At 43.4% G+C, this 138,469-nt stretch overlaps 2 protein-coding genes across 2 annotated transcripts; both read right to left on the bottom strand.

Annotated features, from left to right (window-relative positions):
• Positions 1–33,078: 33,078 nt before the first annotated feature.
• LOC134965633 (nicotinamide N-methyltransferase-like) lies at positions 33,079–67,834 on the bottom strand. Its single transcript, XM_063941971.1, has 3 exons — positions 67,684–67,834; positions 47,389–47,596; positions 33,079–33,502 (listed from the first exon to the last, which is right to left on the bottom strand). Exons 1-3 carry the CDS (start codon positions 67,832–67,834, stop codon positions 33,079–33,081), a joined length of 783 nt encoding a protein of 260 aa, XP_063798041.1.
• A 13,903-nt stretch (positions 67,835–81,737) lies between these two features.
• LOC134965352 (nicotinamide N-methyltransferase-like) lies at positions 81,738–129,064 on the bottom strand. The gene is made up of 3 exons (XM_063941821.1): positions 128,917–129,064; positions 120,307–120,514; positions 81,738–82,158 (listed from the first exon to the last, which is right to left on the bottom strand). The coding sequence occupies exons 1-3, from the start codon at positions 129,062–129,064 to the stop codon at positions 81,738–81,740; spliced, it is 777 nt and encodes a 258-aa protein (XP_063797891.1).
• Between the last annotated feature and the right edge of the window lie 9,405 nt (positions 129,065–138,469).

Raw genomic sequence — 138,469 nt, 5'->3', positions numbered from 1 at the left:
TACATGGCGAGTTCTACACATTCATTGTCTAACTCTGGTTAATAATTTAACTGAAAAGTAATGACAATTAAAGGAAAAACCTGGACCCAATTTGCCAGAATTGTTAAAACAATTACAGGTTGAGTATCCCTTATCCAAAATGCTTGGGACCAGAGGTATTTTGGATATGGGATTTTTCCGTATTTTGGAATAATTGTATACCATAATGAGATATCATGGCAATGGGACCTAAATCTAAGCACAGAATGCATTTATGTTTTATATACACCTTATACACACAGCCTGAAGGTAATTTTAGCCAATATTTTTTATAACTTTGTGCATTAAACAAAGTGTGTCTACATTCACACAATTCATTTGTTTCATATACACCTTATATACACAGTCTGAAGGTAATTTAATACAATATTTTTAATAACTGTGTGTATTAAACAAAGTTCGTGTACATTGAGCCATCAAAAAACAAAAGTTTCACTATCTCACTCTCACTCAAAAAAGTCCGTATTTCGGAATATTCCGTATTTCGGATATTTGGATATGGGATACTCAACCTGTACAACTAAACACTGTGTACCTTTATATTATTCCTTTTCCGTAAATACAATGAGTAAGGATTAGGAGGAAAGATCAGCAACTCATAACCAGTTACTTCTGCTGTCTATCCGTCATGAGTTAGGACAAGATTGTCGACACAGCGGCCGGTAGATGAGAGAGCAGCGGTCTGAGTTTTTAGCTGATTGGAAGAAAGACAGAAGCCGTACTGCTTTCCCCGTTAGGATGCTCACAGTGTCCTGATATCAAAAGACATTGCAGTACATTATGCCATGATTCAGGAATGAGTGTTGACCGAAAGAGTAATAGATCACAGTAATTGCTAATTAGTGTACCATTAATTGGGTCTATTGATTAGCATAATTTGCATAAACAATTCTTTTTCCTGGTAGTATAGAAAATTCATAGAACATTACACCATAACAGGTCAGCATAAGATAAAGTCCTTGGTACACATGTCTGCACACTTCATCAATCTCTAAAAAAGAGCTGCTAAATCACAGTAAATTGTTTAAACTGTTTTAATCGAAACCAATTAGTGTGAATCACACCATATTAAAGCTAGGTTCCTGTTTGTAATCTTGTTACAGTGTTTATATGATGATAAATACAATTGTATCGAATCTAAGTAACAAGGTTTTAAACAATTACAAAAAGTTGTTTGTAAGAACTGGTGTTTGTAAGAACTGGTGCAATCCCGCCGCAAAGACCTATCACGGCAATCCCGCTGCAAAGACCTGTCTAACCACTGGCTCAATCAATACCCTCCGCTCCACCCGGGACCGCTCGTCCTAGATGCATACACGGTAAACATTTCGGCCAGCTCTCATCCACGATTACGGTGCAGCGTCCCTGCAATGTCTCCTGATATCAGGGAGCTGCAACCGCTCTAACGTGGACAGCAGTACGGCCACCTTCACTTCTTTTCTTACAGACGATACCTGATCTGCCCCTATACACTCGTTCACCGTCCGCTGTATTGGTCCTGAGACCCTAATTCATGAAGGGAAAACGGCTGTACGGAGTGGTCAGGTCTGCTGTAATTATTGTCTATTCTCCCTCGCTAACACCAGTTCTTACAAACAACTTTTTGTAATTGTTTAAAACCTTGTTACTTAGATTCGATACAATTGTATTTATCATCATATAAACACTGTAACAAGATTACAAACAGGAACCTAGCTTTAATATGGTGTGATTCACACTAATTGGTTTCGATTAAAACAGTTTAAACAATTTACTGTGATTTAGCAGCTCTTTTTTAGAGATTGATGAAGTGTGCAGACATGTGTACCAAGGACTTTATCTTATGCTGACCTGTTATGGTGTAATGTTCTATGAATTTTCTATACTACCAGGAAAAAGAATTGTTTATGCAAATTATGCTAATCAATAGACCCAATTAATGGTACACTAATTAGCAATTACTGTGATCTATTACTCTTTCGGTCAACACTCATTCCTGAATCATGGCATAATGTACTGCAATGTCTTTTGATATCAGGACACTGTGAGCATCCTAACGGGGAAAGCAGTACGGCTTCTGTCTTTCTTCCAATCAGCTAAAAACTCAGACCGCTGCTCTCTCATCTACCGGCCGCTGTGTCGACAATCTTGTCCTAACTCATGACGGATAGACAGCAGAAGTAACTGGTTATGAGTTGCTGATCTTTCCTCCTAATCCTTACTCATTGTATTTACGGAAAAGGAATAATATAAAGGTACACAGTGTTTAATTGTAATTGTTTTAACAATTCTGGCAAATTGGGTCCAGGTTTTTCCTTTAATTGTCATTACTTTTCAGTTAAATTATTAACCAGAGTTAGACAATGAATGTGTAGAACTCGCCATGTAATACCGGTAGCAGAGTTAGATTGCCTGTGTATGCTGGGATGATAATTCCCTAAATTTAACCTAATTTTAGGTACAGTGCGGAACAAACTTTTATCACAATAATCCTGGGTGCAGCCACAATTTGTGATGTTCACAACAAATTATATGGTAGTGGCATACCTACAGAGGGTATTGATTTATTAATAATAAACTAAATTGCTTGGTAATCAACACATAGGTATAGTTGTGTTGTAATAATAATAGTTTTTAGATCAGTGTGTAGTTCTTTATGTTATGTTTGTTATATTTTCATATTTTAATGGATAAATAAAAGTTATGTTTTATGACGACTAGGACATTAATAACCCTGTCTTGGATTTCTAAGAGTGCCCCCAAAATAGAGTCTTCTTTTCTTTCTATTTCCACTTTGACTTTCTGACTCTGGGGAGCAACACCAACCTCTGCCTGTGACGGATTTCCACAGCAAATATAGGTATCTGGTTTGTAGACCCTTCTTATATATTCTTTAACTATATTTATAGTAAGAAAGGGTTCTTTTCTTGTTGCGGATCTTCTCAACTGTCTGTTTCTAATTGTCACAACTGAGGGCCTGAGCTGACGGGAGGCAGCCTCAGTTGTAGGGGCTGAGATGTACCGGAACCTGGGAGGTTGTATCAGACCCCTGGACATGTAAGTAACATGAATAATAACTGCCCGAAGGCGTGACCACGACAACTTGGATAAAAGTCAATGATGTTTATTATGACAACTCCGCAACACAGCAGCAGTAAAAGAAACCGTAAAAGTCAGCAAAGAATAAATACAGTTCCTGGGTACTACAGGATGGCAGGAGCCACAGGGCACTGGTAGTGTGAGATAGTTCTTATGATCTTCTAGATGGAAAGTCCTTACCAGGCCCGACTGTAGCAATGGAGATAACCCAGGATTGTGCCAGCTGGTGTTCCAGGAAAAGCTGGGTTGCTGAAGATAAAACAGCTGCTGTGGATACTGGCTGGAACCAGACTGTTGTTAGCACGGAGTGGATACTGGCTGGAACCAGTTAAATAATAAATGAACTTGGGAGCGATGAAATATGAACTGAAATGTAGAACTTGAGAGCGGAGAAATAATAATACCGGTGGAGAGTGGTAAAGTGTAGAAAGGACACCGGCCCTTTAAGGGAAGCAGTACTCTGCTGGAAGCTGAGCTGGAAGCAGGTAATGTTGTAGCTGGAAACAGATGAATCCACAATGGATTGGAGAGTCAGGCTACACCGCAGGTGGAATGCTGGTGCGGGTCTCTATGGTGGAAGTCTTAAAACAGGAGCTGGAACCTGGAAGACAATCACAGGAGAGAGACAAACAGGAACTAGGTTTGACAACCAAAGCACTGACGCCTTCCTTGCTCAGGCACAGTGTATTTATACCTGCAGCAAGGAAGGGATTGGCTAGGCAATTATGCAGATTATCAATACTGAGAACAGATTGGTGGAAATGATCAGCTGACAGAATCCAAGATGGCTGCGCCCATGCAGACACTTGGAGGGAAGTTTGGTTTGTAATCCATGTGGTAATGAAAACAGTAATGGCGGCGCCGGCCACCGGAGACAGGAGGCGCCAGACTGACAGATGCACATCCAACCACGCGGACACAGCGGAGACCGCGGCTGACGTAATCGCCACTCAGACACTCTGCATGCAGAAGAGCAGGGACGGCGGCGGAGGCCGCGGGAGACGCCATGCCAGGTGTAATATGGTGTTTACTGTGACAGCGTCCCAGAGTGACAGGAGAGGATACAGGAATGTACACATCAGGATAACAGATGGGATCCGGTCCTGGAGCGCTGAGCCAGCCTTAGGAGGCATCTGATGGGTAAGAAATGGCGTCCAGATATCCGGATCGTGACAGCACCCCCCCCTTTAGGAGTGGCCCCAGGACACTTCTTTGGCTTTTGAGGAAACTTGGAATGGAATCTCCGGACCAAGGCAGGAGCATGGACATCAGAAGCATTGGTCCATGAACGTTCCTCAGGACCATAACCCTTCCAGTCAATAAGATATTGTAGTTGACCGTAACGGTGACGTGAGTCCAAGATCTTGGCCACTTCATACTCAACGCCTCGTTGAGTTTGGACTTTCGGAGTTGGAGGAAGTGAGGAATGAAACCGATTCAAGATCAGCGGTTTCAACAGGGAAACATGGAATGTCCAGGGTATTTTTAAGAAGGGAGGCAACTGGAGTCTGTAAGCAACAGGATTGATGACTTGTTCAATCTTGAAAGGACCGATATAGCGAGGTGCAAACTTCATACTGGGAACTCTTAACCTCAAATTCTTCGTGGATAACCATACCCGATCACCCACCTTGAGAGCAGGAACTGCTCGACGCTTCTTATCCGCAAACTTCTTGACCCTGAACGATGCCTTGAGCAGAGCTGATCGTACGCTCTTCCAGATATTGGCAAACTGATGCAAGGTGATATCCACTGCGGGAACAGAAGTTGCTGGAAGCGGTTGGAACTCAGGGACTTTAGGGTGGAATCCAAAGTTAGTGAAGAATGGTGTTGAAGCAGATGAAGAATGATACTGGTTGTTATGACAGAACTCGGCCCAGGGAAGTAATTGAACCCAGTCATCTTGAGAGGAGGACACATAGATGCGGAGGAAGGCCTCCAAGTCCTGATTCACCCTCTCGGTTTGACCATTGGTCTGAGGATGGTAAGCCGTGGAAAACTTTAGCTTGACTTGGAGGACTTGACATAAACTTCGCCAGAATTTGGCTGTGAATTGAACTCCTCGATCTGAGATAATTTCTTCAGGAAGACCGTGGAGTCGGAAGATCTCTTGTATGAATACTTGAGCCAACTTGGAAGCTGACGGAAGACCGGTGAGAGGAATGAAGTGTGCCATCTTGGTGAACCGGTCAACTACCACCCATATGGTATTGAACTTGTTGCACATGGGTAAGTCTGTAATGAAATCCATCGACAAGTGGGTCCATGGTCGACGGGGAATGGATAGTGGAACCAGTTGCCCCGCAGGCGACTGGCGGGATACTTTATGTTGGGCACACTTTGGGCAAGATGCAATAAACTCCAAGACGTCCTTTTTCAGAGTTGGCCACCAATAGGACCTAGAGATAAACTCCAGGGTTTTTTGGATACCTGTATGTCCGGCAAAACGGGAAGCATGGGCCCAATGCATGAGCTTCTTCCTTAGCATCGGCTTCACAAAACTTTTCCCTGATGGGGGCGTAGAGTCCATCCCTACCGTGAAGAATGCCAACGGATTTATAATAGGATGCTTGTCTGAAGACTCTGACTCATTTTCTTGCTCCCATGAGCGGGAAAGGGCATCGGCCTTGCGATTCTGAGAGCCCGGACAGAACTGGAGTTTAAAGTCGAACCTGGAAAAGAAAAGTGCCCATCTGGCCTGACGGGGGTTGAGACATTGTGCGCCCTTCAGGTATAAAAGGTTCTTGTGGTCTGTAAGTATGGTGATTGAATGAGAAGCTCCCTCCAACAGATACCTCCACTCTTCTAGAGCGAGCTTGATGGCTAGCAACTCCTGGTCGCCAATGGCATAGTTGCGCTCAGCTGGGGAGAACTTCCGGGAGAAGAAACTGCAAGGGTGTAAATGGCCATCTTTAGCCCTCTGAGATAACACCGCTCCTACTCCAACGGAGGAGGCATCCACCTCTAAGATGAAAGGAGAGTCGATGTCAGGCTGTTTCAGAACAGGCGCAGAGATGAACCTTTGTTTTAAAAGATGAAATGCTTGCATGGCTTCTTCAGACCACTTGGACGGGTTAGCACCCTTCTTAGTGAAAGCAGTAATAGGCGCCACAATGGTGGAAAAGTCTCGTATAAACTTTCGGTAATAGTTGGCGAACCCTAAGAACCTCTGGACCCCTTTGAGGGTTAAGGGTACCGGCCAATTTTGGATTGCTTGTAGTTTCTCAGGATCCATCTCTAGTCCGGAACCGGACACAATGTACCCTAGAAACGGAATGGACTTGACTTCAAAGACGCATTTTTCTAATTTGCAATAGAGATGATTGACACGGAGACGGGACAGAACCTCTTTAACCCAAAAACGATGTTCCTCTAAATCGTTGGCAAAAATGAGAATATCGTCTAGATAGACCACTACATGACGGTATAGAATGTCTCTGAAGATCTCATTGACAAAATGCTGGAAGACAGCTGGAGCATTGCTCAATCCGAAGGGCATGACGAGGTACTCATAATGTCCGTCACGGGTGTTAAAGGCGGTCTTCCACTCGTCACCCTCACGGATCCGGATGAGATTGTATGCACCTCGCAAGTCCAGCTTTGTAAAGATGGTAGCTCCGCTAACTCTGTCAAAGAGCTCAGTAATCAGGGGTAAAGGATAACGGTTCTTGATGGTAATGTCGTTCAAACCTCTGTAGTCGATGCACGGCCGCAGACCACCATCTTTCTTTTTTACAAAAAAGAAGCCTGCGCCGGCTGGAGAAGAAGAAGGTCGAATGAACCCCTTTGCTAGGTTCTCTTTAATATATTCCTCCATAGAATGCGTCTCAGGCAGAGACAACGGATAAGTTCGGCCTCGAGGTGGAACCTTCCCTGGAACGAGATCAATCGGACAGTCCCATTCTCTATGAGGAGGAAGGATATCAGCAGAAGCTTTACTGAACACATCCGTGAAATCTTGATATGAAGGAGGTGGAACATCAGACGACCTGGGGGAGGAAGAACAGACAGGCAATACTTTAAACAAACATGTCTCAGCACAGGAGGAACCCCATGCCAGGATTTGCGTAGTCGTCCAATCAATTGTAGGATTGTGAAGACGGAGCCATGGAAGGCCCAGGACCACAGGATGTGTGGCTCTTGGAATCACTAAAAAAGAAATAAGTTCGGAATGAAGAACTCCCACTCTCAGACGAACTGGTAGAGTCCTTAAAGAAATAACTGCATCAAAAATTTTGCTGCCATCCACGGCAGTTAAAGAAATGGACGAAGGGAGTCTCTCGGTGGGTAGGGACCACCGTTTAACATAGGCTTCGGTAATAAAGTTCCCAGCTGCTCCGGAATCAAGGAGGGCAATGACGTTCCGATAACGTTGAGCAACTTGAAGCGAGACTGGGAGATTACAATCTTGAGGAGATGGAGAGGAGATCATTACTCCTAGCCGGCCCTCTCCTTGGCGAGCTAGGATTTGGAGTTTCCCGGACGTTTGGGACAGGCATTAATGGTGTGAGACGGAGCAGCACAATAGAGACAGAGAAACTCGGAGAGACGTCTTCGGCGCTCAGCGGGAGTTAAACGGGAACGGCCAAGTTGCATGGGCTCATCTTTAGATGGTGACAGTTGACGAGGAGGAGGAGCAGAAGATTTTGGAGCAGATGATCTTCCACGCTCAGTTGCTCTCTCTCTGAAACGTAAATCAACTTTCGTGCAGAGTGAGATTAGCTCATCTAACTTAGAAGGTAAGTCTCTGGTAGCTAACTCATCTTTAATACGCTCAGATAAGCCATGCCAGAATGCAGCATACAGGGCCTCGTCGTTCCATGCCAGTTCGGATGCCAGGATCTGGAACTGTATCAGATATTGTCCTACAGTACGTGACCCCTGGCGTAAACGGAGAATCTCGGATGAAGCTGAGGTTACCCGGCCTGGCTCGTCGAAGATGCACCTGAATGTTGACACGAAGGCAGTGTAGGAAGATAGCAGGGTGTCGGACCTCTCCCATAATGGTGATGCCCAATCAAGGGCTGAGCCACTGAGAAGAGAAATAATGTAGGCAATTTTTGTACGGTCACTGGGAAAATTGCCAGGTTGTAGCTCAAACTGAATCTCACACTGGTTGAGAAATCCCCTGCAGAATCTTGGAGATCCGTCAAATTTTGCTGGCATTGGAAGATGAAGACGTGGAGCAGAAATGGGTAAGGTGGGTGGGGTTATAGCTGGAGTCACTGTGGTTGACGCACCAGACGCGCCTGATCCACGGAGAGTTGTCTGAATCCCATCCAGCCGAGTAGAGAGATCCTGGAGACAGCGGATGATGTGGCCCTGTGCAGCCTCCTGATGTTCTAGTCGGGCTGCCAGTTCTTGCATTGGCCTGGCCGCTTGATCCTGGTCTCCGGCTGGATTCATTAGGTCAGTGCTTACTGTCACAACTGAGGGCCTGAGCTGACGGGAGGCAGCCTCAGTTGTAGGGGCTGAGATGTACCGGAACCTGGGAGGTTGTATCAGACCCCTGGGCATGTAAGTAACATGAATAATAACTGCCCGAAGGCGTGACCACGACAACTTGGATAAAAGTCAATGATGTTTATTATGACAACTCCGCAACACAGCAGCAGTAAAAGAAAACGTAAAAGTCAGCAAAGAATAAATACAGTTCCTGGGTACTACAGGATGGCAGGAGCCACAGGGCACTGGTAGTGTGAGATAGTTCTTATGATCTTCTAGATGGAAAGTCCTTACCAGGCCCGACTGTAGCAATGGAGATAACCCAGGATTGTGCCAGCTGGTGTTCCAGGAAAAGCTGGGTTGCTGAAGATAAAACAGCTGCTGTGGATACTGGCTGGAACCAGACTGTTGTTAGCACGGAGTGGATACTGGCTGGAACCAGTTAAATAATAAATGAACTTGGGAGCGATGAAATATGAACTGAAATGTAGAACTTGAGAGCGGAGAAATAATAATACCGGTGGAGAGTGGTAAAGTGTAGAAAGGACACCGGCCCTTTAAGGGAAGCTGTACTCTGCTGGAAGCTGAGCTGGAAGCAGGTAATGTTGTAGCTGGAAACAGATGAATCCACAATGGATTGGAGAGTCAGGCTACACCGCAGGTGGAATGCTGGTGCGGGTCTCTATGGTGGAAGTCTTGAGACAGGAGCTGGAACCTGGAAGACAATCACAGGAGAGAGACAAACAGGAACTAGGTTTGACAACCAAAGCACTGACGCCTTCCTTGCTCAGGCACAGTGTATTTATACCTGCAGCAAGGAAGGGATTGGCTAGGCAATTATGCAGATTATCAATACTGAGAACAGATTGGTGGAAATGATCAGCTGACAGAATCCAAGATGGCTGCGCCCATGCAGACACTTGGAGGGAAGTTTGGTTTGTAATCCATGTGGTAATGAAAACAGTAATGGCGGCGCCGGCCACCGGAGACAGGAGGCGCCAGACTGACAGATGCACATCCAACCACGCGGACACAGCGGAGGGCGCGGCTGACGTAATCGCCACTCAGACACTCTGCATGCAGAAGAGCAGGGACGGCGGCGGAGGCCGCGGGAGACGCCATGCCAGGTGTAATATGGTGTTTACTGTGACAGCGTCCCAGAGTGACAGGAGAGGATACAGGAATGTACACATCAGGATAACAGATGGGATCCGGTCCTGGAGCGCTGAGCCAGCCTTAGGAGGCATCTGATGGGTAAGAAATGGTGTCCAGATACCCGGATCGTGACACTAATATAGAGATGATAAAGATGATAGAGATGAAAAAAAAAATATAACACTACTGTAGGTAAATATTTATATAATATAATGACGGACCTGCTGGACACTGTCAGGAGAATGCGTTTATACTATAGAATAAAAAAAAAACACCACAGGAGTGTTTAACTTTTTCAGGCAGACAATATGCTGGTGGTCACTGGCAGCAAAAGTGTGCACTGTACTCCTGCTATTACTGCACCCCAGTCTCCCCCACAATTCAGCTGTGTGAGCAGTGAGCGCTCAGCACAGTCAGATATACATAGATGATATATCATGCAGCACACTGAGGCTGAGCACAGATATGGTATGTGACTGTGTATCGTTTTTTTTCAGGCAGAGAACGGATTATAAATAAAACTGGTGGTCACTATCAGCAAAACTCTGCACTGTACTGAGTACTCCTAATGCTCCCCAAAATTAGTAAATCAAGTGTCTCTCTAATCTATTCTAAACGGAGAGGTCGCCAGCCACGTCCTCTCCCTATCAATCTCAATGCACGTGTGAAAATGGCGGAGACGCGCGGCTCCTTATATAGAATCCGAGTCTCGCGAGAATCCGACAGCGGGATGATGACGTTCGGGCGCGCTCGGGTTAACCGAGCAAGGCGGGAGGATCCGAGTCTGCTCGGATCCGTGCAAAAAAGGCTGAAGTTCGGGCGGGTTCGGATTCCAAGGAACCGAACCCGCTCATCTCTACTCAACACCCGCCATACATTGGTTGATGTACATAGAACACAAAGAAGGTATAAACATAAGGTATGCTTTCCAAGGTGGTGAAAGGAAAGTTGTAAACTCACCTGGATGGTTATGCCGTGATTAATGGCGTACCCATGGCATTTGAATTTCATGGTTGTTTTTATCACGGTTGTGGTGCGTGTTACAATGCCAGTGTGAGATAGTGCACCTGCTACTTTTTCCCTCTGTACACTTTGATGAAAACAAACTGACTAAAACAACCTGTGGTCAAATGCAACACAAGACACATGTGAGAATGAACTTTCTTAAAAAAAATTGGGAATGTGAATGGAAAAAAATGTTAGAGTCTGATGCAAGTCTACAGGATTTTCTAAGTGGTAAAGACTTACCAGATCTCTTGGATCCTCATGCAGCACTTTACAGCGGTCGTACAAATGCCATAAATCTGTATCACAAAACACAAGAAGACGAGCAGATGCACTATGATTTTACCAGTCTGTACCCATTTGTCAACCAAACCAAAACTTATCCAATACAGCATCCGAAAATCATATATCATGAATTTGAGGATATTACAACAGATTTCGGTATTGCCAAAGTAAAAGTGTACCCGCCCAGGGGCCTTTTCTTTTCGGTTCTACCTGTTAAAATGCATGGTAAACTGATGTTTCCTTTATGTCGCACATGCGCCGATTCTGGTCAGACAGAGGCTTGTGGCCATAATAAGGACAGCAGAGCAATCACAGGTATGTGGTCTACTCCTGAATTAAAACTGGCTGTAGACAAGGGGTAAAAAGTGTGTCAAATCTATGAGGTGTGGCATTTTGATGAACGATCTGACGATTTGTTTTCAGATAACATTAAAATACATCTCAGGGATAAACAAGAGGCTTCTGGTTATCCTGAATGGTGTACAGACTTTGAGAAACGCCAAGCGTATATAGATGCCTATCAAAAAAATGAAGGTGTGTCTTTAAGACCCGATCACATAGAAATCAATCCTGCAAAAAGACAAATTTCAAAATTGTTTTTAAACTCCTTGTGGGGAAACTTTGGTCAACGTAGTAAGCTTTTTGAATATGCATTTTTACCACACTAGGATGTGTCTGCTTTAGACTTCATAGATGATGATACAGTTATGGTGAATTGGAAATATGCCAAAGACCATTACACCAAGCCATCAAGTTATAATATCTTCATTGCCGTAATGACAACAGCATATGCTCGTATTGAATTGTACAATCTATTGTATAGATTACAAGGGCGTTGTCTTTACCATGATACAGATTCTGTGATTTTTGTCAGCAGGCCCGGAGGTTGGAATCCACCATTTGGTGATTATCTAAGTGCGCTGACTAGCAAACTGCCGACGGGGACACATATATCTGAGTTTGTCTCATCAGGCACCAAATCATACGGCTATCGCCAAAACAATGGAAAGACCTGTTTAAAAGTTAAAGGTATAACGCTCAATGTTGATAATGCGCAACATGTTAACTTTGACAGTCTGAAAGATCTGGTCTTAGATTATCCTTTAAACCCTGACGGTGAAGATCAGAAAAAAATTGTGATCCATCAACCCGGTAAGTCCGGTTTAAAAAGTACTGGCAGATTGAGACACGCATGCTGCTGAAAACGCAAAAGTGCATTTGCACTAAACGGAAACTTACAGATAACTTCACAACACTTCCATTTGGGTATTAAGATGGTCATCCGGTTGCCACACCCCTTCTCATGTATTTTAGCAGGCCCCTTCTATTCAGGGAAATGTTATTTTGTGAAAATGCTGCTGCAAAATGCTACTACACACCTGTCACACGTGCCTGATAATATTGTTTGGTTTTATGGCTGTTGGCAGTCTATGTATGATCAGCTACTATGTGATTTCCCAGGTATTCGTTTTTTTAGAGGGGTTACCTGATACTTTTAATAATGACCAACTTTTTCCCCCTGATAGGATTAATTTAGCGGTTGTTGATGATCTGATGGAATCGGCTAGTAATATTTCTGAGATTGAGAAAGCTTTCACAAAGTATGTACACCATATAAATCTCAGTATCATGTACCTTGTACAAAATGTATTCTGTCAAGGTAAAAAGAGCAGGATGATACATTTAAACACAAAATATATGGTGCTGTTAAAAAAAAAAAACCCGGGATAAATTGCAGGTGTCGACACTGGCTAGACAAATGTATCCGAACAATAGTTATTTCTTTCTAGATGCTTTTGAAAATACAACTGCTAAACCTTATGGCTATTTACTAGTTGATTTAAGAACAAATACGCTAGATGAGTACCGTTTATGAAGCGGTTTATTCCCACCTGATGATCCGGCTGCTTATGTCATTAAAAAGCGCTGCTCTAAAAAGCTATAATTGAAAAACTTTTAGTCATTCATCATAGGACTATCAACGGTGAACATGTCAGCCCGGCTACACCGTAATTGGCGCTTTTAAAGACGCTAATAAAGGTGAAACCTACCCAAAGAAATGCTATTTTATCTAATGCTTCAAACGATTTGGTGACAGTCATTTGTGAGATAGCCCTTAACACGTTTAATGGTAAAATACCATTGTCACAACGACAGTTGAAGTACCTTAAAAAGAAGCGTGCCCTTATAAAATAGCTTTGCAATAAGAAATACACCATTGTTAAAAAGTCGCGTTTAGTGAAGCAATCGGGTGGATTTATTGGTTCGCTGTATGATTTTGCTATTCCGTTAATAACCGGCCTTCTGAATAATCGCTGATGGAATATACTGAGAAAATGTTTGTGGTGCCTCAACATCAGATAGATCATTTACACAACAAACCGAGAAGCGATGATATACGTAAAACAGCCACTCAAGATCTAGATGCAGAAATCGTCAACATACAACAGTATAACAATTTATCAGAATATGAAAAGGCAAAACGATATACAGCTGCACTGCAGAGATATATGGTTTTGAGTAAACAGTCTGATAAAGAAATGTCAACTTTAAGTCTTTTATCACCCGGTCCAAAGGCTGCTTATGAGTCAATTAACGCTGCACAATCAGCTGATACTGATGATGTTTATAATGAAATTTTGAGCTGTGTTAATGCACGGTATAAGAAAAACTGTGAAATATTATTGAGTAAAATGACATGTTCTAAACACATCACAAGCTGGAATATTAAAGGCAAATTTCTGTATAAATGTCAAGCTGTACCAGGATCCAACATGCTGGATTTAATAATAAGCATTACACAAAACCATAGCGTGTCGAGTCATAATACACCAAATGGTTGGCATGAATTTATGTGTGCTATGTCTGAATTAAATATACCATCCACTGTAGATGATAATTTCACAAATAGACTACAACTAGACCGTTTAAAAGCAGAGACACACGCCGCATCTGATGGCACTGCCACAGAACCAGCACCGCACCAAACCCTTAAAAAAAGATGTATAAATATTTTGAATTCCCCGGCCTAACAACACCGCATGGCTACTTACTACCTAGGAAAAGAGCTGTAGGTCTGTTTCAGGAACCACAGTGGTTATCTCTATAGTGTATAACTATTTTTTCTCTGACGTCCTAGTGGATGCTGGGAACTCCGTAAGGACCATGGGGAAAAGCGGCTCCGCAGGAGACTGGGCACAAAAGTAAAGCTTTAGGACTACCTGGTGTGCACTGGCTCCTCCCCCTATGACCCTCCTCCAAGCCTCAGTTAGATTTTTGTGCCCGGCCGAGAAGGGTGCACACTAGGGGCTCTCCTGAGCTTCTTAGTGAAAGTTTAGTTTTAGGTTTTTTATTTTCAGTGAGACCTGCTGGCAACAGGCTCACTGCATCGAGGGACTAAGGGGAGAAGAAGCGAACTCACCTGCGTGCAGAGTGGATTGGGCTTCTTAGGCTACTGGACACCATTAGCTCCAGAGGGACCGAACACAGGCCCAGCCTCGGAGCTCGGTCCTCTGAGCCGCGCCGCCGGCCCCCTTACAGAGCCAGAAGCAAGAAGAGGTCCGGAAAATCGGCGGCAGAAGACATCCTGTCTTCACCAAGGTAGCGCACAGCACTGCAGCTGTGCGCCATTGCTCCTCAGCACACTTCACACTTCGGTCACTGAGCGTGCAGGGCGCTAGGGGGGGCGCCCTGAGCAGCAATACAAACACCTTGGCTGGCGAAAATACATCACATATAGCCCCCAGGGCTATATGAATGAATTTTAACCCCTGCCAGATTCCACAGAAAAACTGGAGAAAAGGCCGCCAAGAAGGGGGCGGAGCCTATCTCCTCAGCACACTGGCGCCATTTTCTCTCACAGCTCCGTTGGAGGGAAGCTCCCTGGCTCTCCCCTGCAGTTACTACACTACAGAAAGGGGTTAAAAAAGAGAGGGGGGCACTAATTAGGCGCAGTATAAAAATACAGCAGCTATAATGGGAAAAACACTTATATAAGGTTATCCCTGTATATATATATAGCGCTCTGGTGTGTGCTGGCATACTCTCCCTCTGTCTCCCCAAAGGGCTAGTGGGGTCCTGTCCTCTATCAGAGCATTCCCTGTGTGTGTGCTGTGTGTCGGTACGTTGTGTCGACATGTATGAGGAGGAAAATGAGGTGGAGGCGGAGCAATTGCCTGTAACAGAGATGTCACCCCCTAGGGAGTCGACATCTGAGTGGATGAGCTTATGGAAGGAATTATGTGAGTCAGCTCTTTACAAAAGATTGATGACATGAGACAGCCGGCGACTCAGCCTGTGCCTGTCCAGGGGTCTCAAAAGCCATCAGGGGCTCTAAAACGCCCGTTACCGCAGATGGCAGATACAGACGCCGACACGGATACTGACTCCAGTGTCGACGATTAAGAGACGAATGTGACTTCCAGTAGGGCCACACGTTACATGATTGAGGCTATGGAAAATGTTTTTACACATTTCTGATAATACCAGTACCACTAAAAAGGGTATTATGTTGGGTGAGAAAAAACTGCCTGTAGTTTTTCCTGCATCTGAGGAATTAAATGAAGTGTGTGATGATGCATGGGTTTCCCCCGATAAAAACTGTTAATTCCTAAAAAGTTATTAGCATCATACCCCTTCCCGCCAGAGGATAGGGCACGTTGGGAAACACCCCCTAGGGTGAATAAAGTGCTCACACGCTTGTCTAAACAGGTGGCACTACCGTCCCCGGATACGGCCGCCCTTAAGGAACCTGCTGACAGAAAGCAGTAAAATATCCTAAAATGTATATACACTCACACGGGTGTGATACTGCGACCAGCAATCGCCTCAGCCTGGATATGCAGTGCTGGGGTGGCTTGGTCGGATTCCCTGACTGACAATATTGATACCCTAGATAGGGACAGTATATTACTGACTATAGAGCATTTAAAAGATGCATTTTTATATATGCGTGATGCACAGAGGGATATTTGCCGACTGGCATCAAGAGTAAGTGCGCTGTCCATTTCTGCCAGAAGAGGGTTATGGACAAGACAGTGGTCAGGTGATGCTGATTCCAAAAGGCATATGGAAGTATCGCCTTATAAAAGGGAGGAGTTATTTGGGGTAGGTCTAACAGACCTGGTGGCCACGGCAACGGCTGGAAAATCCACATTTTTACCCCAGGTAGCCTCTCAACATAAGAAGACGCCGTATTATCAGGCGCAGTCCTTTGGGCCCCATAAGGGCAAGCGGGCAAAAGGCTCCTCATTTCTGCCCTGTAGCAGAGGGAGAGAAAAAAGGCTGCAGCAAACAGCCAGTTCCCAGGAACAGAAGCCCTCTCCCGTTTTTTGCCAAGTCCTCAGCATGACGCTGGGGCTTTACAAGCGGACTCAGGCACGGTGGGGGCCCGTCTCAAAAATTTCAGCGTGCAGTGGGCTCACTCACAGGGGACCCCTGGATCCTTCAGGTGGTATCTTAGGGGTACAAATTGGAATTCGAGACGTCTCCCCTTCGCCGTTTTCCTAAAGTCTGCTTTACCGACATCTCCCTCCGACAGGGAGGCGGTATGGGAAGCCATTCACAAGCTGTATTCCCAGCAGGTGATAATCAAGGTAGCCCTCCTACAACAGGGAAAGGGGTATTATTCCACGCTGTTTGTGGTACCGAAGCCGGACGGCTCGGTGAGACCTAATTTAAATCTGAAATCCTTGAACACTTACATACAAAGGTTCAAATTCAAGATGGAGTCACTCAGAGCGGTGATGGCAAACCTGGAAGAAGGGGATTATATGGTGTCTCTGGACATCAAGGATGCTTATCTCCATGTCCCAATTTACCCTTCTCACCAAGGGTACCTCAGGTTTGTGGTACAGAACTGTCACTATCAGTTTCAGACGCTGCCGTTTGGTTTGTCCACGGCACCCCGGGTCTTTACCAAAGTAATGGCCGAAATGATGATACTCCTTCGAAGGAAGGGAGTTTTTAATTATCCCTTACTTGGATGATCTCCGGATAAGGGCAATATCCAGGGAACGGTTGGTAGTCGGGGTAGCACTATCTCAAGTAGTGTTGCGGCAGCACGGTTGGATTCTTAATATTCCAAAATCGCAGCTGATCCCGACGACACGTCTTCTATTCCTAAGGATGATCCTGGACACAGTCCAGAAAAAGGTGTTTCTCCAGGAGGAGAAAGCCAGGGAGTTATCCGAACTAGTCAGAAACCTCCTAAAACCAGGCCAAGTGTCAGTGCAGCAGTGCACAAGGGTCCTGGGAAAATGTTGGCTTCCTACGAAGCAATTCCATTCGGCAGATTCCACGCAAGAACTTTCCGGTGGGACCTGCTGGAAAAGTGGTCCGGATCGCATCTTCAGAAGCATCAGCGGATAACCCTGTCACCAAAGACAAGGGTGTCTCTCCTGTGGTGGTTGCAGAGTGCTCATCTTCTAGAGGGCGCAGATTCAGCATTCAGGACTGGGTCCTGGTGACCACGGATGCCAGCCTGCGAGGCTGGGGAGCAGTCACACAGGGAAGAAATTTCCAGGGCTTGTGGTCAAGCCTGGAGACATCACTTCACATAAATATCTTGGAGCTAAGGGCCATTTACAATGCCCTAAGACCTCTACTTCAAGGTCAGCCGGTGCTGATCCAGTCGGACAACATCACGGCAGTCGCCCACGTAGAGAAGCTGCAAGGATTTTTCGCTGGGCGGAAAATCATGTGATAGCATTGTCAGCAGTGTTCATTCCGGGAGTGGACAACTGGGAAACAGACTTCCTCAGCAGAAGTCTTCCACATGATTGTAAACCGTTGGGAAAAACCAAAGGTGGACATGATGGCGTCCCGCCTAAACAAAAAATTGGACAGGTATTGCGCCTGGTCAAGGGACCCTCAGGCAATAGCTGTGGACGCTCTGGTAACACCGTGGGTGTACCAGTCAGTGTATGGGTTCCCTCCTCTTCCTCTCTTACCAAAAGTATTGAGAATTATAAGACGGAGGGGAGTAAGAACTATACTCGTGGCTCCGGATTGGCCAAGAAGGACTTGGTACCCGGATCTTCAAGAGATGCTCACGGAGGACCCGTGGCCTCTACCTCTAAGAAGGGACCTGCTCCATCAAGGACCCTATCTATTCCAAGACTTACCGCGGCTGCGTTTGACGGCAGGGCGGTTGAACGCCGTATCCTGAAGGAAAAAGGCATTCCGGATGAAGTCATCCCTACCCTGATCAAAGCCAGGAAGGATGTAACCACAAAGCATTATCACCGCATTAGGCGAAAATATGTTGCGTGGTGCGAGGCCAGTAAGGCCCCGATGGAGGAATTTCAACTAGGTCGATTCCTGCATTTCCTGCAAACAGGAGTGTCTATGGGCCTAAAATTGGGGTCCATTAAGGTTCAAATTTCAGCCCTGTCAATTTTCTTCCAGAAATAACTAGCTTCAGTTCCTGAAGTTCAGACGTTTGTAAAAGGGGTACTGCATATACAGCCTCCTTTTGTGCCTCCAGTGGCACCTTGGGATCTAGTTTTGGGGTTCCTAAAGTCACAATGGTTTGAACCACTTGAATCTGTGGAGTTAAAATATCTCACATGGAAAGTGGTCATGCTGTTGGCCCTGGCCTAGGCCAGGCGCGTGTCAGAATTGGCGGCTTTATCCTGTAAAAGCCCTTATCTGATCTTCCATTCAGACAGGGCGGAATTGAGGACTCGTCCTCATTTTCTCCCTAAGGTGGTTTCAGCGTTTCATCTGGACCAACCTATTGTGGTACCTGCGGCTACTAGTGACTTGGAGGACTCCAAGTTGTTGGACATAGTCAGGGCCCTGAAAATATATGTTTCCAGGACGGCTGGAGTCAGAAAATCTGACTCGCTGTTTATCCTGTATGCAGCCAACAAGCTGGGTGCTCCTGCTTCTAAGCAGACTATTGCTCGTTGGATTTGTAATACAATTCAGCTTGCACATTCTGTGGCAGGCCTGCCACAGCCAAAATCTGTAAAAGCCCATTCCACAAGGAAGGTGGGCTCATCTTGGGCGGCTGCCCGAGGGGTCTCGGCTTTACAACTTTGCCGAGCAGCTATTTGGTCAGGGGCAAATACTTTTGCTAAATTCTACAAATTTGATACCCTGGCTGAGGAGGACCTGGAGTTCTCTCATTCGGTGCTGCAGAGTCATCCGCACTCTCCCGCCCGTTTGGGAGCTTTGGTATAATCCCCATGGTCCTTACGGAGTTCCCAGCATCCACTAGGACGTCAGAGAAAATAAGAATTTACTTACCGATAATTCTATTTCTCGTAGTCCGTAGTGGATGCTGGGCGCCCATCCCAAGTGCGGATTGTCTGCAATACTTGTACATAGTTATTGTTAACTAAATCGGGTTATTGTTGTTGTGAGCCATCTATCCAGAGGCTCCTCTGTTATCATGCTGTTAACTGGGTTCAGATCACAGGTTGTACGGTGTGATTGGTGTGGCTGGTATGAGTCTTACCCGGGATTCATAAATCCTTCCTTATTGTGTACGCTCGTCCGGGCACAGTATCCTAACTGAGGCTTGGAGGAGGGTCATAGGGGGAGGAGCCAGTGCACACCAGGTAGTCCTAAAGCTTTACTTTTGTGCCCAGTCTCCTGCGGAGCCACTATTCCCCATGGTCCTTACGGAGTTCCCAGCATCCACTACGGACTACGAGAAATAGAATTATCGGTAAGTAAATTCTTATTATATTGATTTTGTTTTAATGTACTTTAGAATTTGTGATTATTTTGTACCATGATATTTGTTTTGTAATAATAGTACATTGTGTTAACTCATATTTTAAAATGTAAAGAAATGTTTTGTAATAATAATGCCACAGTTATCTATCTCTAAATACAGTTTTTATGATCCAATAAAAATATGTATATGATTTAGAAAAAAAAACCTGTTTTGTTCTTTGAGTCTATCAGTGAATTTAAAAGAAACCTGCAATCACACAACATAAAGTTTAAAACAATGCTCTTTATTTATTTTAAAATCAATATTATTATACAGTATTGTACATAAAATGCGTCAAACACAACGGTTATTACAAGTTACACAGTTCTGTATATATTTATCCGTATAATGACTCAAACAATGACTTCTTGGCATACGCTTTACAAAGTTTGAAACTAAACAATCATTACGTTTTGTATCATTACTAAACTTGGTCAAGAAATCCTAATATTTGTAGTTTTTACACATAAAAAATATAAAGTAGATACAATATTGACCACACACATCGCTTGAAAAATCTTGCAACTGATGTTTTTGGTGGCGAATACTTTTTGAATTAAAATGTAAAAAATGGATTATATTCTTTGGGAAAATGGAACTGTCTGGGGAGAGCCAATAAGAATAAAAAAAAAAACAAATGCCATACTCATTAAAATAAACAGTCAACCAGTATTCACTAGGTTGTTAGCTAGTATGAGTGTTGATTACAAATGCGCCAGGGTATTGTGTCAGTTTACCGGCCGGTAACATGTCACATGGATAGGTTCCTTTAAAAACATGTTGAGTGCTTGGCATCGCGTACAGAATGCAATTTATCTGTAATGTGTTCATTTTTGAACAGTGTAATGGCAATGTTAAAATATGCGAAAAAAATAAAAAAAATATTTAATTTATAGATAATCATACAACACATCGCGCCTTTGATTAATCTCAATGATCTCAAATAAAGCATATATTATTACATTGACTGTCCGGTCCAACGCTTCTGCAAAGCGGAATTCTGCACGTAAATTGCCTGTTCTTATTAACGATAGATGTTCCACACACTCCTGTTCAGGTGACAGATCAAAAGCGAAAAGCGTATAACCATTGAGGTACTTTGTTGACTACAACCGCAGCTATGACTGTTTTTGGCACTTGACCTAAAAACAAATTTTCTAAATTAAACACTATACTGCCTGTAGGAACACTGTAGATTTTCATCCCTACACGATCAATCGCGTATTTTGCGTTGCTTTGCAAAGCCTGTGCATGTCCGATCCGAACGGCCGGCGAGACCTGAACTCTTTTCACAAACAGAGAACCTGCGACAATCTGTATTTTAAAGGCATCTGCCTCCGCTGACATTAAGCAGAATGTGTCTTTGTTTCTGGTAAGTTTTATCTTCAAATCAACAGCATTTAAGATTAGTTTATGTTGATGAAAAAGGTCGCAGTGCAGAGGCCCCAGTAATTCAAATGTGCGACTCTGCGCTGTTGCTCTTGCGCGTTTTATAAAGCCTATATTTGCCCCGTCTAGAAACCCGGAGTTATGTTCTCCAGCCACATCTTTGTAAAATAAGCCTGTTGTGTGCTTTGTGGATAAAGCATCAGAGCTGTAATTCAATATGGTCTCAATATATGCTCGATAGGCGTAAAGATTGTTGGATTGAGATATGAGCCGGTCGTCTAAAGAAACATTCACCTGACTGAACAAAGTCGCTATGGGATAATTAATAAGGGCTACCCGTGCCCCTTGGTGTATCGGATTGTTGTCGGTTCATACGATCTTACACGTCACATACAGCAGAGTGTTGTTCAGATCGTAGTAGTGTTCACCACTGGCCGCTATATAAAATTTTAGCAGCCCTGTCTCAGATAACGCTGCTAAAGGTTGAACTTCGACGTATAGACTTTTCTCCATGCTAGTTTGCGTTGGTGGTATGTCAAAAAGATCCAGCTCTGATTTTGTGCATTCAATGGACTCATTGTGTATGAAAGACAAGGTTAAAAAATAGCACCAACCCTTCGCGTCGATTTCCTTTTCTTATTTAAGTTTCGATATCTCCGGTCTTTGTTTAAAAGGGGCATACACTAAGGCGGAAGTGCTGTCGACTGCTTCCGTTTTCTTTTAGCCATACCTTTTCTTGTATATATTAAACCAGAACCATCTTGTTTTGCTTAATTTGTTGCATGTAATTTACTCATTGCGGCTGCTGCGGCTTGTCTTATGACGTATTTTGCAATATTACGTGCTGCGCTTTTCACATGTGGTTTAGCCAATTCTAGGCCTCTTCGGAAAAGAGGCACTGCTTTTCTGAACAGGCTACGAAAAATGTTACCTAAACCACAGCCATACATGTACGCACTGCCATGAAATCTGGGTAAACCATTGCTGTCTTGCGCTTTATAATATTGTGCATCCAATGCCAGATCACCATAGTTTTTAACAACAACCATTCTGTCAATTTAATAAAAATCGGTTTTGTACTGTCTAAAGTGTAGTTTTTATGATCGCTTTCCCAAACTTAAATGAAATGTTCTTGTTCTGATCATTCTTTATCTCTATGGTTATTGTGTCAAAATGTGCTTTGCAAAAAAAAGGCACGTAGTCGTATCGAATTGTGACCATCTCATTGTTACGGACCTTAATTTCAACTGTGCACAAAAGTGGTTTATAACTGTTTCCGACTCTCTGGTGCTCGATAATGTCTGTGTACACATACAACATATATTGACCCCTTTAATGTCGGCACATACACTGCTCAAAAAAATAAAGGGAACACTAAAATAATACATCCTAGATCTGAATGAATGAAATATTCTTAATAAATACTTTGTTCTTTACATAGTTGAATGTGCTGACAACAAAATCACACAAAAATGATCAATAGAAATCAAATTTATTAACCCATGGAGGTCTGGATTTGGAGTCACCCTCAAAATTAAAGTGGAAAAACACACTACAGGCTGATCCAACTTTGATGTAATGTCCTTAAAACAAGTCAAAATAGTGTGTGTGGCCTCCACGTGTCTGTATGACCTCCCTGCAATGCCTGAGCATGCTCCTGATGAGGTGGTGGATGGTCTCCTGAGGGATCTCCTCCCAGACCTGGACTAAAGCATCCGCCAACTCCTGGACAGTCTGTGGTGCAACGTGGCGTTGCTGGATGGAGCGAGACATGATGTCCCAGATATGCTCAATTGGATTCAGGTCTGGGGAACGGGTGGGCCAGTCCATAGCATCAATGCCTTCATCTTGCAGGAATTGCTGACACACTCCAGCCACATAAGGTCTAGCATTGTCTTGCATTAGGAGGAACCCAGGGCCAACTGCACCAGCATATGGTCTCACAAGGGGTCTGAGGATCTCATCACGTTACCTAATGGCAGTCAGGCTACCTCTGGCGAGCACATGGAGGGCTGTGCGGCCCCACAAAAAATTGCCACCCCACACCATTACTGACCACTGCCAAACCGGTTATGCTAGAGGATGTTGCAGGCAGCAGAACGTTCTCCTTGGCGTCTCCAGTCTCTGTCATGTCTGTCACATGTGCTCAGTGAGAACCTGCTTTCATCTGCGAAGAGCACAGGGTGCCAGTGGCGAATTTGCCAATCTTGGTGTTCTCTGGCAAATGCGAAACGTCCTGCACGGTGTTGGGCTGTAAGCAAAACCCCCACCTGTGGACGTCGGGCCCTCATACCACCCTCATGGAGTCTGTTTCTGATAGTTTGAGTAGACATATGCACATTTGTGGCTTGCTGGAGGTCATTTTGTAGGGCTCTGGCAGTGCTCCTCCTGTTCCTCCTTGCACAAAGGCGGAGGTAGCGGTCCTGCTGCTGGGTTGTTGCACTCCTACGGTCTCCTCATGTCTCCTGATGTACTGGCCTCTCCTGGTAGCACCTCCATGCTGTGGACACTATGCTGACAGACACAGCAAACCTTCTTGCCACAGCTCGCATTGATGTGCTATCCTGGATGAGCTGCACTACCTGAGCCACTGAGGGAGGTAATACCGGCACGTGGAGGCAACACACACTACTGAGCCTCATTTTGACTTGTTTTAAGGACATTACATCAAAGTTGGATCAGCCTGTAGTGTGTTTTTCCACTTTAATTTTAAGTCCAGACCTCCATGGGTTAATAAATTTGATTTCCATTGATCATTTTTGTGTGATTTTGTTGTCAGCACATTCAACTATGTAAAGAACAAAGTATTTAATAAGAATATTTCATTCATTCAGATCTAAGATGTGTTATTTTAGTGTTCCCTTTATTTTTTTGAGCAGTGTAGTTTAGAAATCTTAGTTTTAGGCTGTAAACCCAGTATCCGTGTCAGTTTAGAACCAGCGTGGATTTGATACAACTGCTTACTGTCACATGTTACAACACATTCAAATGGCTCATACATTAGTCTTAATCCAACATCCAGTTTCTGTTGCTCAATTTCCGCTTTGATTACATTCAGTAGAGCATCGATTGTTCAATAAAAACCAGGTTAAATGCACAAACTCATGACCCTCGCCACTGGATGATCCGCTGTGCAACACCATGATATTTGCAGTTTACAATCTTGTAAATCCAATGTATTCCAAGTATGCAGGTATTGTATTTCTATAAGAGTGACTTCCCACTCACTGGTTAAGTCTATTGCCTTTGACAGTTTTGTTGTGTAGTCAGAAACAGTATTTGGTGGAAATGTTTTCATGGTATTACTAAGCAAAGTTATGTATAACGATTTGTCATCCATTACTCGTCATGTTTTGACCCAACTGTTAAATTTAGTGGGATACCCGCGCCACTTGAATAATGCGTATTTCCGGCCACTGACCATTTTATGTTTTAAAATCTTTTCCACTTTATAAATTCTATTATAGTTTTTTGGCACAATTTGAATCTCTTCAGGGTAAAAACTACCAGTGATATCTTAGCCGAAGAGGTCCATCAGCGGTTTAAGACCTTTAGTATTCAAGCCACGTATTACAAATATCTCCTCAGAAAAATTCTGTTCATATCCTTTCTGAAATATATCCTTATATTTGGAAATACATACATGATCACCAACATATCGGAGATTTCTTAGTTCTAAAGTATTCACCGTATGTCATCTTGAAAATTCTCAGAGTATGAAGGCGTGACTTCACACGGCGTACACTTAATTGTTCTATGGTACGTGTTATTATAACTGTATATGACATTTTGTAAAACATCTATATATCTGTAAGTATTCTGAGCTGTGAAATAGCTCCACATAGGTGTTTTTAAAGTCCTATTGAAATGTCATATAACAGCTGCTTTCACATCATTATTGGTCACAAAATGCTGTATACCGTATCTTTCTAATAATTTTTTTAGGATCTTGTTTAGAAACTCTTTACCACGGTCAGTTTGCAATTTCTTTGGCATGCAGTTCTGCTGGAATATTTTTTCAAAAGCATTAGAAACTGTTGTAGCATTCTTGGTTTTTAGACTAACGGCCCATGCTCTCTTACTGAAAATATCGATAATGGTTTATATGTATTTAAAACTATCATTGTACTTTGTGAGGTCTTTGAGCGAGACCAGATCTCATTTCCATTGCTGATTTATATCCGATACGCAAATCATGTTCCTTTTATAGGTTTTTCGCGCCGGCTTATGCAACGTATAGGCATCTTGATCTTGAAGTAATTTTTAAATTTTTGATCTTTTAAACTGCCCTATATTAACCTTATAATATTTATCAATGCCGCAATAACTTCCAGGATTTAACACTGTGTTGTACCTTTTTTTCATTCATTTTTTTCGAATAGCAGTACTGCGTGACATACTGTGGCTTTTCTTCAAACCTATGAGTCTTATCTGACAAAACACATGTCTTGTAAGAGACTTTTGTGATCGCCCTATGACTAATGAAAAAACTGATATAAAATTATATCAAATTATGACATTTATATACAATGTATATTAAAAATGGGCGTAAAACAGGGAGTGTCGGGGGGGTGTTATGGGTGGTGATGGGGCAGGGTCTGGGTGGAGAGTAGGTGGAGAGTAGGCAGAGAGTAGACGTGGTCACCTGTCACTTTTTGTTTGACAGAAAAGTGTGCTATTACTACTACAGTAAAAGCGTCCGAAAGATCACAGGGAGCAGAAACCGCATGTAACACCCCTGGGCTGGACAGCAGATGGCACACCAGCCCTATGCAACGAGCCCCTAGAAGCAGGTAGCACAATCCAGGAAAAAGGGAAGGCAGGATAATCATCCCCAAGTGACTGCTGGGCAGAAAAGAGAGAGTACACAAGGGCAGCGGGGGCCACAGCAGACAAGCCCACAAGGGAAGGTAGCAGGCCAGTGACGCCATCATCATAACATGCCAGGCCACTAACACCAGCCAGTGCCGTGGCTGTAACAGCTAAAGGGTAGGAAATGGGACCTCCTATGATCAAAACCCCTGCATAGGAGCCTACATGCCCTATGCCAGTGGAGACCCCAGCACCTGGCCCACCACTCATTGTGCCACCCAGGCCTGCCGCAGGAGCCACCAGGGGAGAATGCGCATCTGCCACCAGATCACCATCCATGGCTCACACGGCCATGAGGCCATGCCCACTGCCAGTCAGAGCAGATGGGGGAGGAGAGCGGATGCTGACTGAGGACCGCCGCCTTGACCTTGAGGTAACGGCGGGTAAGGAGATAGGGGTGGCAACCCCTCCTATAGCTCACAGCATTGAGCGGGTGAGCCGCATCAGCAAGATGGCAGGGGGGGGCATACCTGCGGGGATGGGGTATGATGGAGAAAACAAGGAGGGAGAAAAGGAATAAAAGCAGGGGACACTTCAGCAAGGGGGACAATAAATAAAATACAGTCACTATAAAGTGGAAATACAGGTTAGGGTCGTAACTACAGTAGGTGTGTGCACTGAGGGCGCACCATCTGGCATCACACCACCCCCCCCTTCTATGGCCACTATATTTCTGCTTACTGTCGCCGCCTATCTCTGGCCTCCTGCCGCCACCTATCTCCGCCACCACTGCTGCTGCAAGGTACTCGGGAATGCAGCCGCCTGTTCCCAGTACATGTCAGGCCCATGTACCCCCACATACGCTGGCCAGCGCCCTGCTGCATTGCCCTGATATCTCTCACCTAGGTAGCTGGGCAGCGCTGTAGCTTCTACCCCACCTGCATGCTGGGAGCCCCACAATGCCCTGTGCTGCGCTGCAAAGTGTGCAGCATACGGTGAGAAGGAGAAGAGGAGAGTCTTTCATATTCTCTCTCTCTCTCTTTCTTTACTCTTCTCTCTCTCTCCCTCCCTCCTGCCTAATGTGTAAAATTGGGTACTCTGCCTTATGTGTTAAAAGAGGGACTTATTTGTAAAAAAAGGGACTCTGCCTGCCTAATGTGTAAAAAAGCAGGACTCTGCCTAGTTAATGGGTAAAAAGGGGGACTCTGTTGATCTAGTTAGTAAAAAAGGGGGACTGTGCCAGGCTAATGTGTAAAAAATGGGGATTCTGCTGCTGTAAAGTGTAAAAAAGTGGGACTCTGCCTACCTAATGGGTAAAAAGGGGAACTCAGCCTGCCTTATGTGTAAAAAATGGGGACCCTGCTGCCTAATGTGTAATAAAAGGGGGACTCTGCTCCTGTAATGTGTAAAAAAGGGGGACTGTGCCTTCCTAATGTGTAAAAAAAGGGGGTCTCTGCTGTTTGTTATGTGTGAAGAAGCAGGATTTTGCCTGCCTAATTGGTAAAAAGGGGGACTCAGCCTGCCTAATGTGTTAAAAGAGGGTCCCTGCCTGCCTTATATGTAAAAAAAGGGGAACAGTGCTGCTGTAATGTGTAAAAAAGAGGGACTGTGTCTGCCTAATGTGTAAAAAAGGGAGGCTGTGCCTGCCTTATGTGTAAAAAAGGGACTCTGCTGCTGTAATGTGTAAAAAAGGGGTACTCTGCCTGCCTAATGGGTAAAAAGGGGGACTCAGCCTGCCTTATGTGTAAAAAGAGGGACTCTGACTGCCTAATGTGTAAAAAAAGGGGGCCTATGCTGCTGTAATGTATAAAAAAGGGGAACTATGCTGCTCTAATGTGTAAAAAAGAGGTACTCTGTGTGCCAAATGGGTAAAAAAGGGGACACTGCCTGCCTAATGTGTAAAAAGGGGACTCTATCTGCTGTAATGTGTAAAAGGGAGCTCTGCCTGATGTAATGTGTAAAAAGGAGCGCTGCCTGATGTAATGTGTAAAAGGGTGCATTGTGACCACACCCCTACCCCATGAAGCCACGCTCCTATATTTTTGGTGCACTGGCCCTATTTTGTATAGGGGGGGTTGGTGCTGATAATGTTTCTTGCACACAGCGCTAAAATGTCTAGTTACGGCACTGATACAGGGAATTGAAGACACAGTAATAAACAATACAGCAGGGTGCTCAGCCTTCCAAATGGCAAAGAGAAAGATGGCCCCCAGGACCTGCCTATAAGTGCTGTATTATACACTCCTCCTACAATCTCCCTAATAGGCAGACAAGAGCACCTGACCCAAACTGACATCACTAAGCTAACACTGCCCTGTCTTTTTAACCCATTAGTCACTAAAAACCAGGGCGCTTATGTGGCTTCAGGCTTAGGCCTGCTTAATCACTGTGGATCTATATTAAAATATCTGCACTCAGCCAAATTGCAAGAGACACATTTAATATTTATTAGCAGAGCATATATCTCATCTATTCAAACAAGACATATGGTGTCAGAGGAGATGGGGTTCTGCCAAAAATGAACATGGTAAACAGGCCTGACATCAGGGGGGTGCGGCGGACACAGATTTCCCAGGCCCTGCCTCTCTAACAGAGAGTAGAGGGTCCAGGCTACTCATGCCGCTGTCTTCCCGCTGCTATGCTCCTCCCACTTTTCATAACCGAGTTCTGGCACAGGAAGGGGAGAGGACACTGTAAGCTTCCATTGTAAATGTCCCTCCAAAAATGGCCACTGCCTCAGAGTATCTTTAATAACTGTCTCCTCTGAGGCGGCAGACATTTTGACACAGACTTTTCAATAGAAGTTTGCAGCGTACTCTGCCCCTCATTTGATAGTGCCAGATCTCATCATGAAAAGGAGGCGGGGCTACACAAAATGTAGGGGGCAGAGTTACACAGGATTAGGCTGCTACCACGTCTGCTACAGCTTTGGCCAGCATGTGATAGGTAAGTTTAGGGAGAGTGAGTAGGATAGAGAAAGTGTGTGTGTGTGTGTGTGTGTGTGTGTGTATGTGTGTGTGTGTATGTGTATATATATATATATTTATTATGTATATATATATATATATATATATATATATATTATTATTTCATGATTTTTTATATATTTTTTCTTTTTCTTTTATTTTGGGAGGGGTGGGGGGGGGGGGTGGGCGCCTGCCTATTTTGTGAGTCCCGTGCCCCAGAATTTCTGAATGCAGCCCTGGTGGTAAATGCCACCTTTATCCACTGTTTTTGGAATTGCGGTAAAATCAAATATTTTTGGAACAAACTGATCAAATATATTTACGGGATATAGTTAATATCCTGGCAGTCAGAATACTGACGCTGGGATCCCGACCGCCAAGAGTGCTGACAGCTATGCCAAGGCTATTCACACTCATTGGTGCCCACGACATACATAGAGTGGGAATAGAACCTGTGGTGACCACAGCGAGCCACCGAGCCGTCGGCATGGTGAGTGCAGTGAGCTTGCAAGGTGCTTTCTAGTGCTCACCCCGCTGCTGGCAATCTGGCACTGGGATTGCATACCATATGCATAATAACCGCCTGTTCTCATTACATTTGGTTGCACACCCTATTACATGCATTACATTTTATACAAATGGATAGAAAAGCCTGCCCCTACTGTCCTGGCAGTGGAAAACACGCTACTTCATATTTTGTATCTTGAGAGACAAGCTACCCTCTCTGATGTGGAGAAAGGGATATGGCCATTAGGTCAACACCACATAGGTCGACAGTCATTAGGTCGACCACTATATGTCAACATGCATTAGGTCGACAGGGTTACTAGATCAACATGGTCATTATGTCAACATGTACTAGGTCGACAGGTGAAAAGGTCGACATGAGTTTTTCAACAACAAAAAAATATTTTTTATTTTTTTCATACTTTACAATCCACGTGCACTACAACTGGGAACAAAAATCTGTGCCGAGTGCAGTGGTAGCGAAGCAAGGGATATTGCCTGAAGCATGGCAAGCAAGGCGAGCCATGCGAGGGGACGTGGTGCACTAATTGGGGTTCCCAGTCACTTTATGAAGAAAACAACACCAAATAAAGTAAAAAAATCTCAGTTTGACCTTTTGCCCTGTCGACCTCATACATGTCGACCTAATGACCATGTCGACCTAGTGACCCTGTTGACATAATGCATGTTGACCTATGGTGGTCGACCTAATGTCTGTCGACTTAAGTTGTGTCGACCCAACAACCCATACTCGTGGAGAAAGGGGTGGTTAGATTTCACAGGAAATGGGTTATGTTTATTGCTCAACTTGTAACGCTACTCAAAATACGATATGCAATATATTCAAAACAACAACCTGGTTTCTTATGCGAAGAATTGAAACAGAGGTCTGATGTGTTTTCCTAATCAGTGTGTGACACACAGAATTTTTCTTTGCTATAAGTAAGTAAAGATGTATCCGGAGTACTCTTTGTTACTGTGTCTTGTGCATTATACCCCTTTTATGGTTTCCCTTATGTGTCCCCCCCCCCCCCTTTTTCTCTCTTTTTTCCCTTTCATTTCTTTAATACTTTCTTTATTCATTTTTCTATCTAAAATGAATGTTGTTTATTCTGTATATGTTTAATAGCAAATGTTGACAGTATGTTTTTGTATTGATGGTATAGATACAGATATAATCATCAAGATTCTAGTGAGGTCACTTTTCAAGTCGAATATTCTGTACTATTTGAATGAGCATCTGTACATCTTTACATTTTTGCTATTTTTGTAATTTTTATATATTTGCTGTGTTTTTTGTATCAACAAATAAATGACATAGAAATTCTTAATAAAATTGTTTAAAAAAATAGAAACACCATGCAAAAATGTAAATAGATATTATAATTAGATAAGGGCAAGACATTCGTAGCTTTAGAGTATAAAGCTATAATGGTAGACTCAAAACGGCAGCCATATAAATAATCATAATAACATCATATCATAAAACAATTAGCATATCAAAAGATTGAAAAAACCCTTAATGAGGTAATAGAAGATTACAAAGCAGAAAAGCTGGTGAGTTGAGACATAGGTCTTTAGATTCTTCTTGATGCCGTTCCTTGAATGTACACATCAGTATCAAAGGGAGAAGAAACATCTTTGAAGCCTTCCTCTTTAAGTAAATGTAGCCTGACTGGATACAATAACACACATTTTTTACCACCTTTCACAAGCTGGCTAAATATAGAGGAAAATTTCTTACTGGCCCTATTGACCGCAACGGAGTAGTCCTGGAACGGGTGGATCTAGTATCCTGCCCGTGATCATATCCTCAGAGCAGGAGCAGAACTTGGCCGTTCATATATCAGCCAGAACCAGAAGTCCTGGTATATTTATTTTTAGTTGCATCTCAGACTTAGTGGTCAATATGAGTCACACACTATGACCGTTTATTTTGCCATAGTTGCATCTTGGTATAATTGCTAATGACAGTAAAAGTCCTAACACTGGTGTACAAACGTGCTTCAGCAACATACTTGTAACACTCCCATAAAACTCTCATTAGATAGAACATCTATGCAGGGGAGTTGGGGTACTTGTGGGCTCCATAGCAACATTTTGCAGGGGCCCCGCTCCAAATGCATTTTGAGAGACACCTATCTGCAACAGTTATTATGTTATATCCCTTAGTACTAGCCCTATCTAATTTTATGAACCATCATAGATCCCTAGTTTACATGTCACATTGTACTGCTGCTAGTACACATTAAGCCATACAGTATCCCCAATTCACATTATGACATACAGTGTCCACAGTTCATATGCCACATTACATACTGTACTAGAGATTATTCAGATGTGGTTGGAGGTGCGACATAATATGCAAAGTACAGATTATTCGTAATTTGCACATGCTCAGGATCCATTCTACTCGTGTGCATATGGGTCCCGTGATGAAGGTAGCAGGATGGCAGCTGGCGGTCAGTGAATGACAATTTGCTGCCACCTGGGGGGTAGGGAGGGGACAACAAGGGCCGATGTTTATGAAAATTGAGGCATGTTGCCACTGCTTAGGGGGAGGGAAGATGTCAGGGATCTCTATCGTAGGATGGACATTCCCTGGTATCTGCGATAAGCAGCTTGCACAGCAACATGGGTGCCACAATCCTCTTGATACTGACTGAGTGATTAGATGACTGCATCCTAGGATGCAGGTTAGATCATTATGGCAGCAGTAGGCATCTGCTTGTAATAGATGATTCTTGCAGAAAAACCAAGCAGAGATATCATTGCTGCTTCAAGGAAGCAACAGTGATCACATCTCCAACCACATTTCAATCAAGCCCACTGGGCCATGTTAGAGTGCTCTCGAGTTCATATTATGCCACGTTACAGTGCCCCAGTTCATATTATGCCACCATAAAGTGCATTGGTTCATATTATATCACATTAAAGTGTCATCCACATTTCAATGAACAGATCAGACTATAACACATTGCAGTGCCCTCCAGTTCAAATGATGCCATGTTACAGTTCATCCTTGGCATTGTAACATCCACTACTCAATCCTCTAACTGAAAATGTAATGTCACACAATTCAGCTGGGCAATGGATCAGACCAAGTTGCTTAGCAGGCCAATCTGGGAAATTGGTATGCAACTTTATAACCTGGGCACAGGCCCCCAATTCATCTAGGCCTCATTTGAATAGTCAACTTCCTGACATTGCCCATTCACCACCCAGTAATACCTAATACATTTACATGCGTTTGTCAAAAATTGAAAACAAACACAGGGCCTAATTCAGACTTGATCGCAGCAGCAAATTTGTTCTCTAATGGGCAAAACCATATGCACTGCAGGGGGGGGCAGATGTAACATGTGCAGAGAGAGTTAGATTTGGGTGGGTTATATTGTTTCTGTGCAGGGTAAATACTGTGTGCTTTATTTTCATACTGCAATTTAGATTTCAGGTTGAACACACCCAACCCAAATCTAACTCTCTCTGCACATGTTACATCTGCCCCACCTGCAGTGCACATAGTTTTGCACATTAGAGAACAAATTTGCTGCTGCAATCAGGTCTGAATTAGGCCCACAATCAGAAAGCATACACAAAGCGATTTAGATGTACTGTATGTGCAGTGGATACTGTGCCGGACCCAGCATGCAATTTAATATCAGTCCCTTATTGCTCTTTGTGAGCTGTGATAAATATCACTGCCTCATAGTCTGTACAGTCACTCACTGCTGTTCTCTTTTGGACTACCCAGTGATCAATAATAAACCCTTCATCAGTGAGAACTTTTCTTGCAAAGTTCTCATCATACTTAAACACATATATCTTGTCCTGTCCAATCATCACATAAGTTACATTTAAAACTCCCATCAATATCAGGTATCCTTCAGGTTTTAGTAGCTTCACGAATTTCCTAAAATTCTTTATATAATCATCTTGGTCTTTGCTGATGAACTCCAATATCCATCCACTGATGACACAGTCTGCTGGTGGGAGCACCTCTGGGTCTGTCAGATTCTCATTGTCAATGTGACATTTTACGATCTTTGTTATTGCTGTCTTCAATGTCATGTCTTTGTCCTGACACTGGTCACTGAAATATACAAACACAATAAGGTGCATTTGGATCTAGGACTAGCAATGCCACCATATTAGAAGTAAGATATAGCTTTATAGGACAGGATTTTTAATGGAGATTCAATGGGTGGGAAGGTAAAATTTAGGGAGACATTATTTGTTTTCTGGAAAGGTTCCTCTAAGGTGGTAGAGATTGGGCATTATTCTATACTTTCAATCAGACACACCTTTAATCTTTTCAGGTGCATTTTATATGGCAGTGATGGCGAACAGGTGGCTATTGGATATCTCTATACGGAACACTCAGATCCTTCCAGCTTTATTCCATTGCACAGACTTATTCTCTGCTTAAAACCCAGCTTGAATCAATTATAAAGCAGAGCATAAAACTGAACATGATCAGAGCATAATTTTTTTCATTGCTTAACCTCTTTCATACACAGCATGTGGGTCTCAGAGCATTTAGGGCACTTTTGTGCTAATGGAAGAATTAAATTGCATGTACAATTTATATTTGGCAAGTGGTCAGGGCTGGTGCAAGGTTTCCTAAAAGTCCAATACACTCCATCATTCTATTTACATAATTTCACACTTACGTGTTTACCAAAGACTATGTTAACAAAAGGGGGGTGGTTTGCCATCCATTTATCAATTCACCCACACAACACCCATTTACACATTTGTCAACACTGTCAGGACCCATTAACCTCCCATACCCAATATGCATTAATCAATTGCCATATCAATCTGCAACAAGCTGTCTGCTATCCATGACCTCTTCATCTCTCACTTTCTTAACCTTCTCTGAAACCTGGCTCTCCTCCCCTGACTCCTCCTCCCCTGCTGCCCTTTCCTATGGGTGCTTCTCCTTCACCCATTCTGTCAGACCTGACAGCCACCACGGTGGTGGAGTGGGCATCCTCTTCTCCCCAATCTGCACCTTTTGTGTCATCCCACCTGAACCCTCCCTCATTTCTTCATACTTGAGGTCTACTGTATCTGCCTCTTTCACCCCATCCACCTCCATGTGGCTGTCATCTACCCACCCCCTGGCTTCTCCTCACCATTCTTTCACAACTTTACTGCCTGGCTTCCCCACTTCCTTTCCTCTGATCTCCCCTCTATTATCCACAGTAACTGTTACATCCCTATTGACATCATTATACAGCATCCACTAATCTGAACTCTCTTTCTCCTTTGGTTTATCTCAATGGACCTCTACCCCAGCTCACAGTTTTGGCCACTCCCTTGACCTTGTCTTCACTCATTATTCTAATCTATCTGTCTTCTCCAACTCTCCCTTCCCCCTCTTTGACTATCATCTACTCTTTTACTCTCTCATATCCTTCTCTCCTCTCCATGCCCAGACTCACCATCACCAGATGCAATATTGGTATCTGTCTCTTAACCCCACTGTTCAATCCTCCCTTGCTACTCTATATCCTCCTTTATCCACCATGGCCTGTCCCTACCAGGCAGCCTCCTTCTATAACTCCACTAACTCCTCCACACTCAGTTTTGTTGCCCCCATCCACCCTTCCCTTCCTCCCTCACTGCCACTCACTTTGCCTCCTTCTCCTCCAAAATGTAAGCAGTCTGTCATGAAATCTCCTTCTGTCTCCCATCATAAGCACCTCTTCCCCCACCATCCTCTCTCCAGCCATCCTACCTTGTGTTCCTTCCACCCCACCACAGACACGGAAGTCCTCTCCTTCATCTTATTCTATCCCCCCTCAATCTGCCCCCTGGACCCCTTCCTTTCCCACCTACTCCGCTCTCTCCCACCCACTGGTAGCTCTCACCTTGCTCAAAAGCAAAAAGATATGCCTCCACATCATCTGCAAAGGTCATTTTCTGCAAACAATTTGGCCCAGAGACCCCATGTCCCTGCCTTTCTTGAACCAGCTCCTTTACAAAAGCTCAGTATTTATTTTCTGCCTTGTACTCTGTGACCTGCAGCATCTGGGCTTGTTGCACCTGCTACATAGCAACCATATTCACCAAAGCCCTGACAATTTCTTATATACTGGTGTCTGCATGTGGGAAAGTGAAGCATTGCTACCCTCAGTATAAATTATCAGTTTTGCTTGTGAAACAGGTTTGTCACCTGCATCAACTGGCTCCTGTCACTGTGTAGGAGCCAGCAATGTAGCCACAGCAGTCTCCAAGGGTCAGTCCACATCTTACCGACCCTTGGAGCATACCTCCCAACATGACCCTCTCCAGGAGGGACACAATGCTCTGCTCCTGGACTTTTCTCTTAATTTATGATTGTCAGCACATGTTTTGATCAGGTTAATGGATAACAGAGGTGTTTCACTACAGGTTCTGGCAATCATAAATTAAGAGGAAAGTCCAGAAGCAGAGCATTCTGTCCCTCCTGGAGAGGGTCATGTTGGGAGGTATGCCTTGGAGTGACAAAAATTGTAGTTTGGGATGCAAAGTCACCTAAATAATCATAATTATATAAAATCGCTGGACACTCTGAGTGTATTGTGATTCATAACTTGCCACTGTGAAGAGAAACAGTTGCTTATTTAGTTGATTCTCATACGTGTAAATACTGTCTGGTATTCAAAAGCTAGGATTTACTTCTGTGTAATCAAATACACCTGATAATTGAACAGAGCAGAGCACACATATTGAGGTCTAAATAAGCACTGCACTGCTGAAAGGAAAAAAAAGGTTTTCTGTGTTCTGTTTAACCACTGCATTGCTGAAAAAAACCCAGTGGTTTTGGTGTGCAGTACTAAAAACTAGAGATGTGAGGCAGACAGTTTTCGGGTTTTGTGTTTTGGTTTTGGATCTGGATGTCCACTCGTGTTTTGGATCTGGATTGGTTTTGCCAAAACCATCCTGTCGGGTTTTGGTCTTGGATATGGATGTTTTTTGAAAACAAACAAACATAAAAACAGCTAAATTCACAGAATGTGGGGTTAATTTTGATCCCATGGTATTATTTACATCATTAACATTCATTTCCACTCATTTACAGTCTATTCTGAACACCACACACCTCAAAATATTGTTTTTAGGCCAAAAGGTTGCACCGAGGTCTCTGGAGGACTAAGCTAAGCTACACAAGTGGGCGGCACAAACACCTGGCCCATCTAGGAGTGGCACTGCAGTGGCAGACAGGATGGCATTTTTAAAAACTAGGTCCCAAAGAGCACATATTGCAAAGAAAAAAAAGAGGTGTAAGATGGAATTGTCCTTGGGCCCTTCCACCCACCCTTATGTTGTATAAACTAGAGATGTGCGACGGGCACTTTTTGTGTTTTGGATCTGGATCTGGATCCTCGCTCGTGTTTTGGATCTGGATTGGTCTTGCCAAAACCACCCTTTCAGGTTTTGTTTTTGGATCTGGATGATTTTTTGGGGAAAAAACACAAAAACAGCTAAAATCACAGAATTTGGGGGTAATTTTGACCCTACGGTATTATTAACTTCAATAATATTCATTTCCACTCATTTCCAGTCTATTCTTAACACCTCACAATATTGCTTTTAGGCCAAAAGGTTGCACCGAGGTAGCTGGATGACTAAGCTAAGCGAACCAAGTGGGCGGCACAAACACCTGGCCCATCTAGGAGTGGCACTGCAGTGGCAGACAGGATGGCAATTTTAAAAACTAGGCCCCATAAAGCACATAATGTAAAGGAAGAAAAGAGATGCACTGAGGTCACTGGGTGACCAAATTTAGCAACACAATTGTGCGGCACAAACACCTGGCCCATCTAGGTGTAGCACTGCAGTGTCAGACAGGATAGCGCTTTTAAAAACCCTTTTGTTGTATAAATAGGACATGCACACTTTAACAAACCAATCATTTCAGCGATAGGGTCTGTCACAGGACTGTAGCTGAAATTAATGGTTTGTTTGGGCCCCCACCAAAAAAGAAGCAATTCATCTCTCCTTGCACAACCTGGCTCTACAGAGGCAAGATGTCGTCCTCATACTCATCCTCTGATTCCTCACCCCTTTCAGTTGTACATACTCCTCACAGATTATTAATTCGTCCCCACTGGAATCCATCATCACAGGTCCCTGGGTACTTTCTGGAGGCAGTTGTTGGTAAATGTTTTCCTGGAGGAATTTATAATTAATTTTGATGAACATCATCATCTCCATATTTTTTGGAAATAACCTCCTACGCCGATCACTGACAAGGTGACCGGCTGCACTAAACACTCTTTCAGAGTACACACTGGAGGGGGGCAACTTAGGGAAAATAGAGCCAGTTTATGCAAGGGCCTCCAACTTGCCTCTTTTTCCTGCCAGTATACACACAGACTGTCTGACATGACTACTTGGATGCTGTCACCCATATAATCCTCCACCATTCTTTCAATGGTGACAGCATCATATGCAGTGACAGTAGACAGTGACTGCAGACTGCAGACTGCAGTACTGCAGTGACAGTAGACATGTCAGTAATCGTTGGTAGGTCCTTCAGTCCGGACCAGATGTCAGCACTTGCTCATGACTGCCCTGCATCACCGCCAGCGGGTGGGCTCAGAAATGTTATCCTTTTCCTCGCAGCCCCAGTTGCGGGAGAAAATTAAGGAGAAACTGTTGACCGGTCACGTTCCGCTTGAGTTGACAATTGTCTCACCAGCAGGTCTTTGAACCTCTGCAGACTTGTGTCTGCTGGAAAGAGAGATACAACGTAGGCTTTAAACCTAGGATCGAGTATGGTGGCCAAAATGTAGTGCTCTGATTTCAACACATTGACCACCCTTGAATCCTGGAAAAACGAATGAAGGGTTCCATCCAAAAGTCTCACATACTTAGCGGAATCACTCCATCTTATCTCCTCCTTCAATTTCTCCAGCTGTTTCTGCAAAGCTTGATGAGGGGAATGACCTGACTCAAGCTGGCAATGTCTGAACTGACTTCACGTGTGGCAAGTTTGATGGGTTGGAGAACCTTGCACAAGACGAAAATCTTTCTCCACTGTGCTTGAGTCAGGTGCATTCCCCCTCCTTTGCCTATGTTTTAGGTGGATGTATAGGCTTGAATGGCCTTTTGCTGCTACTCCATCCTCTGAAGCATATGGAATGTTAAATTCCACCTAGTTACCACCTCTTGCTTAAGGTGATGGCAGGCCAGGTTCAGGAGTGTTTGCTGGCACTACAGTCTTCGGCACGCAGTGGCTGAATGTCGAAAGTGGCCTGTAATTTTTCAAGCCATCAACAGCATCTCCTGCAGGGCCCTGTCATTTTTCAAAAAATTCTGCACCATCAAATTAATTGTACGTGCAAAACATGGGACATGCTGGAATTTGCCCTGATGTAATGCATGCACAATATTGGTGGCATTGTCTGATATCACAAATCCCCAGGATAGTGTAAGTGGTGAAAGCCATTGTGCGATGATGTATCAAAGTTTCCGTAAGAGGTTGTCAGCAGTGTGCCTCTTACGGAAGCCGGTGATACACAGTGTAGCCTGCCTAGGAACGAGCTGGCATTTGTGAGATGCGGCCACTGGTGCCGCTGCTGTTGTTGCTGCGGGAGGCAATACATCTGCTCCGTGGGCTGTCACAGTCATGTAGTCCTTAGTTTGCCCTGCTCCACTTGTCCATGGTTAAGTGGATACTAGGTATAACTTCATTTTTCAGAACACTGAGGACACTGTTCTTAATGTACGTGTACAGTCCGGGAATCACTTTCCTTGTGAAGTGGAATCTAGATGGGATTTGGTACTGGGGACACACTACCTCCATCGATTGTCGAAATCCCACTGCACCAATGGTGGATACCAGATGCATGTCTAACACCAACATAGCTGTCAAGGACTCAGTTATCTGCTTTGCAACAGAATGACTGTTGTCATATTTACTTTTCATTGCAAAGGACTGTAGGACAGTCAATTGCTTAGTTGAAGTAGTACAAGTGGTCTTCCGACTTCCCCTCTGAAATGATGATCGACCCCCAGCAGCAACAAAAGCAGCGGCAGCAGCAGTAGTAGGCATACCACTCAAAGATCCTCCAGGGGAATCCCGGTTGGTAGAGGACTCGTCAGTCATGCCAGTGACATGGCCTGCAGGACTACTGACGTTCCTGACTGAGGAGGAAATTGACATTGAGGGAGTTGGTGATGTGGCTTGCAGGAGCTTGGGTACAAGAGGAAGAAGGGATTTAGGTGTCAGTGGACTGCTTATGCTCTTAACCAAAGTTTCTGAACTTGACAATGAATTCTGAATGCGCTGCAGGTGATGTATGAGGGAAAATGTTCCTAGGTGGTTAACGTCCATACCCCTACTTATTATGGATTGACAAAAGCAACACATGGCTTGACACCTGTTGTCCAGATTTGTGGAGAAATAATTCCACACTGTAGAGGTGGCTTTTTGGGTATTTTGCCAAGGCATGACAATGGGCTTATTCATCCCACGGACAACAACTGTCTCCCCCTGCCTTATATAAACAAACCACATCACCATCAGAATACTCCTCGTCAACTTCCTCCTCAGCGCCAGCAACACCCATATCCTTATCCTAGTGTACTTCAACAAGGACATCTTCAATTTGAATATCAGAAACTGGACTGTGGGTGTTCCTTCCAGCACTTGCAGAGGTTGTGCAAATGGTGGAAGGAGCCAACTCTTCCCATTCAGTGTTGGGAAGGTCAGGCATCACAACCACTGACACACTTGGACTCTCCTTTTCAGATTTGTGATACCATTTTAGAACGCACAGTTCTTTGCTGTGTTTTCGCCAGCTTAATGCTTATAATTTTTCTAGCGGGAGGATGAGGGCTTTCATTGTCATGTGAAGCTGAACCACTAGTCATGAACATAGGCCAGGGCCTTACCTGTTCCTTGCCACTCCATGTCGTAAATGGCATATTGGCAAGTTTATGTTTCTCTTCAGACCATTTAAATTTATTTTTTGGGGTCATTTTACTGAACTTTGGCTTTTTGGATTTTACATGCCCTCTACTATGACACTGGGCCTCTGCCTTGGCAAACAACGTTGATGGCATTTCATCTCCTATGTCATGACTAGTGGAAGAAGCTTCAGCACTAGGAGGAAGTGGTTTTTGCTCTTTTCCTATTTTATACTCCAAATTTTTGTTCTCCATTATTTTTCTGGAGTTATATAACACAAAATTCGGCACAGGAGAGCATATCCCTACACAACACAGGGCAAACCCTGTAAAAATTATTTGGATTAAATATTAATAACCCCTTTATTTGGAGAATATATTATACAGCAAAGGACAGCACCACTGGACTTATATAGCAGTATCACTGGACTTATATAGCAGTATCACTGGACTTATACTGCAGTACCAATGGACTTATACGGCAGTACCACTGGACTGGACTTATCCAGCAGTACCACTGGACTTATCCGGCAGTACCACTAGACTTATACCGCAGTACCACTGGACTTATACGGCAGTACCAATGGACTTATACGGCAGTACCAATGGACTTATACGGCAGTACCACTGGACTTGTACAGCAGTACTAATGGACTTATACGGCAGTACCACTGGACTTATTCAGCAGTATCACTGGACTTTTACGGCAGTACCAATGGATTTAGACTTATACGCAGTGTCACTGGACTTATACGGCAGTATCACTGGACTTATACAGCACTACCACTGGACTTATATGGCAGCACAGGGACACCACCACTGGACAGATGCAGGACAACACAGCACCACTACAATGGATTGGATTTATACAGCAGCACTGGTTTTTAGGAAATATAAGCAGACAAAAAATAATGAAGACAAAGAGATATATCTTGTTAGACAGAAAGAGACTAAGAAGGTAATCAGATGTACAAAGGCATAAGCTGAGGAGAAAATGGCCCAGTCAGTGGGTAAAGGAGGCAAAACTTTTTTTTAGGTGTATAAGCGAAAGGAGAAAAACAAGAGGTGGAATAATAAAACTAAATACAGAGACTGGGATTCTTGTTGAGGGAGACAATGTAATAGCAGTTCATGTTAATAATTATTTTTGCTCAGTATTTACTACTGAAAGAGAGGGGAAGGGGCCACAGTTAAGTTGCAGGGATATTCAGGAAATTGAAACAAGTACATTTACAGAGGAGAAGGTCCTAAAAAACTCTCAAAGCTGAAAGTGGGCAAATCTATGATGCCAGATGGGATACATCCAAGGATACTAAAAGAACTTAAAGAGGTACTGGTAGAACCATTGACAGAAATATTCAACCAGTCATTAGCTACAGGAGTTATTCTAGAGGACTGAAAAAGAGCGAACGTAGTCCCACTGCACAAAAGTGGAAGCAAGGAAGAGGCAAACAACTACAGACCAGTGAGTCTTACATCAGTAGTAGGGAAATTGATGGAAACACTCTAAAAAGAAAGAGTTGTAGACTATCTCAAATCCAGAAATGTACAAAATCCCAAAGAGCATGGATTCACTGGGGGGGGAGATCATGTCAAACAAATCTTATTGACTTTTTTGACTATGTGACTAAAGTGATGGATAAAAGTGAAGCTGTGGATATAGCTTATCTAGACTTTAGTAAGGGTTTTGACACTGTTCTACATCGCAGACTGCTAAATAAACTTGAAAGCTTGGGATTGTATACTAGGATTATGAAATTGATAAGATCTTGATTGCAGGATAGAAAACAGACACTTGTGGTAAATGGAGTGCATTCACAGGAGGGAAATGTTACCAGTGGAGTACTCCAGGGTTCTGTACTTGGACCAGTGCTTTTTAATATCTTTATTGGTGACATTGCAAATGGCATTAAAGGGAAAGTATGCCTTTTTGAAGATGACACAAAGGTATGCAACAGGGTAGACATACCAGGTGGGGTAAAACAAATGATTGAGGATTTAGGTAAACTAGAGGAATGGTCAAGACTGTGGCAATTACAGTTTAATGCCAAAAAAATGCAAAATCATGCACTTGGGTCTCAGAAATCTAAAGGCTAAATATAGTATTAATGGCACTATACTGGGAACTACTGAGGAGGAAAGGGATTTACAGTAGGAGTCAATATTTCAGGTGACTTAAAGGTAGGTAAACAATGTAACAAAGCAATGAGGAAGGCTAGTCAGATGCTTTGCTGCATTGGGAGAGGAATCAGCAGCAGAAAGAAATAAGTAATAATGCCACTGTATAGGTCATTGGTACGGTCTCAGCTAGAATACTGTGTTAAGTTCTGGAGGCCTTATCTTCAAAAGGATAGTAATACATTAGAGACTGTACAAAGAAGGGCAACTAAAATGGTACATGGCTTACATCACAAAAACACACCCAGAAAGACTGAGAAATCTCTATATGTGTAGTTTGGAGCAGAGAAGGGAAAGGGGGGACACGACAGAAACTTTCAAATATATCAATGGTTTTAACAAAGTCCAGGAGGGAAACATTCTCCAAATGAAGAAAAGCAATAGGACACGAGGACATGCACTGAGACTGGAGGAGGGGTGGGGTGGGGGGGTTCAGGGGAAATTTGAGGAAAAATTACTTCACATAAAGGGTAGTGGACAAGTGGAATAGACTCCCATCATAGTTGGTAGAGGCTAAGACAGTAGAGCAATTTAAACATGCATGGTATAGACATATCCTTACAAAGAAATAAGGATCAAATAAGGTTTGAGATAAAAATATGGTAAAAAAAAGGGGTAAACTAAATGGGCCAAGTGGTTCTTATCTGCCATCAAATTCTATGTTTCTATATGGCAGCAGAGGACACCACCACTGTTACTGGACTGATGCAGCACAGGGACACCACCACTGGACTGATGCAGAACAACACAACACCACTGAAATGGACTGGACTTATACAGCAGCACTGGACATATGGCAGCAGAGTACACCACCGCTGTGACTGGACTGATGTAGCACAAGACAGCACTGGAATGACACATAAGACAGAGCAGGTCACCACACCACTTTCTCGCACAGGCAGACACTGAGGAGAGAGACACGTCCTCTCGCTACACTCTCCGGGACTGTAGTGAAAATGGCGGCGACGCGCGGCTCCTTATATGGAATCCAAAGCCCGTGAGAATCCGACAGCAGGATGATGACGTTTTGCCTCTTTCTGGTTTCCGAGTCAGGCGGGAAAACCCAAGACAGGCTCGGATCCTGGCTCGTGACATGAAGTTCTGTAGGGTTCGGTTCTCAGGGAACTGAACCCGCTCATCTCTACTCTTAAGGTTTAGAGGCGTGCTCTATGTGCTTAGAGATTTACTGCACATGAAGAGTCAGTTCTCAGAACTTCTTATGCCACAGAGCCAGAGGACTCTTGAGAATAGTTTTTTTGTGTTGCTTTATGTTTTAGACATATTCTTTAAGGTACCACCCAAATAGTATTTATGAGATTATTGGATACAAAAATAAATAAGAAAACAGACATTTAATTGAATTTCTGTGCTGATTATATTTTTTCCTCATATACTGGTCCCACTACTGCAGAATGCTGTATTCCATCTGTAACAGTAGATATCAGCCCTTTAATCAATCTGACTTCATAATATGCTCATTCATTGGTCACAAGAGCTCATTAAGGATCAGCCAACAGAATGGTTTCCCATGCTGCAGCCAGACTCATGCCCGGTGGGTAATGTGCTACAAGGTTTTCTTTGATAATTTTATGTCTATACTCCACGAAGAGCAAGTTCATGTCCCTCACTAAGAGTATTTTTATTTGTTTTTTACCTATTGGCAAGATTTGGGCAAGTTAATTTAATAAAGAATTAAACATTAGGGGTTTAGTAATATTGTCTAAGTCTGCTGAACTACATGTACTACCAGCAGGCCATAGCATGCAGCGCACAATAGAGAGATTTTTGTCAACCCAGGCTAAATGAGGCCCAGTGAGAACTCACTGCTTTATTTCTTCCTCGGGGTCCATAGTCTCCACAGGGTAACCTTGGGGTATGATCTGGTGGAGACCAGAACTGGCACCAAACAATAAAGCTTTGTGAGGTTCCCAGGATGCAGTGGGCTCCTATAGCTTCATACCCTGCCCCCATACTTAGGTACATCAATTGTTTCTGGGGCAACCATGGAGCTGGTCACACTGAACAAAGGCAACACACTGCAGCCAAAGCGTTCATATATTTTCTTTACATGTTCATTTTTTTCACTTTTTCACTGACCAATCAGTATCTGGCAGTTCAACAGGGAGCCAGTGCTGATACTCCGACACCCCCACCGGGCCGCAACACCCCAACTGGGGCACTCTGTACTTCAACCAGGTCACTGGTGTACAGGTAAGGCAGGTTACCTCTCATGGGAACTGCGTATTGCGCAGTCTGTTTACTGCTGAACTGGGGAGAGGGTCAGTAGCACTGAGGTGTTTCCAGACCATTAATTGTTCTTGAAGCCACACTAGACCACCAGGGCTGTAATGTATACTGGCTCTGGGGACAAAGACAGGCCCGGAGTACCAGTGGTTACATTCAGCAGAGAGTAGGCCAGAGCTTCCCCTGCATCCCCTCTCCCAGACCAGGGCGCCATTCCACAGCAGTATTCCCACCCTGGGCTACTCCTCCCTCATCCTCCTCCACAGAGAGATAATGGGCAGCCATCATTAGAGCTCTGTAGGTCTCCAGGAGTAGTGGGCAGAATATCCATGTATACCTCTATCACATAGCAGTTTATACAAGCGCTGCATCCTACCAAGCCTGTTACACAGAGCAGTGTAGTTGATATCAGTGCCCATTGCAATTAAATTGTTTATTGTGCATTGTATGTGACTTATGCTAGTACTGCTGCATGCTTTCAATCTTTCTCTGTCTGATATTGCTGTCCATATTTCTCTCTAACTAACCCTTTAAAAATGGTGTGCTTTGGGTTACATTTGCCACACGGTACTGTATATTGGGGGTCATTCCGAGTTGTTCACTCGCTGTCTATTTCTGCAGCGCAACCATCAGGTTAAAAATGGCAAAACTGCGCATGTGAACACGGTGTAATGCGCATGGACCTCGTACAGGTACAAAGAGCATCGTTGCTGTGCAACGGTACTAGCAAAGAATCCATTCGCACAGCCAATCGCAAGGAGATTGACAGAGAAAGGGCATCTATGGGTGTCAACTGACCATTTTCTGGGAGTGGTAGGGAAAACACAGGCGTGTGTAAGTGTTTGCAGGATGGGTGTCTCATGTCAATTCCGGGACCAAAAATACTGAAGTGATTGCAAGCGCTGAGTAAGTTAAGACCTACTCAGAAACTGCACAAAGTGTTTTTGCTGAGCTCCGATGCAAAGGCATTTGCATACTTGCATGCGAAAGAAAATACACTCCCCCGTGGGTGGCGACTATGCACTGCTGCTAAAAGTAGCTAGCAAGCGATCAACTCAGAATGGCCCCCATTGTAATTGGTGTGCGCACTTTGATACATATTATCCCTGTTACATGATGCGCATTGCCACAATTGTGTGTGTACACAGTAATTCTGTTATAGAAAAAAGAATTGAAGAATTTTCCCATGCGCAGAAGCAGCCTGTCAGTCATACACTTCTAGAGGTATCCTTCACCCCTCACCAGTAGTGCAAACAAACAGAGAGAATGAAGGAACAACTTAACCAGCGCTTCTTCCTTAATCCAGTTGGTCACTTATTCTCATATACCGTCTCCATAAATGGTATATACAACAAAAATAGAAAGAGAATATATAGTGTAACACAGTTTTAATGGACATAAATTAACAAAAAAATGAGATAAAAATGTTCTAAACTAGAACACAAAGTGCAGTGCAAGGCATATATCTTTCTCAACAAAGGTAGGCTTTCCAGTCATCTTAAAGAATGGGTGGCTACCAGATTTGGTGGAACTGTGGATTAAACAGTTCAATATTTGCTCATAAAGGTAATGGTGGGTATCCTGGGAATACCCCGCAAAAACTGTCAGAACTGCTGGTATCAAGAAAACCTCCTGTTTCATAAAGACCGGATTGCCTCCTCAACCAACGAATTTCTTCCCCAAACTGGGGTCTTTTTCAATGTGTGAATATGCCTCAGGTAAACTCCTTCCTCTATTTAAATAAACAGTGTCCAATGATGTCTCTCCATGCACAGCTGAACCAATATATAAAAAATCCTACAAGTCCCATTGGCTAGCCAATAAATAAACATTGGCACATTGGCTTTGCATGACCATCTCACAGGCTTAAACACAGACTGATCTGCCTTTTCTGAGTACAGTATCTGCTCATTCTGCTCACTTTGTGGGTTCTTCGTGGGCAGCACATCACAGAGCAACTGCTGTACAATTATGCAAGGCTGCTATGTGGTCTTCTGCCCACATGTTTCTTAGGTTCTATGCCTTTGATACTTTTGGCTCTCAGGATGCAACCTTTGGCCGCCAAGTCCTCCTTTCAGCAATCCTCCCTCCCTATAACAACTGATTTGGGGTATCCCAAGGTTACCCTGTGGAGACCATGGACCCTGAAGAAGAAAATAAAGAGTTATGGTAAAACTTACCTTTGTTAACTATTTTTCTTTTGAGGTCCATGGGATCCACAGGGCGCCAACCCTGATGCACCACGCTTCAATGGATTGCCTTTACGGTTACCTGTTAACTTCTCTTCTCTATGAGAGTGTGATTTCTGTGTGTACCATACTTTCTTCTCTACTTTCCCCAGCTCCTGCTTTAGGCTTGTTAACTAAAACTGATGTGCCTGATCATGGGGACATGGTATGAAGGCAGAGGAGTCTATTGCATCCTGGGAGCCTCGCAAAGCTTTATTGTTCTGTGCTAGTCCTGGTCTCCACCAGATCAAACCCAAAGGTTACCCTGTGGAGACCATAGACCTCGAAGAAAAAGAGTTAATGAAGGTAAGTTTTACCGTAACTCTTTCATTTTTTGGTGTGTAGAGCGTTTGGAATAGTTTACTGTGAAATAAGACTAGGTTTACTATTAGATTGAGTGATGTCTGGGCAGATACGTTACCTATTTCCTTCTAGGCATTTAATAAATGCCATCATGTGAGACCAATCAAATGCTCCTGTATGTGTGTTAATCCATTTGTTCAGCTCCATGATACATTGCTCCGAGCACTTCAGCACAAGGATCTGTTTGAAATATCCACTGGCTGTATAGAGATGATGAATGAGGGATCCAGTACTGATGTCAATCAAAAGGTCTCCCTTAATGTGACCTGCAGGAAAAGATCCCATTGATTACAAACTGCATTATATTACGTATATTCTATTTTATGTGGGATGTTATCCCGGCAGTCATAATCTCGACGGTCATAATCCTGACGGATCCAGGTAGTTAGTTGGTGTTACAGTCCGGCACTATGGGGATGGTTAGGGTTAGTCTGCAGTGGTGAGCGAGGTTATGGTTAGGTTGTGGAAAGGGAATGTTAGGGTTAGACGGTGGGAGGGTTCGGTTAGGGATAGGAGGTTTAAAATACTTAATGGGATCCATTGGGATTTTGACCATTGGGATGCCGCTGTCGGCATCCTGAATGTTGTATTTTAACTCCTGAGATTTCATACCAAACCATTCTATGCATCATTCTTTAATGTCATGTTACATATACTGTAAGCAACAGCCTCACCACACACCTGTTGCTCCTTCAGTGTAATGTATGAGGAATGTAAGTAGTTATTTGATCAGCATTATCGGTATCTGGAGCCACCTTTCTTGCCTAAACACAGGCATTTACAGGGGATCAGGTTAGGATCTGGGTGGCCAGGATCCTGGCTGTCAAAATCCTTACGCCGAAACCCCGACACTTAATGGAATGCCGGTGCTGAAATCCCAACAGAGATCACAATCCTGGTGCCGGTATCCCAACACCCAAGATCCCGATTGATACACTGCTGTGCCGCTGTAGAGGTAAGCTGCTGTGGGGATAGGTTTACGCTGCGAGGGGAGGGTTATGCTGCGGGGAGGGGGGTTCAGGGTTAGGCACCCTAAGGGAGGGTTAGGGATAGACTGTGGGGTGTAGGGTTAGGTTTAGGCTGCAGGGAGGTGGGGTTAGGGTTATGAACCACCAGGGAGGGATAGGGTTATGCTGAGGGGAGGGGGGTTCAGGGTTAGGCACCCCCGGGGAGGGTTAGGGTTAGACTGTGGGTGGAGTATTAGGTTTAGGCTGCAGGGAGGTGGGGTTAGGGTTATTCACCACCAGGGAGGATTAGGCTTATGCTGCGGGTAGGGGGGTTCAGGGTTAGGCACCCCCGGGGAGGGTTAGGGTTAGACTGTGGGTGGAGTATTAGGTTTAGGCTGCAGGGAGGTGGGGTTAGGGTTATTCACCACCAGGGAGGATTAGGCTTATGCTGCGGGTAGGGGGGTTCAGGGTTAGGCACCCCCGGGGAGGGTTAGGGTTAGACTGTGGGTGGAGTATTAGGTTTAGGCTGCAGGGAGGTGGGGTTAGGGTTATGCACCACTAGGGAGGGCTAGGTTTAGGCTGCAAACAGGTAGGGTTAGGTGTCCATTGGGGGAAGGTAAGTTTATTTCATTTCCCCTGTCGGGATTTTAATAATCAGGATGCCACAGTTGGTATTCGGACCACTGGCATCCCGTCCATCTGGAATTTCATTCCAACCCATTTACAGACCTCAGAAGTGCTATAATGTAAACTCTTAGAAGACATGTACACTTTCTGTAGATATCAATAATGCTCACAATTCTTGTGATTAAATGAAATCACTATTGGAATTTTCAGTCTTTGTACATATAGACGCATGGCTGTACACAGGGCCGGCGCTACCCACTCAGCAAAGGGATGCAAAGCAGGTAGGCGCCTGGCTGGAGAGGCGCTCTCCCTGCTTTGCATCTCTGCTGCTGCACCGCTCTGTCCCATCTGCTGCCGGCTGCTGTGCTATGCCTGTCACTGTATGACAGGCAGCAGCGCCAGCAACTTGAAGCCTCCCCCTACCCCCCTCCTCTAGTGACAGTAATCGCTGAAAAGGGGGCGGAGCTACACGGGGGATGGGACGGAGTCACACAGACAAAGGGGCGGAGCCACACTGGACCGCCAGGCTGCGTGTGTTGGTGAAGTTCAGCCCAGGATCACCACTGCAGCTGCTTTGATGGGAAGGTGGGGTTGCAGTTTGATGGTGGGGGGAGACGGGGGTTGCTGGTGGGTAGTGGGTAAGAAGGTAGAGGGTACCTGCTGCCGTGTCCTGTAGGCTTAAGTAGAGTCTTCACTTCAGCTGTCCGGCAAGTGACTCCACCCCTGCTCTCTCCCATTGGCTGTTCTGGATAACACATGCACAGAAGTGCATGTCACTGACTCCTGCTTGCCCTGCACAATGCATGCTGGTCTGTCTCTGATAGGGACTGTCACTGCCCCAGTACAGGAGGTGTGACCAGCAGCATCTGAGGATCCTAGTAAGTGACAGATCTCCACATCTGCCCCCAGCCACACATGTCCCACTTCTGTAGCAGTCACCTACTGTCTGTCTCTGCATTTGTTTCCCCCTTTATCACCAGGTGTGTGTGTGTGTGTGTGTGTGTGTGTCTCTATCTGCCCTAACAATGTGTACTACTGTCCCTACCCAAGTGTGACTGTGTGTGTCCCCCTCCTGTGTGACTGTGTCCTCCCCCCTCCTGTGTGACTGTGTCCTCCCCCCTCCTTTGTGACTGTGTGTCCCCGACTCCTGTGTGACTGTGTCCCACCCACTCCTGTGTGACACTGTGTCCCCCATTCCTGTGTGACTATGGCCCCCCTCCTGGGTGACTGTCACCCATTCCTGCATGACTGTGTCCCCCCCACTCCTGCGTGACTGTGTCCCCCCTCCTGTGTGTATTAGAGATGAGCGGGTTCGGTTTCTCTGAATCCGAACCCGCCAGAACTTCATGTTTTTTTTCACGGGTCCGAGCGACTCGGATCTTCCCGCCTTGCTCGGTTAACCCGAGCGCGCCCGAACGTCATCATGACGCTGTCGGATTCTCGCGAGGCTCGGATTCTATCGCGAGACTCGGATTCTATATAAGGAGCCGCGCGTCGCCGCCATTTTCACACGTGCATTGAGATTGATAGGGAGAGGACGTGGCTGGCGTCCTCTCCGTTTAGAATTAGAATAGATTAGAGAGACACTTGATTTACTAATTTTGGGGAGCATTAGGAGTACTCAGTAGTGTACAGTGCAGAGTTTTGCTGATAGTGACCAGTGACCACCACTTTTATTTATAATCCGTTCTCTGCCTGAAAAAAGCGATACACAGCACACAGTGACTCAGTCACATACCATATCTGTGTGCACTGCTCAGGCTCAGGCCAGTGTGCTGCATCATCTATTATCTATATATAATATTATATATATCTGTCTGACTGCTCAGCTCACACAGCTTCTAATTGTGGGGGAGACTGGGGAGCACTACTGCAGTGCCAGTTATAGGTTATAGCAGGAGCCAGGAGTACATAATATATTATATAGTGAGTGACCACCAGACACACAGTGCAGTTTATTTAATATATCCGTTCTCTGCCTGAAAAAAGCGATACACACAGTGACTCAGTCACATACCATATCTGTGTGCACTGCTCAGGCTCAGGCCAGTGTGCTGCATCATCTATATATATTATATATCTGTCTGACTGCTCAGCTCACACAGCTTATAATTGTGGGGGAGACTGGGGAGCACTACTGCAGTGCCAGTTATAGGTTATAGCAGGAGCCAGGAGTACATAATATTATATTAAAATTAAACAGTGCACACTTTTGCTGCAGGAGTGCCACTGCCAGTGTGACTAGTGACCAGTGACCTGACCACCAGTATATAATATTAGTAGTATACTATCTCTTTATCAACCAGTCTATATTAGCAGCAGACACAGTACAGTGCGGTAGTTCACGGCTGTGGCTACCTCTGTGTCGGCACTCGGCAGCCCGTCCATAATTGTATATACCACCTAACCGTGTTTTTTTTTTCTTTCTTTATACATACATACTAGTTACGAGTATACTATCTCTTTATCAACCAGTCTATATATTAGCAGCAGACACAGTACAGTGCGGTAGTTCACGGCTGTGGCTACCTCTGTGTCGGCACTCGGCAGCCCGTCCATAATTGTATATACCACCTAACCGTGGTTTTTTTTTCTTTCTTTATACATACATACTAGTTACGAGTATACTATCTCTTTATCAACCAGTCTATATATTAGCAGCAGACACAGTACAGTGCGGTAGTTCACGGCTGTGGCTACCTCTGTGTCGGCACTCGGCAGCCCGTCCATAATTGTATATACCACCTAACCGTGGTTTTTTTTTCTTTCTTTATACATACATACTAGTTACGAGTATACTATCTCTTTATCAACCAGTCTATATTAGCAGCAGACACAGTACAGTGCGGTAGTTCACGGCTGTGGCTACCTCTGTGTCGGCACTCGGCAGCCCGTCCATAATTGTATATACCACCTAACCGTGGTTTTTTTTTCTTTCTTTATACATACATACTAGTTACGAGTATACTATCTCTTTATCAACCAGTCTATATATTAGCAGCAGACACAGTACAGTGCGGTAGTTCACGGCTGTGGCTACCTCTGTGTCGGCACTCGGCAGCCCGTCCATAATTGTATATACCACCTAACCGTGGTTTTTTTTTCTTTCTTTATACATACATACTAGTTACGAGTATACTATCTCTTTATCAACCAGTCTATATATTAGCAGCAGACACAGTACAGTGCGGTAGTTCACGGCTGTGGCTACCTCTGTGTCGGCACTCGGCAGCCCGTCCATAATTGTATATACCACCTAACCGTGGTTTTTTTTTCTTTCTTTATACATACATACTAGTTACGAGTATACTATCTCTTTATCAACCAGTCTATAAGCAGCAGACACAGTACAGTGCGGTAGTTCACGGCTGTGGCTACCTCTGTGTCGGCACTCGGCAGCCCGTCCATAATTGTATATACCACCTAACCGAGGTTTTTTTTTCTTTCTTTATACATACATACTAGTTACGAGTATACTATCTCTTTATCAACCAGTCTATATATTAGCAGCAGACACAGTACAGTGCGGTAGTTCACGGCTGTGGCTACCTCTGTGTCGGCACTCGGCAGCCCGTCCATAATTGTATACTAGTATCCAATCCATCCATCTCCATTGTTTACCTGAGGTGCCTTTTAGTTGTGCCTATTAAAATATGGAGAACAAAAATGTTGAGGTTCCAAAATTAGGGAAAGATCAAGATCCACTTCCACCTCGTGCTGAAGCTGCTGCCACTAGTCATGGCCGAGACGATGAAATGCCAGCAACGTCGTCTGCCAAGGCCGATGCCCAATGGCATAGTACAGAGCATGTCAAAACCAAAACACCAAATATCAGTAAAAAAAGGACTCCAAAACCTAAAATAAAATTGTCGGAGGAGAAGCGTAAACTTGCCAATATGCCATTTACCACACGGAGTGGCAAGGAACGGCTGAGGCCCTGGCCTATGTTCATGGCTAGTGGTTCAGCTTCACATGAGGATGGAAGCACTCAGCCTCTCGCTAGAAAACTGAAAAGACTCAAGCTGGCAAAAGCACCGCAAAGAACTGTGCGTTCTTTGAAATCCCAAATCCACAAGGAGAGTCCAATTGTGTCGGTTGCGATGCCTGACCTTCCCAACACTGGACGTGAAGAGCATGCGCCTTCCACCATTTGCACGCCCCCTGCAAGTGCTGGAAGGAGCACCCGCAGTCCAGTTCCTGATAGTCAGATTGAAGATGTCAGTGTTGAAGTACACCAGGATGAGGAGGATATGGGTGTTGCTGGCGCTGGGGAGGAAATTGACCAGGAGGATTCTGATGGTGAGGTGGTTTGTTTAAGTCAGGCACCCGGGGAGACACCTGTTGTCCGTGGGAGGAATATGGCCGTTGACATGCCAGGTGAAAATACCAAAAAAATCAGCTCTTCGGTGTGGAGGTATTTCACCAGAAATGCGGACAACAGGTGTCAAGCCGTGTGTTCCCTTTGTCAAGCTGTAATAAGTAGGGGTAAGGACGTTAACCACCTCGGAACATCCTCCCTTATACGTCACCTGCAGCGCATTCATAATAAGTCAGTGACAAGTTCAAAAACTTTGGGTGACAGCGGAAGCAGTCCACTGACCAGTAAATCCCTTCCTCTTGTAACCAAGCTCACGCAAACCACCCCACCAACTCCCTCAGTGTCAATTTCCTCCTTCCCCAGGAATGCCAATAGTCCTGCAGGCCATGTCACTGGCAAGTCTGACGAGTCCTCTCCTGCCTGGGATTCCTCCGATGCATCCTTGCGTGTAACGCCTACTGCTGCTGGCGCTGCTGTTGTTGCCGCTGGGAGTCGATGGTCATCCCAGAGGGGAAGTCGTAAACCCACTTGTACTACTTCCAGTAAGCAATTGACTGTTCAACAGTCCTTTGCGAGGAAGATGAAATATCACAGCAGTCATCCTACTGCAAAGCGGATAACTGAGTCCTTGACAACTATGTTGGTGTTAGACGTGCGTCCGGTATCCGCCGTTAGTTCACAGGGAACTAGACAATTTATTGAGGCAGTGTGCCCCCGTTACCAAATACCATCTAGGTTCCACTTCTCTAGGCAGGCGATACCGAGAATGTACACGGACGTCAGAAAAAGACTCACCAGTGTCCTAAAAAATGCAGTTGTACCCAATGTCCACTTAACCACGGACATGTGGACAAGTGGAGCAGGGCAGGGTCAGGACTATATGACTGTGACAGCCCACTGGGTAGATGTATGGACTCCCGCCGCAAGAACAGCAGCGGCGGCACCAGTAGCAGCATCTCGCAAACGCCAACTCTTTCCTAGGCAGGCTACGCTTTGTATCACCGCTTTCCAGAATACGCACACAGCTGAAAACCTCTTACGGCAACTGAGGAAGATCATCGCGGAATGGCTTACCCCAATTGGACTCTCCAGTGGATTTGTGGCATCGGACAACGCCAGCAATATTGTGTGTGCATTAAATATGGGCAAATTCCAGCACGTCCCATGTTTTGCACATACCTTGAATTTGGTGGTGCAGAATTTTTTAAAAAACGACAGGGGCGTGCAAGAGATGCTGTCGGTGGCCAGAAAAATTGCGGGACACTTTCGGCGTACAGGCACCACGTACAGAAGACTGGAGCACCACCAAAAACTACTGAACCTGCCCTGCCATCATCTGAAGCAAGAAGTGGTAACGAGGTGGAATTCAACCCTCTATATGCTTCAGAGGTTGGAGGAGCAGCAAAAGGCCATTCAAGCCTATACAATTGAGCACGATATAGTAGGTGGAATGCACCTGTCTCAAGTGCAGTGGAGAATGATTTCAACGTTGTGCAAGGTTCTGATGCCCTTTGAACTTGCCACACGTGAAGTCAGTTCAGACACTGCCAGCCTGAGTCAGGTCATTCCCCTCATCAGGCTTTTGCAGAAGAAGCTGGAGGCATTGAAGAAGGAGCTAAAAGGGAGCGATTCCGCTAGGCATGTGGGACTTGTGGATGCAGCCCTTAATTCGCTTAACAAGGATTCACGGGTGGTCAATCTGTTGAAATCAGAGCACTACATTTTGGCCACCGTGCTCGATCCTAGATTTAAAGCCTACCTTGGATCTCTCTTTCCGGCAGACACAGGTCTGCTGGGGTTGAAAGACCTGCTGGTGACAAAATTGTCAAGTCAAGCGGAACGCGACCTGTCAACATCTCCTCCTTCACATTCTCCCGCAACTGGGGGTGCGAGGAAAAGGCTCAGAATTCCGAGCCCACCCGCTGGCGGTGATGCAGGGCAGTCTGGAGCGACTGCTGATGCTGACATCTGGTCCGGACTGAAGGACCTGACAACGATTACGGACATGTCGTCTACTGTCACTGCATATGATTCTCTCAACATTGATAGAATGGTGGAGGATTATATGAGTGACCGCATCCAAGTAGGCACGTCACACAGTCCGTACTTATACTGGCAGGAAAAAGAGGCAATTTGGAGGCCCTTGCACAAACTGGCTTTATTCTACCTAAGTTGCCCTCCCACAAGTGTGTACTCCGAAAGAGTGTTTAGTGCCGCCGCTCACCTTGTCAGCAATCGGCGTACGAGGTTACATCCAGAAAATGTGGAGAAGATGATGTTCATTAAAATGAATTATAATCAATTCCTCCGCGGAGACATTGACCAGCAGCAATTGCCTCCACAAAGTACACAGGGAGCTGAGATGGTGGATTCCAGTGGGGACGAATTGATAATCTGTGAGGAGGGGGATGTACACGGTGATATATCGGAGGGTGAAGATGAGGTGGACATCTTGCCTCTGTAGAGCCAGTTTGTGCAAGGAGAGATTAATTGCTTCTTTTTTGGGGGGGGGTCCAAACCAACCCGTCATATCAGTCACAGTCGTGTGGCAGACCCTGTCACTGAAATGATGGGTTGGTTAAAGTGTGCATGTCCTGTTTTGTTTATACAACATAAGGGTGGGTGGGAGGGCCCAAGGACAATTCCATCTTGCACCTCTTTTTTCTTTTCTTTTTCTTTGCATCATGTGCTGATTGGGGAGGGTTTTTTTGGAAGGGACATCCTGCGTGACACTGCAGTGCCACTCCTAGATGGGCCCGGTGTTTGTGTCGGCCACTAGGGTCGCTAATCTTACTCACACAGTCAGCTACCTCATTGCGCCTCTTTTTTTCTTTGCGTCATGTGCTGTTTGGGGAGGGTTTTTTGGAAGGGACATCCTGCGTGACACTGCAGTGCCACTCCTAGATGGGCCCGGTGTTTGTGTCGGCCACTAGGGTCGCTAATCTTACTCACACAGCTACCTCATTGCGCCTCTTTTTTTCTTTGCGTCATGTGCTGTTTGGGGAGGGTTTTTTGGAAGGGACATCCTGCGTGACACTGCAGTGCCACTCCTAGATGGGCCCGGTGTTTGTGTCGGCCACTAGGGTTGCTAATCTTACTCACACAGCTACCTCATTGCGCCTCTTTTTTTCTTTGCGTCATGTGCTGTTTGGGGAGGGTTTTTTGGAAGGGACATCCTGCGTGACACTGCAGTGCCACTCCTAGATGGGCCCGGTGTTTGTGTCGGCCACTAGGGTCGCTAATCTTACTCACACAGCTACCTCATTGCGCCTCTTTTTTTCTTTGCGTCATGTGCTGTTTGGGGAGGGTTTTTTGGAAGGGACATCCTGCGTGACACTGCAGTGCCACTCCTAGATGGGCCCGGTGTTTGTGTCGGCCACTAGGGTCGCTTATCTTACTCACACAGCGACCTCGGTGCAAATTTTAGGACTAAAAATAATATTGTGAGGTGTGAGGTATTCAGAATAGACTGAAAATGAGTGTAAATTATGGTTTTTGAGGTTAATAATACTTTGGGATCAAAATGACCCCCAAATTCTATGATTTAAGCTGTTTTTTAGTGTTTTTGGAAAAAAACACCCGAATCCAAAACACACCCGAATCCGACAAAAAAAATTCGGTGAGGTTTTGCCAAAACGCGTTCGAACCCAAAACACGGCCGCGGAACCGAACCCAAAACCAAAACACAAAACCCGAAAAATTTCAGGCGCTCATCTCTAGTGTGTATGTGTGCCCCCTGCAGCATGTCCATGTACCCAACACTTGTGTGCATGACCATCTCCCCTCCTGTGTGTGTGTGTCAGTTGTGTGTGTCTCCTATAGTGTGTGTGTTAATTGTGCCTTCTGCACCTTCTGACTTGCATATATAAGAAAGAACAGGGGACACAAGTTAAATATTTAAAGGAGGGGGAAGGGTCACAAGTTAAATATATAAAGGCAGCACGGATGGTGTAATGGTTAGCATTACCGCCTCACAGCACTGAGGTCATGGGTTCGATTCCCACCATGGCCCTAACTGTGTGGAGTTTGTATATTCTCCCCGTACTTGCGTGGGTTTCCTCCGGGTACTCCGGTTTCCTCCCACAATCCCAAAAATATACTGGCAGGTTAATTGGCTCCCAACAAAATTAACCCTAGATTGAATGTGTCTGTGTGTACATGTGGTAGGGAATATAGATTGTAAGCTCCACTGGGGCAGGGACTGATGTGAATGGGTAAATATTCTCTGTAAAGCGCTGCGGAATATGTGTGCGCTCTATAAATAACTGGTAATAAATAAATAATAAAGGGTGCAGGGGCGCAATGTGAATAAGAATGTGCTACTGTGTGGTGAAATGGGGGTACTATTACATGGCCATGCCCCTTCTGTGCGACACACAACAAAGGTGCGCGCTGTCCCTTTGTAAAATATGGGAGGGCGCAAATTTAGAGTTTTGCAGGGGGGCGCCGAACACCCTAGCACCGGCCCTGGCTGTACACCAGGGGAGGGTTTGTAGCGCAATCTAGAGAAAGTTACACAAGCAAGACCAGCAAATGACACAGGCATGGATGCTGCAGGATTCAACAGAAAATCAGGCCCTTGGTGATCTTTTATTCAATACATACATACCTTACCCACTGGGTATACTTACCCAGCATGTATGATCTCTTGTGCGTAACACCTACTGTCAGTGGTGCAAGTAGAAAAAATGTCTTACAGGTACTGTGTGTGCACGCCATAGGCGCGCACCCCATAAAATGGGTGTGGCCAATTGCCACATGGGGTGTGGCCAATGCAAATGGGGGCGTGATACACATATAACCCCAATAGTGCCAGGAACAGGTTGCCCCAAAATGCCAGATATACATTGCCCCCCAGTGCCAGATATACATTGCCTCACTGTGCCAGATACACAAATGCCCCCACAGTGCTAGATATACATTGCCTCACAGTGCCAGATACACATTGCCCCACAGTGTCAGATACACAAATACCCCCAGAGTGCCAGATACACATTGCCTCACTGTGCCAGATACACAAATGCCCCCACTGTGTCAGATATACATTGCTCCACAGTGCCAGATATGCCCCCAGTGCCAGATACAGAAATGCCCCCAGTGCCAGGTATACATGTCACCCCAGTGCCAGATATGCTCCCAGTGCCAGGTATACATGCCCCCCCACACTGCTCACCGCTGCTGCAGTCGTGTGTGTGTGTGAAGGGAGGAGAGTGCAGCGTGTGCCTCTCCTTCCCCTAAGTCTCTGGTGGGTGCGGGTGTCTTAGTTCAATTCAGCGCCGATCTGTGAGCCAATCAAGGCTCGCTGTCCAGCAGCCTTGGCTGCCGGTCCGCAACCTCTGATTGGCTCACGGGCGGCGCTGAATTGAACGAAGACACTGAGAGGCAGGAGAGGCGCAGGCTGCGCTCTTCTCCCCTTACATCAGTGGCGGTGAACAACAGAGGGAGGGAGGGAAGTAGAGGCGAGGAGCGTCACCCCGTCAGCTAAATTCTTGTGGGTATGCCATACCCACCCGTACCCACACACTTGCACTGCTGCCTGCTGTACACAGGGGGTAATTCAGAGTTGATCGCAGCAGAAAATTTGTTAGCAGTTTGGCAAAACCATGGGGGTAATTCCAAGTTGATCGCAGCAGGAAATTTTTTAGCAGTTGGGCAAAACCATGTGCACTGCAGGGGAGGCACACAGGGGTGTATCTACCTATTGGCCAGGATGGCACTCGCCAGGGGTGCCAGGCAAGGAGGGGGCGCCGCCTGGAGTGCCACCTGCGGCCAAAGGGTAGAAAAGCAGTACTGTCAAACTGCACTGGAGTGGTGCCAGTATCCGGCAGCACTGCACTTGTAATCAGACTCAAAATAAACTACACCTCCCAGCAGCCCTTGTTTCTGGGAGCTCCCAGCAGCAAGGGCTGCTGGGAACTGTAGTTTATTTTGAGTCTGATTACAAGTGCGGTGCTGCTCGACACTAGTCTGATCACTAGTGCAGTACGGAGCTGAAGGACACCGGCGCCACGCCGGCAGTAACAGACTCTCACCAGGTACACAGCAATTGTTATATAGCACAGTGCTATAGATCTATTTGTTGCTGAAGATAATAAAATAGTGTCAGTGTTTGGGAGAAGGGACTGTAGTACCTGGAAAACTACACGATTTTTATGCATGTTAGATGTAAGTCAGTAGTAAGTAAGCGAAAACTTTAACTTGTTGAGTGTAATAAAGAAAATACATATCTTACCTATTTCAAGGCCAGTTCAAGGAAATGTATATCAGTTAATTGTATAATTGATCATTTTATCTTGGAAGAGATGGCACCCTGATGTTTTTTCTAACAGGAAGCACTTCTACCCTCCAACTAATGGTGTTTGGTTAATGGCTGGGTCCATTTGAGGCTCATCTCACTGCAGCTCATTAGCATTTCATTCGGGATGCAGTCAAGATGTCGGTGTTTGGCATCCCAGCGGTCGGAAAGCTGACGCCAGCATCCTGAAACTGCTCGGAATGCTGTTGCTGGCATCCCAACATAGATAGCGATGCAGAATGCCAAAATCCGGATCGAGTTGGTGCCAAAGTTTCCACTGGCAAGCCAAGTGGGAGGGTTAGGGTTAGCTGCAAGGGTGGGAGGGAGAGGGTTAGGCTTCAGGGAGGGAGATTAGGAAGGGTGGGTTAGGGTTAGGCACCACTGAAGAGGCTCTTGGGGGGGGCAGGTTAAGGTTAGGCTGTGGGAAAGGTGGGTAAGGGTTAGGGGGAGGGACGGTGTAACGTGAATACGAGACACTACTGTGCGGTGTAATGTGAATGAGGGACACTACTGTGTGGCATAATTTGAATTGGAAGTACTATTGTGTCCACACCCTTCCCCCACAAGACCATGCCCCATTTCCAATACTCACACCTTATTCCAAATGTGTGTAGAGGGGGGGGGGGGGGCGCCAGCCCCTTACTTTGCCAGGGGCACTCGGACCCCTAGATACACCCCTAGAGGCAGATATAACATGTGCAGAGAGAGTTAGATTTGGGTGTGGTGTGTTCAATCTGCAATATAATTTGCAGTGTAAAAATAAAGCAGCCAGTATTTACCCTGCACAGAAACAAAATAACCCACCCAAATCTAAATCTCTCTACACATGTTATATCTGCCTCCCCTGCAGTGCACATGGTTTTGCCCAATTGCTAACAAAATTCCTGCTGCGATCAACTTGGAATTACCCCCCATGTGCACGGCTGGGGAGGCAGATATAACATGTGCAGAGAGAGTTAGATTTGGGTGGGTTATTTTGCTTCTGTGCAGGCTAAATAATGGCTGCTTTATTTTTACATTGCAATTTAGATTTCACTTTGAACACACCACACCCAAATCTAACTCTCTCTGCATGTTATATCTTCCCCACCTGCAGTGCACATGGGGGGTCATTCCGAGTTGTTCGCACTAAAGCTGCTTTTAGCAGCTTTACACACGCTAAGCCGCCGCCTACTGGGAGTGAATCTTAGCTTCTTAAAATTGCGAACGAAAGATACTCTAAATTGCGACCACACACCTCTTAGCAGTTTCTGAGTAGCTCCAGACTTACTCGGCATCTGCGATCAGTTCAGTGCTTGTCGTTCCTGGTTTGACGTCACAAACACACCCAGCGTTCGCCCAGACACTCCTCCGTTTCTCCAGCCACTCCCGCGTTTTTCCCAGAAACGGTAGCGTTTTTTCGCACACACCCATAAAACGGCCTGTTTCCGCCCAGAAACACCCACTTCCTGTCAATCACACTCCGATCACCAGAACGAAGAAAAAACCTTGTAATGCCGTGAGTGAAATTCCTAACTGCATAGCAAATTTACTTGGCGCAGTCGCACTGCGGACATTGCGCATGCGCATTAGCGACTAATCGCTCCGTTGCGAGAAAAAAATACAGAGCGAACAACTCGGAATGCCCCCATGGTTTTGCCCAACTGCTAACAAATTTGTTGCTACGATCAACTCTGAATTAGGCCCACAGACTCTTTAGACACTTGTACTTTATTGACCCCCTACTAAGCAGAGCCATAGGAGCAGGGGCAGTTTAAGAGAGGAAGTGTGTAGTACTCACTCTTCCAGGGGTGATGGGGAGTACCAGAAAAATTGGGAGTATCCCGCAACTTGCAGGAGAGAAGGTAAGTATGGCACAATGTTACAAAATAGTGCAGAGGGAGCAGGTAGATTAATGCTGGGCACACCCTGTGGGCACACCCAATAGGCGGGATGCATCAAAGAGGATTTTGTGGTCAAACCTCTGAAAAAGCTAGTTTTGGAGGTTTAGCCACTTACCACATATGCACCAAGCTCTGGAATGTGATATATTCCGAAGACTGGACCCAGTGGGCAGCGGCATCTTTAGATGGTATTACCCAATAGAAGCCTATGGCCTTCTATTCACCTTTCCCTCTGAGAAGGTCCACAGCACACCCAACAGTGCGTGCGTCAGCCGACGCAGTGCCGTAACTAGGCATTTTAGCGCTGTGTGCAAGAAACGGTATTGGCGTCCCCCCCACCACCACCTTATGTAAAATATGGGCAGGGGTGCGCAAAAAATAGGGGCGTGGCTTCATGGGGAAAGGGTGTGGCCACAAAATAATACCAATTCATACTACGCACAGTAGTCTCCATTATTCAAATTACACCGCACAGTAGCGACACTACACCAGGTAGAGCCCCTTTTACACATTACGGCAGTCAGCATCCCCTTTTTACACATTACGGCAGAAAGTCCCCCTTTTTACACATTACGGCAGACAGCATCCCCCTTTTTACACATTACGGCAGTCAGCATCCCTTTTTTACACATTACGGCAGACAGCATCCCCTTTTTACACATTACGGCAGACAGCATCCCCCTTTTTATACATTACGGCAGATCGTGTCCCCCTTTTTACACATTACGAAAGACAGCATCCCCCTTTTTATACATTATGGCAGACAGCGTCCCTTTTTACACATTACGGAAGACAGCGTCCCCCTTTTTACACATTACGGCAGACAGCGTCCCCGTTATTACACATTATGGCAGATGGCGTCCCCCTTCTTACACATTATGGCAGACAGCGTCCCCCTTCTTACACATTACGGCAAACAGCGTCCCCCTTTTTACACATTACGGCAGACGGCATCCCCCTTCTTACACAGTACAGCAGACGGCGTACCTTTTTACACATTACGGCAGATGGCGTCCCCCTTCTTACACATTACGGCAGACAGCGCCCCCCTTCTTACACATTACGGTAGATGGCGTACCCCTTCTTACACATTACAGCAGACTGCGTACCCCTTCTTACACATTACGGCAGACAGCATCCCCTTTTTACACATTATGGCAGACAGCATTGATAGAGAGAGAGACAGACAGACAGACACTTACCATCTCTCCCCGCTGTCCTCTGTGACACTGGCTGGTGCTGCTGTGCTGTGCTGGGGCGGGCTGCGGCTGGGCAATGGAGCTGAGTGGCAGCTGGGCATGTTGGCGGGTCCTCCCTGCTCCCATGCTCCGTAGTATGGAGTATGGGAGTGGGGAGGCCCCGCCAACATACACCACGCACAAGCCGCCTCAGCTCCGCTGTTCGGAGTCCATACAGTGGACCCGAGGCAGCTTGCTGTGCTGGGGCGGGCTGCGGCTGGGCAATGGAGCTGTATGGAGCTCTGATGCTCCGTACAGTGTTAAACAGGGCCGTGACTGTGTGCTCCCCAGGGCTCTGTGCTGTGTGCGAGGCACCTCTCGCACACACCTAGTTACGGCCCTGAGTCGACGCCTATGCAGATAGGACTCTAGTGTCAAAATTTCTGGTAGTCCTTCTATAACAAAAGACAGCTCTTATCGGGAGAGCTGTCCTTTGGGATTTTCTTCAAGCATATGGCATTAGTAAATGCTTTTATGTTTGCAAAAAGTGGTGGGATGCATCGCATGCGAAATGCAATGCTTGATGCATCCCATCCCATGTCTCTAGGCACTGCACAAGCTGTAAAAGGGTACCATCGGGGAAGCAGTCACCAGCACCTGCCGCGCAGCTCTTGTTACAGCTCTGCTACTAATGTAAGCAGAGTCTATGGGGCTATTGCAGGGTGAGCACTGTACATGCTGAGGAAGTTACCGGACACAAATATGCAATTGCAGAATCAGACACACGATTCCCAGGAAGAGGTTAGCATACTGCTACTCAGGATCCCGGCTGTCACAATACCAATCGCGGTGATACTGTATGTTGCTGTTGGAATCCCAGCGGCAGAGGCTTATCTCCCTCTGCGGGTGTCCATGACACCCATAGAGGGAGAATATACTAGCACTCGTCCCACTGCTGGCATACTGGTGCCCGGCATCCCAGTCACCGGTAATTAGTATGTATTCCCGATGCACTCATCAACCCTGGCAGCTGAAGAGGTAGAACCTGGGTGTATGGAGTGTGGTTACATAAGATGAGCACAGTAGCGCATGGTCATGCAAACGCAAGATCATACTATCCAATTTCCAACATCTACAGTACATGGCAGATGCAAATACAGTACAGTATGATGTGGGCAGTGACATGACCATCAATTATCATTGGATGACTGCTGAATCACCGACACAGCTGACAACACTGCTGACAATATTGTTGTCTGTTATGTTTCTGTGTTTGTAGCCCCATAATTGTCCTGGCAGGAATTTTGCAGACTTCTTTCAGTCAGGTACTCAGTTGCAGGGCCAGTGCTAGGGTGTTTGGCACCCCCTGCAAACTATAAATTTGCACCCTCACATACTTTACAAAAGGACAGCACGCGCCTTTGGAGCACACCAAAAAAGGGGTGTGGTCTTACAAGGAAGGGGCATGGCCACCCAATAGTATACCCATTTAAAATTAAGCCACACAGCACAACCTTATTCACATAACACCGCATGAAGTAGTGCTTCTTATACACATAATGCCTCCTGTAGTAGCGCCACTTACACAAAATTCCCCCGGTAGTGGTGCCGTTTACACAAAATGTCCCCTGTAGTAGTGCCGCTTACACAAAATGCCTCCTGGATTAGTGGCGCTTACACAAAATGAGGGGTGCCGCTTACACAAAACTAACCCTAACTCTAATACGAAGGGTTAGAGTTAATACTAAACAGTAGTGTCACTTACACAACCCCCCCTGTAGTAGTGCCGCTTACAAAAAATCCCCCTGTAGTAGTCCCGCTTACACACATTATGCCCACAGTCACACATACACACACGTAGATACACACATACACACACATACATACATACACACACATACAGATACATATATGCACACACACACACACACACACACACACACACACACACACACACACACACACACACACACACACTCTTTCTCAAGCTCAATCACTCTCTTTACATCTTCTTACCAAAGGAAGTCTGGCTGGCCTGAGCATTCCATCCTCCTGTTCTTCCTCATCATGATCAGCCTGGTCCCGTGTAGCTTCGCCCCTTAGTTCCGTGTAGCTCTACCCTCTTTTCGGGACTACCTGCACAGTACACACTGCCCACTGTCACACAGCCAGGGAGGGGAAGAGGACACTAAGAGGGACATGTACTAAGCAGTGATAAAAGTGGAGAAGTGAGCCAGTGGAGAAGTTACGTAAATGCTGATTGGTTGCCATGGGTAACATTTGTAAGTTGCATACTATACAGTTTTACGGAGTAACTGATTGGTTGCCATGGGAAATTTCTCCACTTGCTTACTTCTCCACATTTATCACTGCTTAGTACATGTCCCCCTTAAAGCTGCCAGCGCTACTGCTTGTCAGTGTGACAGGCGCAGCAGCCGGCGAAAGCAGGGATGCAAAGCAGGGACAGCGCCTCTCAAGCCTGGCGCCTCCCTACACTGCATCCCTTCGCTGAGCGGGTGGCGCCGGGCCTGCTCAGGTGAGTACCACAGACATTCCTATCACATGTTTCCGCAACCTGACCCTAACCCTCACCCCCTGCAGCCTAACCCTCCCTGTTGGTGACTAAACCTAACCCTCCCAGTCCTGCAGCCTAACCCTAACCATTCTTGGTGGTGCCTAACCTTATACCTCCCTTCCTACAGCCTGACCCTAACCCTTTCCCCTGCTGCCTAACTCAAACCCTCCACAGTGATGCCTAACCTTATCCCTCCCTTCCCACAGCCTGAACCTAACCCTCCCCATTGGTGCCTAAACTTAACCCTCACACTCGCACAGCTGAACCCTCCCCAGTGGTGCCTAACCTTATCCCTACCTTCCCACAGCCTAAACCTAACCCTCCCCAGGGGCGTGGTATGCTTGACCGGCGGTCAGAAGACCGGCAGTAAGCATACCATTGCTAGGATCCCGGCAGCGAAATCCCGTCAGGGGGGAGTGAGTGCAGCAAGCCCCTTGCGGGCTCGCTGCACTTGCAACGCTGCGGGCTTGTGGTGACCTGCGGTTGCCACGGATTCTATTCCCACACTTTGTTTTTCGTGGACACCCATGAGTGAGAATAGTCCCTGTTGGTCAGCATGCTGACCGTCGAGATTGTGAGAGAGTGGGATGTTTGGGGAGGTTATGTGACCATCCGTCTCCTGACCGCCGGTCACATGACTATATCCCCTCCCCAGTGGTGCCTAAACTTAACCCTCTCCCCCCCACAGTATAACCTTCTCAGTGGTGCCTATCCTTATCCCACCCTTCCCACAACCTAAACCTACCCCCCAACACACACACACACACACACACACACACACACACAGCCTAACACGAAGCAGCCTGGCATACTTATGTGTGGGATGCCGGAAGTCGGGTTTCCGTTGCTGTCATTGTAATCGAGGTTGGGACCAAGTCGTCGATATTTTGAGCAGTGTCAAGATTCCGCCATCAGTATTCTGACTGCTGGCATCCTAAACACTGGGTTCATGACTGGACCCCGTTGGTTAGGATTAGTGGTTTTGTTATGATGGAGACGGGGCTCTAATGGTCTATAGCCTCACTTACCAGCAGTGTGCTAGAGATAATGATGTGCCAACCCCACCTATTTTCTCTACTGGTACTGTCTGAGGCCATTTATGTGCCCAATGCTTCCCTGTTAGGAGTATTCTTCAATCCACAATATAATTATCTGTCAGTGACAGATAGAATGATGTAATGCATATTCCTAGCACTCAATGGCAATCAGTAAGTATTGTACACAGTCATGTTCCGTCATCAAACACAGACTCATAGGGGGATGCAGTTAAAATGACGGCTGTTGGAATCCTGGCATTCAGGAGACCGACACTGGAAACCTGACATTCGGTGACATACCGACATACAAAATCCTGACCACAACCCAGTATACCAACTTGGTTGGTAGGTCCATGCCACCAACCGAGTGGGACTAGAACCTGCGGAGACCCTGCTAGGGGACTCATTGCCTCACTGCCGGGATTTCGGCAGATGGGATGCTGCTGTCGGTATAGTGATAGCCAGCATCCGTCTGCTGATAAATCATACCGAACCAATTATAGGCATTACATTTAGTAAATGAACAAAGTAATTCTTCGCTTTAACAAATGCATCTAAAAAAAATAATATATAATCTTAGATCCATCATAAAGTATCATTATTACAATATATTAATATAGTCAGAACATTTTCTGCATCGCTGTACAGAGAATATATTTGTCATACATATCAGTCTCTGCACCATTGGGTAACATATGGACAGATGTACTAAGCCTTGGAGAGAGATAAAGTAGAGATAGATAAAGTAGCAACCAATCATTTCCTGTCATTTTTTGGACTAAGACTTGGAAAGTGATAAAGGGGAGAGAGATAAAGTAACAGCCAATCAGCTCCTAAATGCTGTGCTACAGGCTGTGTTTGAAAAATGACAGTAAGGAGCTGATTGTTTTGTATTTCATCTCTCTCTACTTTTTCACTCTACAAGGCTTAGTACATCTCCCCATAGCTTGTAACATGGCAGTTAGGAGCTGATTGGCTGACACTTTATCTCCCTCCACTTTACCTCTCTCCACAGCTTAATACAACTCCCTCATGATCTACAATTCCCTAACACACAATCATGTACATGCAATCACTCACACTAGGGTAAGCTGGTCTATATAGTATAAATACTGTCAGTATAGTATCACACCTCCCAACTGTCCGGATTTTCTTGGGACAGACCCATTTTTGGGGTCTGTCCCACTATACCTCCCGCGAGCCACACTGTACCATGGTGGGGGGTTTGGCAGTTGGGAGGCCCCCTATCACTCGCTGCTCTGCTCAGTTCAGAGCAGAGCAGCGGTGAATAGACACTGTGCGCATGCGCAAAGCGTCTAGTCCAATGAGCCAGGGGCACTGGGGGCATGGTCAGCAGCTCACAGAGCACTGGCCGTGCCCCCACTGTGATGAAAATGGAAGGCCACGCACCCTTTTTGGCACCGCGCAGCTTTGCCGCTCATAGGGACCCGGATTCAAGCCTACAGATGTTGGGAGGTATTTAGTATACATACCTTCACTGAAAGCACGGTGTAAATTTTCCATTGGAAATTTCATTGAATCATCTCCAAAGACCATTTCTTGTTTGTTAGAAAAATATGTTTCCAGATGGTCTCTAGAATCAAAGCCGTGTACAGGATAGAATTTATGTGAGCTGGAATCCATCTTGTATTCCTGTATCACAGACTGTCTGATGCTCACGTCTTCCCTCTTATATATGACTTGCTCAGGATATCTGTGTACAGTATATTCACCAGGACCCAGTTATGTATATTCATCAGTAACCAGGATATCAGTGTTATCACATGATGGTTTCATGTGATAATATAAATACTGATTGTTTCATGAGAAGTCATGGGAATGCAGCTGAAAGTGTGACCATCTCCTAAAAAAAGAAGAAATTACATAATATTAATTTTAAATACATTTAAATATTGTCAAATATTTGAGTACATTAAAATATTTCTACAGCAAACACACATACAAATATTGGCCCTCATTCAGCTTAAGTAGCAGTTTTGCTAAAAATGTAAAACTGCTACTGCTTACAATCATGTGCTGGGGCCACCCAGCACAGAGCAAGACCAATGTCAAAAAAGACTGGATACTTGACTTGCAAGGTTCTGTAGAGAGAGATTCTGAACTAATTGAGAACCTAGCTGACTTGGACTTGCTTTTAGTAGAGGGAAACTCCACTTGTATTAGAGTGAGATCCCTAGAGCCCTCAAGAGGTGTTTCACCATTAGCAACCCCTCACTGTTCCATTGTTGTGCACACCGGTACTTAGGGGGACCCATGGACTTAATTCATCCAGCAGTGGAAGCTCACCCAATAGACCAGAGATCCCAGATTAGACAGGATAAAAGACTGAGGTGAGAAGATACGGCGGTGTCTTAGTGACAGGAACACAATATTAATGGGACCATGGTACTACTGGGTCCAACATAATCCTCCCATACCAGAGGTTGCAGAGAGGTGGAGAATGCTGATGGGACAACAGTCGTCCGTCAGATATATCAGAGCAGAAGTTGCTTGTATATACAGGATATCAGCAGACTGGACTGATATACTGGATTGGTCGTAGCTTGGCCTTGTAGAATGCTAGCACCAGACCAGATACACTGGATTGACGATGGGCTTGTCTTTGCGGAATATTAACAGACAGACCAGAATTAGAGAATTAACTGAAGCTTGGCCTAGCTTGATGTTAGCTAACAGACCAGTTCCACAGGTTTGGCTTAAAAGTGTGACTTGTAGGATATTAATTGACAGACCAGGTTTACAGGATTAGCTGGAGTGTGGACTTGCAGGGCATAAACTGACTGACAAGGTTTTTAGAACTAGCTGGAGTGTGGACTTTCAGGATATGAACTGACAGACCAGGTTTGCAGGTTCGGCTGATGTGCGGACTTGTAGGATATTAGCTGAGCAGTGTCGGAGAGATATAATGGAGCAGAGCAAATCCGGAGGTTCGCTAGAACAGAACCCCTCCAAATTATACATTCTGTGCAGCTGGAGCACTGCACGTCCCTCCAGCTGGCCAACAACTCCCCACATCCCTGTTGTCTGGGAGACCATCAATGAAGCTGCTGGGAGGAAGTGCTGTGATGTCCCGGACACTTAGCCACAGCTGGGACTAGCGCTGAGCCGCCGGAGTGGCTCATGACAGCCGCCCAGCATGTTAATCCCTGCCCAGAGATGCAATCGCAATTCAATGCATGTTAAAGGTACAGTCTGTAAGACCTTGTCTGAGCAGCTTGATGTTCCTGTGATTCCGGTTGCAAATATTAAGAAGTTTAAAGTCTCTGGACGCAGCCACAAGAGAATAATCAACTCCACCTTAAATAGAAGGAAAGTAATAATGGTAAAAAAGGAAAAGTTCCAAAGAGATGCAGTATGAGCTGATCTCTAAGGCCAAGGTATATTAGTCTCTGACCGCACCATTCTAAACTTTTTGAGTGACAGCAAAACACAACACAATATAAAAAAATTCAAATAGGAATTCTCTAAAATGCACAATGACACAAAGCTTCTGAGTGTTACGTGTGCTGTCTGCAGCTCTGTTCTGTCCGTTTAATTGCAGCTCTATTCTGTCTGCTTAATTGCTGTAGCTGCACACCTGTTGGGAAATGCCTTGTTACTTTACTCCAGCATGTGGTTTCTTGTTAAAGTCAGGAACATGGTGGATATGCAGCAGCACAGTTGCATTGAGTTAGTAATTAAAGGGGGCTTGTCTGTACTGAACCCTGTCATTGGTTAGTGCTCCCTTTATATTCCCAGTCTGCCCATTATTCCATGCTGGTCATAGAATTGGGTTGCCGCGTGGGCCTTTGGGCCTCAGTATCAAGTCCCAGTCCTGCTGGTACACTGCTTCTTAGCTATAGTCCTGCAGAATCCTTTGTTTGTCCCTGCAATCAGTCCATTGTTTATGTCCCTGTTTTATGTGGTTATGTGAATGCATTGTATGGTTCTTGTGAGAGACTGTTTCACATAAATATACCAAAGAAAGGTAGACAAGAACTCTCCTAAAGTGGGGCACTCAAAATGTGTTAAAATGCGTGTGCAACAACATAGGATCAGAGGAGAAACAAAATGATAAGACTTAACTTTTATTAAAGATCAAAGATTAAAATTGCTTGGAGATTATCCTCTCCATCTAAAAAGGCGAAATATAAACACAATACATACAATACAACATGTAACAGATTAAAAGGTACAGGTAATTCATAAACTCCAAAGGGCCTCAGCCCTATCAATAAAGGAGAATCAATCTATGAATGAGACTCAAATAACAGTAAGTCAAGACCTTATGGCGTGTTTCGTGGTTCTGCTGCCTCGTATGTGCTATAGCACCACGTATATAATGCTATAGCACATACGAGGCAGCAGAACCACGAAACACGCCATAAGGTCTTGACTTACTGTTATTTGAGTCTCATTCATAGATTGATTCTCCTTTATTGATAGGGCTGAGGCCCTTTGGAGTTTATGAATTACCTGTACCTTTTAATCTGTTACATGTTGTATTGTATGTATTGTGTTTATATTTCGCCTTTTTAGATGAAGAGAGGATAATCTCCAAGCAATTTTAATCTTTGATCTTTAATAAAAGTTAAGTCTTATCATTTTTGTTTCTCCTCTGATCCTATGTTGTTGCACACGCATTATAACACTTTTTGAGTGCCCCACTTTAGGAGAGTTCTTGTCTACCTTTCTTTGGTTTATTTATGTGAAACAGTTTAACCTAACTCTCAGGGAGCACCCCCTTGTCTTTAAAATACAATAGCACGAAAGTGCTTGATTTATGAAACTGGGGTATAAGTGTCACTGATTCAGTGATTGTCCTTTGATCTCCATTCACTCTGTTTGGGTTTGTCTTTAGGTCTGTGCAGACAACATCTCTCTTTCTTTCTTTCTTGTGAGAGGCTGTCAGTTCCATTCCACTACAGAGTCTCTCTCTCGCTCTCTCGCTCTCGTTCTCTCTCTCTCATTGCCAGGAGTAATATCCACTGGCCTGGAGCATTCTGTGTTTGTTTGTATGTCTGTTCTACTTTCCCCCTCTGTATTCAATTGTTATACACTTCTGCGGTTGCCAATAGTAACTACTGTGGGTTTGGAGCATTACTTGCCATTTATGTGCCAGTTGATATGTGTATGTTCCAGTCCTGATCCCACTGTGTGTTACTCCTGCTATTCACCAGTACCTGCCAGTCCAGCTTGATCTAGTCCTTGTCTAGTGTGTGTCCGTCTGTCCAGCTTTAACCCACTCCGTGCCAGGTGGTTGTCAACCCCAGCATATTTCCTTGTACTTGCCCAGCCTCCAATAGTTTCCATGTCCACCTTAAGACCTGGGGGCATCTGAGTACCAGGTGGACTTAATCCACCTGGGAAAGGCGGCTGCTAAAGGTGAAGCTTTAATACGCAGGAGACTGGAGGAAAGCTGGGCTTGCGCAACACTCCATCCATATACATTCCCTGGATCATTTTTATCAACACTTAGTCCTGATATACTGTACTCCCCAGGTCATAACCATGGGAGAATGTGCTTTTCACAGATGAGCCTAAGCTGGAGCTATTTAGCATGTCCCATTAGCTCCGTGTTCACAGATGAAAATGGTGCTGTAAAAGAAGAGAACACCATACTTACTGTTACACATGGAGGAAGATGGTTAGGTTTTGGGTCTGCTTTGCTATGTCTGGTATGTGAATGTCTTGAAACTGCACAGGGTACAATGAAATATCAATGTAACATGAAAGCTCTGTCTTAGTTGCACATCATGGGTTCTCCAACAGGATAATGACCCAAAACACACAGCTAAAAACACAGACGAATGGGTAAGAAGAGAACATTAGACTGCTCTGAGGTGACCTCTGAGTCCTGATTTGAATCCTATCCAACATCTATTGAAAGAGCTGAAACATTCAGCCTGGAGGAAGCACCCATCACACCTGAGAACACTGGAGCAGATTTCTCAGGAAGAGTGGCCAAACTACCTGCTGACAGGTCCAGAGGTCTCACAGAGAGATACAGAGATCACCTGATTGCAGGTATTGCCTCTACAAGTTGTACAATACTATATTAGTTTATGGGTCCAATCATGTTTGCCCATGCCATCCTTATTTATTTGTTTTTCATTGGTTTAATTTGCTTAATTATTTAAAATATTCTAATATAAAGTCTGATTTCTATTAAAAAGGGAATAACACTGTTGGATGCCAATTCCTTTTCACTTGCAAGTTACTTTTGTGAAAAACATGGGTCCTTTTCTTCTCTTGTCATGGAAGTTGTGACTGAATGCAGGGACATATAGGCCCTACACACTGGCCGATTTTCTGAAAGATATGAACGATCTCGTTCATAAATGAACGAGAACTCGTTCATATCTTTCAGTGTGGAGACTCCAGCGATGAACGATGCGCGGCCCCGCGCTCGTTCATCGCTGGTCTCCCGTCGGCTGTGCATGCAGGCCAATATGGACGATCTCGTCCATATTTGCCTGCACTTCAATGCAGCCGCGTGATGGGGGGAGTGAAGAAACTTCACTCCCCCCGTCACTGCCCCCCCGCCGCCGGGTCGCTCGTCGGCCGTTTCGGCCGTCGGGCACCTCGGCGGCGCATCGTCAAATGTGTAGGGCCCTTTAGAGTGCATACACACTATGCAATATTGCATACGATCTGGCTGATATTGGCCAGTTCATTGCAATATTGTACAGTGTGTACACATGATACAGGATGCGATACGTACTCACGCGGGTCGTTTCCTGCATGGCATGTCAGACCTGCATGCTGCCTGTGATTGCACACTTCCAGGCAAGAATGGGTTAAGGTGTAGAGATAAGCTCTTGTTTTGTGCGATGAGGTTAGAGCAGGCATTACCAACCGCGGTCCTCGAGGCACACCAACAGTGCAGGTTTTAGTGATATCCAGGCTTCAGCAAAGATGGTTAAATCAAAATAACTGAGGTACTAATTAAGTCACCTGTGTCCAAGCCTGGATATCACTAAAACCAGGACTTTTAGTGTGCCTTGAGGACCGAGGTTGGGAAACACTGGGTTAGAGAGAAGGGATGGGGGTGGGTTTAAGGGTCATCTCAGAAGTGACTGGGAGCAGCCATCTTTGGAAGATTCTCCTGTTTCTCCTTGTTTTCTTACTTTCCTGATCTATTTAATGTTTTCTTACTAGGTAGTTTATTTTCTGTCATAATCCTGTCCCAGTTGCTTTTGCTATACCTCTCTTCCCTCTAGCTCTCTGCCTGTTCATCTTAACTGTCTCTTTTCTCTTTCTACAATGCTTTGTCCCCAGCGCAGTGCTGCAGTTCCTGCTCATTACCTGGAGCAAGGGAATATACAGATGGAGCCACGCTCATCTTGTCTTCTCTACTGTGCCTAGGTGCACCATGGTTTATTAGCATAAGCCTTTCATCTATTGTCCTTAGCTGCAATACAATACAGAGGGAACAATACAGCAGGGGATTAAGTCATTACAGCAAGGAATTAAATCCAACTGCCCTGTCTCAGTTAATCCTATTAAAGGCAAAATGAGGATGGCTCCATCTGTAGATTCATCCCATTGGCTGCTAGGGTGCACCTACGAGCGGGGGGCCTAGTGCATGACCCATTCGTGTGAAGGGCGCCTGTCTGCCGGGAGCTCTCCTGCTCAGTCTGTCTGTGGCTATGGATGAGGCAGGTCTGGGATCAGGCACAAGGGGGAAGGGGGGGTCTGGAGCCCAGCAGATAGCTTAATGGCTAGCCACCACTGCAGGTGGTGCAGGTCTCACCCCTCACTCAACTTGCGAGCATTATGGTGACTCCAGCTCTGAGTCCTGGCTGGGCTTGGGGGACTCGGGGACAGAGCTGGGGCCATCCAGACGGGGAGACATGCATATGAGCGTTGCAGGGGACTGCTTACTGATGGGGGCTCATTCTACCACATGGCTTGCTGCTTTGATTGTGGGTGGGGAGCTGGGTGACCGAGCTTGCTGCTGAGGCTGGGTCCGTAATGCTGGGGGGGGGGAGCGAGGCTCACTCATGTATGCAGGTTGTGGCTGGGATTTTACCTGCAGCCACCGCTGGCACCGGGATTCTGTCTCTCACCCTCTCAGCGGTAGGGATACCAGCTGTCTTCCCCTAGGAAAGGTGAGTCGTCTTCACGATGTACTCATATTGCAGCAGATGCAGTTGCTCTTAGGGCTTATTAATTTAGCATGTCGAGTTATTCCCATGGGGCATATTTTTAGCCGCAAATTGGAGTAGGCTACATCTCGTGTGCAGAAACCAGAGCCGTCCGTAACCAATATGATGCCCTAGGCAAGATTTTGGCTGGTGCCCCCTAGCACCACCACTAGTTACGCCTCTGACCCTGCTCCTCTTTCCCAGCACCATCACCCCTCACCCGTAGCAGTCCTCATTTTGGTGTTCCTACCCCCTATATTTTAAATCGGAACATTGCACATTTGGCGCACAATCTAAAAAGGGGTGTGTTCTTGCTGGGAAGGGGCATGGCCACACAATAGTACCCCCAATTCAAATTACGCCACACAGTACTGCAACTATATTTACACACACAATGCCCCTTACACATATTCTGAACACTACTGCACAACCAACCCACTCGCACACATCACTCACATGGCCACTAAAACTGTGACCTCTGCTTAGATACAGATGTGTCCTCATACATCTTGCCTCAATATGCCATGCAGCAGGAGATGCCTGGCGTGAGTCAGCTGGCAGCTCTGATAACGTAGGGCTCCTTTTTTGTTTAATTTGTCTTATTTGTATTACTACGTGGCTAGAATGCACAAGCAGCTTCTGCTGATTACAATGATATGCGGCATGCGGCATGCCTATATTCTGTGTGCGACTGTGACTGTATCTGCATATGAAATGCTACGTTACAGTGATTTCCAGGAATACACTGTAATGTAGCATTTCGTATGCAGATACAGCCGCAATCACACCCAGAATATAGGCATGCCACATATCATTTTAATCAGCAGAAGCTGCTTGTGCCCCTAGGCATACCAAATGCCCTAGGCATTTGCCTAGTTTCCCTATGCCTAATGCTGACTCTGGCAGAAACCACAACATTTTATTTGTCAGCTGAGCTTTTGCTGGACCTCAGGCTTTTGATGGAATTTGTTTCTGCATTTAACGGAACATGAATTGGGTTCTTCAGTTGTTTATGGATGCAGCAGGCTTGTTTGGTGGGATGTGGTTGGCATACCCTCCAACTGTACCTTTTTTGCAGGCACAGTACCTTTTTTTATGGTCTGTACTGATTTTTCACTCTCCAATCTCCTATTGAAAGTATAGGAAAGGGGGCGTAACCACTCACCCTTTACCAGTGGCCACGCCCCTTTTCTTAATTTGTACCGATTTTTGTGTAAAATGTTGGTGGGTATGGGTTAGGTTAGCCTATGAAGTTGGAATGTAGGGGTGGGGTTTCAGGGTCATCTCAGAAGTAGCTTGGAGCAGCCCTCTCAGGAAGATTCTCCTGCTAGAAGTTACCCACCCTCCCTCCCTCCATTTTTTTCTTATTTTTTTTTTGTGTTGTGGTGTTGGCATCATTGTGGTGGGAAAGAATGGTTGAAGTCCCCATTCTGTCATGTGAGCTTGAGGTGCTCTCCCCTCCAGTACATTTCTCAGGCTTAGGGTCCTCGGCACCACCAGGCTAGTTTGCCTTAAGTTATGTCATTGGGGTGGGAGGTGAATACCATGAGGCCCCACTGTAACTGCACTCTTGTACAACTGCACACCCACACCCAACAACTGCACCTCACCCTGCTTCTTGTAACTGCTCCTCCTTTGTGGAAATGCTGTTCCCGGCTGAGAGCTCCCAGGAACTGTACCCAGCACCATGCCAAGAACTGGGGACCACTGCCATAGGCAGAAACAGTAAGGCACAGTCTCATAGTGCAGGTGTGCTGGCGAGACCATCTATGCCTCTGTCTCATCCCTGTCATTGGATCCCAGCAGTGGCGGCCACCCGTATTCTTCTACTGGTACAGCAGCTTCCATCATTAGCTGATGAGTGTGGTGTGTGAGCTCCCTGTAGTGCCAGGTACAAGAAGCAGCAGTGGCCGGTGGAGAGGGACACAAATGAGGACTGTGTGTAGTGCCAGGTAGGAGTGAAGGTGTCTGTGTCCAAAATATAATAATATACTGTTTGCACTTTAGCGGCCAAGTATCTTGGGGGTCTGTATGTCTATCGTCCAAGAGAACCATAAAGCCTCATCAATAAGAACCCAATTCACTTAGTGGTATGGTCTCTGTACTTCTATGTGCCATACTGTGTATAAGGGGTAATACTATGCGATGTAATGTGAATTAATGACACTATTGTGCTGTTCCTTTGGAAATAAGGATTCACTACTGTGTGGTATAATTTGAATTGGGGTTACTATTGTGGCCACACCCCTTCCCTGCAAGACAAACTCCTCCCCCTGTATTTTTTAGGCACTTTCTGTCCCTATTTAACATATGGGGAGAGGCATCAACACTTTCTTGCACAGGACCCAAAAATGTCAAGTTTCAGCTCCGATTATAAATTATAACTATTATAATAAGCACTATGTTATTCTAAAGCTCAATTATGGAGATTTGTACTAAGCATCGCTAAAGATTCTTAAACAAGAGAGGACTTACAAATCATATTAATCATGACCTTATCCCAGTATTTACTAATCCTCCTACAATCCAACATGTAGTGATAAAAAGAAGCTTGTGAACCTTTATATTTCAAACAATTACTGACACCCCTGGTATAATGTGTTTCATCTGACTCTGGGAAATATATACCCTATAGAGGGTTACTGTAAATCGACAAAGATTGATTGCTACTTTGTAATGTTTTTTTCTGTATGTTTAAGAAGGGAAGTAGATAATGTAATTTGAGGTATATCATCTGCTCATTTATGTTCCCAAGCAGGCCAAAATTTCTCAGGGTAGATGGCAACAAGTCTGTATATATAATCAGTATATTGTTTTATAAAATAGGATACCACATAATTTAAGAAGTAATTATAGTTTATCAGGAGCATCTGGGACAATCACAGGCAAAGGAGCAGACTGAATTAAGTGTAAATACATGAATAATTCTTTATGTGAAATATTATACTGTGTACTGAGTGTCTCAAAAGAATATAAATTGCCCCTTGGATTCTACACATCTTCGATAGCAATTATCCTGTTTGACCTCCACTTATGAAACAAATTAATATCCAACCCCGGGGAAAATGATAGGTAACCCATAATGTAGAATATTTGGAGAGTGTGGCATCCACCAAGTTTGCAATTTATTTGAAGCCAAGCAAGGTATGTATCTTTAAACAAGCCATTATTTAGAGCGATAGATGATACTTCAGACTGTGGGATATGTAGAAGAGCAGCCAATGTGTAAGAAGAAACTAGATCTTATAGCTCAGGTATTATGCATGAAGTTGGACAAGTGAGATAATCTACAATACATCTAAAAAAAAACACTGTATCGGTAAATACAGAGATAGTCGGGATACGAAGTCCACCTTCCTTCTCGCCCAAAACAGTTTAGCCCTAGCAATGCAAAGTTTCTTTTCTGCCTAAAAAAATGAGAAAAAAACTTGTGATATTTTGGGAATCAGAACGTGAGATTTTGATTGTGACCATCTGGATGAGAAATACCAATTTAGGAAAAATGACTGACTTTAATAATGTCACTCTCCCCATCAGTGATGAAGATAGAAAATGCCATGCAAAAATGTAAACAGATGTTATAATTAGATCAGGGCAAGACATTCATAGCTTTACAGTATAGAGCACTAATGGTAGACTTAAAACTGCAGACATATAAATAACCATAATAACATCATAAAATAATTCACATATCAAAAGATTGAATAAAGCCTTAATGAATTATAGGAGATTGTAAAACAGAAGAGCTGGGGAGTTGAGGAATAGGTCACTTGATTCTTCTTGATGCCGTTCCTTGAATGTATACCTCAGCATCGATGTGTGAGGTCAAATCTTTGAAGCCATCCTCTTCAAATACACGGCCTGACTGGATACAGTAGCACAAATACTGTATTTACCATCTTTGACACGTTGGCTACATATTGAGGAAAATTCCTTCCTGACCTTAGTGACCTTAGTGGAGTAGTCCTAGAATAGATAGATCTTGGGATATATTTACTAAATGTCAATTTTTGTTGATGGTCAATTATTGATTTATTTTGTGTTTAAGGGTCTAAATAACACATTTACTAACAGATGATTTTTTACATTGTTTACGTGTTTTTTTTTTTTTTTTTTTTCAAATACCACATTTGTTAATGTGGTATTTCTGTGCACGTTCAATGAACATGGGCCTAATTCAGACAAGGTTGCTGTTGTGCGATTACCCATGACGGGTGATTATCGAATGACTGGACGTGCGTATGGACCACAATGCTTAGGCGCAAGGCCAAACTGTGAAAGAATGGTACAAAAATTTTGATTGCTAGGCGTACGCAAGTTGATTGACAGGAAGTGGACGTCTGGGGGTGGTAATTGACCATTTTCTGGGATTGTCAGTAAAAATGCAGGCATTCCCAAGCACTTTCTGGGAGGTTGTGTGATGTCCGCTCCAGCCCCGGTCAGCCTGTTTGTATCGCACTGTAGGAGTAAGTCCTGGGCTATGCACAGACTGGAAAAATCATTACATGGTGAGTGAGTTGTGAATGGATTTGCAGATATCCGCTGTCTGGCGAAGTTTTCACACTGCGTACGCATGTATTTGGACACTTTTTACTCTCTATGGGAAGCGGCTATCTGATTGCAGACCTCTGCAAAAATACAGAGGAGCAATCAGGTCTGAATTATGCCCCATGTCTGAACAGCCTGCAGATACTCCCAGTAAGTCTGGGCAGGGTTTGATGAATGAAATGACGTACTGTGAAGCTGGCTCTTTAAGAGATTCAGAGAGCCCAACTAGATGCAAGTTGCTCTAGATCTATTCTCCAGATCATCTAATTTCTTATAAATTCCATGCTGCTTCTTCTGTAATAGAGTAGTTTGGTTGTTTCAGCTCTTGAATATCCTGAAAGCCTCCCCCAAGTGGAACTCTGCAACCTGAACCCTCTGTGTTACCTGTGAGTGGTGTTCTTTCATATCATGTAATGCCTGATTCAAAGTGTCAGCCTAATCACCATCAGCATATCTTGATAGAAAGCTATCTGTATAGGTGATTGTCTATACTGTATATATAGAGAAAGTCCTGATTGTGCTGGACCTGCAGGTTTATCCCTTGGGAATGGTTATTAATTTCGAGGGGACTGACGCAAATTAAAGTTTATAATATGAAGCACATCTGATCCTGTTTGGACTGTTGCAATGTTTTTTCTCACTGTGAGCAATTACTTTTCAGTGTAACTATCTTTCCTCTTTCCTGGTCTAAGTAACAAACTATATTTTGAATTTTTTTGTAGCATTCTGTTAAAACCCTGTAAAGCTTCCGACCTTAGGGTGTCTGTCGGCTTTAAGTCTCCATAGTAATTGACTAAGGACCTGATTCAGGTTGGATCGCTAGCAAAAATTACTAAAATGCTGCGGGCGCATGCACAGCACCTGCATTTTCTGTGGGCGTCTGCAGAAACTGCGAACACCTCTGCCTGTCAATAAGGCATAGGCGTCTGCAGGGAGGGGGGTGCAGCAACGCTCCATTTCCTAGATGGAGCATCGTGGGGGCAGAGTCGATTAAATGGGGGCAGCATTAATAAAATAGGAGCGTGGCTTTGGTGTGATCACGGCGGCTGCATGACGTCACATGCAGCCGCCGCAATCAGAAAAATGGTGGTGGGGCTCCTGCAGGCACAGGAGGTAACCCTTATTTCTGTGATCAAGCAGAAATTGCGGTGCGATTGCATTTTCTGCTTGATTGGGGGGGGGGGGGAGAGCGGTGGTCAGCATGCTGGGCGGCCTTGCCCTGTGATGGGTGGCCCCCAGCATACGTTCACAAGGATTGCAAATTCTGCTACTTAGCAAAATTTGCAATCCAACCTGAATCAGTCTCTATATTCCCCACTATGTTTGGAGGGTGAGAGGTTAATTAATGCTGCAGCTTTTTTGATGTGGTGTGCTCTAACGATGGGTTGCGCAGTGTTACTTACTACAGGCCTCCGCAGTGTACCGTTCAGCCATTTGGTTGCACTGGCTGCTTCTTTACTGTACTTCTCCCTATACTGCTCAGTACCACTCGTCTTTAGAGGAGTAAAGACCCACCCTTAGAGGGGCATGAAGTCTTGTCACCACACACTGCCCCAGTTGGCAACCTCCAGAACAGGGGCCTCTGGGAGCTACCGAACTGCTGAAGGAAACTGACACTGCTTGCGCTGCCTCTGGTCACTGAGAACAGCTACTCTGCACAGGTTAGATGAGCAGTGTTCCCACCATCTCTCCTCAAAGATGGCTGCTCAATGACACCAACTGTCATACCAGCCAGCATGAGCCAGCCTCTCTCTGGTGCCTCTAACGGCCACACTAGCCAGCATGAGCCAGACACTCCCTGGAGCTGCATGTGACCTCTAACTATCACTCTAGCCAGCATGAGCCAGCCTCTCTCTTTAGCCACATGTAACATCCAACTGTCACTCTAGCCAGCACGAGCCAGACTCTAATTGGAGCTGCATGTGACATCTGTGTAGTCAGTGTGCGGATGAGAGTTCCATTCACCATGCACTATCTCTGTAGTTATAGTCCCACTCTCACAAATGATGCTCTGGCTCCATTAAATGTATATAAAGGCAGTATTCTAAATAAACAGGAAATGTTCTCACTAGGAGTAGGTATCACATTGGTTGGAGGTGCCACATCATATGCAAACTACTGATTATCTGTACTTTGCACATGCACAGGATCCATTCTGCTCATGCACAAATGGAGCCTGCAATGAAGGTCGCAGGATGGCAGCAGACTATCAGTGATTGACAGTCTGCTGCCATCTCAGTGGTGGGTAGGGTTGGGTGACAGCAATATTTCTAAAAATGTAGGCCAGGGACCTCCAGCACAAGCTGGACATTTCCTGACCTCTGCAATTGGCAGCTTGCACAGTAACATGGGTGCAGCAAGCTGCCTGATGATGAGTGAGTAATTAGATGGCTGAGTCTTAGAATGCAGGTCAGATCACTACTGCAGCAGGAGGCATCTGCCTCCTGCTGCATTACTAAAGAGCGATACCACATCTGAATCATGTGCACTGTGCCATATTATAGTGCCCTCTACTACAAACAGTCACAGTTCAGGCTGGGCAATGGATCAGACCCAATTGCTTAGCAGACAAATCTAGGAAATTGGTATGGAAATTTATAACCTGTGTCCAGGCTCCCTACACCTCTAGGCCCCATTGAATATCCACCTCCCTGACATTAACCATTCACCACCCAGGAATACCCAATATATTTTCAGTATACTTCTACGTGCGTGTGTCAAAAATTGCTACTTCGACTCTAAACGAGCACTATCGGGATGCATGCAAGGTGCAATTTAGAAGCATATGCAGTAAAAATAAAACACTCCACTGCACCCGACACAGCATGCAACTCAGAATCAGGCCCTTATCACTCTCTGTGAGCTATGACAAATATAATTGCATCATAGTCAATAAAGTCACTCACTGTTGTTCTTTTGTGGACTGCACAGTGATCAATAACAAACCCTTCATCAGAGAGAACTTTTCTTGCAAAGTTCTCATCATATTTGAACACGTGTACTTTGTCCTGCCCAACCATCGCATAAGTTGTATTTAAAAGCCCCATCAATATCAGGTATCCTTCAGGTTTTAGCAGCTTCACAAATTTTCTGAGATTCCTTATATAATCATCTTGGTCTTTGCTGATGAACTCCAACAAAGCTACACTGATGACACAGTCTGCTGGTGGGAGCACCTCCGGGTCTGTCAGATTCTCTTTGTCAATGTCACATTTCATGATGCTTGTTATTGCCGTCTTCAACGTTATGTCTTTGTCCTGGCACTGGTCACTGAAATATACAAACACAATAAGGTTCATTTGGATCTAGGACTAACTATGCCATTTTATGAGAAATAAAACATAGTTTTATATGGATAATTCAAAAGTTGGGAATTTTTCATTCAGGGAGGCTTTAATTGTTTTATTGAAGGGTTCCTCAAAGGCCATAGAGATTGGGCATTATTTTATTCTGTACTTTCAATCAGATACCTTTTTAATCTTTCAGGTGCATTTTATATGGCAGTGGTGGGCACAGGTGCCCATTGGGTACCTCTTTCTGGACCACTCATCTCCTTACAGCTTTATTCCATTGCCTTACACGCAGCTAGAATCCATTATAATACATAATAAGAGAGAACATGAACAGAGCATCAGATTTCTTTATCGCTTAACCTCTTTCATACAGTACATGTGGGTCTCAGAGCATTTGGGGCACTTTTGCGGTAGTGGGATAATTTAATGGTTTGTTTAGAAGGTGATGATACATTGCAGCTTTGAAGGAAATAGTAGAGGGGGACAGCATGTAGCCTGGTTTGAAATATTGGTGTGGAAGAGATGGGGAATGTAGGATGGATAGGAATGGAGGAGAGGGGTTTGTAGAGGTGTGAGAGTAGAATAATGTTAACAGTCTGATGTTAATGAGACTTACAGGATATGAATGAGGAGTCACAATGATCTGTTAGGTTGATCCCAAAGTTAGCTACCTTCAGTATACCCTCCGGATTGGTATACTCCCACTTTAATTTGGGGGACCTCACTTAGGGTAGGGTTTCAGGAAGTTCTTTAGGAACTCCTTTTGGTATAAAATGCATAATCCCAAAATTTATGCTCCCCCTATAGATATTAATTGGGAGGAAGGTCTACAGTTGGTTAATCCATATTAATTCATATGCATGTGTTCATAATAGTCATTCAGAAATTGTCTTATTGTAATCTTTTGTTAGTCAATAGGATTCATAGGCCTTTCTATAATGGATGCAATGTGTGCTGTACTCAAGAGCCTCTGGGTCCAGGAGGGGCCCACACCACACACACTGCACCCATTTTTATACCCATTTTTATTTCTTACCTTCCCGGAGTCCAGGGTCAAATGCTGCAGTTGCGGTGAAAATCACCAAAATGGCCACCGCGTATGCGCATTACTGATTTTGGTCTCCAGAACATTGCAGGCGCAATTTTCCAGAGAACTGTGCATGCGCAGTAGACTCCGGCACAGAACCACAGTCTACAGCAATGTACAGAGAGGGCCCACATGGAGGTGCACACTGGTCCCCTCCTCTGTTAAAATGTCCCTGATAGGATGGTATGTTGTATCACACTTTTGTGGCGTCTCGCTGGTGTTATACACTTACCAGTTCCTAGAGCATGCTGTTATCCCCTTGTCGCCTGTGTGCAGTGCACGTCTTATTTGGTGAGACATTAGTCACTGCGCCCTCTCCTTTATCCCGTTGGTTGTCAGTTCTAACAACCATCTCATTGTACTATTGTTCCTGAGTATTTAAACATGGACACCAGAGTGTTTGCCTTCCGCAGCCCGGACTTTCTGGTTCCTGGTCACGTGGGTGGCCAGCGATCTTGCGGTGCATGGGATTTCCCCTTCCGTAGAGTGTGTGGAGATGGCGAGTCTGTTATTGGATGAGATAACGCACAGCCAGGAAGCATTGTGCTACAATGGTGTGGACTCCAATGCATTTTGGCTCTGTGGCCTTTGTCAAGGATGTTCAAATAGTGAAGTGCCGTGTTTGATAAAGCTTAAAGTGGGGCAGAGGGGCAGAAGATCCACCCTTCTTTCTCCTGATTGGATGAGTTGGTAACTGTAATCTCTCAATCAAGAGTGATAATAAAGCGTGATACTATACATCTATGTGTTGAACTTTTATTTTGTTTTTTTTGTTTGTCAGTTGACAGATATGTCAGAGGAGGATCATATGTGATCTTGGGTATGCCAGTGGGAATAAGAATGATATGAGAATGGAAACATTTTGTTTGCTGATTTCAGTAGACATATATGGGGTGTGGGAATTTTGTAGTGATGTTATAATGAGGTTCAGAGAGGAAAAGCAAAAAGGAAGCAAAAAAGGAAGTACCATCTAAAATGGTTTACTGTTGTAAAACTTTTTTTCACGTAATGGTGGTGTGCTGTTTAGATGGTTTACTGTTGTTGGAAAATTATTTGTTATAAATGGCGGTGTTGCCAGAAAAAGAGTTTGTTATATGAGATAGTGGTGTATAACTTACAATATTTAGGTGTGTATCTTATTGGGTGTGATTGGTCAGTGGTGCTAAATTTAATGAATTGTTCTTTGTATAGATCGATTAATGTTGCTCATAATAAATATTGGTTATTTGTATATAGTTGGCTGGATTACTCGATTGGCCATTATATTACTCATAATAGGTGTAGATTGATTCAGTTGTGCTGATTGCCAGCATCAAAATATGCTCATGGATGTTTTTCATGATGTAATGTAATAAAAAACATCTGACTGAGTGGGTAAAGTCTGTGTTGTGTCCTTGGGGTGTTAGTGTTTTGAGGGTATAGATCCATTTTAACTCTTCCTTGTTTATTTTCTTTAGATAGTCTACTCTCCTCTAGTTTTGTGGTATCTGCCTGATTGCTACAAATGACAGTGAGGATGGGTCCTGTTGGTGCATTTCCTTATAGTGCAGGCAAGTGCTATGTTGTTCGTAACCTATTCTGATGTTTCTAAAATGCTCTGTGATCCTGATTTTTAGTGGTCATATTGTCCTCCCTACATATTGTGTACTGCAGGGGCATGAGCTCACGTATGTCACACCTTTTGTGTGACATGTGAGTTCCTGTTTGATGTTAAAACTTTGTCCTGTGGAGTGTGAAGTAATGTCTGAGAGTATTATTCTATATGTTACTTTGGTAGTCGTACAGCCTTTACAACCTCCATGGTGGTGAAATCCTTGTGCTTTCTTAGTGTTATCTATTGTGGCTGGGATGTTTCTTGTTGGTGGTATGTCATTCCTTACTAGTTGTGTCTTCAAATCTGGTGCTTTCTTGTAAACTATTTTTGGTTTGGGGGGGTAATATTCCTGACAAGGTATAACCCTGCAGTAATACAGATGGAGCCACGCTTCATCACCCCTATTGCGTCCCCGACCGCCCATGACGGACAGACACTCTCTGAATGGGAGCGTCTCTTTGCTCTCCCATCGTAACTAGGTGGATGGATCACCTAGTCATGGTAGGAGTGCTCGCTTGCAATGGAGACACCTCAGATGATCATGGCTCCATCAATATGTGCCAGTGTTTGTTGACTATTTGTTTGATCTGCCTATGGAATTGTTATATTGGGTCACAAAGTATATTTCATTATTTTGAGCGCATTTGGTGTCAGGTTTCTTTTTGTATGTGAGTAGTTGGCCTCTATCTGTTTTAAATTTTTCAAACACTTGATCTATAGTGTGAGTATCATATTTCTTCTCTTTACATTTTTGTTTCAAACCCTCTCCTTGTTGTTGATCGTCTTCTAGTGTGGTGCAGTTGCGCCTGATTCTAGAAAATTAACTGAGAGATGCTATTCAGCCATTTAGGGTGGTGGCTGCTGGTGGATAGGATGCAACTATTCATGTCTACCTACTTGTGAAAAGTTCTAGTTGTGATTTTATTGTCCTTTATTGGTATGTCAAGATCGAGGAACTCCACTCTCTCTTTGCTATATTTGGTGATGACTTTTAGGGTTGAATCAATGGAATTCATGTATGTAATGAAATTCTGTAGTTCTTGTTTTTTCCTCTTCCAAATGAAGAAGATATTGTCAATGTACCTTTTCCATAGGGCCAGATTCGTTCCTAAGCCAAATGTGGTCTTCCTCCCACTTACTCATATACAGGTTGGCATAGCTTGGAGCCAAGCTGGTCCCCATGGCTGTGTCTGTTTGTTGTATATAGTATTGGTTGTCGAACCAGGTGCAGTTGTGTTCAAGTATGAATTGTATCACAGTTAAGATAAATAGTGTCTGTGCTGGCTGTATTGTCTCATCTTGTTCTAAGAAGTTTATGGCACTCTCTATTCCCCTTTGTGTGTTTGACTGTGTGCAAGGAGATGACTTTGCTCATCACCAACCACATGTATCTCTCTCAATCTGTTTTTTAGGGCCTGTAACAAATGTGTTGTGTCCCTTAGGTAAGACTTCTGTGAACTGATGTGTTCCTAAAGGTAATATACCATAGAAAAAGAATTACTGTGGTTTATCAATTTATTGGTCGTTATAATCACAATATCTTACCACCTGTGCTTAAGGTTTTCCTTTTTCCTCTCCCTGACCCTACCCTTTCCTCACATATATAAAAGTGTTCCTAAAGGTATTGGTCAATATATCTGGATAAGTTGGAGGTTAGTGAATCAGTCCCAGAGATGATTGACCTTCCTCTTCGGTTCTGTACAGATGGAGCCTCGCTCATTGAGCACGGCTACATCATAGGCGGGGGCAAGCGGCGTTCCTAGGCTCACCTGCACCTTAGCCTGCTGCCGAGCATACACAGACGCTACCATTCAAGGTGAATGGGGTGCGTGCACATCTACAGCGCACACGCGTTCCATTCGTTCCCAGCGGTGTGCCCGGCGGGGCATACTTAGTCTCAGACAGAGCCACGATTAGCATGGCTCTATCTGTATGTTTTTGTGGACCTTCAGGAGATAATAGAATACGGGTATGACAGAGTGTAGAGGATTAAGGTAGTCATAATACTTTTTATTGAGGATTCCTAATGATAGACCTTGTTACAGGAGTGTTAGCAGCTCATCTTTGTACTGTGTGGTGGGATCTCCTTTCATTGCTATGTATGTATAACTATCTCCCAGGGGTCTTTTTGATTCAGAAATGTATTTTTCTTTGTCTAATATGACTATATCCCCACCCTTATCATTCAGTTTTACTTGTGATGTTTCTATTTTCTCTTCATTCCAATAATGCCTCTCTCTCTCTGATTATGATGATTAGTGTGTTTGGTCTCCATGTTCTCTATATCCCTGGTTACTAAGTGTTTGAAATTGTTGATATGTCCTTTTGCATTGAGGGGGTAGAAAGAAGATGGGGGTTTCATTTCCGTGTGTTTGAAATTGTCTGTTTGTTGTTTGAGCAAGAATTGTATTTTGTTATTTGAAAGATTGTATTTCCAGATATGTTTCAAACTTGTTGAGCGTGTGTGTAGGGGCAAATTGAAACCACTTCTAGAGTACTGCTATATGTGTGTCTTTTAGTTCGGTGGTAATGAGGTGGAAGATGCCATTGTGTTGTTGTATTTCTCCTGTGGTGAGACTGGTTTTCTTTTTTTTGCCCTCCCCAGCAACCTCTTCTTGTTCTACTAGTTTTCTTTTCTTTTGTTTGATTGTGTTTTGATGGGTTGAGTTTGGCAGGATATTATTCCTACCTCTAACTCTAAAAAATGTAAATCCCATGTGTTTGTCATATGTTTCTGTACTTTGTTTGGGCTGATACTGCCTCTTTCTGTCATTGACTCTGTCCCTGTATTTGTGTGTGTGTTTTCAATTTGATTGCCTCTCATGGATGTCACATAGCCTTTTTCTAGTAACTGTCTTCCTGTATCTTCAAATTCTAGTATATCTATACTGTGTATTGAAAATGATGAACACGGTTCTATCATGCATGATTCATCAGTTGTATCTGATCCTGTGTCTGAATCTACTCTAGTGGGGCCGGTTTCCTTTGTGTTTTCATATATTGTTGCTATGTGAGGGTTTTACTGGATGTTTGTATTTAGTAATGGTGGTGGGTGTGGTGTTGAGTTTAATAATGTTTCTACTTGCTTCTCTGGTTTTGTGTTTCTTAATAGTGGTGTTGATTTTATTTGAGGGCCTTTGTGATTTTATACCCTATCTGTCTCTAAGGAATTTTGTTTTCTTTCTTTCTATGATTTTATCTTCTCCCTTCTTCAGTCTTTGTGGCAAACACTGTCCTTGGTTTAGGGTTGCACCTGTCCTGTTGAATTGTGAAAATTCAACAAGACAAATTCCCATTGACTGTGGAATGAAAAGTTGAGGAGTGTGTGCATGTGATGGTGGATTTGTAATAAGGAAAAAAGAGCAGTAGATAGTGTAGAGGGAAAAGAAGAGAATGGAGAATTGAGGTATATGTAGCGGTACCTATGGATGTTGGGTACTTCGGTTTATATAGATAGTGCTGCACTTTGTCTCACAGTTGTTAGTGTGTGGATATTGGTGCAGCTGTATCTGGGGTTGTCCATATGCCCCCAGGTTGTAGTTTTAACTATGTTTTCCTCTTTTAAGGGTGTGCAACAGGCAGCCAATATATAATGCCCGTAATAAGAAGTAACTAGAACGCAGAATCCTTTCAAAAATGGCTGCCAGGCTTTCCCACACTTTTTAAAGACTGACCGTCCATGTGATCTCCTCTAAACTGGCCTCCGTAGCAACACTGAATGGAGGAAATGGGAATTGACATAACCTGAAGTGTGGCTGCATTCCACCTGCACTCCACAGGATCCCAAACCCAGAAGTTACCCTCTAGACTCCACACATGCATAGTTTAACAATTCGGACACCGGCAGAGAGGCAGAAGTAGCGACCTCCGCAACCAGGACACAAAGTCTATTATCAACTTCTGTTACTTTTTATGGTATGTGTATTTATTTTGAACAGCTCCTCCAGGAGTTTTACTTACTAGTGGTCTCCTTTATCTATCTAACATTGTGTCAACTTATTTTTTAATGTCCATAATACACATGTTTTACAAACAGGAAGTGAGGTCATCAATCACTTCCTAATTAAGGTAGGTATAAGAGCCCTGTCCCACTCCTATATTACCCCTTGATGAAGTCCAGAGGACAAAACGCATTGGGCATTTTCTGATTATAGCTCACTTTGAAAGATAAGCATCTACTACCTAATTTCATTTGTTTTTTATATTTATTTTATGCATTGTTTCGGTTTCTAGTATGTATTTTATTGAAATTTAACAAGTCAAGTGCATATTCATAAAGAAAAGGTGGCAGATCTACCTCAAACAATGAGACATTGGATCACATACAATTTAGGACATAAAATGTGTAGAGGCTACCCTCCTATAAGTCACAAAAATGAACATTAATGAGAATTGTACTAACAAAGAGATTTTGGGTTTTGTTATTTTTAAAGAGAAACATAGACAATGTAAGTAACTCTAGCTAGGGACAAATCCATAAAACAATTTGATTAATATAGAATTTGGCACTGAGCAGACACCTGTTTACATATATACATACATACATACATACATGGCTAAATGTTAAAAGTAATAAAACAAATAATAGCATACCAGAGTCCAAGGGTCGGCAAACCATCCATAGGGTATCCATCCATCAAGTAATAGGTATGGGAATGAGGGAAAAGGTAAAAGTGTTCGTAAAGAGATAGGGTTGTTGTTATCTAGAAGTTGATAAGAGTACCAAGTAGTGGATTCAATGCAGCTCTGGATCACTAGTTTGGTTTGGGAGTGCAGGGTCTGTATATATTTATCTCAGTATTGAAGGAGAGCAGGGTTAAAGCCTCCTTGTATAAAGATTCCTCCAAACAATCCATAGTAAATAGGATATGAAGCCTAAAAGTTGCCAAAGCAACAGTAGGTGCCAAATCATAGATCCACTGCTGCAGCACAGCCTTCCTGCCCACCACTGATTAAAGAACGAGTTTCTTGTCAGTCTAGGTAATTTCAGGTTGATCAGCCAAATAGCTGAAAAGTGCTCAACATACTATGCATCGGAATGGTATACCTAGAGTCATGGTGACATAATGGCATATATCATTCCAGAACTGCTGATCATGATGACAGCCCCAGAAGCAATGTAGAATGTCTGCTTCATCATGTAAACATTTTGTGCATCCCATCCCCTCAGAGATACCCAACAAACAGTGTTTTTAAGGTGAAAAGTGTGTCCTTTGAAAAAATGTATAGGTAATCTCCTGATATGAACTAGGTGGAATAAGTTTTAAGGTTAGTTGGAAGGTTTTTAAATGGATCTTAGGGGAGAGATAAACAATCTGAGATGTCCATTTTGTAGTCTAGAAAGAACAGATTGTAAATAATGAAACGCTTGAAGATAAGTGAACCTGTGTTGGGCCTGAAGTCCATTTTTTTTCCATGGCTTTATCAAAGTAATCTGGGTATTTCAGTAATTTAATTAGTCACATAGCGTTAGAATACCAGAGGAGTGCCAGGCCATAAAGAGCGTCAAGCCTGTGCCATTCTGAAAGTCTAAATTACAAACCAAAGTCAAGGATAAAGAGTAGTAATGTTAAAGGTACAAGGATCTCCCAGATTCTTTCCAGGCCTGTACAGTCAAGGTTAAAAGTAATTATTGTATATAGAAGATCTTGGGGTATAGGGATTCGCATGCAGTAACTAATTAAGAAAGGAAGGGGCACATAGTTTAGATTCTAGTGCTAAATCCTTGTAGAGATTAGTATCACTGAGCCAATCCATGGCAAAGGTTATATTGTTTGATATTAGGCAGATTGACTCTTTCCCCATGTACCATTTGTGACATATTTTTTTAAGTTCTGTCATTTTCTGTTCCAAATTAATACAGAAACAGTAGCATTAAGGGAGGAAAGTTCCGATTTATACCCCTTTTCCACTAGCTTTTTTAAACACGGGTAAATGCGCGGGGGCGTGCATTTACCTGTGTTTTTCCCTAGTGGAAACGGGTCCCCCGGCAAATTCCCGGATCAAGTGATCCGGGAATCCTACCCTGGTAGCTAGCCGGGTTGAACACGTGTTCAACCCGGCTAGCTGTCTAGTGTGAACGGGAGCCGTGTCGAGGCGACACGGCTCCCGTTCACAGTGCATAGGGAGGGCAGCGCTGGGAGATCATGTGACCTCCCAGCGCCGCCCCTGCCGCGTCACTAGCGGGTCACCAACCCGGCAATTGCAGGGTTGGTGAGCACTGTCTGCAGGGGGCTGTAGCACGGGTCGCAGCCATGTCAGGCAACATGGCTGCGACTCGTGCTACGCTAGTGGAAAAGGGGTATTAGTATCCAGAAGAGGAGTCATCTGTAAAACATATAAAAGTTTTGGGATTCTGGACATTTTATTAAATTACAATGCCCAACAAGTTAAGTGGCACAGAGGGGTCCTCCGTTTTCTTGGCTGACTGAGGAGTTAGTCGCGATCAGACATATGCAGCGTGCCTGGGCACAAGGAGGTGTGCTTAGTCGAAGGGAGGCGCACAGAGCATTTAACGTTACCTTTGAGTGTAATACCTAAGATCATCCACCAGATGTCGCTTTTTAAAATCACCAATGCGCATGCGTGTGATCTCCATTAAAATACAATACTGAACTACAGCGTAAGAACTACTTACTAGTGTGTCTCATTACGCTACATTATGCTACAGTATTTCATACAGTATATAACAGTATATACAGTACAGATGCAAACAGTACAGCATATACAGATGCAAACAAACGTGTTACAGATACAGTATGGTCTATTGATGTTAGGCATATGTGAGTGTCCAAATCCCATAGTATTAAGTATAATAGGGAGGAGCTTTTATTCCTCCCTATGTTCATGGATGCCAAATCACTGTGTGTATAGTTTATACAGACACAAATAAACATGTTAAAACACTTATGTATGCATACGTAACTTATGTGTGAAAGGAATGATGTAGCTCATTGACTTTACAGTATGTACAGTGCACTAAATGAGTATCCGACTCCCCTAACGGAATAAACGAACACCAATGGGAAGGAATCGCTCTTTGTAGTACTTTTACACATGAACCTGTGAATCTTCCACGCAGTGTCGTGGGCTAGCGAAGAAGCCTGCCATGCTGAGAGTCCCGGGTTTGATTCCCAAAGTGACAATCCTTTTTTTTTTTTTTTTGTGTTCCCTTGACATTCACTTTATTATTATTATTATTATATTTTTCTGTGTAATCCATTGTAAAACATTCAATGGAAGGGTGCACACAGGTTTCACACAAATCGGGGTAAATTTGTGTATTTTAGATAGCAACTCATTCGCTATCTAAAATACACAGCGGTAATGAGCACCTGTAAACAAACTATGGACGGCGATTTGGCATCCAGGAACTTAGGGAGGAGCATTTATCAATCTCCATTGTAATCTTTCTAAGTATAACAGAGAGAGATAAAAGCTCCCCTTAAGTTCCTGGATGCCAAATCGCCGTCCTTAGTATCTCTGTACAGTATGTTCTATTAGTGTACTAATTATCACAAACAGCTTGTACAGTGGCAAGTTTAATCTTTCTAAGTATAATGGAGAGAGAGAAAAGCTCCTCCCTAAGTTCCTGGATGCCAAATCACCGTCCTTAGTATCTCTGTACAGTATTTTCTAGTAGAGTACTAATTAGCACGAACAGCTAATTAGAGATACTGAGGACTGTGGTTTGGCATCCAGGAACTTAAGGAGGAGCTTTTATCTCTCTCCGTTATACATAGAAAAATTAATCTTGCTGCTGTACATTACAAGCTGTTCGTGCTAATTAGTACACTAATAGAACATACTGTACAGAGATACTAAGGATGGTGATTTGGCATCCAGGAACTTAGGGAGGAGCATTTATGTCTCTCTCCATTGTAATCTTTCTAAGTATAACGGAGAGAGATAAATGCTCCTCCCTAAAATCCTGGATGCCAAATCACCGTCCTTTCTTTCTCTGTACAGTATGCTCTATTAGTGTACTAATTAGCACGAACAGCTTGTAACGTACAGCGGCAAGTTTAATCTTTCCATGTATAATGGAGAGAGATAAAAAGAGCTCCTCCCTAAGTTCCTGGATGCCAAATCACCATCCTTTGTATCTCTGTACAGTATTTTCTATTAGAGTACTAATTAGCATGAACAGCTAATTAGTACCCTAATAGAACATAATGTACAGAGATGCACAGTATGTTCTATTACGGTTCTAATTAGCTGTTTGTGCTATTTTATCAGTAGATTTTTCCATATCTAAACTAATGCGGATATTGTCTTTGGCCTGATAGGCAAGTATATGTTATTGAAGCAATAGCCTCACAAATTCCCTGTACAGACTATCTGTTCTTGATGAAGCCAAGTTGTGCAGGCAAGATCAAATGGGACAGACATAGTTGTAGATGATGGGCCATTAATTTAATGAGGATTTAGAAGTCCTGATTAAGAATGGAGATAGGGCAGTAAGAACCCACTGGGAATGGGTCTTTGCTCAGCTTCGCTAGCACAATAATTTTGGCCTTGTTAAATCTAATTGGGGTTTTCCCTGAGGTAAGAATGTGATTATAAAGCTTCATCAAGGTGGGGTTCAGCTCACTACTAAGCATCTTGTAGAATTCCATTCCAAAGCCATCAGGGCCAGGGCTTTTTCAATTCGATAATGACTTAATAGTGTCAATTTCCTCGATATCAGTGATAGGGTCATCAAGAAGATCCATCTCTTCCTTTGAGAGTTCTGGTAGGCAAGCCTCTTCTAAAGAGGAAGAACCCACAACCTTATCATCAGAACCAGCAGTGTATAAGGATTTATTGAAATGCATAAATTCTACACAGATAGTAGTCTGAATAGAAATTATGGAACCTGAGCTATTGATAGCAGCCACCCATGTCCTAGTCTGAGGTCCCTTAACAAGATTCACCAAAAGTCTTCTTGTCTCCCAACCTATGATACTCATGTCTTTGATAATTGTATTTAGTATAGACATGTTCCAAGAAAGGTAATATAAATGCTTTTTGCAGAAATGTATGCTTCCTTGTGGGTGGGGATGTTATGGCATTTATAAGTTTGGTAAGCTAGAGTGAGTGCATTACTCAGTTCTTACAGTTGAGAGGATTTTTTTTCCATTTCAAGTGGACATATGACATGATATAGTCACTAAGGACAGCTTTAGAGGCTCCCCAAAAAAAGGCTTCCCTAGAATAAGAGAGTTCATGTCTTGTTCTAGATTGTCAGTGACATAGTTATGCCATGTCTGCTTAAGGGGTAAAAGAAAATCTTTGCTATGTCTGAGATATGCAGGGAAGCATCAACTTCTAGAAAAGCATTGTGGTAAAGTTAAATGGCTGTTCATAAGCATAGATGCACGGTCAGAGATAATAATATTTTTAATGGAAGTGTAAGTAAGTTTGAGAAAGAGGCATCTGGACACAAACAGATAATCAATAAGAGAGTGGGTAGAGGGTGGGTGTGAATAAAAGGAATAGTCTTTTTGTAACAGGTGATGTATACACCAAGGGTCTATGAGATCTAGTTGAGAACAGAAGGAAAGGAGAAGATCAATGTAAAGGCCACTTTTATGGGTACTCACCACAGACCTGTCTATGGATGGATAGATAACCATATTGAAGTCTCCACCTAGTATGAGGTATGAACCACCCCAAGACATAATTTTCTACAATAATACTGCAAATAAATTTTGTTAGTAGTGTTGAGAAATTATAAATGGAGGAATGTATAATCGGTATCATCAATATTCACATCAAGCAGGATGAACCGCCCTTCCGGTTCTAAAAAAAAATCATTGAATAGTATATAGCAGATTTCCATGGAACACTATAGAAACACCTCTAGTTGTGTTCCATTACGGGATGTAAATACAATTGCCTGTCCAAGGAGCTTTAAAAGAATTTCTAGGGTTATTGGTATTTCCTGAAAAAACATGACATACAGGGAACATACAGCTACGATGTGAGATCACCTTTTTATGTTTTACAGTACTATTGAGTCCCTCCACATTCCAAGAGACTATGTTAAAGGAAAGAAATGGAGTATCCCCCGTAGCCGATTGCTGAGGAGAATGGTCCATAATATAAACCTATGCTGTGGACAGAATCAATGACAAGAAACATTTTACGTTAAAACATGGCCTCTCTTTATCCCAGTGAGCAAGGAGAGAGTAACCTATAATAGAGTGCAGCCCAGAACCCAGTATGGAAGATAAAACACAAGCAAATGGTTGTACAGGTAACAAAAATAACAAAGAAAAAGTACAAAGATAACATAGTGCATGTACAGTATGCATAGTATGCTTAATGTAATCACAGTGTGGCCCACATTTATATACATAAAGGCAAATGGCATTAAGACATTGAAAGTCAAGTATCAGAATGAGAATATTGAGCTGCGGTTGGATCTACAAAAAAGTGTGGCTTCACATCATCAAAAAACCCATAGACAAGATGGGTATAACAGGGAAAACTTTACCTTGTTATTAAAAAATTGCTTACAGATTAGAGCAGACTTTCTAAGTTCAGTAGCAACATGGACATGGATGCCAAAAAGGTGTTCTTCTGATCAGGTCCAACTCTTTGCTCTTTTGATAGCTAATGGTATCCCTTTTATATCCCAGGTAGTTGTTCTGGAAACCAGTTTAGGTGGACATCAAGCAGTTCATGGACCTTTATCAACTCCTGGATGCCCAACACCTGTAGGTTTTTTTTTCTCCTACTGTGATTTTCTAAATCATCGAGTTTATCAGTAAGACTGGCAATGTCTTTGCGCTGGTCCATTTCACAAAAAGAGGACACTTTTAGTAATAAATTACATTTCTTCAATATGCATTTCCTTCATCCCACAAATTAGGTCATAGATGGAGCAACATTAATAATAAATATAATGTTGGTATCTACATTATTATGTAGAGAGAACATTCTGTAAAGTTAACATAATTCTAAAGAAGAAAATGTTGACAAGGGATGAAATTTATTGTTTGATTTTTCCACAAAGTATCACTAGGGTTGTGTTACTATTAGTATATGGTGGTTGGTTCACGCATGTGTTCACGTACAATAGCAATCAGTGTCTGAAGCTGAATAATGAGGCGAACATCACTATAACTAACTTTTAATGTTAGTTACAAAACAATGTCTTCCTTTGCTGTGTAAGATGTGCAATTTTTAGATACTTTATGGTAAATGTTGATTCTGGACATCTAACCAATACCTCAATGCCCATTGCCATTAACTAAAACAGCTTATCGTATAAATGGTACCTAATGGTACATGGGTATTTAAGGTAAGTCCATATCATACGCTAAATAAATGTTATCTAATACTTTGTCCTCTTTTAGAAACCTTCTAGTGATAAAGCACAATGAGTGTGAAAATTCCACGGGCACCAGAAAATTGTAGTTCATTTTTTTATTATGAAATTCTGACATTTTAAAATACCTGTATACAAAAGCTGAAGCATTGGTAAGATGATGATCATTTGAAAGTAAGGGATGGGGACCCCTTTGGAAATTTCATTGTGCTTTCATATTTTTTGTTGCAAAGACAGAGCAAGTAATAGACAGAGGACCTCATGCATGAAACATATGCTTTTGTTGCATTTAACAGATGCTGTGTGTATAAGGTATTGGCGCTGTGATGTGAGCTGCATGTGTTTCTCACTAATCAGATCCTAGGATTACACTGCTCTGCTGTAGACTGTGTGTTTGGGTCCATGCTGCAGTATCAGTGTGACAATTAGTTGAGGGGCTTAAAAGGAATGAGTCATCACCCAGTACGTCTTGACAAATATATAGTAGGGTAATATTTTAGGTTCAAGTTAAGATCATGGAACCCCTGGATTAAAGTAAATTGCTTCAGATTATTAGATTTGTTCTGAACATTAAAGGTTGTCAGGGTAAAAAGGTAAATAGGACAATGGTCGACACAAAAATGATTGACAGAAAATAATCAACTTTTGGTTTTTTGGGGGGCCAATTGTTGTATAATGCATACTATGTGACCACCATCCATACAAATGCACTCCCTTGCAGCCTTCCTTTTCTTGCCATGCTTTGGGCGCAATACTGCATCTTCTTGCAGGCTCACTTCGTTTGTCACATGTCCGGCTCTGAGGCTCACTTGGTGGCTCGTTCCACTTTGCTCACCACAGATTACCATTCCCATGATAATGTTGGAGGCACCTTGAAGAGGACAGTCTGGAAATGTGTTTTACAGGACAAAGCTGTAGTGTCAAATTACAATGAATTTTTTGAGTTTGCCAGCCAATCCACAATAATCCCACTGTATTCTTGTTGATTCTACTCTGAGACAACAAATCATACAGTATATAACAATCAAGAAGCAATGTTTGCCAACCTCCTGGATGCAATATGAGGAAACTGGAGATAACGTGGAGTTATTATGGGTTGAGATTTCAAGTGGGGGGAAAGACGCAGAAAAGCCACAAATAGAGACATGCTACAAACCACCAGATATTAGTGTGAGTGATGAATTACAACTTTTGCGGCAAATTGAAAAAGATGCAGGATTGGGGGAGGTGCTAATCACTCGGGATTTTAATTACCAAGACATAAATTGGAACACCAAATCCGGAAACATAGCTAGGAGTGACAGATTCTTAAACATGCTAAGAGAGCACTTCTTGTCTCAAGTTATCGAGTAACCAACTAGATTTAGAACTATACTGGACCTAGTATTAATGAATAATTTGGAGATTGTATCCAACACTAAATAAGAGGAGACCTTGGTTAAGAGCAATCATAATATTGTCACATTCGTTATTAGTTTTCATAAACAACACTACAAGGATCCAACTAAGACTTTTATCTTTAGAAAATCGAATTTCAACATGCTGAAATGAGCATTAAAGGACATTTTATTGGGAAATTTTGTTTCATGCTTAGAATACGGCTGAAATGTGGGATGCTTTTAAATTTTGCTCGATAAGTACACTAATATGTTAATTCCCAAGGGCAGCAAATTCAGGAGTATTAAATTCAAACCAATGTGGCTAAACAAGAAGGCTAAGGAACAAATAGATAAAATGAGGCATGCTTTCAAAGCATATAAATACAATGGGAAGGCAGGGTCATTCCAATACTACAAGGAATGTAACAAAAAATGCAACAAAGAAATCAGAGCAGCTAAAATAGAAAACTAAAAACACATCACCAAGGTGAATAAAATAAAACTAAAAAGTTTTGTAAGTATGTGGTGAAAGGCTAAAAAGTAGAATATAGGACCATTAAAGGATTATTCAGGTGTCTTGACTAATGATGACAAAGATAAATCACATTTATTAAACTTTTTTTTCATCAGTTTTCACTAGAGAGGACCTGTTGGTGGGAGAAGTGCACAGCGTAAGCTACAATAACATCCCTTTGCTATGTACTTGGTTAAATGAGGAATGAATCCAGGAGAGACTAAGTAAAATTAAGATAAACAAATATTCTGGTCCAGATTGACTTCACCCAAGGGTTCTCATGGAGCTCAATTCAGAACTAGCAAGGCCTTTATTTTTTGATTTTCTATTATTCAATTACATCAGGAATGATACTAAAGGACTGGAATATTGCAGAGGTAGTCCCAATATTTAATAAGGGATTTAAAACTCATCCTGGTAACTATAGACTGGTGACATCTATAGTGGGGAAAATACTGTAAATTATAATAAGGGATAGCATACAAATTAAGATAACTTGGTTTAGAAAACACTATCTGTACTTGGGTAAGTAAATAGCTGTATAATCGTGAACAGCGAGTGGTGGTTAATGGGATGTTTTCTGACTGGGCCACAGCATTCAGCGGAAAATTGCAAGGGTCTGTACTCAGGCCACTACTGTTTAACATATTTATTAATGACCTAGTAGTGGGTTTGGAAAGCACAGTGTCAATTTTTGCAGATGATACTAAACTGTGTAGAGTAATTCAGACAAGGATGTTGAGACTCTACAGAATGATTTATTTAAACAGGAGGTTTGGGCAAACAAATGGAGAATGAGGTTCAATATAGAAAAATTTAAAGTTATGCACTTTGGGTATAAGAACAATTGGGCAGTCTGTAGATTAAAAGGGGAAAATGTAAGGGAAAAGGTAGTTGAAATCATTGGAATGGCCACACCTTTAATATTGTGTATAGTTCTGGGCACCACATTATAAAAAATATATCTTGAAACTTGAAAAAGTTCAGAGGCAAGCCACCAAACTGATCAAAGGGTTAGAGGTCCTGGACCATGAGGAAAAGCTTACTAGGTTAGATCTGTTTACACTCAAAAAGAGGTGGCTGAGAAGGGTCATTATGAATATTTACAAATATATTAAGAGACAATACAAGAATCTGTCAGGCAATTTGTTTATCAAAAAGTCTCTACACAGGACATGTGGGCACCGACTGAGGTTAGAGGAGAGAAAATTTCATAAACAGAAGAAAAGGGTTATTTACAGTAAGGACAGTAACATTTTGGAATTCTCTGCCAGAGAGGGTAGTAATGGTCAACTCAGTCAATAAGTTTAAAAATGGTTAAGATAAATTCCTAGCTGATAGAAATATCCAAGGATACAACATTAATAGAAAGTGAATTTTAGAAAAAGCATGAAATTTAGTTGTTATTTAAACTTAATAACATAACTTCATCTGGGCATTATAGTAGTAAGAGAACACTTTTCTGTCAAACGAAAAGTGACAGGTGACCATGCCTAGTCCCCACCAATCTCTGCCCACATCCCGCCTCCAACATGTCCACAATGCCGCCCATAACACACACCCCGGCACTCCCGGTTTTACGCCCATTTTTAATATAAATTGAATATAAATTGCATAAGTTGATATAATTTGATATCAATTTTTTCATTAGTCATAGGGCGATCACAAAAGTCTCTTACAAGACGTGTTTTGTCAGATAAGACACATAGGTTTGAAAAAAAGCCACAGTATGTCACGCAGCACTGCTATTCAGAAAAATAGCACGCCATTTTGATAAAATTCTCTCTTGCAAAATTTTTTTTTTTTTTTTTTTTTTTATTTAAAGCATATTACATTTTCTCTGACAGCCAAGCAGCTGCAGTACACAGTATTTTTGTTCAGCATGTTGTGTTTTAAAATGACTTTTTTTTTAACAAGTCATTGGTAATGGGGTTGAGTGAGACCTGTTGTTTAAGATAAGAGCTAGTCGGAATCACCTCCCCAGTGACTTTGTGCAAAATTAATACTTAGATATTTACACATATTAAATAATTTGACACAGTCTTGGCTGGCTTTGATAATAAGCTCCAGTATTTAGTGTGCTTAGTTGTTGTTTATGCATCTTAGCTGTAATATATTTACTTATAAAACACTTGATAAAAATAATAAAAGATTGTGTTCTTGAAAAAAAATATTTCTGCACAGCTCATTGCATCTGCATCTTCTTTTTCATGAATTTTAAAGTACACAGTACGGCATTTTGATAAAATTCTCTCTTGCAAGCTTTTTATTTTATTTAAAGCGTATTACTTTTTCTCTAACAGCCAAGCAGCTGCATTACACAGTATTTATTGGTCAACATTTTGTGTTTTAAAATGACTTTTTTTTCTTTTTAACAAGTCATTGGTGATGGGGGAGATCAAGACCTGTTGTTTAAGATAAGAGCTAGGAGAAATCACCTCCCCAGTGCCTTTGTGAAAAATTAATACTTAGATATTTACACATATTAAATAATATTATGACATGCTTGGCTGGCTTTGATAATCAGCTCCAGTATTCAGTGTGCTTAGTTGTTATTTATGCATCTTAGCTGTAATCTATTTACTTATAAAACACTTGATAAAAATTTATAATTTTTCGTCAATGTGATGTTGTTAATAATAATAATAATAATAATAATAATAATATTCGGTTTTACACGGTGATAAATGCAACATGCGGCATTTGCATTTGGTGTTAATAATATTATATGTAGAAATCAATTGGGTCAGCTATTTGTAACTTGGCGGTATAAAATAAGTTGGTTATTTTTCTAACATTCACCAAATCATTGTTGGGTGGATAGTGTTTCTCTCACATAGAAGTTGATGTTGTAGATAAGATAGGCTACACAAACCCCCCCGCCAGCATTTGTGTTAATAGATAAGAAAGAAAAAACTATAATACATTTTAATGCATTTATGGCAGGCATGTCCAAACTGTGGCCCTCCAGTTGTTGTGAAACTACATATCCCAGCATGCCCTGACAGTTTTGCTGTCAGAGAATGCTAAACTGTGTCAGGGCATGCTGGAATGTGTAGTTTTTCAATAGCTGGAGGGCCGCAGTTTGGACATGCCTGATTTATGGGCTTGTGGTGCCATCTAGTGGTCTATATATAGTTGTTCACTACTTGTTGAATATATTATGTGTGTGAACCAGAGTATATATTTTTTATATCTATTTTTAATTATTTTTTTAATATATGCATGGTCAGGCATGTCATATACTCAGTTAATAAATAATATATACATATATACATGTCCAGACATGTCTAGGCAAATAACTTATGTTTGTTAAATTCACAATTTGCATTATATTCACACACAAAAATTATCGCCATAGCTTGTTTATATTTAACATTTAGAGCATATCATTTCTAATAAGTTGATAAAAAATAAAAAATAAAAAGACTGCACAGCTGGGGAGATGTTATGTTAATTTTAAGAAAAATAGTTTAATTGTACAATGACAAATGTGGGCTGTGGCATAGCACAGGGCTTGCTGTGTCATTCCATATGGCAGCTGAGTCATCAAAATTATTGCTATATAGGTTGTGGCTCAACACTGTTTGGACATATAAACTACAAACTCTCTGGGTCGCTGTCTGTGAAGGGTGCTGAAATTGCTAGCTGAGAAAATGGTAATTCTGACATTTCATTTTATAAATAGCATCAGCACTATCATTTGAATTCTACTATTATTACTATCATTATATTATTATTTGTATGGATTTTGCTTTTTATATATATATATATATATATATAATAAAAAATAGTGGTGTGTGATGTTAGTGTGTATGCATGTTGATTATAGCATGTTGCAATGATATGCTTGGTCTTATTAATTTGTTTACATGTTGCTTCATACTTTTGAATTTCATTATTCTGATCTTTGCTTGGGTGTGCTGCTTATAGCATGCTGGAATGATATGCTTGATCTTACTATTTTGTTTAAATGTTATTACATACTTTTGCATATATATTTACTATTTTGTTTAAATGTTACATAATTTTGTAGTGTGTTATGTTAGTGTGCATGCATGTTGATTATAGCATGTTTTAATGACATGTTTGGTCTTACTATTTTGTTTAAATGATGTTACCTACTTTTGCATATATATTTACTATATTGTTTAAATGTTACATACTTTTGTAGTGTGTGCTGTTCGTGTGTATGCATGTTGATTATAGCATGTTGCAATTATATGTTTGGTCTTACTATTTTGTTTAAATGTTACATGCTTTTGGAATGCAAGTGTGTATAATAAAAATGTATTGTTCTGTTATATGTTGATTCGTGTTTTGTATTTTTGTTCTGTTATATTTTGATTGTTGTTCTGGTTTTAATCCAAAAGATGGCAGCATCTGGATCTGCTTCTATTTTGACTATTGTTCTAATTTTAATCCACAAGATGATAGCATTTTCATCTGCTTCTATTTTGACTTGAGTTCTGGGTATAAGCCACAAGATGGCAGCATTTTCATTTGGTTTTTGGTTCTATTTTGACTTGTGCTCTGGCAGTAATTATTACATGATGCCTTATAGGTGTGATGTGCACATTTTTATTGAACATTATATGTTTAATTTTTAATCATTATTTTCTATTTTATTTTTTATGTCTTATACATTGTTCCAAAATTTTATAGACTTTTTTTTCCCCATCTAAATACTACTTAACAACTGGTTATGAAGAAATGTGTTTTATATGTGTTCATTTTAAATAATGGCATGTGTTACATCTAAAAAAGTATAGATAGAATCCAATGACAATGTGTGAATAATTTTATGTATTGCAGAATTGTGTAGAACTGGCTAAAAAAGTTTATTTGAGGCAACAATTTTATCTTCATAATGCAGGTTTGTGTTAAATTGGTGTTTTATTAATGTTTTATCTGTTTAAAATCTGTAAATTACTGCTATATACATGTTTTTTAAAGTATTTTAAAGTTATTTCAGTGAATAATGATTTCAACGGAGAGAGGTTTAAAAATGTATAAAAACATTAACCAGGACACATATTTTTTTTTTTATAACCAAAAGAGATGCGCAGACTGTGACAATAACGCAGCCTACATTTCAGATTAATATGAGCTGCCTAGTTTTCAATACCAGCCTTTGAATAGTGAGTTCAAAGTATAAATAGCATTTTTATAGTGGATACAAGATTTACATTTATTATTAAAATTATAATTTCTCATATTTAACCAACCGCAGGATCTGTAAATGAAGACAAGACAGAAACAAATTACCCGAATGGAGCTAATTACATGTTTGTTGCAGATATTTCAAAATACCAAAATGCATTTCCAACATACGGGTACCAGTCTCAGAGCAGCTGTAAGTACTGCAGTTAAACATAATGTCCAGAAAAATGTTTTTATCTTTTTTTAAAAGATAGTAATTATTCTTGTTTGTGGTCAATAGATAATCCGACAAGTCCAAACAGATGTGGGACCATACAGAGTCTCTTATCGGATGTCTTAAATTTGATGCTATTGCAAATCTACACGGCAGAACAGTCACAACCATGTCTTATACAAGGTACGTTAATAAAATGATGTTATATGATCGCTTGTCTAAAGCAATTAGTTTTTTCCAGAGCGCAAGATATAAATCATACTGTTGAATAGCTAATTTATATCATTATTATTGTTACAGATGTCAATGTAGATGGTTGTTATGAACATGCTATAATGACAGAGACTCAGGCTGCAGTCCGATCAATCACCGGCGGGACTACACCACCACAGACTATCGATGATGATGTAGCCAATTTTTGCTGCTCAACACCACTGAACGCACATCACCGCCTAAAAGATGCTGAACCATTGATTATGAATTATGCATATTGTAATTCCAAACCAAACAAACAAAAGAGGTATGCCATGCACAACACGGTGGGGTCATGATCTAAATACTAAGCAGAATGTTAAATGTCTGAAAAGAAAACTCCCCTATTCAGTTGACATTCCAGCTAAGCGGCAGCCCCTGTCTTTGATACATGAAGACAACATTGCTGAAATACACAGTACACATAACCTAAGTGACAGTACAAGCCATGACATTATCACAATTCCAGACATGCAGCAAAATGAACATGCTGGCGGTACTAGTGTTAATATTACAGTACCTGCAAAGATATCTTGGAGAATCTCAAGAAAAAAAACTAATTATAACAAGGTTATGCCGATGAGACGAACTGATATTATAATAATATCTGACACAAAGGCTAGCCATATATCTATAACAGATACACAGCAAGAAACCCTTTATACACATAGTATACAAAATAATTCAGAATCACTGAACAACCGGGGTTATGCCGGGTCTGCAGAGCTTGGTTCTGCAATAACAGAAGAAGACAGCCGATGTTGTTGCAGCAACTGACATTGTTATGCCTGTTGCTGCAACAACATCTGATGTAGCGAACAGACAGCAAAACTCAGACAAAGTAGCAGAAATACAGTACTATGCTTTGATGGGTAGACTTTGGAAAGATGTCACGTTCATGGAGCAGATAACAAAATAAATGTCTGCACTCATAAAGATGCTTAGTGGTAAAAGGCCATCACATGTTTTTGAAAAATGTATTACTCCGTAAATTGATGCCACAGCTAACATTAGAGAACACTCAGACAAAAGATGGGCATTTGTAAAGGAAAATATACATCACTTTGCTGAAGAACTGAAATGACTAGAAATGCTGTGCCAGGGTATGAAACGTGTATTTCCATTCTGTAAACAAGCAAATCAAATAAAAAATGCTGTAATGTGGAAATTGTCATGTAAAGATTCATACAGGTTATCAAAAGTAAAACGATCAATAGCTATGTTATTTAAATTCAGAAAACGTGATTTTCTGAGACAGCAGTTAAGCAACATTGCTAGTGACTGAAATGATGGCCTAGTGTTGGGGTCAGTGATAGGTATAGAGCATGAGCCAACACAAACAGATCATATCATACCAAATCAAGCGCCAACAGTTCCAGATAATATTACATCAGCCCACATGCCAACAGTGCCAGATAATATCGCACCAGCATCTTCACCAGTACAGCACGGCATTATTGATCATGCCAACTCACCCATACATGGTGCTGCACATAGGGCTGAGTCACCCCCGGTAATAACGAGGATCCACACCCTGTTTTTTTAGAACCCATTGATAGCTTTGAACATTAACCCCCAAATTTCAGAGTGATAGAATTCCATCATCATTATCGTTTTGTCAATTTGAACAGGGTTACATCTTTTGCTGAGGGCATTCGGTCTGTACACAAGGCTATTCAGGCCATGCTTGATAGCTTCCTGATTGGTGTCTGACCCCGACAAGCTTTTTGAATACGCATTTTTACCGCACAATGATGTGTCTGTTTTAGACTTTATAGATGATGATGATACAGTTATGGTGGATTGGAAATATGCTAAAGACCATTACTCCTTGCCTTAAATATTAATATTTTCTTTGCCGCTATGACAATGGTATATGCCTGTATTGAATTGTACACTCTATCGGATACATTACAAGAACGTTGTCTTTACCATGATAGAGACTCTGATTTTTGTCAGCAGGCCCAAAGATTGGAATCTGCCATTGGGTGATTATCTAGGAGTGCTGACTAGCGAATTGCCAACGGGGACACACATAACCGAGTTTGTCTCATCAGGCCCCAAATCATATGGCTATCACCTAAACAATGGAAAGACTAGTTTAAAAGTTAAAGGTATAATGCACAATGTTGATAATGCGCAACACGTTAACTTTGACCGTCTGAAAGACCTGGTCTTAGATTATCCTTTAAACCCTGATGGTGAAGATCAGAAAAAAATTGTGATCTGCCAACCCGGTATAGTTTGTTTAAAAAGTACTGTCAAATTGAGACGTGCACGCTGCAGAAAATGCAAAAGTGCATTTATACTAAATGGAAACTTACAGATAACTTCACAACACTTCCGTTTGGGTATTAAGATGGACATCCGGTTGCAACACCCCTTCTTATGTATTTTAGCACGCCCCTCCAATTCAGGGAAAAGTTATTTTTTGAAAATGCTGCTGCAAAATGCCACAACACACCTGTAGCACGTGCCTGATAATATTGTTTGGTTTTTTGGCTGTTGGCAGTCTATGTATGACCAGCTGCTACGCGATTTCCCAGGTATGCGTTTTATAGAGGGGCTGCCTGAGACTTTTAGTGATGACCAACTTTTTCCCCCTGATAGGATTAATTAAGCGGTTGTTGAAGATCTGATGGAATCGGCTAGTAGTAATTCTGAGATTGAGAAAGCGTTCACAAAGTATGTACATCATAGAAATCTCAGTATCATGTACCTTGTACAAAATGTATTTAACCAAGGTAAAAAGAGCAGGACGATATATTTAAGCACAAAATATATGGTACTGTTCAAAAACCCACAGGAATAATTGCAGGTGTCAACACTGGCTAGACAAATGTATCCGAACAATAGTCATTTCTTTTTAGATGGTTTTGAAAATGCAACGGCTAGACCTTATGGCTACTTACTGGTTGATTTAAGAACAAATATGCTAGATGAGTACCGTTTACGAAGCGGTTTATTCCCACCTGATGAGCCGGTCGCTTATGTCATTAAAAAGTGCTCTTCTAAAAAGCTATAATTGTACAAATTTTAGTCATTTATCATTGGCCTATCAACTGTGAACATGTCAGCCCGGTTACATCATAATGGGGTGCTTTTAAAGACGCTAATAAAGGCGAAACCGACCCAAAGAAATGCTATTTTATCCAATGCTTCAAATGATTTGGTGACAGCCATTTGTGAAATAGCCCTCAACACGCTTAAAGGTAAAATACCATTGTCACAACGACAGTTGAAGTACCATAAAAAGAAGTGTGCCCTTATAAAATCGCTTTGTAATAAGAAATACGCTATTGGTAAAAAGAAGCGCTTGGTGAAGCAATCCAGTGGATATATTGGTTCGCTGCTTGGTTTTGCTATTCCGTTAATAACAGTACTTCTGACTATTTGCTGATAGAATATGCTGAAAAAATTTATCTGGTGCCTCAACAGCAGATAGATCATTTACACAACAAACCGAGCAGCAATGACATATGTAAAACAGCCACACAAGGTCTAGATGCAGAGATTGTCAACAAACTACAGAATAACAATTTATCAGAAAATGAAAAGGCAAAACGATACACATTGCATTACAGAGATATCAGGTGTTGAGTAAACAGTCTGATAGAGAAATGTCAACTTTAACTCTTTTATTGCGCGGTACAAATGCTGCTGATGAGTCAATTAACGATGCACAAGCGGATGATGCTGCTGATGTTTATAATGAAAAATTGTGCGGTGTTAATGCACGGTATAAGAAAAACTGTGAAATATAATTGAGTAAAATGACATGTTCTAAACACATTACAAGCTGTAATACTGAAGGCGAATTTCTGTATAAAGGTCATGCTGTACTAGGATCCAACATGCTGGATTTAATAAGAAGCATTACGCAAAACCATAGCGTGTCGAGTCGTAATGCACCAAATGGTTGGCATGAACTTATGCGTGCTGTCTGAATTAAATATACCATCCACTGTAGTTGTTAATGTCGCAAATAGACTACAACTAGACTGTTTAAAAGCAGAGATACACGCCAGATCTGATGGCACTGTCACAGAACCAGCACCACTACAAACCCTTAAAAAAGACATATACAGGTTTTTAATTCCCCCGGCCTAACAACACCACATGGCTAGTTACTACCTAGGAAAAGAGCTTTAGGTCTGTTTCAGGAATCACAGTGGTTAACTCTATAGCATATAACTATTTTATATTGATTTATTTATTTATTTATATATTAGAATTTGTGTGAATATTTTGTTCCATAATGTTTGTATTGTAGTAATACTAAATTGTGTAAACGCATAGTTGATATTTGTTTTGTAATAATAGTACATGGGCCCTTATTCCGAGTTGATCGCTAGCTGCATTCGTTCACAGTGCAGCAATTAGGTAAAAACGCGGCACTTATGCATATGGGGCACAGTGCGCATGCGCGACGTACTTTCACAAAAGCCGATGCAGTTTCACACAAGGTCTAGCAACGCGGTGGCTTAGCGTTTGCACTGCTGCTAAAAGCAGCAAGCGAGCGATCAACTTGGAATGAGGGCCATTATGTTAACTCATATTTAAAAATGTAAAGAAATGGAACTGTCTGGGGAGAGGCCATAAGAATAAAAAAAATAACAAATGCCATACTCATTAAAATAAACAGCCAACCAGTGTTCACTAGGTTGTTCGCTAGTATTAGTATTGATTACAAATGTGCAAGGGTATTGTGTCAGTTTACAGTCCGGTAACATGTCACATGGATAGGTTCCTTTAAAAACATGTCGCATGTTTGGCATTGCATACAGAATGCGATTTATCTGTAATGTGTTCATTTTTGAACAGTGTAATGGCGGTTGTAAAAATATGCGAAAAACATAAAAATAAATGATTTCATTTATAGATAATCATACAACACATCTCGCCTTTGATTAATCTTAATGATATAATCAAATAAAGCGTATATTATTACATAGACTGTCCGGTCGAACGCTTCTGAAAAGCGGAATTCTGCACGTAAATTGCCTGTTATTAACAATAGGTGTTCCACACATTCCTGTTCAGGTGACAGATCGAAAGCGAAAAGCATGTAACCGTTGAGGTACTCTTCACAGTCAATCAGTATACCAGAATCTGATTTCTGCTTATTTGTAATCTGTATGAGCGACATGTACTCACGCACCGCATTACCATGTCCAAAGTCTGGTTGAAACGGCTTGGCCAGGTACGGGTAGCCGTCCAGGTAGAGAGATGCAAAATTTACGTTTTAATGTTTAAAACGTAATGAGTTCTGATCATAGGTTCCTGTTCCTGTCTACAAACACAGCTATGACTGTTTTTGGCACTTGACCTAAAAACACATTTTCTAAATTAAACACTCTACTGCCTGAAGTTTTTCACCCCTACACGATCAATCACGTATTTTGCATTGCCATTTAGCAAGGCCTGTGCATGTCCAATCCGAATGGCCGGCGAGACCTGAACTCTTTTCACAAACAGCGAAGCTGAGACGATCTGTATTTTAAAAACGTCTGCCTCCACTGACATTAAGCAGAATGTGTCTTTGTTTCTGGTAAGTTTTATTTTTAAATCAACAGCATTTAAGATTAGTTTATGTTGATGAAAAAGGTCACAGTGCAGAGGCCCCAGTAATTCAAATGTGCGACTCTGCACCGTTGCTCTTGCGCGTTTTATAAAGCCGGTATTTTCCCCATCCTGAGCCCTGGAGTTATGTTCTCCAGCCACATCTTTGTAAAATAAGCCTGTTGTGTGCTTTGTGGATAAAGCATCAGAGCTGTAATTCAATATGGTCTCAATGTATGCTCGATAGGCGTAAAGATTGTTGGATTGAGATATGAGCCGGTCGCCAAAAGAAACATCCACCTGACTGAACAAAGTCGCTATGGGATAATTAATAAGGTCTACCCGTGCCCCTTGGGGTATCGGATTGTTGTCGGTACGTACGATCTTACACGTCACATACAGCAGAGTGTTGTTCAGCTCGTAGTAGTGTTCACCACTGGCCGCTATATAAAATTCCAGCGGTGCTGTCTCTGATATCGCTGCTAAAGGTTGAACTTCGACGTATAGACTTTTCTCCAAGCTAGTTTGCATTGGTGGTACATCAAAAAGATCCAGCTCTGATTTTGCGCATTCAACGGACTCATTGGGGTTAATTTACTAATATGGGAGTTCTATTTAAGATGGGTTGTTGCCTATAGCAACCAATCAGATTATACTTCTCATTTATATAGCATTTTCTAGAAGTTAATACCTGGAATTTGATTGGTTGCTATGGGCAACATACCATCTTAAATAGAACTCCCATCTTAGTTAATTAACCCCCTTGTGTATGAAAGACATGGTTAAAAAATATCACCAACCCTTTGCTCAATTTTCTTTTCTTATTTAAGTTTTGACGTCTCCGTTTTTTGTTTAAAAGGGGCATACACCAAGGCGGAAGTGTTGTCGACCGCTTCCATTTTCTTTTAGCCAAACCTTTTCTTGTATATATTAAACCAGAACCATCTTGTTTTGCTGGATTCGTTGCGTGTAATTTATTCATTGCGGCCACTGTGGCTTGTCCGATGACGTCTTTTGCGATATTACATGCTGCACTTTTCACGTGTGGTTTAGCCAATTCTAGTCCTCTCCGGAAAAGAGGCACTGCTGTTCTGAACAGGCTACGAAAAATACCACTTAAACCACAGCCATACATGTATGCACTGCCGTGAAATCCCGGTAAACCATTACTGGCTTGTGCTTTATAATATTGCGCGTACAATACCGGATCACAATAGTTTTTAATGACAATCATTCTGTCAATTTAATAAAAAATCAGTTTTGCACCGTCAAGTGTAGTTTCTTGATCGCTTTCCCAAGCTTAAATGAAATAATCTTGTTCTGATCATTCTTTATCTCTATGGTTATCATGTCAAAATGCACTTTGCACAAAGGCACATAGTCGGGCTTCTCATATCGAATTGTGACTATCTCATTGTTACGGCCCTTAATTTTAACTGAGCACAACAGTGGTACATAACTGTCCTTGACTCTCTGGTGTTCGATAATGTCTGTGTGCACATACAACGTATATTGACCCCCTTTGATGTCGGCACATGGTTTAAAAATCTTAGTTTTAGGCTGTAAACCCAGTATCCGTGTCAGGTTAGAACCAGCGTGGATTTGATACAACTGCTTACTGTCACATGTTACAACACGTTCAAATGGATCATACATTAGTCTTAATCCAACATCCAGTTTCTGTTGCTCAATTTCAGCGTTGATTACGTTCAGTAGTGCATCGATTGTTTCATAAAAACCAGGTTTTATGCACAAACTCATGACCCTCGCCACTGGCTGATCCGCTGTGCCACCCCATGATATTTGCAGTATACAATCTTGTAAATCCAATGTATTCCAAGTATGCGTGTATTGTATTTCTGTAAGAGCGACTTCCAGTGCTGCAAGTGGGCGGGTATGGGCGGGTACGGCATACCCTTAAGAGTTTAGCCGTGGGTACGCCGTACCCACTCCGCCGGGCCGCCACTCACAGCATTGATGTGCGCAGTGCTCACCAGTTGCTGTGGCCAGCCGGGTACTGCTACTGCCGCTGCTGCTCCTCCCCTTCCCAGTGTGCAGGGAGCGTGATTGTGATGTCATCACTCTCCCGCAGCAGTGGGCGCAGAGTGGGGATGGCTGCTGAGGCTGCTTGAGCCGCGCACGTTAGGAGGAGGCGGAGCAGTGAGGCAATGTATGTCTAGCACTGTGGGGGCAATGTATATCTAGCACTGTGGGGGCAATGCATATCTGGCACAGTGGGGCATTGTAAATCTGGCACAGTGGGGCATTGTAAATCCGGCACTGTGGGGGCATTTTCTATCTAGCACTGTGGGGGAAATGTATATCTGGCACTGTGGGGCAATGTATATCTGGCACTGTGGGGCAACGTGTATCTGGCACTATTGGGGTCATACGTGTATCTGCCCCTCCTCCCATATGTGTATCACGCCCCCATTTTCATTGGCCACGCCCTATGTGACATTTGGCCACACCCATTTTTGCACGCGCGCCGAAGGCGCGCGCACACAGTACCCGTAAGACATTTTTTCTACTTGCACCACTGGCGACTTCCCACTCACCGGTTAAGTCTATCACCTTTGACAGTTTTGTTGTGTAGTTAGAAACCCTATTTAGCGGAAATGTTTCTGCAGAGGCATTACTCGGCAAGGTTATGTAGAACGATTTGTCATCCATTACTCACCTTGTTTAAGAGAGCCGCTTTTTAATATCTTTTATCTCTGATGTGTTGACCCAGCTGTTAAATTTAGCCGGATACCCGCGCCACTTGACTAATGCGTATTTCCAGCCACTGACCATTTTATTTTTTTAAATCTTTTCCACTTTGTAAATTTTATTATATTTTTTTGGCACAATTTGAAGCTCTTAGGGGTAAAAACTACCGGTGATATCTTCGCCGTAGAGGTCCATCAGCATGTAAAGCGGCTTAAGACCTTTAGTAATCACGCCATGTATTACAAATATCTCCTCAGAAAAATTCTATTTAAATCCTTTCTGAAATATATCCTTATATTTGGAAATACATACATGATCACCAACGGCTTATCGTATCAGTTTTCTTAGTTCTAAAGTATTCACTGTATGTCATCTTGAAAATTCTGTTAGATGGCGTCACTTCGCACGACATACAATTAATTGTTCTATGGTACGTGTTATTATAACTGTATATGAAATTTTGTAAAACATCTATATATATGTGAGTATTCTGAGCTGTGAAATAGCACCACATACATGTTTTTAAAGTACTATTGAAGCATTCTATAACAGCTGCTTTCACATCATTATTGGTCACAAAATGCTGTATACCGTATCTTTCTAATACTTTTTTTAGGATCTTGTTTAGAAACTCTTTACCACGGTCAGTTTGCAATTTCTTTGGCACACAGTTCTGCTGAAATATTCAAAAGCATTAGAAACTGTTGTAGCATTCTTGGTTGTTAGACCTGAAGGCCCACGCTCTATTACTGAAAATATCGATAATGGTTAATATGTATTTAAAACCATCATTGTACTTCACCAAGGTCTATGAGCGAGACCAAATCGCATTGCCATTGCTGATTAATATCCGATACGCAAATCATGTTCCTTTTATAGGTTTTTCGCGCCGGCTTATGCAACATATAGGCATCTTGATCTTGAAGCCATTTTTTATTTTCTGATCTTTTAAACTGCCCTATATTAGCCTTATAATATTTATCAATGCCACAATAACTACCAGTATTTAACACTGTGTAATACCTTTTTTTTCATCCATTTTTTTTGAATAGCAATGCTGTGTGACATACTGTGTGGCTTTTTTTCAAACCTATGTGTCTTATCTGACAAAACACATGTCTTGTAAGAGACTTTTGTGATCGCCCTTAGTCATAGGGCATTCACAAAAGTCTATTACAAGACATGTTTTGTCTGATAAGACACATGTCTTGTAAAAGACTTTTGTGATCACCCTATGACTAATTAAAAAAGTATATCAAATTATATCAAATTATGCAATTTATATTCAATTTATATTAAAAATGGGCGTAAAACATGGAGTCTCGGGGGGGGGGGGTTATGTGAGGTGATGTGGGCAGGGTGTGGGTGGAGACTAGGCGTGGTCACCTGTCACTTTTCGTTTGACAGAAAAGTGTTCTCTTACTACTCATTATAGTTAAACTATAGTTACATACAGATTAGTGCAGTGGTTGTTAAACTTTTTTGAATCATGGCACCCTAGGGTATCAGATTTTTTTTTCACATCACCCCTAGGCCAAAAGTTTCTTATTTAGAAATTTAGAAAGAGATTAAAATAAGTAAATTGTGTTTATATATCATCATTAGGTTTAGTTATGTGGTAAGGGACAAGATTTGTTTCTGTTTCTCCACATATATTTTGATTGTCAGCCACCAGGTTTTGCCTATTACATTGACCATAAAAAATTTGAATTGGTCCTGGACCACCAATCCAAGGCACCCCTGAAAGTGTCCTGAGGCACCCCAGGGTGCCGAGGCACACAGTTTGAGAACCACTGGATTAGTTTAAGAATTTTAATACAGGTTGAACTCGATGGACATTTTTGTCTTTTTTTCAACCTCATTAACTATGTTACTACTGTATGTTACTATGAATATGTGGAGCAAGATGTGTGGTTCCTGCCAAGGAATTTGTTGTGAAATTACAGTATATGAAAACACTGGTAAAAGTGCTTTTCTTAATACATGCAAATTAAAACACATTACTGATGCTGAAAATGGTCAAGTTCAAAACTCAACTACTGATGAACGCGCAAATATTCATCAATCTGCTGTTACAACTGCGAATACCCAAAATGTTGAATCTCAGTTCACAGTTCCACCTGTGTACTAGTGAAGTACCCAACAGTTAAAGGGGATCACAAACCCTGCATTGAAAACATTTTAAGTATCAGTAATAACCAGTGGTTAAAGTAGGCCAGAACGGGGCGGAACTGTGTTCTGTCACCTCTAATTGCAGGCGGAACCAGTTCCAGCTCTGCCCGGCCAAAGCATCAGGCCCCTGCTCCATTGTAAAGGTGGCAGTGGGCACCAGCCAATCCCAGCTCGCAGACTGGCTGCAGCACCAATCAAAAGAAGGGGCGGCTTTTACAAAATCTGTCCAATCACGGCTCGCAAACCGCCAGGCAATGAGAAGCTGAAAAGTGGTAGCTTCTCATTAGCTGGCAGTCCGTGAGCCAGTGCTGTCTGGCAGCTGCTGCCATTGTTTTACTGCAGCCAGTACCTGATGCTCCAGGCCACGGCCACTGAAGCAGGGGTGAGATGGGGAGGGAGTGAGAGGAGCAGGAGGTGAGATGGGGAGGGAGTGAGAGAAGCAGGGAGTGTGATGGGGAGTGAGTGAGAGAAGCAGTGGGTGAGATGGGGAGGGAGTGAGATGTGCAGAGGGTGAGATGGGGAGGGGGTGAGTGAAGCAGGGAGTGAGATAGGGATTGTGTGTGTAAAGGGCATTAGTATGTGAAATGGGCAATGGGAATAAGATTGTGCTACTGTGAGGCATTATTTTGAATTGGTGGTACTATTGTGTGACCATGCCACTTCCTTCTGAGGCCACACCCCTTTCTCCAAAATGCACTAAGCAGGAGGGGTCGCGGGCGAGGTGTGTTCCCCCACCTCTCCAGGACTACTTTAAGCCCTGGTAATAACAACTTTCTTACTGTACAATAATTGAAAAGAAAAGGTTGTCTAGTTTTACAGGATTATTGTGTTTTTCCTTGGAGAGAGGACATTTACAACATAAGTTCAGATTTAGTGTTGTGTACTTTGGCAGAACCATGCAAATTGTGTGGCAAAATGTATTTATTTCATTTGCGAAGAAATATTGAGTTTTGTTTAATGTTTATTGTTTTGTTAAATGTTTATTGTTATACTGCACAGAGTATAATGTATATTCTTTGTGTAACCGTTATATTATGTGATATTACATGTTCACATCACATTATTATGACCATCTACTACATTTGATGTCGGCAGTGCTTAGACCATAAAGTAAGTCATGTCATGTGTTGGCTTGGTGGGTATATAAGGTGTGCGATTAGCCATCTGTCCACATACTGTACAGTATCACTCATTGCTGTGATGGGTAAAAAGGGGCGAATTATCTGAGTTGCAAAAAGGGCTCCTCTGCCACGCACCCTCCAGCAGCTGTGGGATGCACTGCAATCAGCATGGCTCCAGATACCTGTGCCAACCTACCAGTACCTTATAGAGTCACTTCCAGCCATCTAGCTGCTGTCCGTGCTGCACACAGCAGTTATTCTGGCTATTAGGTGGTGGTCATAATAATCTGACTCAACCTTGTAGTTATAAAAATATATGCCTATTTTGATAAATATTTGATAAATATTAAGCATAAACTTAACTGGAAATTTATGGTAAAGATGTAGCTGCACTCATCCAGGGCAGATCCATCGCAGGCGTGCACTCCTGGTGTGACTAGGCAATCCATCCACCTAGCCCCGCCTGGAGTGCAAATAGATGCTCTCCCATTCTAGTGAGTGAGGCGCATCTCCATCACGGATGAGCACGTGCCCCAGATGGAGACGCACCCCATTCACTCAAATAGGAGTGCGGCTCCATCCTGGACACACGGATGGAGAAGCTTGGTGATAAACGCTCCCGGGAGGGCGCGCCCAGGCACTTATGGAGCCATGGTTAGCGTGGCTCCATCTGTACATCATTTAACTATTTATAGAAACACAATATTATGTAGGACTATCGCTATTGTAAAGGGAAAGTTGGCATTTACCTGATTTTATAAAAATACAAAAAGTTAATTTTGAGGTTTTTAATCATTGATGGCATGTAGTCCTAACTTTAAAAAAAAATGTGTGCGAAATATTATTTTTCTGATTTACCAAGTAGAATTGAGTTTATTCTTAATGTACTATAAAGAAAACTATTTTTCTTGCATTAGATGTTCTCTATGTAACATTAGTTACATGTGCGTAACATTAGTTAGAAGAACATCTATTTAAAAACACAGATTAATAATATTTATTTCAATTATTTAAATAAATATTTAAATAAATAAACCAACATGATGAAATTCAGTGCTGGTCTAAAGAAAACAAAATTACATTTACATAAAAGAAGCAGAAAATTACATTGCAACAAAGGCTGTTACTTTTAATCACTCATTACATGCAATGTTAGTTACAGCACATTGGACCAGAATTTTTTATTAAATGTCAACTTGAGTTTTTCAGCAAAGAATGTAATTTACACTTATAAAAGCACAAAGAGGTGTAGAGAGTTAGCTAATGTAGGAGGGCCACACTTGTGAAAAGAGACTCGGTCAATTACATGTTGAAGATGTAAGTGAGGTAGCAGGTGCCATGCGTGGCACTCACATTACATATACAAACAGTAATCCTGAGGTATTACATTGCTTAAAAGTTCAGAGAGTAACAATATGATGAAGACAGGACTCTTAGAGTTATAGATTGAGTTACTGCTCCATCTGCAACGCGCTTCTCCAACAGTGTAGGGGAATATAAGGTCAACAACCATACAACAATACAAAACCACTATCTGCAAAAAGGAGGTGAGTGGAAATGGAGGCTGTGCCAGATGAAGGGTGGCAGAGGACCTGCATGACAATAAAAAAGAATGGCAGGAATATACATGGTGCCGCAATAGGGAAAGTATATGGTCACAGTAGTGCACTCTGTGTACTCCAGCTGCATTCCTGTGCAGGTATGTAGCAAAATGGCTGGTACCTACTGTAACCTCTGGTAGCAGTGGCAGCAAGGGCTTGTGCAAGAGGTAGCAGATGTGGAAGGGACATAAGCTGAACTAAGAATTTGAATTACTCTCCATTAGGCTGCCTCTCTTCTGTGGTTAAGATGCAATGTTACATTATAGCCATCAGGAATGGGGAGCCATCAGCCCCCAGGAGAGATCAGCCAGCAGGGCCCAGTGTCTGGTATTCCCTAAGGAGGCAATATGGCTCCAGAGTTAAGCCAGGTGTCTGAATGCAGCATCATGGACACAACGTGGTTAAGACCTCCAACAGTGCCCAGAAATTTATTCCACAGCTTCTGTGTTCCCACTAGGCATCAACTTCAGAGGCCCACGATCACCTCTTGGAGCATCATTAATTCCACGCTGGTAGCGAGGGATATTGGCCAATATGTTTGCGCTAGACAGTACAGGGATTGTGTCTGGTAACAGCTCCAAATATGTCCTTTTAAGTCTTGTTTTAAAATGTGTCACTTCTAACTGCATATGTTATTTGTTGTATTGTATTTTATACAAAAACTTTTGTAATTTTACTCAGTGAAAAACTTATGCAGTCCATCCTTGTCATGCATTGACAGGTTTATACTTTTAAAGCATAGTCTCCGTGTGTTTACAAATTACATCAGTGGTCGCTCATAATATCCTATATCTGTTACTATATATAGAGAGAAATGAAAACCAATATCCACTGAAAAGGAATAGGGGAGAGATGGTAACACAGGGGTTATAATATAATATAGAGGCAACGGTGTAACATATGGGTGGCAGTGGAACATGGGAGATAGTGTACTCTAGTGATGACAGTATAATACAGGAGTATCAAAACAGTTTAATATGTGGAATATAGTGTAATACTGTGGTGACTGTGTATTATAGAGGGGTGTCAGTTTAATACGTGGGTGATAATTCAATATAGGGGTGACAGTGTAATACAGATATGACAATTTAATACAGGGGTAGTATTTATTTATTTGTTTATTATTACCAGTTATTTATATAGGGAACACATATTACACAACACGTAACAAAGACTATTTGGTAATTCACAGCAGTACCTGCCCCATGGAATTTATAATCTGTATTTACTACCACATGCACACACTGTCACACTATGGTTAATTTTGTTGGGAGACAGTTATCCTACCACTATAGTTTATGGGATTGTAAAACAGGGGTGACAGTGTAATACAAGGGTGACAGTGTAATACAGGGGAGACAAGGTAATACAGGGATGAAAATGAGGTTCTCCCCTGGGTGAAACAGCACCTGTTCCTCCCCATGTTCAGCTGGATGATCTCACTGATGCTCAGGCTGAAGCTGCTGCAATTCCTGGCTATGTCCGCTATGGCCTCTAGCCTTATCCCTGCAATCCTCAGGCCGGCGGTTTGGTGAGATTTCAGAATCCGTGTATCAGAGTCTGCTCTCCCCTCACTGCAGACTGGGCAGCAAGGCGGCGCTCCCCACAGGGCACCGCATGTCCAGGGCAACAGAGGGGAGAGGAAAGTGGCCAGGATCTAGTGCTTGAAGGTGGTATCAATACAGGTCATGTCTCTCCCATCATCATAGCTGCTAAGACTATACAAAGTCCCCAATTCCACAATACACACTGCAGCAAATGTTGATCAGCTGTGCTGATTATTATTGTAACCCTTTATTGATGGGGCACCAGTAGAGCCAGTGATTCCCTCACTCCCAGCCACTGCAGGAGATGAGGATGGGGCACACATTGTAGAGGCTGCTCAGCACTGCCCACTCTAATGAATATTAGCAGTGATGAGTCTGGCAGAGAAGGCCAGACTCATTATACATTACAGAGAGCAGCAGCACACAAATAAGTGGGCGATTGTGATTAGATGCAGACAATGTGCCCACAGGGCAAATGCACTGTGTGCTGAGCACCATCCACACCACCATAGTAATGGCCCTGCTCTGAACCACAGCCTGCTTAAATGAGACTGATTCAAACACTTCATAAAAACTTACATTTTAGACTATTAACCTCTTCTCTGCTGCCTCATTTTCACAAACACTTTCTTTTGCACATTTGTAGCAAATTTTCCGTTGCAGCCAAGTGCTTCTTATCTACCGTCACTTTCTATGTTTCAGATTCAAAACATGAAGAATATACAGATCAAACACCAAAACCAAAACACGGGTGGTCAGCACACATCTCTAGTCTATAGTATTACCTACGTGGGATCCGAGGCAGCCAGTCAAATCTGAGCCCAGGCTCAGATTGACTCAGATCCCAGATGTTCAGGGCAGTTTAGATTTCTCTAGATAATGAGTTTATTGGAAACAAAAATAAATAGTGAAACAGACATTTAAGTTCTGTGCAGATTATATCCTTTCCTCATATACTGGTTTCCATTGATGCAGAATGCTGACTCTTACCTGTAAAAGAAGACCTAATAATCTATACATTCACTGACCACTAGATGTCAAGAACAAACAGCCAATAGAATGGTTTCCCATACTGAAGCCAAACTCATGGATTACCATAATGAAGCATACATAACTATGCTCTGTTGATCATGTGGTACAATGCTATGTATGATTATTTCATGTTTATACTCTGAGGAGCAAGTTCATGTCCTTCACAAAGCGGTTTTTATTTGTGTTTTACCTATAGCACTACTACAGGAAAGAAGAATCCATATACATTTAAGTGATGAATGAAATTGAAACTGGGCAAGTTGATTTAATAAAAGAATCAAACAGTAAGGTGTTTAGTAATATTAGCTAATTCTGCTGAACTGCATGTACCAGCAGACCATGGCAAGCAGTGCACAAAGGAGATTTTTTTCAGCCCAGACTAAATGAGGCCTAGTAAGAACTCCATGCTTTATTTTTGGCATGTAGAGCATTTGGAATAGTTTACTGTGTACTGACAGTGTCGGGCTGGGTTATGATTGGCCCACCGGGGGAATGCAGTGGTAAGGGCCCATGTGTAGGGAAGTGGCCAGTCTCTACTGAGGTTTGGATAATCATTAGCGAGTGCATAGACTGGGCCCCTTGATAGGTATATATAGTAAATACTGATAGCTCATGCAATGTACCAGATTAATAACACCAATGCAATGTAAAAAATATACTTTAGTCAACTGCAGTATAAAGATAGCTATGTATTATGTATAAATCAAGTATGCAGCATGGAACCTGATCAGTATAGGAAGAGGTGGGCCTCCGGGAAGTGGGGACCACCGATGGTTTCCCTTACACCCCTCTGGGCCAGTCCAACCCTGTGTACTGACACTGGGATTACTCATGATAGATGATGCTAAATTACTGTACCTGTTTCCTTCTAGACATTTAATATATGCCATTACATGAGACCAATCAAATGCTCCGGTACGTGTGTTAATCCATTTGTTCAGCTCCATAATACATGGCTCCGAGCACTTCAGCACAAGGATCTGTTTGAAATATTCACTGGCTGTATAGAGATGATGAATAAAGGATCCAGTACTGATGTCAATCAAAAGGTCTCCCTTAATGTGACCTGCAGGGAAAGATTACAGTGATTACAAACTGCAATATATTACAGCATCTATATATTATAGCATCTATTCTATGTGGGATGTTGTGAGGATCCTGCCAGTCAGAATACCTGCAGTCAGAATCCCGGCGGTAGTAATAATAATAATTATTATTATGATTATTATCTTTTATTTATATGGTGCCACAAGGGATCCACAGCACCTATTGCAGAGTATTTAAACAAATGAGGAAAACAAGAAAATCACTTACAGTTTGAGACAATACAGGACAAGAATTAGGTATATACAAAACAACCAGGGGTTAGGTGCCCATCAAAGGGAGTATTGAGTATAAGATAGTGTAAGTAAGAGAAAGAAAGGCACATGAGGGAAAAATGCCCTGCTCTTGTGATCTTACAATCTAGAAGGTGTAGAGCTAACAGACCAGGGTGCACAGAAGATGTAGACCATCAGCATGGACAAGAGGATTAGGAGGACAGGTGGCTGGGTTTGGTGAAGATGTACGTCTTGAGAGCCCGTTTGAAGTTTTGTAGAGAGGTGGAGAGTCAGATAGAGAGAGAGAGAATTCCAGAGATAGGGAGCAGCACGTGCAAAATCTTGTAGGTAGGACTGGGAGGAGGTAATCCGTAGGCAGGAGAGTCGGTCTGCATTAGCAAAGCAAAGAGGATCAGTGGGAGTGTAGAGAAATGAGGTCAACGATGTAAGAGGGAGAAGAGTGGGTGGGGGCTTTTAAGATGAGTGTGAGAAGCTTGAATTGGATTCTGAAGGGTAAGGAGAGCAAGTGAAGGGCTTGTAAGGGAGGGGAGGTGGATGTAGTATGTTTGATGAGATGGACAGCTACATTGAGGATAGATTGGAGTGGATAGAGCTGTGTGCCAGGGAGGCCAGAAAGGAGATTACAGAAATCTAATCTGGAGAAACCAGTGAGTGGATGATTGTTTTAGTAGCATCCTGGGTGTTAAAGGGTCTGATCCTGGAAATGTTTATGAAATTGAAATGGCAGGTTTGTGAGAGGGGCTGAATGTGTGGTTTAAAGGAGAGGGAGGAGTCAAAGATTACTCCAAGACAGCACACTTGGGGGCTAGAGATAGTAGTGCCATCAATAGATAGTGAAATTGTAGGAGGTGAGGTTATGTGGGAGGAAGGGAAGATATTTAGCTCAGACTTAGACATGTTAAGTTTTAAGAAAGTGCTGAGGCATCCAGGAAGGGATAGCAGAGAGACAATTGGAGATAAAAGTAAGGAGAATGTGGGAGAGGTCAGAGGAGGAAAGGTAGATTTGAGTATTATCAGTGTAGAGATGATATTGTAAGTCAAAAGAGATAATGAGCTCGCGAAAAGAGGATGTGTAGAAAGAGAAAAGGAGAAGACCAAGAACACTACCTTGGAGGACACCTACTGGTAGAGGAAGTGCGGGGGTGGGGTAATTAGAAAAGACACTTGAGGCTGGGGCTGGCAGAGCAGGGAGTTTACAGTGGCAAAGAGCCACCAGGGGTTTGATGGCTGGGAGGAGATGAGGTTATAAAAGTATGATTGTTTAGAGAGGGAAAGGGCAGCACAGTAGGATGAGAGAATACATTTGTAATGGAGGAAGTCTTGCTTAGAGCGTGTTTTCCTCCACTGTCACTCGGCAGTACATTGCGGTGCTGATAATCCTGATGGATGCAGATGGTTAGTACTGGGGTAGGGTTAGGAAGTAGGGGGAGGGTAAGGGGTAGACTACAGGGGTGGGGGAGGTTAGGGTTAGGTTGCAAGAAGGGATTGCTAGAGTTTGGTTTTGGGAAGGGTGGGTTAAAGATTGGGGAAGGTATAAAATACTTACTGGGTTCCATCATGATTATAACCATTGGGATACCGCTGTCAGCATCCTGAATGTTGTTATTGTGACTGCCAAGATTTCATACCCAACCTTCTATACATTACACTTTACTGTAATGTTAAAGATAAGCAAAAGCCTCAACACAGACCTGTTGCTCCTTCAGTGTAATGTATGAGGAATGTAAGTACTTATTTGAGCAGTATTATCAGTATCTGGGAACATCTACCCTAACAAAACACAAAGACATTTACAGACCTCTGGTGTCCATAATGTGCCATAATGTAAACTCTTAGAAGACATGAACACTTACTGTAGGTATCAATGATGTTCACAGTTTTTATGATAAATTAAATCACTATTGAATCCCTCAGTCTTTGTACATTTGCAGGTGGTATATTAGAGCAAAAGAGTGCAAGAGACCAGCCATGCAGTTTCTGAAATATTATTACAAAATGTTACTGTATTTCATCAGCACTAATTCCTAACTCTGCTAAGTACTGTTTAGTATACTGTATCTGGCTTCCATGAGGGTCCATTATTTCAGCTTCCATTGACCTTTTTGAAAGCGGTAGAAGTTATCGATTTCCCCCCCCCCTATTTTTAATTTTCTCCTGCATAGCCCAGTAAAATGTTGCAATATTAAGTATTGACTTGTGCCTTCTGGGGGTCCACTTCTTCACCAAACCCAGCCAAATCTCATCCTGATTCCTAACCCTCTGTTCCACGTTCTCTATGTACCCTATCTGTGTCACCCATGTCTGTCTACCCCTCCCCTTTAAATTGTAAGCTCTCACGAGCAGGGCCCTCTTCCCTCATGTGCTTATATATTGTTGGTCACCAAAATGCTGCACTGTAATACTATATACACTGCTCTCAAAAATGCAGCACAGATATGGAATAGATACTTGCAGTGACACAGAGCTGCAAGATACAGCAATGGCCTACTGTACAACTATGTACTGTTAGTCACCAAAATGCTGCACTGTAATACTATATATACTGCTCACAAAAATGCCGCACAGATATGGAATGGATACTTGCAGTGACACAGAGCTGCAAGATACAGCAATGGCCTACTGTACTACTATAATTATTATATACTGGTGGTCCCCAGTCCCCACAATGCAGCACACTGATCAGATATTTGCTGCACACTGAGCACAGATATGGAGCGTTTTCAGGCAGAGAACGTAGATATTTTCAGCACACTGAGCACAGATATGGAGCGTTTTCAGGCAGAGAACGTAGATATTTTCAGCACACTGAGCACAGATTATTTGCAGCACACTGAGCACATATTACAGAGCTTTTCAGGGAGAGAACGCTGCCACGTCCTCTCCGTTCAATCTCCAATGCACGAGTGAAAATGGCGGCGACGCGCGGCTCCTTATATAGAATATGAATCTTGCAAGAATCCGATAGCGGGATGATGACGTTCGGGCGCTTTCTCGTTAACCGAGCAAGGCGGGAAGATCCGAGGCTGCATCGGACCCGTGTAAAATAGTTGAAGTTTGGGGGGGTTCGGATCCCGAGGAACCGAACCCACTCATCTCTAGTAATGATGCCTGTAGTCCTTCTATTGCAAAATACAGCTATTGCCAGGAGAGCTGTTCTTTTGGATTTTAGCAAGCATATGGCATTAGTAAATTCTGTTATGTGTGCGAAGAGTAGCAACATGCAATGCTTGATGCACCGCATGTCTCTAGGCACTGCACAAGCTGTAAAAGGGTACCATCAGGGAAGCAGCCACCAGCACCTGCCGCGCAGCTCTTGTTACAGCTCCGCTACTAATGTAAGCAGAGTCTATGGGGCTATTGCAGGGTGAGCACTGTACACAGGGCCGGATTAACAATGGGGCGGATGGAGCTGCAGCTCCAGGCCCCCCATTGAAAATAGGCCCACCGCAGTGTATTGGCCCAAAACCATCGGCATTACAATGAGTCACAGTGACTCATTGTATGCTGCTACCAGACAGTGCCGATTATGTGACAAGAACTGTCAGGCCGGGATGGAGGAGGAGCCGCTATCCCCTCTCAGCTCCTCCCCCCTGAATTTAGTGCTACTGATGAGGAGGACGGCCAGGCCACAGGGGGAGGACCGTAGGAGGGACACAGCAACGTAATGGCCGCACCACCTCCAAGCTTGTTTCCCGCACCCCACACCGCGCTGGCCGCTTCCCGCACTCCACAATCCGCTGGCTGCCTCATGTGCACCCATATTGTGCGGGCCGCCCACCGCACTGACAGCCTCCCGCACTGGTCGCCTCCCGCACCGCACACTGCTTTGGCCAGCACACCCCCAGCCGCTGCCTGCTCCTCACACCACGCTGTCCCCCCCCCCCCCCCGTCCGGCCGGCTTCCGCACCCCGGCCGCTTCTCACTTCTGTCCTGCTTCACGCTGGGCAGAAGTAAAGTCACAAAGAGCACTGCGCAACATAGAGCTATGGGAACAAACTGCAGCCAGTGCTGATGCTTGTAAGTGACTGCGCACAAACTCTCTCTCTCTCTTTCTCGATCCCCCCTCTTTCGATCTCTCCCTCTCTTGATCTCTGTGCCTCCCTCTCTCAATCCCTCTCTCTCTCTCTCTCTCTCAATACAGGGTCCCTGGCGCATAATCCTCATAGACATATTTATACACTTAATTGTGCTAAGAAATAACCACTGTGTATATTTATGAAACACAGACGTGACATTTATTGCAGAAAAAAATATTTGAAACAATTAAAAACAATGTAAAATGAAGCAACTTTAGGGAGGTAGATATAAGCTGGGTGCCTTAGTAAAAGTGACTGGTGCTTGATTCCATATGCATTGGGAACAGTCTCACCGTTATTTGAAGACGGTGGGTTAGCTTTAAAAGATAGCTGTGGAGTCCTAGGCTGAATAGCCTGGCACCACTGCACTCAGCGTTTTTCAGCAAGACACCTCCAGCTCCAAAAGAAAACTCGCCTCACTTCTCCTCCAAGCAACGCGCTTTGGTCGTATAATGACCTTTCTCAAGTGATGAGGCAGCATTGTCCTCATCACTGCGCTTTCAGAAAATACTATCTTTTTCATTTTGTCCAGAATGTATAAAAGAGGCTACCTTTTTCAGTGTATAAAAAAGGGGGTTCTTGGTGCAATTTATTTAAGGGGCTACCTGTTGCAGTCTATATAAGGGGCTACCTGTTGCAGTCTATATAAGGGGCTACCTGTCGCAATGTGTATAAATAGGGGCTCTGCCTAGCACAATGTGTATAAAAAAGGGGCTCTGCCTGGCGCAATGTGTATAAGGGGCTGTACCTGGCATATATAAGGGGTACTACTGTGTGGTGTAATGTGACTGACGGACACTATTGTGCGGTGTAATGTGAATTGGTACAATTATGTGGCCACGCCTCTTTCGGTGAAGCCACGCCCCAATATAATTTACACGCCTTCGGCGTGCATTATCCCTTTTTTCAATGGGGAGAGGGGGTCGCCAAAGGAAACGTTCACCCTGGGAGCCACAAGGTCTAGAACCAGCCCTGACTACAGCATATACAGACTAGGAGGAGGAAGGAGGGTGGGGGGGCACACTGACACATATACAGACTAGGAGGGGAGGTGGCACACTAATACACATAACAGATTAGGAGGGGAGCGGGGGCAAACTGACGCATATACAGATTAGGAGGGGGCACACTGATGCATATACAGACTAGGAGGGGAGGGGGGGCACATTAATTGGTAGCGCATAGATCCCCTTTGCTGAAAGGACCTTTACTATAATACACTGGGTCAATGTCACCTGTGCCGAGTGAAGTGAGACTCCAAACCCAAAGTGTGGCGAGTGAAGCAAGCCCGTGAAGGTACAATGGAGCCAAACTAACCCCCCCCCCCTTCCCCAAGAAAGTAACTTACAACAAACCTAGATTGGAGAAAAAATTCAAGTGCTGTAATGGCATAAGACAACTTCCACCCACAGCTGATGTCACATCTGGGTCCTTAAGGCGCTGGGGATATAGATTCTACCCACACTAATGCATATACAGACTAGAAGGGGAGGGGGCACACTAATGCATATACTTTTAAGGACACACTCCTTTTCAGTGGCCATGCCCCCTTTTTAGGCACACACAGCAATAATCCTGATTCATTTCCCATACCCCCACTTCGACGACCACTGTATGTATGGGTCTGTTGTTCTGCTCCTCTTTTAAATGGTTGCAGGTAGGCACTAGCTATGACCTCCATAGAGATAGCACACCCATGGCACAGGCCACACCCCCTATTTAGACCACCCCCACCACCGTGCTTGTCACACCTCCTGCCAAGTCACACAATAGGCCCTTCATACATTTCAGCTCCAGGCCCATGTGGACCTTAATCTAGCACTGACTGTACATGCTGAGGAATTTACCAGACACAATTGTGCAATTGCAGAGTCAGACACATGATGCACACATCAACCCTGGCAGCTGAAGAGGTAGAACCTGGGTGGAAGGAGTTTGGTTACATAGGATGAGTTTTTGCAAATGCAAGATTATGCTGAATAATTAATTTCCAACATCTACAGAGTGTTGTAGTCTAGCTCTGTGATTTGCAGTGCGCAAATAGTGTGAAACGTGTATCTGTTTTAAACTACTATTCCCGACAGCATGCAGAGCTTCTCTTTCTGGTATTCCCAGGAATGGTGGAGCCTGATAGGGCCCATTCTAGGAAGAAGGCTGGAAACATGATAGGTGAAAGGGGGTCCGGGACATGGAGGCACTAAGACAAGTCATCATTAATGCAGTTTATTTGTTTTAAGTTTTATTCTAAACCTGCACAGTGGCTTAATATAAACTGCTGCTTATTATGGTGACTTTACAATCTGGTATAATAGTGTGTCAGGAATTATTAAAATAAAAATATTAAACGATTAGCAGCACCTGCTGTGTCATGTTCTCCTCTTTCTGGACAAGGAGGCATCTAATAAGGTCATTTTGCTGGCGCTGATCGGTGTGTGCTGAGAGGTGTTTATTGCAGAGAAGGGGGAATGAGAGTGCTGTGAGGTGATTGATGAAGTGGGAGTTCTGTGAGGTAATTACTGTAGGGGGGTGCTGTTGTGTGATTATTAAACAGGGAGAGCACCATGAGAGGTAGACATTAAAGGGTCCTGTGGGGTGTGCTGTAAACAGACCTGCCCCATAGACTCTTGCCCTGTTACCCACTACATCTGCCCTGCAGACTCTCTCACCCCATCATCCACCACATCTGACCCCACAGAGACTCTCACTATGCCGAATACCTGATTTATTACTGTGGACACAGGCTGGTGTGAAGGGGCTCACTGTATGGGCCATTTTCAAGGACTCCACCCCACTACCCTGTTCTACACCATTTGGGCCTCGAGGTTCCTGGCAAGGGCAGAAAGGCCCTTTGGACCTTGTTGGATGTTGCCCTATTGTTGCTGGTTGCAAAGCGGCCCTATAACAGTTCAAGTTTCAGGGGCCCAAAAATGTAGGTCCGCCACTGCAGTGGATAGATGTGTTGATTGATGTAATTCATATTCCTAACACTAGTTTGCAATCTGTATGTAATGTCCACAGTCATATTCAGTTATCAAACACAGACTCGTACACACTGCATTTAGCAAATGAAAACAGTAATTCTTCACATTAACAATATACATCTAAACATAGAAATATATAATCTTAGATCCATCATAAAGTCTCATTATTACAATGTATTTATATAGTCTGAGCATTTTCTACAGCTCTGTACAGAGAACACATGCAGATCAGTCCCTGCCCCCATTAGAGAATTCATGGACAGATGTACTAAGCCTTGGAGAGAGATAAAGTAAATAGTGATAAAGTTCCAACCAATCAGATCCTTCTTATTATTTACCTAGCACTTTCTGGAGGATAATAGCTAGAACTTGATCTCCAGTTCTATAAACCCGCACTTTAATAAATATACCCCTAACTATCATTTTTCAAACTGTGGGGCAGATGTACTAAGACCTTGGGAGTGATACATGGGAGAGAGATAAAGTATCAGCCAATCGGCTCCTAACTGCTGAGATACAGGCTGTCTTTGAAAAATCACAATAAGGAGTTGATTGGTTCATAATTTATCTCTCTACTTTATCACTCTCCAAAGCTTAGTATATTTACGCCACAGCCTATAACATGACATTCAGGAGCTGATTGGCTGACACTTTATCTCTCTCCACTTTACCTCTCTACAAGGCTTAGTATATCTCCCTCATGGTCTGAATTCACGAACACACAATCGTGCACATGTAATCACTCACACAAGCGTAAGACGGTCAGTATAGTATACATAGTGACAGTACACGCCTCCCAACATTAGGGGCAGCAGGACTCCCGGCCAAAAGGGGGGGTGGCCTATAGAAAAGGGGTCTTTGTTACATGGGAGTGCAGTGATCATGAGCCTTCTGTCTCCTGTGAATAGACTCTTTCACCGCTGCTCTTCATAGAATTACAGAAGCCTCCCAACTGCCCCCCACTGCGGGACACTGTGGCCCATGGGTCGGACAGTGGGATAGTCCCAAAAAAATGGGACTGTCCCCTGAAAATTGGGACAGTTGGGAGGTATGTCAGTATAGTATACATACCCTCACTGAAAGCACGGTGTAAACATGCCATTGGAAATTTCATTGAATCCTCTCCAAAGCCCATTTCTTTGTTAGAAAAATATGTTTCCAGAAATTCTCTAGAATTAATGCCATGTACAGGATAGAATTTATGGGCGCTGGAATCCATCTTGTATTCCTGTATCAGACTGGCTGACTCTCACGTTTTCCCTCTTATGTATTACTGGCCCAGAAATTCTGTTTATATTCACCAGGATTCAGTTATGTATATTCATCAGTAACCAGGATATCAGGGTTATTATCATGTCATGGTTTCATGTGATAATATTAATATATTTTTTTTATGAGCTGTAAAATTAATGCAGGTGACAGTGTGATCATGTCCTAAAGCAGAATCATAATAATTTGAATTTTAAATATTATATTTACATGTTGTCAAATATTTAAATAAATACATTTATTTCTAGTACAAATCAGTGGCAAACACAGGTTTTACTTTGGGGGGTTTCCAAATGTAACATATATAGCACAGATTGACCCAGCACTCGCAGACCCTTAATGTCAAATTTCTTGCTGCTGGTGCCCTCCCACAGGGTTGCAGCCCAGTATTGTAGAATAATATTATATATATATATATATATATATATTCCACAGAATGTATGTGTGTTTGCTATATATATATATATATATATATATATATATACATATATATGGTATAGACTTGCTTGTGTGAAGGGGTCTCTCACCAATCAACATGCTCACAAATACAGGCGGCACTTCACGGACTTCAATAATACGGTAATGAATTTATATGTGAAAAAACAACATTCTGGTCTTTTCACATATAAATTCATTACCTTATTATTGAAGTCCGTGGAGTGCCGACTGTATTTGTGAGTGTGTTGATTGGTGAGAGACCTCTTTACACAGGCAAGTCTATACCATTTATCTGAGGAGGGCACCCCGGCAATACTTTTTATACACAGGAGTGCCAACTAATATGGACATAAAAAAAAAAAAAAAAAATATATATATATATATATATATATAGCACACACACACATTCGTACATACATACAGTTCACAAATACATAGACAATCAACACACATCCATAAATAAACAAGCAAGCACACATACACACACACACACACACATAAACATACATACTGCATACAAACACTTACATAGGGTACAGTACTACATTTATACTGTACATACCAGCCCAAGGGCTTACAGCAGACAGGCACCACAGCTCCCTCCGGACAAGCTGTTTGTAGAGAGCTATGTACAGTAACTCTCTGATGTTGGTGCCCCGCGATCGCGGCTTTTGCTGAGACGGAGACAGAGCTGTCTCCGTCTCTAAAACATTAAACTACGGTCATCGGGGGGTTCCAGGTACTCAGAAACCCCCCCTGCGTGCGCCACTGCAAACACATATACACATTGTTAGTTGTTTAATGTAAATGTACATGATAAGACGGATTCAGTATGCTTTCCTGCGGACGGAATGCCGGCTGTCCATATGCTGACAGCAGCATCCCACCCACCAGAATGCCGGCAGCAGGGAATATGCTAACAGTTCACAGGCGGTATCCTGACCACCCGGAACCTGACAGCCAGCAAATTAAATGCATCCCAATAAGACATCTGCTTTGTAGACTTTACATTTGGATTAAATGTGCATCTACTACCAAATCCTGCTCTGCTCAGCTGATAGTAACATCATATGAAACCTGGTTTTGTTTTTTTCCAGAACAGTTTTTTATTTTTATCCATTATTTATTACTGTACATTTAGAATGAGCTTTGGGTGTGAACTGCACAAACATAGAGAAAAAGTACCAAAGTTACTGCAAACTCATAGGGCCTAATTCAGTCTGATCGCAGCAACAATTTTTTTTTTTTTTTTTTTTTCCAGTCCTGCGTTCGCCTAGTCACCGGTCTAAACTGCACATGCTTATGCACCGCAAAGCGCAGGTGCATCGCATGGGTACAAAGCGGTTTGTTGCTATGCAATGGGTTTGTGCGAAGAATCTATTCACATGGGAGATTGCAAGGAGATTGACAGGAAGAGGGCATTTGTGGGTGGCAACTGACCATTTTCAGGGAGTGGTTGGAGAAATGCAGGCATGCCTGAGCATTCGCAGGAAGGGTGCCTGACGTCAATTCCGGTCCTGGACAGGCTGAAGTGTTCATAGCGGCTGAGCAATTCCTGGACTGTGCAGAGAATGCACAAAATCTGTTTGCACAGCTCTGCTACACATGCGTTCGCACACTTGCACAGCTAAAATACTCTCCCCTATGGGAGGCAAAAGCAGGACTGCAAAAAAAAAGCCGATCAAGCGATCAGGTATGAATTAGATCCATAGGAAGAGAAGAAAAGGTATACAGCGCTAATTGACACAATATATTCCAAAAAATGTAAATATTTAATAGTTAAAATACTTGTATTATTTAAAATGAAAAGATTAAACAATTTTGTGGAACTTATAATGTAAAATATGTCTCAATGTTGACTTCAGGCGGACTTAGATTTCTGTTAATGCTGACACCAAGAGTACAAGGCACTCATCAAAATATTAGCAACCAGCGTATATACAGTCATGAATATGGACCAGAAATGAAGTTGTTCATCCAATTGGATGTAATTACCAAGTCTGTGTTCCGTTTAGAAGAGGCTCCCTTGAACTGCAAGTCCGTATGGCAACGGCAACAATTGTTGGGGTCCTGGTTCACAGTTCACTTGAAACTCCGTGTTCCAATAGGTGGATCCTCCTATGGATGTAATGGGCAATAGCAATGCCTGTAGGAGTCCTGGTTCACGGAGGCAAAGGAAGGCAAGGTCCTGACTGTAGATGGTGGTGTGATGATGGTGCTGGTCAGCAAATGTCCACACAGGTCTCAACCTAACATGTTTCACTGCTCCAGGCAGCTTTTTCAAAGGTGAATTAGATCCATGGTTTTTCCCATTTGCTAACAAATTTGCTGCTGAGTTCAGATCTGAATTAGGCCCATAGTCCGCACTAGATGCATAATCTCCATACACACAGTGGCATTCTCCATGTTGCAGGATAAAATCTAACATTTGCACTATTGTGTATATAGGGACGGTGTGAAAGATATTGACATGATTATATCCAAACTAAATCTCCCTCTGCTAGATGTAGTTGCCATAGTGCACATAGGTTGCTCAGAATGCAGTTGTCCTAGTTCATTAGCAGCTCAAAAAAAAACACTCTCTTATAACACTTTTACACCAAAGTCCCGGGTCTGACCCAGGATTTGGAACACGGTTCCAAGCAGGGTAAGACCCAGGACTCCCCCCCCCACATTTATACCGCAGTGCCAATCCGGGATATTCCTGGATCGGCACTGTTTACACTGTACCCGGGTGCAGTGTCTTGTGGGACGGCGCTTAGAGATGATGTAAACTCCAAGCGCCGGGAAACACTGCAGATCGGGACTCCGGAGCATCTCGCCGGGGACAAGCACAGCAATCTGGAAGCTGTTGTGCTGCCCCCAGGCTCCAGCGCTTCCAGGCACCAGAATGTGCCATGACCTCAGCCGTGTCAGGCTCCGGAGCCTTACCTCCAGCGGGTGCTCCCGTTGGTTACCGTCCTGCTGGTTGGTGCGGCTGTGGCGGCAGGGAGCTGCTGGCGGGGGTCCTCCTGGACGGATGTGAGGCTGCCAAAGGCCGGGGGCCGAGGGTCTGGAGAGCCGGGCGCTGCAGCGGGGATCGCTGCGGTAAGATCCTCTGGTAGTGACACAGTATAGTGTGTCAGAGACAGAAGCTGGCTTAAGCTGTGTGCTAACAGCTAAGTATGTCTCCTGTGCTGGGGGCAGCCATGTTGGAGACCAGAGTATTACCAATGAGGTTCCCAATCTGTGTCCAGCCAATCCTGTGTGTTCTCCCCTTACAAAATGGGGCTGGCTCAGAGGGAGAGTGCCAGTGCTTCAAGTTACCTCCTTGTGAAAGGTTCTGGTTCCCTGGTTGCTCTCATCCATCGGTTACCTAAACGCTGCTGCAGTCCTGCTATTTAAGTCCGTTGCCACGCGTGGAAGCGCTCACGGGGTCCCAGGTCATAGAGGAGCTCCAGGTGCTAACGGCGGTTCCCGCAGACGTCTTCATTTCTTCAAAGTCCAAGTTCTTCAGCCTTGTCTTTCAATCACAAACCACAGTCTTCAGTTCTTCTTTACCTGAGTTCTTCAGCTTCACTCTTCAAGTCATTTAACCATAGACTCTAATTCTTCCAGTTTCTTCAATTTCTCTAATATTCGTGTACAGCCTGATTGTTCATTAAAACTGCAGTTATCTTCCTACGAAGTCCTCCTTTTCTTTATGCCCTCCAGCCAACTTTAACACTTAGGTTGGCTTCCCGCCCCCCCCCCCCCCCCCCCCGAGGAGGAATTACATTCAGCCACCTTGTTTACTCTCCTCACAAGTAGCTGTCCCTTCAGCCAAAACTCGGTTGTCAGAACCCCAACTTACGCCGAGCGTGACAAGCCGCTGCATGGCAACCAGCACGGTGCACTCTCTGCATAGACAGCGTGCGCTATGACCCCCAGCCTCCCGCCCGCCAGCCGGACACTGCGGCATGGGAAGTTTGCCATGCTGTAAATGGGTGCCGGGACGGCGACCCGGCTTATACATTTACACTGCCTCCTACCTGGGTCTTACCCGTGTCCAACCCTGTGTACAAGCCAGGTTGGATTCCCGGGAAAGTGGACCCGGGGTTTAGGAGAAGGACCCTTTTACACCACCTACAGTCCCGGGATTTTGCATGCTCCCATGCAAAATCCCGGGATATTTTAGGTGGTGTAAAAGGAGTATATCTAAGATACATGGATAGGAAGTGTGATGTGGCAGGAAACAGTCAGGATGGACACATCAGCACATGCGATGTGATCCATTGCTTTAGGACAGCATGTAATGGGGGAAGGTCACTTCCACCTATGTGAGCTAGTGCATTCTTGGTATAGGTATAGAAGTTATAATTAGTGATTAAAGTGGTCCTAGAGAGGAGGTGGAACTCACCCCCCTCGCCCTGGCACCCATGCAATAAAGGTATTGCGAGCGCCATAGGTGCGCCCCTCAAAAGGGGCGTGGCCACAAAAAGAAAGGGGGATGATCACACAATAGTAATAATGCCCACAGTAGTAGCACCCCTAATAGACATAATGCCCACAGTAGTAGCCGCCCGTAATACACAATGCCCACAGCAGTAGCAGCCCTTTTACAATGACCACAGTAGTATTGCTCCTTATGCAATGTCCACTATACTGGTAGTGCCCCTTATATAGAGCCCATAGTAGTGGTGCCCCTTATGCAATGCCCCCAGTAGTAGTGCCCCTTATGTCCCCAGGAGTGATGCCCCTTATGAAGTGCCCCCTTTACAATGCTCTCATTTGTAGTGCCCCCATTAGTAATGCCCTTAATGGTAATGCCCCTGTGTAGTATTGCCCCCAGTAGTAATGTTGCCTGTAGTAATGCCCCCAGTCATTTAGCCCCCTGTAGTTTAGCCCCAGTAGTTATGCCCCCAGTAGTTTAGCCCCTGTAGTTTGCCCCATGTAGTTTAACACCCAGTGGTAATGCCCCCTGTAGTTTGCCCCCCAGTAGTTTAGTCCCCCAATAGTTAAGCCCCCAGTAGTTTAGACCCATGTAGTTTAGCCCCTGTAGTTATGCCCCCTTGTAGTTTAGCCCCCCTGTACAAAACGCCCTGTAGTTATGCCCCTGCAGTTATGCCCCCAGTAATAATACGCCCCTGTAGTTATGCCCCCAGTAGTAATGCGCCCCTGTAGATTGCTCCCAGTAGTTTGCCCCAAGTAGCTTTCCCCCAGTAGTAAGCCAAAATGTAGATTGCCCCAAGTAGTTTAGCCCCCAGTAGTTTAGCCCCCAGTAGTTTCCCCCCTTGTAGTTTGCCCCCTTGTAGTTTAGCCCCAGTAGTAATGCCCCCTTGTAGTTTAGCCCACAAGTTGTAATGCCCCCAGTAATTTTGACCCTGAAGTTATGACCCATTAATTTGCCCCAAGTAGTAATGCCCCCAGTAGTAATGCGCCACTGTAGTTATGTCCCTAGTAGTAATGCACCCCTGTAGTTTGCCCCCAGTAGTTTTCCCCTTGTACTTTGCCACCAGTAGTTAGCCTCATGTAGCTTGCCCCAAGTAGTAATGGCCCCAGTAGTTTAGCCCCCTTGTATTTTGCCCCCTTGTAGTTTAGCCCCAAGTAGTAATGCCCCCTGTAGTTTGCCCTCTTGTAGTTTAGACCCCCTGTAGTTTAGATCGCAAGCAGTAATGCCTCCAGTAGTTTAGCCCCTGTAGATATGCCCCCAGTAGTGTGCCCCATGTAGTAATGACCACAGTAGTTATGCCCCCGGTATTGTGCCCTAAGTAGTGATGCCATCAGTAGTAATGAGCCCCTGTAGTTTGCCCCCAGTGGTTAGCTCCCAGTAGCTTGCCCCCAGTAGTTTGCCCCCAGTAAACGCACCGCTAACACACTTAAAAAAAACCCACACCATTCTTACCAAGAACCGCTCCCGCGTCTGACCGCTCTGATCCTCCTGGCATCAGGCTCCCCAGCACTATGAGAGAGACATCATGTCGTCTCTCCCATAACGCGCACTGACAGAGCTGGGAGCTGGAAGCTGGAGCTCAGTAGTGAGCTCTTGCCACCGGATTCCGCTGTGGAGAGAGAGCCGGGCACCCGCTGGTAACACAATCTCAGCGTTCACCCGGAATCTCCCTGCGGTGCCGGAACACATTGGGTTAGGTGAGCCGGAGGAGGCAGAACTGCGTTCCATCTCCAAGTAGAAGTAACGGAACACAGTTCTGCCCCATACCAGCTCACTTCAACCCCTGGTTATAACCAAGCTACAGTCAAGTCTCTTTGACCATTACACTCTACACCGGTAATGGCAGACATGCATTAGGTCAAAAGGGTAAAAAGGTCGATAAGGTCAAAAGGCCGACACGTAAAAGGAAAAATGTTCAAAAGGGTTGAAAGGTCGACATGGTCAAAGGGTCGACATGGCAATGGTAATGTGGCAATGTGTCGACATGGCAATGTGTCATACTGTATATGGTAGGGAGAAAAAAAAAATTCAACTTTTTCATACTTTACCATCCACGGGAACGATGATTCTGAACAGTAACCTTGCCCGAATCATGGCGAGCAAAGCAAGCCATGCGAGGGGACGTAGTATACTAATGGGGCATGTTTGTGGCAGAAAAGTGACAAAACACCCCAAAAATCAAACAAAAATTGTGTCTCCCTTTTTTGTGTCTGCCATTTCCATGTCGACCTTTTGACCATGTTGACCTATTCTGCTCTCTACCTATTCTATGTTGACCATTTGACCTTGTCGACCTAATGCATGTCTACCATTAGTGGTAGACCTATTGCCTGTAGACCTTTTTAGTGTACATCTAATAATCCACACCCAATGTGATAGTATTAGAGTTGTTAGGGACCCATGTTATGAAGTCACCTGGTCATGGTATATGGAACCACATATTTGCGCAAATGTGTGCTAAGAACTTTACTTACACTGGAATGCAATGCTGCTTTCCTCTGGTATTGGCACCACTCCCCCATTTATAATCAGGTGTTTTAATTAGCAAGGTTCCTGCATTTCAGATCACCCATTGCTAAGGGCACTATTGGAAGGTAAGACCTTGCTACATTTATATAATATAATAGTGTTAGAGATGTTAGGGACCCATGTTATGAAGTCACCTGGCCACAGTACATGGGCCCGCATATTTGCACAAATGTGTGCTAAGAACTTCACTTATACTCCATGTTTCTTAGTGCTAGTAGTGTGCAACTACATCTCTCTTCCTCCAACATAGTATTAGAAGCCTCAGCATGATAGCACCTCGTGTGCAGTCCAGGACCCTCCCCCCCCCCCCCCTTTTACACACCCAAACCTGGTAAACATCACTCATGTGTGTAACACACACACACACGCACAAAATCCCCCAAGTGCTTTTTAAGATAGATTATTTTTCCCAATATATCAATAATCTTGGATTTGTCAGAGTACATGAATGAGACACTCCTACCTTATATATAAACACTTACGTACACTTACCACACAGCCACATGTTACCGGCCTTCTTTCTCTTTATTCAAACACACTCATGCATGTTTGTTTTTTTTTATATATATATATATATATATATATATATACATACATATACACTGCTCAAAAAAATAAAGGGGACACTTAAACAACACAATGTAACTCCAAGTCAATCACACTTCTGTGAAATCAAACTGTCCACTTAGGAAGCAACACTGATTGGCAATCAATTTCACATGCTGTTGTGCAAATGGAATAGACATCAGGTGGGAATTATAGGCAATTAGCAAGACACCCCCAATAAAGGAGTTGTTCTGCAGGTGGTGACCACAGACCACTTCTCAGCTCCTATGCTTTCTGTATGATGTTTTTTGGTCACTTTTGAAAGCTGGCGGTGCTTTAACTCTAGTGGTAGCATGAGACGGAGTCTACAACACACACAAGTGGCTCAGGTAGTGCAGCTCATCCAGGATGGCACATCAATGCGAGCTGTGGCAAGAAGGTTTGCTGTGTCTGACATCGTAGTGTCCAGAGCATGGAGGCGCTACCAGGAGACAGGCCAGTACATCAGGAGATGTGGAGGAGGCCGTAGGAGGGCAACAACCCAGCAGCAGGACCGCTACCTCCGCCTTTGTGCAAGGAGGAACAGGAGGAGCACTGCCAGAGCCCTGCAAAATGACCTCCAGCAAGCCACAAATGTGCATGTGTCTACTCAAATGATCAGAAACAGACTCTATGAGGGCCCGATGTCCACAGGTGGGGGTTGTGCTTACAGCCCAACACCGTGCAGGACGTTTGGCATTTGCCAGAGAACACCAAGATTGTCAAATTCGCCACTGGCGCCCTGTGCTCTTCACAGATGAAAGCAGGTTCTCACTGAGCACATGTGACAGACGTGACAGAGTCTGGAGACGCCAAGGAGAACGTTCTGCTGCCTGCAACATCTCCTAGCTTGACCGGTTTGGCAGTGGGTCAGTAATGGTGTGGGGTGGCATTTTTTGGGGGCGGCCGCACAGCCCTCCATGTGCTCGCCAGAGGTAGCCTGACTGCCATTAGGTACCGAGATGAGATCCTCAGACCTCTTGTGAGACCATATGCTGGTGCGGTTGGCCTTGCGTTCCTCCTTATGCAAGATAATGCTAGACCTCATGTGGCTGGAGTGTGTCAGCAGTTCCTGCAAGATGAAGGCATTGATGCTATGGACTGGCCCGCCCGTTCCCCAGACCTGAATCCAACTGAGCACATCTGGGACATCATGTGTCGCTCCATCCACCAACACCACGTTGCACCACAGACTGTCCAGGAGTTGGTGGATGCTTTAGTCCAGGTCTGGGAGGAGATCCCTCAGGAGACCATCCGCCACCTCATCAGGAGCATGCCCAGGCGTTGTAGGGAGGTCTAACAGGCACGTGGAGGCCATACACACTACTGAGCCTCATTTTGACTTGTTTTAAGGACATTACATCAAAGTTGGATCAGCCTGTAGTGTGTTTT

This window comes from Pseudophryne corroboree, chromosome 10, assembly GCF_028390025.1.
Source record: "Pseudophryne corroboree isolate aPseCor3 chromosome 10, aPseCor3.hap2, whole genome shotgun sequence".
NCBI lineage: Eukaryota > Metazoa > Chordata > Amphibia > Anura > Myobatrachidae > Pseudophryne > Pseudophryne corroboree.
The sequence above is the reverse complement of the archived record's forward strand: the minus strand, read 5'-3'. Positions and strand labels throughout refer to the sequence as shown.

What these genes read in the sequence shown, in the direction of transcription:
- LOC134965633 (XM_063941971.1), bottom strand. Translation starts at nt 67,834, where the DNA reads ATGGATTCCAGCTCACATAAATTCTATCCTGTACACGGCTTTGATTCT. An exon ending in ACACCGTGCTTTCAGTGAAG is followed by an intron (nt 47,597 to 67,683) that starts GTATGTATACTA and finishes CTTTTCCTGCAG; the next exon opens with GTCACATTAAGGGAGACCTT. An exon ending in AAATGCCTAGAAGGAAATAG is followed by an intron (nt 33,503 to 47,388) that starts GTAACGTATCTG and finishes TGTATATTTCAG; the next exon opens with TGACCAGTGTCAGGACAAAG.
- LOC134965352 (XM_063941821.1), bottom strand. Translation starts at nt 129,064, where the DNA reads ATGGATTCCAGCGCCCATAAATTCTATCCTGTACATGGCATTAATTCT. An exon ending in ACACCGTGCTTTCAGTGAGG is followed by an intron (nt 120,515 to 128,916) that starts GTATGTATACTA and finishes CTTTCCCTGCAG; the next exon opens with GTCACATTAAGGGAGACCTT. An exon ending in AAATGTCTAGAAGGAAACAG is followed by an intron (nt 82,159 to 120,306) that starts GTACAGTAATTT and finishes TGTATATTTCAG; the next exon opens with TGACCAGTGCCAGGACAAAG.